Genomic DNA, 144179 nt, shown 5'->3' on the forward strand with positions numbered 1-144179 from the left:
TTTCCCATTTGGGTTTCCACGTCAAAAATATTGTGTCAAGTGGTGAATGTTTTTTGTGGATATGTTTACTATGGTTGAATTGCTTAACTGCTAAATCCACTTTGATATATTATGCTAACTGGTAGCAATCTGAAATGAGGTTTTACTTATGTCAGTAAAGTATTTGAATGATTCAGTTAAAATGTTTTGTGAGTTTTAAAAATGTTTTACTCTTAGTCTATTATAGCAGTCAACCAGTTTAACTTGTTAGTATTATTGCATTTGAAGTTCAGTTTTTAAACCAGTCAATTTAGAGTTTGCATTGAGAGGTTGTTTTTGAGATTGGTGAAAGTTTATGTCAGTTTTCCATCTATTGATTCACCCCCCCTCTCAATAGTTGACTGAATCCTTATTCTTTCATTATACCATCATTTTCAAAAGAGAGGCTAATTCATCTAGATTGACTTGGATGTCTATCAGTTTATCAATATAAGATACTGAGAACACCTGTTTATCGACCTCTTCTCCAATGAGGAAACTGCATTCTTTGACAACAACATCTTCATGAAGAGGTTTTTGGTATTCTTTTCAATAATTGTACTTCCCTTTATCATTACATTCCCTTTGGGCTTCCCTCATATCTTTGATAAGTATTTCCAGGGTTTTCATTTGATGTTCTAGTACCTCTCTCTATTCAATTTACATGTCTCTTGAGACCAACACTCCATAATCAACTATAACATCTAACTAAAAGTCTTTTGACTTCAATGATGAGTCTAAGTTCTTCTCCTGTGTTTTCAATTCTTGTCTAATGTTTTGTCAATTTCAGACTTAACTCTTTCCAGGTTATTTATCAAAAAAATTGCACAAGTTATTAGATGTGTCCCTTGACTCAACAACTTATCCATCCACTCACCAATTGATCTTCCTCATGAATTAATATGTTCAACCTATTTGATGATCTATTCATCCACTGATGAAGTGTATAGTTTAATTATCTCTGATGACTTTGTTATTTTGATCAAAACATTAGTGAGTTTATCCACCTATTTCTTCAAACAATCCTTATTTACCTTCTCCTCATTGTACCTTGTTATGATATTATCAAAAGATTCTTGAGAATCTTCCACTATCCCTTCATGAGTCTTCTTTCCCAGATCAATTATGTTGATAACATAGTTTGTGGGCTAGTCTTTGTCTAAATCAGTATCTCAAGGAGGAATTGCCAACTCAACATATTTTTTCTTTGATTTGTCCACTTTAACCTTGAATAAAGTTTTGGATTTATTTGTACCCTTGGGCTTGATAGGAACCAATTGGCTAAAATCAAAGTCATCAAGAGAGATGGCTTTCTTTTTTCTCTTGGGGGTATTAGATACTAGATAAGGTGGCAAAGGTGTATCATCTTCCACTCCAACAACTAACATTTGTGATGCTAGTTCTTGATGTTGAATACTTGTGGTAAATATAGGTGGAGTGGAGGTAACGATTTCATGTGGGTTTTAAGAAACACAAACTTTAGGAGGAAGCTAAGTTTCTAGTATAAACTTTCAAAATCTTCCAACATAAAAGAAGTTACTTCAGATAGATTAGGAAGAAATACACTTTGAATGTTACCATGTGGGGTATCAAGAGAAGAATCAATTATGGTTGTGGAAGGAATGGTGTGAATCACTACACTAGGAGGCTTGGATGCATATAAAATAGTAGAACCAAAAGGAATCGGATTAGAAATTGGTACTGAAAAATAAATTGTACCTAAAACCTCATGAGATGAAGGAGGGGTAATTTCTTGTGTCCCTTCGGATTGGGAAGTATTGGGAATTTTCGGTAATCCTTCTTCATCATATTCTTCCTGTTGTTTCTTCTCTAGATCCTTTTCTTCTTCTTCTTGTGTCTCTTCACCAAGAATTTATTCTTCAGCTCCATCATGGGTTTGAGTCTCTTGGGTCGAAGATTCCCCTCAAGGCTCTTACTTTTCCCAACTGTGAATTTGAATTTGGGAGCCTTTGGGGCTGTTGTATCCTATCTATTATTTGATCCTAACTCAAAAGTATTTCCCACAGGCCCTACAATGCCATCTTTAGATCCAATTTGGAAAGGCTTTAGTTGAATACCTTTTTGAGTTAGCCAAACATTAGTATTAGCAAGAATGTTTTGAAACCTAGATCTTATTGAGGTGTTTTCCTTTTGGGACCATTGAATCAGAGGCAAAGGTGAATCAACAACTTTGTTCTTCTCATACATAAGATCTAAGATATCCTCATCATCCTTGAGATCCTTAGAGATATTGACTAGATTTAGATTCTCAATTTGTTCCACTATCAAACAACAGTTGTCTAGCCTCTTGATATCCTCTTCTATCTTACAATCAATCGACACATCTTCCACCCAATGAACATAAGTATAGCTTTTCTTGATTTTGTTCTTCATGCCTCTGTAGTCAAAATGTTTCATGGCCTTGAGGAATTTCATTATCACTCTCCTCATTTCTACTTTCATGGCTCAAACTTTGTAAATAGAATTGATTATATCCCAATGGTAATGGAGAACTTGAGACCATTCTTGTGAGAACCAATTAGAGTTCATGCACAACCACCATTTGATGAGCCAACTCCATGAGTATAATTTTATCCGATGGGTACCTAGGAAGCATGAAAGGTTCACCATCAAATCATCCAATTTTGAGATATGTGAATGTTAGGAATTGCAAGAAGATACATCTATACCGATTAACCACATTTCATGCTTCATCTGATACTCTTTTTTTTTGAAGATATTTGTCAAACATACACATGTACTGATAAAAGAAAGCATCATTGACTCTCTTGAAATGATGCAAACTCTCCTTGAGAGTCAATTGTGTGTAATGCTGGCATACAAGACTCTGACTCTTGTCTCTTGTGGTAGATAATCCTGAAAAATTCTTCATTAAGGCAACTGCATATACAAGATATGAAGTCATGTAGAACTTCAAGGTGGTAGGAAATTTGGTCAACTATTCACACAATGCATTGACTATATGTTTACCCCAATAGATATTCTTCTTATTTTTTTGAATGATATGGATGTATAGATACATCCACTTATGATAAGTGTCTGATACTGGAAGCCCTTTTACTCTACTAAGAAGAGTTGCAATAGTAGGCCTTGGGGTTTTCAACCAATTCTCATTGATGTTCCTCATGCATTTGGTTGAATTATTATGATAGTAGGTTATTGCTGATTGCATATCAATATTGACATGCTAATCTATATTAGGACACTTGAAAATTGTATTTAAAAAATCCTCATCCAACTTGATGAGAGTATTCTTCCCCTTTGCATCCTTTACTGACCTTCTCATAGGATCATATCTATTAGCCAGAGCTAACACAAATTCAAGGTTTTGTGCTAACATAGGAAAGGCCACAACCAAATGAATGCCACTATTGATGGTTGCCTCCATTTTGTAGTATTATGGTGGCTCTTTAACCCTTTTCAAGAATTCTTCTAGATCAATGTACCCTATCTCTATATCTCTTATGTTGTCAATATTAAATGATACAGATGAAAGAGGAAAGACTAGATGTGGGTCTTACTTCTTGAACTTCATTTCTCTTTTTCTTGGTGATGGCTCTGTCATTTGAGTATGATTGCACTATAACATTTGAAAAAGGTCATCACCATATTTAAGCCAATTAGCCTCCTTATAAGGATTCCAAAAATCCCAGATGATAAAACAAAAATCTCTTATTGAGCGCAAATTGGATTTATATTTCCAATTCACAAGTGTGTGCATTCAGTGTAAATTGGACTTATAAGTCCGATTTAAATTAAAAACTAGTGAAAAACACAAACAAAGTGCATATCAGACTTACAAGTTGGATTTACAATTAGAGAAAGACAAAAATCATAAAGGTGCATATCGGGCTTGTAAGTTTGATATGCACTTGGGAAGGGTTGGAAATTGTAAGTGCATGCTAGACTTTCAAGTCCAATATGCACTTATGTGAAAAGCACATAGGAAATAAACTATCTTAGGTGTTAATCGGGGTTGTAACCCTAAATTACACCTAAGAAAGTACCATGGTGTAAATCGGGGTTACAACCTCGATTAGCATCCACATTAAGCACTTAGCAAAAATGCAGTGAAAGGAATGGTGCATAGAATGGTGTATGGTGGAGCCAAGGCCCTGACATGCACCGTTGGGTAAGGCTCCGGTGCATGGCAGGGTCATGACTCCGCCATCCATCGATTGGGTAATATGTTCAAAACATATTAATGCAAGTCAAGGGTAAACCTTGACTCACACAAAAACTAGGGCATCGACAACAAGAAATACATGTCGTATGTTAGACTTAAAAACCTAACACACATCCTCATTCATCCAAAGAGCATCGAATAAAGATTTAAACAATAGTGTAGGGCAAGGCAATAATAACAACATAACATACATCCAAAACTATCTTTGGGTGTATGTCGGGATTATTATCTTGACCTACACTAAAAGGCCATTAAATCCAAGGCCGAACAAGCAAAGAAAACTGCGAAAGCATGAATGAAGATGAATAAAAATACATACCAGGTAAAGGATAGGCTTGACCTCGAACAAAAAATCTGAGTCTCGTGAACAACTCCAAGTAATATGAGAAGAAACAATAACCAAACACGAAAAATAAAGGGAAAAGAAGCCGAAGTGAAATCAAACACTTGCAAGACCACTAAGTGCAATGTCGGGCTCTAAGTCCAACTTTACACCTAAAAAGCCAAAGATGGTGTAAAATCAGGTTTAGAATCCGATTTTGCAATTTTAACAAAATAAGATTTCCAAAATGAATACAGAATATTCAAAGACCAATTAGGTGACCAAAATTCCTTGTAAAACTAACTCTTAGAGAAATGAGAACAAATTTAAAGAAAAATTTGTAGGGGGTTATCTTGTTTTCACCTTAAATGAAAACAAGAATAACACATCTAACTATCACACGATTATGGTGAATCCTCTCTTTGGAAAGCTCTTTGAGAGCATTGTAGAACAAAAGATTAGTAGTTGGGCAGAAAAGGAGCGTAAGAGGGTAAAAGGGCAAGCATGCTTTAGGTCAAAGCACTCTACCATTGATCACTGCATCACTCTTAGACACTTGATTGAAAAAAAATGGAATAATCAAGGTGAGGAAGCTTACTGCTGTTTTGTGGACTTCAAGAAGGCTTTTGACACAGTTCCTAGAGACAAACTACAACACAAAATGGAAGAACTACGTGTAGACACTTAAAATTGTCCAACTTAAATAAATAAAATTATAAATAAATACTTTATTTATTTAATGATTTTATCCTAAGTCTTCTATTAATTAAATAAATATTTATTTATTTAATTAATTCATTTATCTTCTTCTAGCCTTTCCTTATTTAAATAAATATTTTAAATTTATTTAAATTATCTTTTCCTTAAATTAAATACATATTTTATTTATTTAATTAGTCCCACTTCTTCTATTAATTAAATTAATCTTTATTTATTTAATTATTTCATTATCTTTTTCACTCTATGAAACATTTCATATATTTTTTAATTTTCTTTTACCTACCCTCTTATCATTTTATCATTTTCTATACCTACCCTTCAATCCTAACCGATCATTTATATTTTAACCTCTTAATCTTATCCCTCCATTTTCTAAGATCTTTATATAAGAGAATTATTTCATCTTTATCAATCCTAATGAGCAATTTAACAATCTAACAATCTAGCATTGGAGCATACTTTTTGCATTCTAGCATTCTTATTTTGCATCCATCATATTTCAAATCTTAATTCACGATAACTTCTTGTGCGTGTGTTTCTGAGAGCATCATTTTTTAACACAAGATCTTGGCTGATAGAAGTGCAATGGAGTAGTTTTTATAGCATGCATGTATGTTTTTAGTTTAGATTTTGGTTTGCCTTGTGTGCGTTTTGTAGGTACTCTATTAAGAATGTCGAGTTAAATCTGGATCTTAATTCCATAAGATCTCAAACATTTCCCCCCGTTTACACTAGGCATATCAGATGTGTATAGAGTTGTTGTACATAGACTGTATGAGAAGGTTAGAGTTAAAATCAAAACAAGTGAAGGTATGTCAGAATGTTTTGGTAGCGATATTGGAGTTAAGCAAGGCTGCCCTCTGTCTCCCACACTTTTTGGTTTAGACATTGATAAATTAGAAGCATGGTTAAGCAAGACAGAGGGAGATGGTGTTCAATTGGCTGGTTATGTGGTGAAACTACTTTTATATGCTGATGATCTTATTCTAATTTCAAAATCAGCTCATGGGTTAAGGGAACATCTCAAAGCCTTAGAAGATTTTTGTTAGAAGGTTGGGATGCAAGTAAATATCACCAAGACCAAAATAATGATTTTCTCATTAAAAAAAAGATAAACAAATCACCTTTCTTTTGAAGGCAATCCGTTGGAAATAGTGAAATAATACAAATATCTTAGGCTTGACTTCCACTATAAGCTTAGTTGGGAGACTTGTAGAACAAAAGATATACATGGAGGTTGGAAAGCCTCATACTTACTTCAAAATAGATGCAGAAAAGCAAAACTCAGGGATTGGAAAACTAGGAAAACCCTTTTTGGGTTTATTGGTCACACTGGTTGTCCTTTATGGACGTGAAGTGTAGGGAAGTAGCATGTCAAATTGCAGGCGGAGACAACTAGAAAGGACCGAGAAACATCTTATAACAAGCAACCTTAAAGTTAAAACCACAGTTCCATATGAAATTCTGTTAGTTGAAGCAGGTAATTTCCCATTGGAAGCATCAACTTTAATCCAATTGATATGCTATTTAAAGAAGGTTGATAACATGGATAAACATTGTTGACCTAAAATGGTTGTGGAAGAGACGTAGATATGAAGAAGAGAACTTGGATGAAGCACTGGGACATCAAGTTGTATGAGTGTCTTAGCATCAATAATGAAATAAAAAATGTTATTGAAAGATTTTGAAATGTCATATGGACAAAACAGATCGGACAGAAAATAACCGTACAAAACATGAAGATATTCGCAAAGAGTACAGAAATGGATTATGTTTCACACCATACATCCAAACCTCCAGGTGCGGGAAGCAAGCTCGCAATATGTGAAAAACACTTCGATAATTTATTTGAGATGTAAGTATTAAAGAACAAAACAATTTCAAACATAGCTCACGTGGGATAAATACCCCTTTTTAAAATGTCTGTAAAGCAACTCAACCTTAGGTGAGAATGCACCCGTGGAAGTGATGAAGGCAACACCACAGATCTAGTAAACTATCGTACACAATATATATTCAACCATAACATGAATGTGCAGTATGAAAATCCGATCAAAACGAAAAAACTCTGATAGGAGATGTATCACAGCCACTCAAGGTGAAAAATGGCTTCAGAGGTATTGCCTCGGACAAAAAATAAATGACAGGCCATCGAGGTGATGCTGCGAATCGAAAAAAGATGCACTGGTCCATGGTACATGACAGAGTGTCCAATGTCCACAATAGTAAATAGACAAAAGATCCGCCTGATCAACAAATAAAATTGCTAGACTAAAAAAACGGCACAGGAAAAAAAGAACGCTGGTCAAAATTATTAACTACTCGAACAATCACCAAATTGGCAACCACCAACGAGAAGATCTAACCATAATTTGCCGTAAAGAATTGAAATCGATAGCTTGAGACATCAAATAGATGCTGCCAAGCAAAAAATGCCTCAGGAAAAATAGATATACAACATCACCAAAGAGTATCGACCCAATATAGGTTCCTGTCCTCCGTAAATATGTGCTACCTCTGCCAAAAAAATGTTCTCAGACAGATAGCAAATCGAAGGTGCCGCAAAAAATCAATATCGGTGCCAATGATAATACATAGTCTTACAGAGTGAATATCAATCACAGCTTACTGGAATGGCCACCTATAACAAAGCCCGAGTTGGAAAAAATATGTAATCTGCAGCAATCGCAATGAATGCATGAAGGGACCATGATTAGACTGACAATGCTGATGCAATTTTATATTCCTTGGGACCTCAACTATCCTAGCGAGGGCTCTCAAAAATAGAAAGAAGTGCAGGTCAAAAGCACTAATATCATTTTGGAGTTTGTAACCTCTCTAGCCAGGATCATTACTATAATATCTTTCAGAAAGAGAGGCACATGAAATGAAATGATATATTGTTAAGATATATATAAATGTACAATAGTTTTGTTTATAAAGTCAAAAGTAAGAGATGAGACAACATAGGATCAGGTCATTTGTATCAATAGGATGGGAGGGTGGGTAGAGTAGGTAAACATAAACTATCATTCAACAACTCAATTACAATTAATAAATGTACCTAAAATGTTAAATGATAAATGTCTATGGGACTTAAGCATGAATAAATAATATTTGTTCTAATAGACTTTGAAGATGAGTAATTGACGTTTGTCTTTCTAAGATTTTAAATTTAAATTTTGTTCAATGATTCTCTTTTTTCCCTACCTTGAACCAAGTACACATTTTACAAAATTTGATATTATGTTTAGTATTTAAAGGAGTTTGCGATTAAAAAAGGAACCTCTTGATTATATAGACCATGATGAGATATAGGATTGCATAAGATTATAACATGTGTCTTGATCTTATGACTTGATATATAAAGTGATAACTATCCTATGTGTACCCTAATTAAACTAAGTAACTATCGTGAATAAGACCTAAGTAATGAAATAGCTATGTAAAACACTCATTTGACACCAACATACATAATTTAAGATGCTTGATCATTTTCATATGATTCACACACGTGTCAAAATATAGTAATAGAATTTTCATATCCATGGAATTTCCCATTGAGTTTTGTGCTCATTTTGAGGAAATATATTGATACATGTATAGATTAATGAATGTCACAATCTTATGTAAAATTGGGCTTGTTCCCTTAGCCTTTATCTATCTATATACATACATATCCCCACATATTTAGCCCCACCCTATCTTTATATAGACATGCTTTGATATATTCAAACAAGCATTACATAAATATCGTACTTATCCATAAACCTAGCTCTATATAATAATTATACACTTGAATTTGATTTTTCGCAATCCAAGATCACTCTAATCATTGTAGGGTCAACCTAGGGTTGACCTTGAAAATGAGGACTTAACCTTTACATTATTAAAATCTAGAATATAAATTTTGTCAAATGGTCCCCTTTATTTCTCTATCTTGAACCAATTAAGCACACAATTTACAAAATTTGATGTTATATGTGCCAAAATTTAAAGGAATCCATTTTACATCTCTCATCTCTCAAGCATGATCTCTCCTCAACATTCCAAGACATCTCATTCTCATTTAGAGAAGAAAACATTTCAGTTGGAACAATAAATGAATATAGATCTACATAATTATCCTAGGAGCACATGCATAATTCAAAAGTGTTGTTGATTATTTACATACATTTCCACAAGCTAAATTCAAAGAACATGTTCCCTTTTGACACAAGACAAACTTTCTAAGGTAATTCTACAAATCATCAATTCTAAATAATAATAATAAAAATGAAGTAGAGGTAAATTATTCAAAATAGAAAATAGAACTATACATATCATAGATCTTGTTGAAACATTTTTAGACATTTTTTATTATCATGAATTTGACCTAAATCTATAAAATTGATTCTTAAAAACAAGCAAATATTTCAACAAGATATTATTTAAATATAATTGTATAATATTTTTAATATACATTATATTTTGTAATATAAATTATAAATATATTATATCTTTGATTAAATATTCTAATTGTGAGACAAATCACAAATCATCAACATCTATTTTTGTGTGAATAGTATTTTGGGTATATATAAATTAAAATAATTAGTTGGCCTTTCTTCTCCGTGTACGACTTTTATTTATATAATCTAAGTTCTTGATTTAGGTGGACTGTGTAAAGATATAAACGAATAGAGAAAAACATATAAACAAATAAACTAAAGCGAAACACAAACATAAAAAAAACACATGACACAGTTATTTACGTGGTTCACCATTACTAGCTACATCCACTAGAAAGTGGGGAGAATCATCTATTAACTGATATCCAAAATCATACATCATACAATCATCTATTAACTGATATCCAAAGTCATTTATACAATCACATCAGCTGTGAAATGAATAGTTTGGGGAAGTTAAAAGGTCATGTGACCGTTGGGCTTCACATCCCAACAATCTCCCCCGTGAAGACCAACCGACACAGTCATGCACCGTGACATCCTTGCTTCCACTTCGATTCTTACATAACCAGACCCACAAAGGATTTTAATTTAGACAGACTCTATTCACGAACACTGCGGATAAGCCGTCTCCAAAAGAGATCCAAATAAAAAACTTCTTTTATGTTCCCCTTCACACTGAATAAAGCATCCAAAAGATAATTAACTGATTCTAAAATGAACCCTCCATCCAGAAGTGAATCCTTAAGCATATACATGATATAGTCATTTGTGCTCCCCCGTGACAGAAAAATTAAAAACTTGACATCTTTTACAGACATCATGTTCGATGAGGCCAGTACAACAATACCAACATTAAATTCCAAAACAATCAATGCATTCCTTGGAATACACGTGGTCATCATGCCACTGGCAATTTCTGGCCCCAAGATTCCCTGTAAAGGGCTACACAGGCCACTCATAATGACCTGAACAACAGTACCAACTAGCAACATAACCGTTACATTCAAATTTGTTACCATTCTGTTGCAAAGAAATGTTACATCCTTATCATTATCATTAGACAAAATGGTTGGGGCATCGGAACAACCAAAATCTGTTACATTAAAAACCGCTAGCATTCTACCGTAAACTACCTGCAATACAACCACTCCAAGGCTAAACGCATCGACGTCTGTCGTGGGCTTGTCGGAAACCACATAGTCAGGAGAGTTGTAGCCGAAAATACCCCTAACAGGGCCGATGAAATGGTGTGTGTTATCGCCCTGGTTGAGAAACTCCGCCACAACATTTATGGAATTTAAATTCAATACCTCAACCACAACAGTGGCCCCGTTGCCGTCCTTGTCTAGGATTTCATGAATTTGGCTGGTTTGCTGGCAGCGGACATAGCAACTCTGTTGTTTTGACAGCACTGAGCATGCAGAAGACAATAGAATCTTCAAAGACCCAATATTTCGGCTGGACAACTGCACATTTTCCGACAGCTCCATGGTAAAAATGAGGGCATGATCTTCACTAGGCTCCATTGTAGAAATTCTATTGCAGTCACTGATTATTAATTTCCTATCTCATAAAAATTATTTAACTGCTGAAAATAAATTTACAGCTGAATATCGAAAAATAACACAACTGCAACTTCCCTAAAAATATGGAAAGAAATAAGTAACACAAGGACACAATATTTTTGGACAATCGTCCTTGGAAAAAACCCCTAAGGGAAAACCAGTTCTACAGATGGAAAATATATTAATCTTCAGCAATATAAGAATTACAAAAGAATTCCTTGCCTCTTACTGGCAGAACTCCGACAAACTCCTAATATCTCCTGCTGATATCCTCCACTGCTATATCAACGCTATCACTGCGCCTCTTGCTAACACTGCAAGACTATTTGCTATCACTGCAAGTTCTTCTCAAGACTTCTTATTTTCCAAATGACCCATGACCCCTTTTTATACTACTCTGTTGGAAAACCAATAGCCAAGATTAATTCAAACCAACGGCTGAGATTAAAACAATTCAATAACCAATAACTAATTTTGGCTATGAGGTGTCACCTAAAAAGAGCCACTATTAAATAACAATTGTTTTTATCCTAACAATACTTGTTTGACAAAAACAACCATTTTCTAATTCTAGGTCAGGACGAACAGATGTCCAAAACTACCCATAACTAATGCTGTTATTTCTGGGTAAAGACGAACAGCTGTCCAAGCTACCCATAATTAACACTCCCTCTTAGCGAGGAAGCTGTTCTACACGACACCCATCTTATCTCTAAAGAAGATGAATTTTGCCTTCCCCAATGCCTTTGTTAGAATGTCTGCTACCTGCTCCTCTGTAGGTATGTACTGTAGCTGAACAATCCCCCTCTGTACACAATCCCTGATGAAGTGATACCTGATGTCTATATGTTTCGATCTATCGTGAAACACTGGATTCTCAGTCAACTTGATGCAACTCTGATTGTCGCAGTGTATCACCGTAGTCTCAACCTTCTGACCAAACAAAGCTACTAGCAACTTCTGAAGCCATATAGCTTCACACATCGCCATGCTGGCTGCTATGTATTCTGCTTCTGATGAACTCAAGGCCACAGATTTTTGCTTACTGCTGAACCAAGAAACAACTCCTGATCCCAAGCTGAAACAACATCCTGAAGTACTCCTTTTGTCCGTTGTACTGCCTGCCCAATCTGCATCAGTATAGCCTATCAACTTGATACCTTCACCTCGAACATATTTGATCTCGTACTCAACTGTACCATGAAGATAACGCAACACATGCTTAGCCGCCGTCCAATGCACTCTCTTTGGCTCTACCATGAACTGACTAAGAGAGTTTACTGCAAAGGCTATATCTGGCCTGGTGTTGACCAAATATATGAGCGAACCAATCAACTACTTGTATAGGGTGGGATCAACATCATTTTCCTTGGATGCATCTACCTTCCTCCAATTAGTGATCATGGGTGTAGACATGGCTTTGCAATCTTCCATCTCGAATCTCTTCAAGATTTCAATGCAATATTTCCCTTGACCAAGAAAAATCTCTCCATCAATCTGCCACACCTCCATGCCTAGAAAGTAGTGTATAAGTCCCAAATTCTTCATCTCAAACTCTTCTGCAAGGTCCCTCTTGCAATCCTCTATGAGCCCTAGCGCACCAGTAAGAAACAAGTCATCCACATATAGAACAAGAATGAGAACCTCACCCCCAACCACCAAGTAGTAGAGGTTCGCATCAGCCTCACTCTTCACAAAGCCCATTTCCTGCAAGTATGTATCAATGCGCTCATACCATGCTCTGGGAGCCTGCTTGAGTCTGTATAAGGCTTTCTTTAATCTGCACACGTGGGTCTCTTTGTTGTGTGCTACAAAGCCTTCTGGTTGTTCTATGTATACCTCCTCCTTCAATTTTCCATTAAGGAATGCTGTCTTGACATCCATTTGATGGATCTGCCATCCCATTTGTGCTGCAAATGAGATTACAGCTCATATAGAAGTATACCTGGCCACAGGAGCAAATGTCTCCTCATAGTCTATTCCCTCCTTCTGAGAGAACCCCTTGGCCACAAACCTCGCCTTATATTTCTCGATGCTACCATTTGCACCATGCTTTATCTTGAAGATCCAGTGCGATCCAACTACTGCTCTATCAGTTGGTCTAGGCACTACCTCCCATACATCATTCTGCATTATTGAGTTATATTCCTCAACCATAGCATCTCGCCATACCTGATGCTTTGCAGCTTCTTGATAGCTGGAAGGTTCACTATCTACCAACTGGCTGACTAATGCCACATAGTCATTGAACTTGGTTGGTTGTCTCCTTTGTCTTGTACTCTTCCTAGGAGCTCCCACAGACTCCTGAGTATCCCTTTGTATGTCTTGAACCTCATGGTTCGTACTGCCACCTGTAGAGGATGAAATATCAACCTCTATATCATCTAGATGCATTTCCTGCTGCACCAGTTGCTCCATAGTCTGTGAATCTTCACTACCTGAGTCTATGCTTGTACTAGTAACTGTACTTGAGCTTTGCTGTCCTTGACTTGGACTTGGAGCTTTCGTTGGCTGCTCACTCCAATTATCTGCTGGCAAATCTCTAGATCTTCTAAACGCCTTGTCCTCCATGAACTTGACATCGCGTCTGACAATAATTCTTCTAGTCCCTGGAATGAACATCCTATATGCCTTTGAAGTTTCACTATACCCAACAAAGTACCCCTTCTCTGTAGTCTGATCTAACTTGGTACGTGTGTCTCCAGGAATAAGGCAATATGCCAAACTCCCAAATATCCTGAAGTGACCAACATCTGGCTTCTTCCCCATGAAAGCCTCCTCTGGTGTCATTTTCCCTAGTACCTTGTGTGGAACCCTATTCTGAATGTAGACTACTGTACTACACGCTTCTGCCCATAAGTAGCGGGGCATGTCCTGGTCATGTAGCATAGCCCTTGTTGCCTCCGAAATAGAACGGTTCTTCCTCTCAGCAACTCCATTCTGCTGTGGATTGTAAGGAACAGTCCACTCTCTCTTGATTCCTTCTCTGGTACAGAAATCCTGGAAGTCATTTCCTTTGTACTCGCCTCCATTGTCTGACCGAAGAACCTTTATCTTCCTTCCTGTTGAGTTCTCCACAAGAGCCTTGAACTCTTGGAAGCAACTAAAAACCTCATCCTTGGTCTTCAAGAAGTATATGCAGGTCTTCCTGGAGAAATGATCAATAAAGGTAACATAATACTCATATCCTCTGAGAGACTTTGTCGACATTGGTCCACATACATCTGAATGTACTAGATCAAGAACACTCGTAGATCTGGTGTCACTCCTTGGAAAAGATGCTTTCGCAAACTTTCCCAACACACATCCCTTACATACATCATCATGCTCTGTGCTCACCTCTGGAACACCTGTCACTGTCTCACGAAGCAATCTAAGTGCTCCATGATGAATATGGCCCATCCTCCTATGCCATAGCTCTCCAAGATCTCTAGGGTTACTGCTACTCATGAGTGCCTTAGGAGTATCAAACTGCAACCTATAAAGGCGACCACTCCTAACTCCAATAGATACGGGTGATTTCCAATCTTTATGCTTAATCAAAACATGCATCCCTCTAAAGAGAACATTATACCCTTTATCCTGAAGGACAGATACAGAAACCAAATTCATACCTAAGCCTGACACATGCAACACATCATGAAGAGGAATTACCTTTCCATTCTCCCTCTGAAGCTGAACAGTCCCTTTCCCAACTGAGTTGAGCTTGGACAAATTCCCCATAGAGATCTGGATTCTGGTGTTTTCCTCCTTGTAGCTGGAGAAGTACTCTCGAACTCCTGTCATATGAAATGACGCCCCACTATCTATATACTAGACACTCTGTGAGGTTGAGCTAATCATACAGGCTATGAGTGCAAACTCATCCTCCAATCTACTAGAGAGCTCCTCTACACTTGCTGAAGCTGCCACTTGGTTCTTTCCCTTCTTATCTTTCTTCCTTTGTGGGCAATCGCTGACATAGTGGCCAAACTCGTGACAAGCAAAGCACTTGATCTTAGATAGGTCCTTCTTCTTCTTTTCAATTTGTGAATTTGCTCCTTTGCTAGATCCCTTCTTTGTTTTCCCCTTTCCCGCTAGGGCAACATTTTCTTGTTCTACCTCACTTTTCTGACTCTTATTGTTGGCTCCATTGACAAGGCTTAGTCTAAGCTCCTCCTAAGTGAAATCACTCCAAAGTCGATCCCAACTTGGTAAGGTGTCTCGTCCATTAATAACTTGAACAAAGACATCCCACTGCTTAGAAAACCCATTTAGGGCTATTCTTACTAGCTCATCTTCATTTGGCTTATCTCCAATAGCTGCTAACTCATCCTTGACAAGTCTAAGCCTGGTGAGGTAACTTGTAACATCCTCTCCTTTGTTCATCCAGGTATTCCTCAATTTTTCTCTAAGAATCAGCTTCCGGTTAGTGGTAGCATTCTGGTACAGATTCAGAATAGCGTCCCACATCTTCTTCGCTGTATCTAACTCTGCGATATGTGGAACAACATGGTCCTTGACACCATCAAGGATTATCCTCCTCGCCTTGGCATCATCCTTCTTGTATGCTGCAAATTGTACTGGATCTGTAGGTACAGCTACAGTACTGGTAACATATTCCTTGATACCATTCTCTTCCAGCAAGAAAGAAATTCTGGCTTTCCAGACACCAAAATTTGAGGCACCATCTAATCTGTCCTGATCTCTCAAACCTGCTGAGGCCATCTCAAAGAAATAAAGGAAAACAATAACTCGAAAGAGGTCAAACTCAAATTTCTTTCCTTTTCTTAGGGTAAACCTTTTCTACCCTCAACAAAGCTCTGATACCATGTAGAAATTCTATTGCAGTCACTGATTATTAATCTCCTATCTCATAAAAATTATTTAACTGCTGAAAATAAATTTACAGCTGAATATCTAAAAATAACACAACTGCAACTTCACTAAAAATACGGAAAGAAATAAGCAACACAAGGACACAATATTTTTGGACAATCGTCCCTGGAAAAAACCCCTAAGGGAAAACCAGTTCTACAGATGGAAAATATATTAATCTTCAGCAATATAAGAATTATAAAAGAATTCCTTGCCTCTTACTGGTAGAACTCTGACAAACTCCTAATATCTCCTGCTGATATCCTCCACTGCTATATCAACGCTATCATTGCGCCTCTTGCTAACACTGCAAGACTATTTGCTATCACTGCAAGTTCTTCTCAAGACTTCTTATTTTCCAAATGACCCATGACCCCTTTTTATACTACTCTGTTGGAAAACCAACGGCCAAGATTAATTCAAACCAACGGCTGAGACTAAGACAACTCAATAACCAATAACTAATTTTGGCTATGAGGTGTCACCTAAAAAGAGCCACTATTAAATAACAATTGTTTTTATCCTAACAATACTTGTTTGACAAAAACAACCATTTTCTAATTCTAGGTCAGGACGAACAGATGTCCAAAACTACCCATAACTAATGTTGTTATTTCTGGGTAAGGACGAATAGCTGTCCAAGCTACCCATAATTAACATCCATGCCCCAATTCTTGAGCGCAACAACAAAATTCTTAGTCTTGGGAGTGTCAAAATTCTCATTGAAGCTGTCAATTACAACGTTGTCGATAGCGGTGTGCGAGAGAGCCATAGAAATGATGAGATGCTTATCCTTCTTGTTGATTTTGATGCTCCAATCTTCGAGCTTGGGGCAAAAAATGACACCCCCACTAGGCCACAGAGGAGTCTTTTGTGATCCGCGATGAGCTTTGTCGCTGCCCTTCCCCCCCCTTGCACTTCGCTGCAGGTTAAAGCCGATGTCGTGCCTCACCACCTATTTTGAAGCTTCATGAAGACTATCTTTAGCTTTTTGATTTTCAAGGCTACCATGGGCACTTCAGGAGCAGGAGAAATCTCCTTCTCAGCTTTACTTTCAACCTTTGATTCCAGTTGCGTCTTCACGTAGGTCCTCAAAACCTTAGGCTAGTCATCATCCACGTTGACACTATCATCCACATCCATCCAATAAGGTTGGTGAACCATATCTCCCTTCTCTTCCTATGATGCCTAAAACCGCTTGGAGTGATGCCCATTGTCCTTTCCTTTTGTCAATGACCGCTTCTGCTTCAAACCAGAAAACCATTTTTTATCTTGTACTACGTCATCCAAATCCATAGGCTCGTAGTCTTCATGGGAGTGCCTCGTTATCTTAGCTAAGGCTATGCCATCTGCAGAGCCCTCTAAAGCCACAATTTCTCCCAGGCTTTCTTGCCCTGCTGCCTCACTCCAATCTGCACCCTCCTCATCCTGGGAGTCAACAATAGATTTAACTTGGGTTTCTGATGGCATACTCTCTTCCTCCTGCAATATTTTGAGCTCCTCTTCTTCAACAATGGCTTATTTTCCAGCATCATGGGGTTCAACCTTCACCACACGAATGCCAACAAATTCCCAACCATTAACTGTTTGGCCAATAAGTGCCAAAGCTGGTTCAAGAGAGTAGCAAATAAGAATCCCAACATCCTTCTCTTTCGCTAGATTCTCCTCTTTAACTAAGTTCCCCTCTTTCTTCCAGCCATCTCACCAGTGTACACGACTTTTGAAGCACAGTTTTACTACTATACAAGTTATGAATTTTACCCATAGTTTAAAAACTTGTGCACTCGCCACGGACTCGCGAGTCCGTGGGAGCCACAGGTCGACTCGCCAAGGACTCGCAAGGCGAATCCATTTGAAAGACTCGCAAGTCTTTTGCACGGACTAGCGAGTCTTTCAGATGGACTCGCGCGACCCAAAAAAACCATTAGGCAAGCTTTAAAAATGTGTTTTTTTCCATTTTTTTTCCTTCATTTGATGTAACTCCCCCCCTTTTTGACTTTTTTGGGGGTTAAGGGGTAAACCTAATTGGACGTGAGCCAATAGAAAAATAACACCCGACGCCTTTATAAAATAATAAAAGTATTTTTGGCCTTGCGGGGTGCTGCCCCCAAACCCCTGTCAAAAAATATAGGGGGAAACTGCGTTGATGGAAGTAGGGAAAATTTAACCTTCGAGTCTGATTAGGCTCCATATAACAACATAATTAGCATTGAAGAAATCTTGGGATCATACATTTTAGAGTTGAAAGTTTGAAACTATGAGTATGAATGATGAAATTTCAAATATTGCGCGTTTGTTGATCATATGACATGTATAATATTTCAATTACGGCTCTTATGTTCTCTAAATGCATTAATTTCTTTATGTTTTTTTGTAAAACTATGATGTTTTTTTTTGCCGAGTCTTTCGCGAGTCTTTCACGAGTCCGAGTCCGAGTCCAAATTTTTGGTTTGCCGAGTTCGTGGTGAGTCCGAGTTTTTGAACTTTGATTTTACCTACTTCTTTCTCCTCCATCTCTGCTCAAGTCAACCTAAGCTCTGATACCAATTGTAAAAATAAACGAGCAGAAAAAAACATATAAACAAATAAACTAAAGCAAAAAGTTGAAAAGTCATGTGACCGTTGGACTTCACATCCCAAAACAAACTTTAGGTGAAACATTCAATCCTATGCCCCATTATTTCATACATTCATGCACCAAAAAAATCAAAGAAAGGAATTCTAGAAAAGAATCTCAGTTCATGAATGTGACAAAAGACAAAGGGAAATGGCAAAGACAAAGATCAGAAAATACAGCGACTGCACGTCATATACAATAAATAATGCATTCTTGTTATCTGTAACTTTTCACGAGGGTCAATTTCTCATAAAATTCAATGAGCGCAGTGCGGACCATTTCGTTGCCTCTCCTGAGATCTATTCTGCTCAATGTCTGATTCTCCGGATTGTTGAGAATGTTTCGTATGGTAGATCGCGGGGTGTCTGGTGTAATCCTTATCTTTACATCTTTCATAATCTCAATGGGATGTGGTTTATTGTTACTTCTTAGCTTGTGTCGGATCTGCCTCTCAGCTGGAGCTGCTTGGGGTGCGTGAGGTTCGAACCCGAGACCGGTCATTTCAATTTCGTTATCTGCTTTTGCTTCTGCTCTGGCGTGCATGCTTTCAGTCTCGACAGTGCCGTCGGCGTTGATCATGACTTCATTCATTTATCTCTTCCATATGAGAAGGCCCTGGAAAGACCCACAAGATTTAAACGCAAATTATATGCACAGGGATATTTTGCCCATTTATAATCCAAAGTTAGCTCAAATACAACTTCATATCAAGAATCATGTGGCTGGAATAAGCAAAGTTAGCTTAAATAAAATTGAATAGGGAAATTGTACAAATTGATGAATCGAAGCAGTAATTCATGAGTTTAATAATGAAGAAAAATATTTAAAACGCAAAATATTGAGGTAATTTATAATCCAAAGTTAGCTGATAAAAATTTCATATCAGGAACCATGCGGCTGGGCGAAGTTATCTTAAATTAAATTGCATACAGAAATAAAGCTTCATATCAGGAATCATGCGGGCTGGGTGAAGTTATCTTAAATAAAACTGTATATAGAAATTGTAGAAATTAATGAATTCAAGCCGTGGAATTTAACAATCAAGAAAAATATTTATAATTAAAATATTGAGGTAATTTGTAATCCAAGTTAGCTCAAATAAAACTTCATATTAGAAATTATGCAGCTGGAATAGACAGTTTAAATAAAATTGTATATGGAAATTGTAAAAAATGATGAATTGAAGCTATAATTTATGAAATTTAACAATCAAGGAGAATATTTAAAAGACAAATTATATATAGAAGAATATTGAAGCAATTTGTAAATAAAACTTCATATCAGAAATCATGCGGTTGGAATAGACAAAGTTAGTTTAAATAAAAGTGTATATGAAAATTGCAGAAATTGATGAATTCCAGCTGTAACTCATGGAACTTAACAATCAAGGAAAATATTTAAAATGCAAATTATATATAGAAGAACATTGAGGCAATTTTGTAATCCAAGTTAGCTCAAATAAAACTTCATATCAGGAATCGTGCGGCTAGAATAGGCTAATTGATGAATTCCAGCTGTAACTCATGGAACTTAACAATCAAGGAAAATATTTAAAATGCAAATTCTGTATAGAAGAACATTGCGACAATTTTGTAATCCAAGTTAGCTCAAATAAAACTTCATATTAGGAATCATGCGTTAGAATAGGCAAAGTTAGCTTAAGTAAAATTGTATATAGAAATTGTAGAAATTGATGAGTTCAAGCTGTAATTCATGGAATTTAATCAGAAATCATGCGGTTGGAATAGGCAAAGTCAGCTTAAATAAAATTATGGAAATTGTAGAAATTGATGAGCTCAATAATAAAGATTGTGATTTGATAGTTATTTTATGTTCCATTCATCTTGATAATAGATTACGAAACCGTTGAAGCAAAGGAGTTATTAAGATTGGCTTCATCATTGATTTCTATAAGATCAAATATTTTATCTTCCATACCGTTACTTTGAGGTGTTGTGAAGCTACTCTACTTCAGTATTATATGATAAATCCAGACTAAAAAATGTAGATGATTATAACTGTAAATATTTAAATAATTGAGATCTTTACCAGAATATTTTCCAGGGTTTGAAGCCGAAGCTGATTTTCCCTCGATATCGGTCGTCTTAAAACATTGACCAGGTTTATTGCGCACAATGGCTCTGAAGGCAAGCAGAGAAGACATTTGTTTATCCAGCTCAGTCGCTTCCTTGACAAGCTCTTCAACTCTGCTGCGATAAAATGAATTCACTTTGTTAAGCTCCTCGTCTAATCTCTTGAAGAAAATCACATCATATTCACGCCCTTCCTCTGCAGCCATTAAAAACATGGTTTCGTACGAATCCTTTCCGTCCTGTTCCTTACTTTTCACCTGCAAATAAACAAATAAAACCTTTATACAAGAAATTTATGAGTTCCTAAATTAAAGATTATGTACTGAAAACATCTTACAAGTATGATTTCTTCTTCCTTGTTAAGGGAATGAATATGGCTGCTATCTCGTCTCATGAGACCGCTAAAAGCTCTGAAAGTGATGGCCTTTTTGATCCCTCCCAGGGGAGGATTGCTGGCTTTGAGAGAAGGTTTTGGCCTGTTTTTGTAGCGCATGATATCTTTTAGGAAAGTTTTGAGGAAATTGTAGTCCATGTAAGCCTCGTGCCATTCGGGCACCATTTGTGCCACAAACTCCTTACCAAACTTCATTGAACAATAATGAAATCTTTCGAGCTTACTCTTTCCAGTTATCTCAGAAAGCAAACTAAAAATGGAGGAAGAATCCAGACATGTCGTTTATGTATAGAAAAATTCATATTAGAGAAGACTTTTCAGTCCGTCAGGTCCACAAATTTGTTACAGATTTAAGACTAAACTTTATTAAATGTCCTTGACCATTTCAAAGCTTGAGGGATAGTGCCCTCTGATACAATATTAAAATACAATGAAAATGAGTGCGACGTCTACATTTTTATCATTTTAAGGAAAAAAAAGTCAGTTGCTTGGAGACTCTTCTTTTCTTTAAGATTTAATGTCCAGAAAATCTTATTGAAAATTAAACAAATTGTTCACACCACCCTATCGAATCTTTCTCGCTAATTTTTGAATAATAATTTGAGTGAGAGAGTAGGACTGGTTGTTTTAGTTTGATGTTTGTTTTATAATTTTGGTTTTATTTATCATATCCGTATTTAATATTGTAAAAATATGTAATATCTTCTTGTATTTATTGTATATTCTTAAGGCTTTTGGTCTTCAAAGTGCTTATAATAATGCTTGAGTCTTTTCTTTCACTTGTTAATATTGGAGTGGTGTGGATTAGAGTGGGTAGTGTAATTTCTTTGTAAAGTAATTTGACAATTTTATTTTCAAGGTTTCTTCTTTGGTATGAATTTTGAAATTCTTTTAAATGTTGATTTTTTAGTTTAGAATTTTGATTATGCTTACAATTGATAGGAGAAATTTATTGTTATTGGTTATTTTGTAGATCTTATCTTGTTTGAAAGTATACTATGTAGTGAAGTGAATACTTTTTGGGTTCTCCATGGGGTAAAATTAGATGTTATTTATAATTTAACCAAAGACACCTCATCTGCTTTGTGGAAGCTATCTATGCACACATAGTCCTTTGATAAATTGTCATTGTTATACCTACAACTCACTTTAGTTTTTTGATGGGGAGGTGTACTCAAAGAGAGTCTATCCTTTGTCAAAAGGCAGTAAGTGTTGTCCTAGTGGGCTCCCTTCATTGTTCATTTGGTCTACTAATCAACTTAGACACCTCAACTCTCTAAGAGTGCTCCCAATCAAGATGTGCTCATTGGTTGCTCAGGCATGGTTGAGATTCACAAGGGTAAATCCCACCTTACACTCTCAAACTCCTAACAAATGCTTGCAGAGGTTGTAGTAAGTGTTCATGATGTTTTCCAAGGGTAGTCGACTATTTTTGAGTATGGGTTTGATTCATTTCCCCATCACTCCTTCCTTCCCCTATTTTCTAGGCCTAGTAGCCCTAGAGCCCCAACTAGCCCTACCAAACCGGTTTTTGTGGATTTTCTCACAATTTCCCCAAAGACCCACACAAACTCTTTAGTGATCTGAGTACCCTTTTGGAAGTACTTTTCAATTATGAAATGAGAAATCTTAGTCTGATCTTACAGGTACAGAACCCGAGAAATGCTTGTTTTTGGTGGTTTTAGGCTTGTTTTGGTCTTTTTCCAAGGGTTTGGTGTCTTCCTTGAACTGCCACACATCCAAACTCACACATATGCTCTGCCACACCCCACTTGTTCATGCCAAACACTCTTCACTTCCAACCCTGCTCATCCCTACAAGCACTTGCATAATTTCACTCATTTCCTAACCGGGCTATGACTGAGCTCGCCTAAGAAATGATGCTCATTGGCCTTTCAATGACCTCCAAAGGAAAATAAAGACTATGTACACTATAAAAAGGTTCCATGGCTCGATTCCCAAGGGTTATTGAGAATAACTCTAAGGACTTCAAGATGGAACCATGTTTGGGCCTCTCAAACCCCTACTCAGGTCGAGAGCTTACAAACTTAACAACTCAATTCAAACCTGCACAAAAACTAATCAAGATGCTTATTGAAAACTACAAGAACATGTACAAAACAATAAGCAAATAATAGAAATGCAATCAATCCATTAACTACGGACTACTACTCTAATTCTTGGAAAACACAAGGTAAAAACTCAAAAATGGTCTCCAATTTGTATTCCAATCTGCTCCAGGCATTCACCAACCTCATTACATTCATGCTCGGGGTATTTATATGTAATTTTTGGCCTAACTAACTCTCCATCGGTTTCCTAACCAACCCTTTGCTCAAAAATGCAAAAAGTTGCTCAACATTGCAAAAAGTTGTCAAGCAACTTTGACAACTTTTGCCAAAAAGTGCATTTTTTGCTTTACATGCTTTGTTTTCTTCTCCAAACCATCTAGGATGACTAAAAACTACTATTTTAACATTTTCCAATGCCAAACAAGCCTATTCAGGTACATCAAAATGCAAGATTATGTCATTTTAGGCTTACAATGGCTTACAAGCCAAAATTGAGCAAATGCTTTGTCCTATGGACATTCAACGTACCAAACCATTTCAAAAAAATATGAGAACCTAATAGAAGACTCTTATTCACCATCCCAAACCAAACTATGAACAAACACACCAAAATGAAGAAATCACACTCAAAACTAAGTGCTCCTGCACCATACTCCCCTAATGAAAAGAAGTCAAGTAACTCCTTGAGGTAGCAAAGAAAGTGGAACTCCATGATTAGAGAAGTCTTCCTTAGGTATCCAAGTAGCCTTTGACATTGGAAGGTGCTTCCACTTGATCAAGTGCTCCATATAGGGGCGGTATGCCTTGTTTTCTTCAAAACTCTAGAATCTAACACCTTCTCGGCTTGGGGAATGGGTACAAAGGGTAGGTCTGAAAGTGCTTGAGAGACCTCTAAGACTCTGCTATCTTTTGCTAGAAGTGTGCCCTTATACTTCACCAAATCCGCCACATTAAAAATGGGTGATAAAGCCATATCACCGGGTAAGTCTATCTTGTATGCATTATTGTTATATTTGGCCAAAACTTTGCAAGGACCTATCCTCCTCATCTGAAGCTTTCTAGGGACACCTTTATGAAGTCTTGCCTTGTTCAAATGCACCATCACCATGTCACCAACAACAAATTGGATATCCTTTCTTTTCTCATCCACTTTGTCCTCGATCCTTTGAGTAGTGTCCAATAGGGTTGTCCTAACCTGCTCATGAACCTCTTGCATTGATTGAGCCATGTCCAAGGCATGTCCACTCTGTTGTCCCATCTTTCCCACATGTTTGAGCTCCAAAACTCCTCTAGGATGAATGCCATACACCACCTCAAAAGGGATTTTTCTGGTTGACCTATTCACACTATCATTGTAGGCAAACTCAACTTGATGGATGATTTGATCCCAAGCTTGACCATACTCTTTTGTCAAGCATCTAAGTAGATTTCCAAGTGTTCCATTGACCACCTCAGTTTGGCCATCCGTTTGGGGATGATAGGCTGAACTAAAAGACAAATTAGTACCTAATCGTTACCACAGTGTCTTCCAAAAATGACCAATAAACTTTGCATCCCTATCTGACACAATGTTGATAGGTAAACCATGAATTTTAATAACCTCTTTGAAAAACAAGTGAGCAATGTGGCTAGCATCATGAGTGACATTGCATGGAATAAAATGAGCCATCTTACTAAACCTATCTACCACAACATAGATGTTATCAAAACCTGATTTGGTTTTAGGCAAACCAACAACAAAGTCCATACTTATACACTCCTATGGCCGGTTGGGGATAGGTAAAGGCTGATAAAGACCAACATTGGAAGATGTACCCTTATCTCTTTGGCAAACCACACATTTCTCCACATATCTTCTGATATCTCTTTGCATTTTAGGCCAAAAGTAGAACCTTTGGACAAGTTCCAAAGTCTTGTTCAAACCAAAATGTCCACTCAAGCATCCATTATGCTTCTCTTGCATCAAGTTTTCTCTCATAGACCCTTTAGGCACACATAGTTGTCCTCCTTTGAACAAAAGGCCATCTTGCAAGGTGTAATCTGCATATTCACTATGAAAATGGTTTCCAAACCCTTGGAAAACCTTGTAGGCGGCAACAAAGTCTTCATCTTCTTCATACAAATTCTTGAAACTATCCACTCCAATACTTTTGAGTTGCACTGCTTGCACTGTTAGTAACCTCCTACTCAATGCATCAACTACCTTATTACATTGTCCTTTCTTGAGTTTAATGGTAAAGGTATATGACTGCAAATACTCTACCCATTTAATATGCCTATGGTTTAACTTTTCTTGAGAATTAAGAAAGCTAAGAGCTTGATTATTAGTGTAAACCACAAATTCCTTAGGTAGAAAATAATGCCTCCATTTCCTAAGAGATTGGACAAGTGCATACAATTACAAATCATAGGAGGAATACCTTTTGTTTGCATCATTGAGCTTCTCACTGAAGAAAGCAACTGGTCTATTGTCTTGACTCAAAACTGCTCCAACCGCTATGTTGCTTGCATCACATTCAATGGTGAAGAACTTGTCAAAGCTTGGTAGGATAAGTACCGGTTGAGTAGCCACCTTTGTCTTCAAGAGATCAAAACCTCTTTGTGCTTCATTTGTCCATACAAACTTAGTTCTCATACCTCCCTTGATTGTCTCAAGCATGGGTACACATATGTCATTGAACCCTTTGACGAACTTCCTATAAAACTGAGCCAATCCATGGAAACTTCTTACTTCACTTTATGTCCTAGGTGTGGGCCAACTGATTATGGCTTCCACCTTAGAGGTATCCATCTTCAAATCACATCTTGAGACTACAAACCCAAGATACAACAACTCTTGTTTCATAAACTCATATTTCTCCAAATTGATGGTTAGTTGCTCATCACATAGTTTACTCAATACAATTTCTATATGCTTAAGATGTTCATCTTTAAACTTGCTAAAAATTAAGATGTCATCTAAGTAAACAACAACAAATTTACCAATGTAGTCCTTGATTACTTCATTCTGTTAGGTCCCGGAGACAACTAAGAGGGGGGGGGGGTGAATCAGTTGTCAAATAAATTCAAACCAAAAATGACCTAACCAACTTAATGCTTAATACCGATAGACAGTGTTAACAGTTATTTGCTATACCAGTAAAGATTAATGCATGAAAAATAAACACAAAGTCATCCACAACACATGACACCAAAATTTGTATGTGGAAACCCTTTAAGGGGAAAAACCATGGTGGGAAACCTTACCCACAATCAAATGATACTACTGCAGATAGTAAGTGTACATAAATGGGGTCTGCACATGCATAAAGGCCAACAGCCTAGAGCTCACTGCTCAATCACAAAAAGGGATTCACACTGACTACAGTTGGATGGTTAAATCTAATAAGAATGTACTACACAAGATAGCATCTTCATATGCTGGATTTAGTACCGGTGTAATGCTGATATGTTTTCACAAAAACCTAGCTTCACCTTCAAATGATATCTTTGTATATAGCTCTTCTTAATCTCGCATATACCTTCACACACTTCTTTTTTTCGCATTCCACACTCGATCTTATAAATAAGATCTTACATTTATACCATAACCTAAGACCAATTTTAGTAGGTCGGCTCTACAAGATATTACAATAAAACATTTTACAAACAATATAATATCTGATGCAATAACTGATTAAACATGTCGGCTTAATGCATTTACAACAATAATTAATCATCTCCATAGCATGCCATGCTGATCTGGAAAAGATAAACCTGTCGGTGTAACCCTAGGTAACCCTAGACCTATTTGTCGGTAAAAGCAAATATGCAAATATGAATATACCAATGATTAATTAATTAGGATAAGATGTCCACACAATGTTTTTGACATTACCAGGTGTCTTCCATATCATTCCAAGTGTCGGTGATCATTGTATCCTTCCAGTGAACCATATACCAGTAACTGTGCAATAGTTACTTGCTTGCCAGTGAATGTTGTTGGATCTCCAAAGTGTTAGTGTTTTAGTAGGTGTTGACATCAATGACAAAACCATACCAAAATACCAACAATCTCCCCCTTTGGCATTGATGGCAACACAAGATGGAAAAACCATCAAAGTGCCAAAACAGAAATGCCAAAAACCAACAATCTCCAAAAAGATCATAACCAGAATACAAAGAGTAATAGTCTCTCTCAAACAACAATCTCTCCCCCTGGGAGCAACATGTGTTATCCAAAGTTCCTTAAAAGATAATGTGTTTTTCCATAGATATCTCTCTCCCTTTGACATCAACTGCCAAAGTTATAATAAAACCAAGTTCATATACAAAATACCAATCACATTCATGAGTCTCATGAATGTGCTAGGGGCATTTATGAGTCCAAATGGCATAACAAGCCATTCATAGAGTCCTTTTGTAGTCTTGAAGGATGTCTTCCATTCATCACCCTCCTTTATTATGATTTGGTGGTAACCACTCTTGAGATCTATCTTGGTGAAGTATTCAACACCTCCCAAACAATCCATCAAGTCTTCAATTCTTGGGATGGGAAACCTATACCTGATAGTAATCCAGTTTATGGCTATAGAGTCAGTGCAAAGTCTCCAAGTACCTCCCTTCTTTGGAGCCAAAATGGTGGGTACTGCACATGGGCTGATGCTCTTCCTGATTAGTCCATTGTCTAGGAGTTCTTGTATTTGCTTGGCTATCTCCTTGTTCTGATCCGGTGTCATTTTATAAGCTGCCTTATTGGGCAAAGAAGCTCTGGGTATAAAGTCAATTTGATGACTTATGGCATGTTGAGGAGGCAATGTAGCTAGTGTTCCATCACTAATGATGTCCTTAAACTGATTTAGGACCTGTTGTAATTCTTTAGGAATGCTTACCTTCTTCTCTTCGCTGTCCTCTTTTGGCTTTACAACAATGGCAAACCCCACTCCTTCTCCCTCCTTGAGTGTGTTGATGAACTCTTTCTCACCAACTAGCAGCACATTAGGACCTTTGGATCTGCCCTCTACTTGGTCTCCTATGAACTGGATTTTGTAGGTGGTTCCATCCTTTTGGAAGGTATAAGCATTCTTCTCTCCATGGTGTATTGCCTTTGTATCAAACTACTAAATCTAACTATATATTTTGTGCAGTGCACAAAAAGCTATGTTATATTTTTCTGAAAAATTAGGAACATTTTTTCATGTGTGAAAGGTTTGACCCTCTTAATCTTATCCAAATTTTTTTTAAATTAGTAGTTTATAAACTAGATTCAGAGTAATACAATTCTTATTCTTTTATCAACTCCTACTTTTGAGTGCATGACCTTCAAATAGCTCTTTGAAGTTCAGGTTTACCTATTTTTAGAAAAAAAAAAAAAAAAAAAAAAAAAGAGTGGCCACTTATACCCCCCTTTTTGTTCACCATCTTGGTGCACTTACCCATATGTGTGTGTGTGTGTGTGTGTGTGTGAAGTCACATAAATCTGTCTATTTTAATTAAATGAATATTTGCTATTTATTTGATTAAAAATCCATTAGCCATCAATTAATTAAATTAATATTTAATTAATTCATCTTCAAAACATTCTCCTATTAATTAAATAAATTATTCAATTTATTTTAATTCATTCATTAAACTAAATTCACAATCAATTAAATGAATAAATCCTCTTTATTTCATTTAATCCCCTTTCTTCTTTAAATAAATTAAATAAAACATTTATTTAAATCATTAAATCCCCCCCACTTGCATTCTCCAAAAAATGCAACTTGCACCTATTTGTTAAAATAAATGAATTTTATTTTAATAAAAATCCTATTTTCCCTCACCCACCAAACCCACTTGCAATCCTAAACCCTTTCTAAATTCTTCTAACCCCTTCCTAATTAGCCTAATCCATCCCCTAATTATTGTCACATTCCTAAGCAAATTGGATTAACTTCTCAAAGACTCCAAAGTCTTTGAAAAGCATTTAATGCTTTATGTGTCCAACAATTTAACCTTTAAAGTCTTCCAAACCACTTATGGCTCTTACATGACCATTAATGGTTAACTCAACTCACCCACATGGTTAGGGACTTTGACCCCTAACTTAACCCTCATGTGACCCATGTGTCTTCTCAAGCATTTATTGCTTTGACCATGGTTATCCTCACTAACTCTTGCACAAGAGTTTATCCATTGGATAAAAGCATTATTCTTTGGATAATGAATTTATTCACTCAACCCAACCTTAACCTTAGCTCCCAAGTTAACTCTTAGGTCATGTCAAGCATTTAATGCTTCTTCCCTCTCCCCTCAACCTATCTCATATTGACACTTGTTATCCTGGGATTGGGTTGAAATCTCTCTCATGGATTGAATATCATTCAATCCTGACCCTTGTTGAGATTACTCAATCTCAACCATCCATTGCTCCATTTTACCTATAAATAGAGCTCTCATTCCTCATTTTAAACTCCTCAAGCATTCTCAAGCATTTAGCATTCATAGTCATAATCCTGAAAACTTGCAAGAATTTACATTATAGTCATTTTTAGAGAGCATTTCAATCATATTCACTCTTTTATTTTAAAATCAACACTAGCTAATTAGGAAATCTCTTATTTTATCTTTTGTTCACATTTGCATAGCATTTAGATTAATCATCTGTCAATCTTGAACCTCCATAAGGCATCCATAGTGCAAAAAGTTGCTGAGAGCTACACTAATTTGGAACTTGGAGAGTAGAGGAACAAGGGAGGAGGAGCTACGAGCATGGTAGAAGATATTTGGAGATGTCTTCTTGCATTTATATTCATAGTTAAATGCTTTACTTTGTTTCTAGTGTCTCTCTTGGTATGCCTGCTTAGATTAGTTTTTGGTTGATTAACACTAACTCTTCTTTATTTCTTGTGTTTCTTATGTGTTATACGACCACAGGTTCTTGTCTAACAACCTCTCGTTTTGCAGAGCATCATTTGGTGAATTCGACGTGAATCAAACAACAACTTTTTGAAACTACTAACTTGTTTGACTATTTTAATTGACACACAGGTCATGCTTTGGCGCTTTTGTTCACGCTTTAGCGCTATTGAAATTTGGTCTATTAGTGCTATTGTCTCAAATTTAGCGCTATTGTCCTTAGTATATCACTTTTAACTATTAGTAGCGCTTTTGCCCCTATTTTAGTGCTATTGACTTTCTATATAACTAAAATCTTGTAGTACTTTTGTCCTTACTTTCGCGTTTTTGTGTTAAGTAGCGCTTATGTTCTCACACAGAGTAGCGCTATTGTAACAGAGCATTGTAGAAAAATACCTTGTAACCGAAAACCCAAAATTTTTAGGCTTGTGGAAGCCCCCCCATACATGCACATTTTTCTAACTTGTTTTCTTTTGTGTAGGTTCTGACTAACCCCTACAATAAAAATTTTAGTGATTTTTAGCTTAGGAAGTAAATTTGTTTTTATTGCTAACCTTGTCTTTCAAGTTGGGATAAAAATAAACTCACTTTCTTTTTGGTTAAAAATAAACTACACTTTGATTTGGGTTTTTAAAATTCACCACATCTTTCATTTGGAGCTCTAAAAAGAACCACAAAAACTCAAACAAAAACAATTTTATTTCTTGCAAGTTATGATTCATTTTCTTTTGGTACTTTAAATCAACAACACAAATTTTGATTTCCTTGCATCAATTCAAGTTAAAAATCACAATCCACACTTGGTTTTTGGACAAATAAAAAGAACAATCAACTTGTCTTGTTTTTCAAAGTGATTTACTTCAAGCAAATGTGATTTTCATTAGGTTGACTAGGATTTCATTTTTCCTAGTTTACTCAACATATTGCCTTTGAAGGATAAAAGGAACACCATGGTTGTTGTAGCAACATCTCCAAATAGATAGATCATCATTGCAATGATAAATTAAAAAGAACAAGTGTATTTTGTGTTTGGCACACTTGTGCAAAAAGAGTTTGTCGAGTGGTCCTACTTCTAACACACACTATCCTCTCCCTTGGCTTTCGTGGTCCTAGGTGTAAGAGAAAAGTGTCAGTAACACTCAAATTTTATTTTTTTAAGAGAGGCCTGCTAAGAGACACATCACTCTTGGGAATGACCTCGCGCGGTAAATCCTTTGAGCCGCTATAGAAATCATGTGTGAGCAAAAGCTATAGCCTTGGGTATAGTTGTTCCTACAGTGTAACTTGTCGAAAGGAGCCCCACCACAAGTTACAAGGCTCTTAAGTGAGTCACTGCAAAATGAACTTATGTCCAAAAACATCGAAAATTACTAAACACCTTTAAGTAGTAGCCCACCTGTTCTATTGATTGAGTATATTTGTGATAAATTCAGTGCAAGAGCATAGAAGGTTTTTCTCCCAAGATACTCACCATACATATTTCCTTGAGTAGAAACATAGCTTTTTTAAAGGTTACTTGTAGCTTGATAAAAGTGGCGACTCCCCCATCATAGGGATCATCTATTTTTTATGCTCGTGCAAGACTTAGTATATCACATCCTTACCTGCCACGACAGGATTCAGAAGGTATGTAGTACCAAAGTTGAAGAAATATCAAGATGTGGACTGAAATTATCGCAATTGGCCATTTGACCTTAGGGATAAAGAGTGTTTAAAGTGTTTTTCGTTTTGAGTCAAGACCAATGCAAATTGAGCCGACTTCAGGCTTTGGAAACACCTAAAATACATTTGAAGGAAAGGGTCATAAAAAGTTCAAAGGATTGGGTTGATCTAGACCCACACCTATTTGTGCCTTTTGAGACAAGATTCTTGTGTTTGTGTGCTTGCTTTGTTTACTTATCAAAGGAAAAGTCAAAAAAAAAATCTGTTCCAAAAACAAGTATTCATCCAACACAAACATTTTCAAAAACTAAAGATCAAAAACAAAGAGCAACAACAAAAGTATCAAACTATATGACCATTCTTCACATCTTAAGAAAGAAGAATCATCATCAACATGTCAAATTGAAGAGAAGACCATTAAGTTCAAAGGCTTTCATCAAAAGAAGGAAATTCTTCTATCTTAATAGACAAATCTTTGTCTCACATAGAACCTTCTTACGTCACATGTGTCTATACCTTCAAGGGAAATCAAATGAGTTTGATCAAGAGTCATTAAACCGTGGAGCTTTTACTCAATATAGAGCTTTGAGCTATCATCAAAACAAGGGAGGCAAAATCAATCATGTCTTCTTTCTAGACATTTGCATCACATATAACACAGAGTTTTTATTGAATTTAACATAGAGTTTTTATTGAATTTAACATTCCATCCATTATCACATTCACATCTCATCAAATCCATTCCAACTCTCAAAACATAAAGAGGTTTTTGTCCTAAGTTCTATTTTGATATTGCTTGAATCAAACACAATACATCACTTTTTTAGAGTGTCTTTACATCTAGGATAAACTCATCCTAAGAGGCATTTCTATGCAGGTTAAAACTAGTCTATGAGTGAATCCTCTCATTACTAGGTAGTTGGGTCTGTAACACATCTCAAATCTCTCTAAACCTTATCACATCAAACTTTGTCAATCAAACACAACAAGCAATTCAAGGAAGAACTTTGGTAACATCTACCTTTAGTGCTAGGGATCCGTGTGCAAAACACTTCACCAAACATCAATCTTTCATTCCATCATCAACTTATCATCATTTTCATCAAACTTCAACAAAAACTTGTAAACAAAATGGCTCAAACTAGATCAAGGTCTAGACAACAAGAAATTGAGGAAGAAGAGGAGGAAAATGTCAATGAATTCCAAGAAGCTCTTGGAGGATATCCAAATGATGAAAATCCAAGTACTCCTACTCCTGCGACAATAGAAAGGGCACAACACAACCCTCTCTTAAATAGACTTTTTGATGAAATACTCAGGAGCAACGTTGATGCTCTTTTTAAGACTTGCTCAAGAGGGAGCCAAACTACCCTCTGATTTTGATGTGGCACAACTAAGGCAAGGATCAGAATGCCAAAGTCGTAATGGGGATGAAAGAGGTTGAGATCACATCAGATACAAACTGCATCAAGATAATCCCCTACCTCCTCCTCCTCCAAATGAAATAGACATGTTGCGGCCACAAATTGAGAATCTCACTCAACAACTTCATAGTGGTGTGAAAACTAATTAGTTTTCACTTAATGACATTTGTCCTTATCCCTTTGATAGGAATCTTCATATGCCACCTTTTCCATGAGGGTTTGAAACACCCAAGCTAGAAAAGTACCGAGGAAAAGGAGATCCTCGCGATAATGTTAGAGAATTCCATTCAGCTTGCCTCGAAGTGGCATACGAGGACACATACCTAATGCGACTTTTTCCCCAAAGTTTGGGAGGAACAACCACATCATGGTTTTCCCGACTACCAAGTGGCATTAGGACCTTCAAAGAACTAGTCCAGAAGTTCCAGACACATTACTCACACAACATTAAACGTGATATCACCATGGCTGATCTATGTAACACTAAGCAAAAACCAAATGAGCTATTTTCAGTCTTTCTACAACAATGGCGTCAAATGTCTAGCAGACTTTCTCTTCAGTTACCTTAACAAAAACTAGTGGAAATATTTATTTCCAACTTAAATGACGAAATGGAGTTTCACCTAGACGTGAAAGACATGGACTCTTTCAATGACATGATCACCAAGGGTTTAAAATGTGAATGGGCTCTCATCAAAAAAGGGCTTATCAAGATATACAATGAGCCAAAGGATGGCCCTCGCCCGCACTTCAATAGCGATAAGCCTAACTTCTAGAACAAAAACAAAAACATCGTCAATGATGGGGTTGTGGATGCAAGAACTATCAAAAGTGCACAACCTATGGTCCAATTTGCTGGACAGAACTCCCCACCCAAGAATAACACAATTGCTCCTCCAAATCAAGGACGCAATATATCTCAAGAGGAACCCAAACAACGGCAGCAAAATTTTAAACTAAAACAAACATACACTCCCTTAGGGGAACCTATTGAAACGGTATTATGTCAGCTAGTTTCTCAAAATCTAGTGACCTTACCCAAAACATCAAATTACGAACCTAAGGTCAGGATACTAAACATTGTTTTTTCTATCAAGGGAAAGGGAATAAGAAAAGCAATTGTCACAAATGGAAAGATCTTATTCAAGATCTTATTGACCGAGGTGAGATCGAAATCGAAGGACACGACCCAAAAACAACAAACAATGATCATCTCATGTTTAAGAATCCACTGCCATCACAAGATCAAAGGGGTCCTTCCACTTCAGGGTGAAACACAAATACCACTGATTATACGTGTGCCACCTATAATTAAACTATGAATCACCTATATGATACCAGTGAATAAATTGCAACTATTACCATCAAAAATTCCAGCTCCACTTGCAATGTTGTTACACATCGTGGCAAGATTACCATAAAAGCATCTCCACAAGGAACCACATCTATCCCAAAGCAGTATAACCTTGTGGACCAATTAGACAAAACACCCGCACTGATATCTATCTTAGAGCTATTATGCCTATCCCCATCTCATAAAACAATATTGGATCAAGCTCTTCAAGAGGCGTCAGTCCCTGCAAACCTAAATACAGATCAGTTCCAAGCCATGGTTGGAAATCTAAGGTCATCACCTTGTCTCACTTTTTTTGAAAGTGACAATACATCTTTCCAGCAACCTCATAATGCCTCACTCCATATTGAAGGGTTTATCAACCAACATAGGATCAAGCGAGTCTTGATCAATAATGGAGCAGGTCTGAATATCTATACACTACAATTAGTCATAGCATTGGGATATGCAATTGAATCAGTGGGTCCCCGCAAGAAGATAACAATCAAAGCCTATGATGATGCAAAGCATTCATCCAAAGGAGTTGTTGTGTTACCAATATGAGTAGGCCCAGTGGTGAAGCACATCATAAGTCAAGTTTTGGACCTTCCTCTACCATATAATTTGTTGTTAGGAAGACCTTGGATATACTCCATGCAAGTTGTTCCATCCACCTATCATCAGTGTATCAAGTTCGCTCATAATGGTGTAGAAATTACAATCCTGGGCGATGCAAATCCCTTTGCATATTGTCACAATATCAATCATCGACCAAAGATTACCATTCCCAACAACAGAGAATCCATCTCATCCACATCATACGTAAGTCCAGCCTCTCTTTCCAGTTCAAACACCACTATACCCAAGCAAGACAAGCTCAAGATGAAAATAACAGAGGAAGGTCCTAGGGAGTACAATTTGAGCCAACTCTTTTGTGTTGGACAAATGCCTACTTCTCCTAGAACTCATGGTAAACCTCAATGGTTACTTCAAACACCAATGGTCCAGCCAGCATGCACTTTGACGCCTTTCATCCTTAGAAAGAGTCAAGAAGAAGAAACCAGAGATGAAGACTTGGGGATCTATAAAGACCCAATCACCGCAGACATCCCACAAGCTAAGCTTCTCATAGATCAATATGGAAAAGGCCTTCTCATTATGCAAAGAATGGGTTATGATGGTCAAAGTGCTTTGGGACCTTGCAAGCAAGGACAACATGAGTCATTGTAGCCAGAATTAAAACCCAAAGATAACACAGGATTAGGCTATCAAAAGGAGATCCTTCCTAAGCTCAGATTCAATGGGAAACCCAACAAATCTCTATATCAACCTACTACAAAGAGGTCACCTTTGATTATATCAGCAACACCGCGCACCATAACAACTGCCCCATTGAGGGTAAAAATCCCAGCAAAACCATCCACAACACCAGTCATCCCACAAATCAAACCAACAACCCCATCAACAACAACAATAACATCAATAGCACCATTAGAAGTAGAAACTGTATCAAAACCCCCAGTAGTATCAACAACACCGGCAATTCCAGTAGAAGCAACAGATTCAACACTACCAATACTTCCCATATCAGATTCATTGATCCCCATAATCCTTCCTGCAACACCAATCATTTCATCTACAAAGGTACATCAACCGATCACACCTGTAGTGTTTAACTCAAAGGATATCCCGGTATGGTATAGTAATCAGATACTAGAAAGCGACTCATAGACCGACTTGCATGAGTGGGAATTTGATTCAGTACATCTTAATACTTCAGATGAGGAAGATGCATAACTACCGCCACCTCGCAAAGACATCCCTATTTACGGAGAAGCACAGATAAAGACCTCTTGGGTTCCTGAACTAGAAACATCTTCCATGACCCTACGTCACATCCTATGCCTGATTCTGACAGGGAGAGTACCATGAAGGACCTTCACCACAATGTCTTAACCTTTATTGACACATCTAATGAACTTAACCTAATTGATGAGGTAATTCCCATTATCCATCCTAAACTCATTGAATGGAACCAACCTAATCCCCCATGCCTCAACCACTTCCAAAATGATGAGGCAATCATTGACTTTTTGGAACTACAGAATAATATACCAAGCGGGGATCATAAAGTTGGATTCACCATTGAAATTAATAGTGCAACATACTTCGGGGTGGATGCCAAACCTTTCAGCTACAAATATATAACAATTTAACATGGATCTTCTAGTGAAAACCACATTGTGGCACTGTTTGATCCCGCAAAAGTAAAAAGAAAGAGCGTATCCAAAGGTGAAAACCTCTTTGAGGAACAGGAGGATGAAAGGTTTGACATTCTCTCCTCTAGTACACAGTAGGAATGATCAACGATTCTCATCGAGGAAACCAAAGAATACAACGTGGGACTCCTGAAACTCCTCACCACATACATCGGACATCTCTTTTAACTCTAGAGGAAAAACCTAAGTTTGTCAAATTCTTCCAGAAGCACCAGATCAACTTTGCATGGTCATATGCAGACATGCGTGGTCTTGATCCTGATTTAGTCATGCATCGTCTCACCGTAGCAGAAGGAGCCAAGCCTATCAAGTAGAAAATTCACAAGATGCATCCTCATATTGCTGTACTAGTCAAAGAAGAACTTAAGAAACTCTTGGATGTTGGTTTTATTAGACCAATTGATTATGCAGAATGGATATCCAATATTTTACCTGTTGGCAAACCAAATGGGGGCATCCGTATTTGCACTGACTTCAAAGATCTGAACAAAGCATGTCCTAAAGATGACTTCCCCCTACCCAACATCGACATAATAGTGGACCTAACAACAAGACATGCCATGCTTTCACTCATGGATGGATTTTCAGGGTACAATCAGATAAAGATCTCACCAGAAGATCAACATAAGATGACCTTCACATGTCCATGGGGAACATACTACTGGAATATAATGCCTTTAGGTCTAAAGAATGCAGGAGTGACCTATCAAAGAGGAATGACCACCATCTTCCATGACATAATGCATACTATAATGGAAGATTATGTTGATGACTTACTGGCAAAATCACTCACAAGAGAAGGTCATCTAGAAATATTAGAGAAAATCTTTGACAAACTGGAACAATATCATGTTCAACTCAACCCAAAGAAATGTGTCTTTGGAGTAACCTCAGAGAAGCTTCTAGGATACATTGTCTCAAGCAAAGGCATTGAGGTTGATCCTACAAAGGTCAAAGCAATCATGGACATTCCACCTCCAAAGAACATCAGTCAGCTAAGGACATTACAAGGGCGGCTTCAATCCATCTGAAGATTCATTGCACAACTGGCAGATAAGTGTCACCCCTTTACACACCTGTTACACAAAAACATTCGCTTTCAATGGGATACCAGATGCCAGCAAGCATTCCAGATGCTTAAAGACTATCTCATGAATACACCATTGCTAATCTCACTAGATCTAGGTAAGCCTCTATTACTCTATATCTCAGCAACAAATACAACATTAGGAGTATTACTTGCTCAACACAATGCAGAAGGAAAAGAGTGTGTTGTTTACTACATCTCTCGCACACTGGTTGGCTATGAACTCAATTACACACCTATTGAGCGAGCTTGCCTAGCAGTAATCCTGGTAGCTACTAAACTGAGGCACTATTTGTTAATAGATAAAGTACAGCTCATTGCAAAGATCGATCCACTAAAGTACTTACTCATCAAAGCAGCATTGACAGGCCGCTTGGCCAAATGGGTGATGATTCTAAGTGAATTTGACATCGAGTACGTGGACCATAAGGCTATCAAGGGTCAAGTTATTGCAGATCAATTGGCCGATGCACCCCTCATAGGAGATCATCCTCTCATTTCAATTTTTCTAGATGAAGAGATATTCATGATCACAACAGCACAACCATGGAAACTATACTTTGATGGTTCATACACTAGGCATGGCTCGGGGGCAGGAATTTTGTTTATCACACCTCAAGGTGACAGCATCTCGAAGTATTACAGGCTCACATTTCCATGCACAAACAACATAGCAGAATATGAGGCCTTGATCATAGGACTCAGACTAGCCATACAATGGAAATTGAAAGAGTTATAGATATATGACGACTCCCAACTGGTCATCCGACAAGTAACCGATGACTAATAGACCAAAAATGACAAACTCATGCCGTACAAGCAAATGGTGGACAAGTTAAAAGCATCATTTACTACTATCCCCTTTGAGAAGATACCCAGAGATCATAATCGAGCTACTGATGCTATGGCTACCATCTCATCTGTCCTAGATCTTCCACAAAATTCAACACACTATGAGTTCTTGGTAGAACAACTTTGGATTCCCGCTTATGATATCCTCGAATCAGAGATGATATGTCGCCTTATCGGTTCTGAATCCCTATGGTATGGTGATTTATACACCTATCTATGTGATCACACACTTCCTCCTAACCAATTGAATAACCAACATAAAACCTTTATTCACCAAACCGCTCGATATACCATCATCATTGAAACCCTATATCGACATAGTCTTGATGGTACTCTCCTTCGATGTCTGGAACATGATGAGATAACAAAGGCCTTGGAAGAGGTACATGAAGGAATTTGTGGGACTCCTGCCAGTGGTCCTTCACTAGCCAAGAAGATCATACGCGTTGGATACTATTGGCCATCCATGGAAAAAGACTCTTATTACTTTGTCAAAAAATGCAAGAAATGCCAAGTTCATGGAGACCTGAAACATGCACCAGCATAGAAATTGCAACCAATAACACCACCATGGCCTTTTTGTCAATGGGGACTTGACCTTGTGGGTAAGATTCATCCATCTTCATCCAATGGCCACAAATTCATCATTACTGCTACTGAATACTTCACAAAGTGGATCAAAGTTGTTCCACTTACCCAAGTCACCAGCAAGAAGATCGCCTCATTCATCCTTAATTACATATCTGTCGGTATGGTGTACCCATGTCCATCATCACAGCTAACGGTCTTCCTTTCAAAAATCAAGATGTCCGTGAGCTCTATGAGAAGTTTCACAACCAACACCGCTTTTCCACTCCCTATTACCCACAAGGAAATGGTCAGGCCAAAGCATCAAACAAGAACATATTGAGAATCCTCAAGAAGACAATCGATTATGTTGATCGTGATTGGCATATTCAATTAAATCCAACACTATGGGCATATCGAACTAGCATTCGAACCCCTACAAGTGCAACTCCCTACTCACTGGTCTATGGAGCAGAAGCCATTCTTCCTATTGAGGTTGAGATACCATCGCTATGGGTTTCCTTGCATCATCTCATAAATGACAAAGCATATAGAGTATCACGTCTTCAGGACTTAGAGCTACTTGATGAGAAATGACAAGCTGCATACAATCACCTCAAAGCTTATCAGCAGCGCATGAGCAGAAGCTATAATCATTGAGTTAGACCTCACACATTTCAGGTATGTGATCTTGTTCTAAGAGAGAATCCTCATAACCAACCCAAGCGAGAACATCAAGGAAAGTTTGAATCAAACTGGTTGGGTCCATATGTTATCATTGTTGTATTTGGGCGCAGGGCATATCAGTTGGCTACATTAGAAGGAGAACCACTAGTAGATTTGATCAACAACATGCACCTCAAAAGGTTTTATACCTAAGTTGTACAGAGCATCAGGCTCCCATACATATCGGAAAAACACCAAAAACATTTAGAAAAATGTCCTAAAGAAAATGCAAAAACATCAAAATAGTTAAGAAAACTCATGCATCCAAACGGTGAACAGCCACTCCGGTGGCACCTTGGGTAAGTGCGATGGTGAAAACCTGGCAAATAGGTGCCACTCATAAAAGCTATGGCTCCATTGTCTTTCAGATCTATTGTGATCACATTCATTGCATACACATATCCATCTGTCCAAACCATGGCTTGTTATTGATCTGCAATCAAGGATAGTACTTCGTGTGTCTTGTATCCTGCTTTTTCATAGTCATGTCTAAAATTGGGGGCAATGCCCTTAAACTTATTGATGGAAGTGGATTTTGCATTACTTGTGATTCATTGAGTTCTTCATTCAAAACAATCACAAAACACCAAAAAACATTGAAAAAACAATCACAAAATACCAAAAACATTGGAAAACTATCTCACAAAATCCAAAAACATTTTGAAAAAATAAAAAATCAATCAAAAACATGGCAACGCTTTTGTACATATGAATCCAAGAAAATACCAAACAAACATTGTGAAATACTCAAAACAATGATCACTTATCACATCGACCAAACAATCAACATCAAAATGCAAAACTGTCTTCACAAGGATGCATCCTTCCTTACCAAAACAAAGACAAGATGACATTTTTCTTAGACAAGAAAATTATGTTTAAGCTATCAAGTACTTGGTCGGTTTGTTAGTTATTTATTCATTTATATCAGGTTCCTACTCTACTCCAGGATATCCACAAGTGATTAGAGTGGCCGGGATGGTTCCTAAGCATTATTTCTATGTCTTCTGTGAATTATTCCAATGAAGTTCTGGGGCATGTACTAATGGTGTCTACGTGGGAAGTTCACTAAGCTGCATGATCATATGCCAAATACAGTCATGGATCATTATGGCTTGCTGAATACAGCATATACCTCAACCATATGAGCATGAACCATTATGGAGGGTCCATTTTCTTTATGCTTTATTTATGCTATTTGTTTGCAGGTACAATGCTCCATCCTTGGTTCCTACTGCTTCATCCAAGTTCGAAATTACCATTCTCAATGATTAAAATAAAAGCACTATGGATCGTCATTCCATCTCATCTGTTTATATTGCATTCTGTTGCATATCACCCATCCATTTAATCATTCATTATTCATATGCATGGTTTTGAATGCAAGTGTGAACAAAGTTAATATGAGAAGTTATGTGAAAATGAGTTGGTCTTGGATACAATCATGACAGAGTTCTCTGATACATCATCAGTGCATCATGCAAAGTCTACACAACCTTGCATTCATCTATCATGAGCACATCATCATTTCATTACATTTAGTTGCATTTAAATACATATAGTTCATTATCATTTATTTGCATTAACATCATTATATCATTTCATCATTGCACAAATCATGGCATTTAGATTCATTTGTATGATAAATTCCCCATCATTGCATTGACTACCATTATTAGCCATTACTATGCATTCATTTAGTGTCATTTACCGATCATCATTTACCATCATTTAAAACTTGTTTACCATGCATTTGTTTACATTCCCATAGTTTCATGCATTTATATATCTATCCATTAGTTAAGTGCATTCATCTATACATCTAGTATATTCTTATACTCATTCATTTCATTTCATTTAGGATTCATTAAATTGCATTCATTCTCCTTTTAATTGCCTTAAGGTGCAATTATTCATTACCCATGAGTTACATTACCATTTTCACTTAGCTATATGTTATCAACATTTGGATCATAACACACAAAAACATTTTGTTTTAAAACATTGGTTTATACATTGCACATATACATTCCTTTAGAAATCATCATATAAACATTTATACTTTACATTTAGGATTCATTTTTTACCATCTAGATACATTTATATTAATCATTCATTTAAACACATTACGACAAATATCAGTGCATATCATCATCTCATCATTACATCGATATAAGAACCAAAATATCATCATTATGCATACATCATCAGCATCATGATATTACATTCATAAAACATTACATCCACATGTTAGCATCCCATTCATAAAACATGCATATAGACATCATAAATAAATCAAATCATAAAAACATGCATATAGGAATCATCTCATAAACACATACATCTAGTAAAGTACAAGTATCCATCTACACATAAATCATAAAATAATCATCCTGCATAAATCCATGCATATCATCAACATGCATAACATCACAAAATATGGGATCTCCTCATATATCATATCATATTGATAAAAACATACATGTATCAGAGTACAATGAAGTCCAACATATTGCCTACCAAGAGCCATCCAAGACACTGTCCAAAATTACAATATAAAAGCATACAAGAATGCCCTCTGAGATGCCACTCTAACTGGATGTTGCACCACCATCACCACCTACACCACCCGCACCACCATCACCACCTGCTCCCCCACTATCCCCCCCACCACCTGATCTATCTCTCCATGGAGGACCCATCACACCACCACTGCTCTGTATCCTCTACGACCACTCTAATCTCACTCACCACATCTGGGAATAGCTCAGTGCTCGTTGACTAGCTGGTACCACCTGCTAATATAACCCTCGCCAATAATCTATCTCAGTCTGTGCTCACCGCATCTCCCTCATCGCATCCCTAGTAGGACCCTATGCTCCTACCCACACCCGTACTCTCTCCTGCAACTCCATAAATCTCTCCATGACTTGATCTCTCTCCCGTGGCACTACAGTCAAGTTTGACTCTCGTGCAAATAGCTGCACATCTATAGCTGCAACATCCACCTCCATATCCTCTAGCTGAGTCTGCAAAAATAATATCATATGATCCCGCAGATCTCCTCTTGTAGCTCCCTCCCCCGTATCCATATGTGTCTCTCTAGTGGATCCCTCTCCAGTGGCTCCCTCCCCTATCTCCATTGGTACTTGTCCCTCCCCTGCATCCCTACCACCTAATCTCAGACCTCCTTGCATCAATGGTCCCTGTGATAGCCACAATGGCTGCCCACCTCTCCCTCACTACTGTAATTGTCCACCACCCCCACCTCCACCTCCAAATCCACCACCTCCTCCTCCTCCATCACCACCTCATCCATCCCCACCACCACCATCTCCTCTCCCTTGTCCACCTACATGACCTCCTCTCCTCCTCTGTCCCTATCTCCTCTCCTCCTCAAAGGATGGAATCAACTCCGCTAGATCGGATATCTGAGGAATTGGATGTGCCGCAATATACTGTGTATTCATTTGACACCCCTGCATCTACCATCCCCAACCTCATCTGTCATGGTCTCGCCTGTAGCATGCAGAACTCTACCAAAGCCTGATCATACGGTAACACTGGTCCCCATAGGAACCTCTCTCGAACCACCCGTGCATACTCTCTCGATCCACTAGGAAATCCCTACCTCTGCCCAAATTGTCTCAAAACTCTACGGGGAAGCTGTCTCTCCACATTGTAGGTTGTCCTACCAATGAGGTATCGTGTCATAAACACATATGAAAATGCCTCTGCACCATCCTCCCACAGCTCGCACTCAATGTATGGCCTCCAGATCACTGTATCCAAATCGTCCTATGCCCCCCGCCACCACTCTAACTTCCCCAGGTGGGGATGACTCATCATACTTCCATACATGTATACATATGGTTGGTCCACTACTCAGAATCTCAGACTAACTTGTTGGGTAACCGGTAAGTGCTCCCACTCCCAATGAGCCCACCTCTCGGTATACTACCTCATGTAGCTCCCGATATAGGTGTGATAACATGCACGGTTTCCATACAAACTGGGTCCCCTCTGTCATCATCTGCTCGATCACCTGACCCCAACCAATGACAAGTCCATGTGATCGTCGATCTGAACATAGCAGTCCCCCAACAATCCCTGATAGAACTGATGGTAATGGGTCATACAAGGAAGCTATATCCTCCCAGGCTATCGACCCATCATCAATGAAGACATCCTCATCAAAAATCACTGCACTGTTGTTGTCCCCAAAGCTTGGTCATACGTCACCAACTCTCCACGAATGGGAATGTGTAGGATGCACCATACATCCTCCAGTGTAACTATCATTTCCCCATGCGCCAAGTGAAACATGCATGTTTCACAATGCCATCTCTCTGCCAATATTCTGATCAACCCGTGATTCGTCTGAATCATGGGCATATACATAACATTGTGCAGGCCAGTCGCTACAATGCAATCCACCTTGGCCTCTGTCAAACGATCATGAAACACTTGTGTGGCGGGATGCCTCTCACGCATCTGTAAGATGCGAAGCTCCTCCTACACACATGCATCAACCATCATCATCAGTTGTTTTGTTTCAGACTTTCTTAAGTTTAAACCTAGACTATCAACAGATACTTTGATCAAGTATCTTCGGGCCTCAATAGGTAATCAATCATGGCACACCTAGACTACAATAGACATTTATCCTAATGACCTAAGTCTCATCAGGGCCACTATGGTTCAAAACAAATCTCAACTCACATCTCCATCCATCCATCATTGGCATCAGGAGATTCTTTTTCAAAAATATTGGGGCATCAACCTTCCTACCAAAAGCGCTATTATACACACAACAACACTAATATGCTCACAAAAGTGCTAAATCAACTACTCAATAGCGCTAAACCAACAATAGCACCACATCGACTATACAATAGCACCACGTTAACAACAAAAGCACTCAATCAACTACTCAATAGTGCTAACAACCCAATAGTGCTACACTTGACAAACACGCTAAAATGACTATACAAAAGCGCCATAGTGGCACAAAAGTGCTAAATTAGTTGATAATAGCGCCAAAATGCAGTTTTAGTGCTATTGTGTTGACTCAACTTGGACCAAGCAAAAAACCTATAAAAAATGCATCAAATTCAAAAATTCAAATTCACATACCGCTGGTCCATAGTCGTTTGGCCACTGGAATTGACGGACTCGCTCTAATCAGTGATCTACTATAGGAACCGACATCCTGACTGCTGCTTTCTCTTCTAAAAGGTCACTATCAGAGCTTAAATTTCACTATGGATACGAATGCAAATGAGCCTGTTTTCAGCCCTTCCTCCCCATATATACCCTTCACCGTAACCCTAATTTTCCCCTGCTCACTACTGTGGTCCCCGTGAACTTCTAGAGCCTCCCATTTCTTCATTTTATCTCCGATTTATTCTATTTGTTCACTAGTATTACTAAAATCTTCTCTTCTATCACCCCGCCAATTTTCATTCTTTTTCGAGAGATCGCCCGATTTTTCCCAGTTTTTCGACCCATCTCTCGAGGGGGCATACCACCCATTAAATTGACATTTTATGGGGCATATTTCTTCACACCTTTTTTTCTTTCTTTGAAATGACGTGATAAACCGCATCGTCTCAAAGAGGGGCAAATGTAGTCACATAAATCTGTCTATTTTAATTAAATGAATATTTGTTATTTATTTGATTAAAAATCCACTAGCCATCAGTTAATTAAATTAATATTTAATTAATTCATCTTCAAAGCATTCTCATATTAATTAAATAAATTATTCAATTTATTTTAATTAATTTATTAAACTAAATTCACAATCAATTAAATGAATAAATCCTATTTATTTCAGTTAATCCCCTTTCTTCTTTAAATAAATTAAATAAAACATTTATTTAAATCATTAAATCCCCCCCACTTGCATTCTCATAAAAATGCAACTTGCACCTATTTGTTGAAATAAATGAATTTTATTTTAATAAAAATCCTATTTTCCCTCACCCACCAAACCCACTTGCAATCCTAAACCCTTTCTAGATTCTTCTAACCCCTTCCTAATTAGCCTAATCCATCCCCTAATTATTCTCACATTCCTAAGCAACTTGGAGTAACTTCTCAAAGACTCCAAAGTCTTTGAAAAGCATTTAATGCTTCATGTGTCCAACAATTTAACCTTTAAAGTCTTCCAAACCACTTATGGCTCTTACATGACCATTAATGGTTAACTCACCTCACCCATATGATTGGGGATTTTGACCCCTAACTTAACCCTCATGTGACCCATGTGTCTTCTCAAGCATTTATTGCTTTGACCATGGTTATCCTCACTAACTCTTGCACAAGAGTTTATCCATTGGATAAAAGTATTATTCTTTGGATAATGAATTTATTCACTCAACTCAACCTTAACCTTAACTCCCATGTTAACTCTCAGGTCATGTCAAGCATTTAATGCTTCTTCCATCTCCCCTCAACCTATCTCATATTGACACTTGTCATCCTGGGATTGGGTTGAAATCCCTCTCATGGATTGAATATCATTCAATCCTGACCCTTGTTGAGATTACTCAATCTTAACCATCCATTGCTCCATTTTACCTATAAATAGAGCTCTCATTCCTCATTTTAAACTCCTCAAGTATTCTCAAGCATTTAGCATTCATAGTCATAATCCTAAAAACTTGCAAGCATTTACATTATAGTCATTTTTAGAGAGCATTTCAATCATATTCACTCTTTTGTTTTAAAATCAACACTAGCTAATTAGGAAATCTCGTATTTTAGCTTTTGTTCACATTTGCATAGCATTTAGATTAATCATATGTCAATCTTGAACCTCCATAAGGCATCCATAGTGCAAAAAGTTGCTGAGAGCTACACTAATTTGAAACTTGGAGAGGAGAGGAACAAGGGAGGAGGATGGTAGAAGACATTTGAAGATGTCTTCTTGCATTTATATTCATAGTTAAATGTTTTACTTTGTTTTTAGTGTCTCTCTTGGTATGCCTGCTTAGATTAGTTTTTGGTTGATTAACACTAACTCTTCTTTGTTTCTTGTGTTTCTTATGTGTTATACGACCACAGGTTCTTATCTAACAACCCCCCATTTTGCAGAGCATCAGTATGTATATGTATAAAATATATACAATAAAATACACACACACACACACACACACATATGCATATACATATACATATACACATATATACATATACATATACACATGTATATATGTATATGTATATATGTGTATATGTATGTATATATATATGTATGTATGTATGTATGTATGTATGTATATATACATATATATACATGTATGTATGTATATATATGTGTGTATATATGTGTGTGTATATATATACATACATATACATATACATATACATGTATGTATGTATATATATGTATGTATGTATGTATATGTATATATATGTATATGTATATGTATGTGGATATATGTATATGTATATGTATATATACATATATATATATCTATATACATGTATATACATATACATATATACATACATATATATGGGTATATATACATATACATGTATATGTTGGCATTATAACAGACAAGGGGAGATTGTTGGCATTTCAATAAGGATATTGAGAAGGTTGTTGATGATTATAGATATAATTGATTAAGGATATTTACTATCTTATTATTATTATTTTGTCATTGATGTCAAGAAATTGATTTTCTAATTCAGTATGATGTTGCTATATCTTAAGAAGTATGATTTGATGAATATAAAGATGTCAGTAAAAGACATAGAAAGATTGTGATGAATAAGGGGAGAAATAAGTTATTCAATGGGCAACTATTACTGAGTTAGATAATGATGAGATCATGATGTTTAGATTATTTTGATATCCTACATATGTTGTTGATTGTAAGGTTAATACTATACTATGTTACCGAGCAAGAACCTAGTCGGTAAACCCTAAGGTTATCGCTATCATTAAAAGCGTTATTTAATGAAGGAAGTTGATGAGCTGGAATTGATTAAATGATTGGTATGTCATGCATAAAGTTTGTTAAAGAATCTATGGCAATGGAAGATCAGGAGAAAGATATACAACTCAGATTGAACCGCAATACCTTAGCACAAGTTTCAAGAAATGTATGCAAGTTCTAAGGAGAGGTAAAACATTGTCAGATCAAAGGATACATTGAACTTGGTCAAATTTGAAGATCTGATGACTATGATTGATCATGGGATATGTGATCAAGGAGATTAAGCAGTTAGCAAATTATTTATAAATAAGGAACTGTTGATAAACAATGCATGCAGGCAAGTGTAAGCACAAGGATGCTACATAGTGATTACCGAGCATAGAAGCTTGAAGACCTGTTTGATTAATAGAGTATAGAGCCCAACAGAGGGACAAGATAAGTCCTATGACTAGATTGTATTGAGTAAATAAGAATCTGATTTAGCATTTTAGATGCAAAGTTGCAGATATATTTTTATTACTGTTGTTTTGTGAAGTGATAGAAAATATCTTAATCGAGTGGACTTAATAGTCTTATTTGTAAAACCCTCTAGCAAGGTGACATTCTGATTGAGTGTTTGAAACCCTTTAACAAGGTCACCTCTAACAAGGTGAAGATCCTAAAAGATCTAAGGGAAATCCCTTAACTGGGTCACATCTAGCAATGTGTTTGTAATCTTTAATAGGTTTTTCTTTTAACCGAGCATACTCTAGAAGAGTATATTTCTTAGTGGGTCCAAAATCCCACAGTGGTTTTTCCTTATTTGGGTTTCCACGTTAAATCTGGTGTTATGACTGTTGTTATGATTATGTGTTCTTAAGGTTGCATGTTTTACAGTTTTGATTACATATATCTGTTTAAGCTACCGAGGTTGAATCTGTTGAACATATTGAAGATTAAGTTTGTATGATTCACCCCCCCCCTCTCATCTTATTAGCTTGGCATCTGTACTTAACAATTAGTATCAGAACTATCAATTGGTATCAAATCTTTGGACTCGGGAGGAAAAGTTTAAAGGTACTTGAGGCAAAGATCCAAAGATGTATAAGAAGGATGCACCAAAGCTGAACAAGTATAGCTTCTCTACGTGGCAGAAAAGGATGAAGCTGCACCTATCAGGAGTGTCATGCCCAAAATTTAGGGCAAAAACAGAACAATTTTTTTTTAAAACATACTAATTTAATTAACAAGTTCACTCTCGCGACAAGCGTTAATGAAATTTCCATTATTAAATTCGAGCTAATTCTGAAACGAACTAAGCATCGATAAATTGTTTAATTTTAATTGCGGAAAAACTAACTGGTATAATTCTATCTCCAAGAGATACCTAGTCAATAGGTTTATTAAATTAATCAAGCTAAAGGAAATAGGAGGGGAAATTTAATTTAATCTCCAATATGTCTATATAGCCTAATCAACCATTTATAAATTTCTCTTTATTATTTATTCCAAATAAAAACTAGGATTATATAAATATATATATATATATATATATATATATATATATATATATATTTGTATATACATATATATATATATATTTATAATTTAAATACTTATCCAAAATTATGATCAAAATTCATATATATACATATATGTTAAATATTTTAATTCTAATTCAAAAATCATTTTAACCTCCTAAATTTTAATCCATTTTTCCCCCAACCCTAATTAGGGTTCTAATTTCTCACATATATATTATCTAAACTAATTAACATATTTATTTTTAAAACCAAATTGCCCTAGCCCCATCCGGGCTAGGGTTTAATCCATATATATTTTTTTAACAGGGAATTAACTTGCTGGGCCGAAACCCTTGGCGGCCATGAAATCTTTTTTTTGTGCAGGTCACGGGAGATTGAAGGCGGGAGAGAGCCGTGCGCCACTGTGTGAGCGCACAGTGGGCACCGTGGCACCACTGTGTGCCCACACAGTGGGCGCCGCTAGCGGCTCCCCACTGTGTGGCCACACAGTGGCAACCGTGGCCATCCACTGTGTGCCCACACAGTGGAAGCCGAAAGCGGCTCCACTGTGTGTGCACACAGTGGGTGCCGCACGGCCCTCCACCGTGCGTACACACAGTGGAGTCCGCGAGGACCCAAAACACATTCTCCCTTCTTTTTTTTTAATTTTTTTTTAAAATATAATATATAAAAATATATATATATATATATATATTTATATTTACATAACTTTTATAATCATAGTTAAAAAAGGTGAAATTTATTTCAATATAAATATATATATATATTTTAAAGAGATTTACATGCAAAATTTTAAACTAATATAATAAAGGGAAAAACATTAAGTTTAATCAGAAATATATATATATATATATATATATAGAGAGAGAGAGAGAGAGAGAATAAGCTTTTTAAATCAATGATAACTAAAATACAATTTAGAATACTATTCAAAAGATACAATATACTTTTTCTAGAGTAAAAAGAATTTCATTGATTTTTTTCTTGTAAAAATATTTACATAAAACAACTTTTTCATTAAAATACTTAAAATCTTTCAGCATCAATAAACATTCTATTTTGCCACAAGTAAAATTTAGATAAAATTTATATGAAAACAATTCTCTTTATTTTTTTTTTCATAATTCAAAGAAGCTTTTGCATGCAACACAAATTAACTTTTCTTTTTCTAAAAACCAGAAGTAGAAATAACAAGCTTTTCTTGTTTTAAAACAACTCTAAGATATTTTACCAATTTACAGGATGTTTCTCTGAATAGTCACAACAATAAAACTTCAAGTCTACTTTCACAAATTACAACTTGCTTCTCTTTACTATGAATGAGGCATATTTCTATAACAACTTTAAACAAACATCTGCAACTGAATTTAAGTATCTTCCATAATAATCTTCAGTGTCTTTTCATGGTTCCTATTCTCTTTCCTCTGATTTTCCTGCATAATAGAAAACACAAATATGACCACGGAGTGCTCACCTCCCAGCCTAGGCTAACTGGTAGTCACCCCCGAGCTCGGAGAACCAATTCCTAGACGGGTAACAAACAGGCAAACACATAGAAAGCATTGCATATAGATTCTTTTCAGACACATTCCCAACTTGGCTTTCACAGCACCACACTCTGGTGATGAACATTTTCAAAGGGTGGTAGTGGACCAATACCCTGAGGAGAACTGCAAGTATGAAATAAACAAGAAGCCACCTCATGGCACAATAAAAATATCAAGAATCTCAACCCCTTATTCCTTATGCCCCCCAAAGGCATTCTAGCCTTATATCCCTCCTTATGACCCCCATTGCACAAACAGGCCATGCAGCAAGGGTCACACAAAGATCCCTTGTGATCACTCTCAAAAGAGAGTCTCTCACTCGAGGGCTGTCACTGCTACCACCCTCAAGATCCTCTTCTCTCCCAAGAGTAAGAGATCTTGAGAAAACTCCCAAAACACAACATTTCATAAAGCAAAAATACCAAAAGATTTTCTAACACAAACTTTCAAGATCACAGATTTCTTATACCAACAACTTCCAGACATAACAAGAAGAAGACATTAAAATAATAATTGAAACCAACCTTAATCTGCCCAAAGGTTATTATGATATTTGATGAAGAGCTGCCCAATCCACAAATCTTTTTCCTTCTACCCTTATTCAATTTCTCTATTCCATAACATTATTTTCTTTCCAAATTTTCTTCTGTCTCCAAAAATGGAGAGTGGGTGATTACCCTGCTATTCCCAAAAATCTTCCTTAAGAAGCTCACTCTCTGAGTTCTCACAGGATTCTAAAAAAAAAAAAAAAGAAGAAAGAAAGAAAGCAAAATGCAAAAAGACTCTCCTTCCAAAAGGAAAAATCTTGATTTGATTTAACTTCAATTTTCAATTTTCGCTCAACTCAAAAAAGCCAATTTTTAAAGCGTTAAAAAGATCATTATAAAGTAGAAACTTGCCTAAAATTACCCCTAACCCCTAGGTATACCTTATGGGCTTTAGGAAACCCTATTAAACTACCCCTAGGTGTTCATTTAACTCATTTTAAACCCCTCTGAAGTTTATTTTCGGGTCAAACATAAGTTGACCACTCCAAATATTATATTTCCAAAGTATTTATGACAACATTTTAATTTATTAAGAAAACTATAATTAAACACTTTCCCACCAAGAGACAAAATAAAACATTTAAATTAAATACACACATGTCAAGTGACACAAATAAAACACTTTTACAAAAATAAAACATGAAATTGTCTCTTGAGGTTTTTACACAATAAATTTAAATAACACTTAACACTCATGCAGCATATACTGTTACGAATAAAATACAACACAAACGGGGTGTTGTCTCTCCAAATAGACAAACCCTGGCTTACGAACATACATAAGTCTAGGTTTGATTCTCCGTAATTTTCCATGGTCACATGGTAAATTTCCTGCGCATCTCAATTTACACATTAGTACTTCCAAATATCCATATATAATATAATTCAATAATATAACAATACACATCATTACTTGCATACAAATTTTCATCTGCACAGATTGAATACATCTTTTATCAAACAATTTCACATAAGCAATTTTCATCCCAATTCACATGAACTAAACATACATCATAGTTCTATATTCAGAGTAAAGTCCTGCAAATTCAATAATGACATCTATCATTGCAATATCATTCTATCTAATAATCATGTAGTGTTCTATCTCATAAAGCATGTAAGTAAATCCTCAAATCATAGCAATGTTATCCAAATCCTGAAATCAAAAAAGTTCTAAGTCTCAAAATGCATCAAAATAAAGTATCCATAATAGTCTAAAATATAAAATCCACTGAATGTCAGACTAAGTCGAGGTGAGGCCTCACAAGGAGTTGGAGAATATGCTATATATTATCTGGAGAATGATTTCATTACACCTAGCACCTATCCATTGACAATGGAAGAGATAAAGGCAAAGAAAGAACACATTCAAGCAATGATTGAAATAACATCTGCATTGACCGACTCAGAGTTTAATGATCTAGAAGGCTATGATGATGCCAAGGCAATGTGGGACAAGCTCATATCTATGTATGGAGGTGATGAACATGTTCAAAGAGCAAAAGTGGATAGTCTAAGAGGACAACTTGAATCCATGAGAATGAATGAAGGTGAGAACATAACCTAATACAATACAAGACTAAAGGAGATTGTCAATCAAATCAAAGGAGCAGGAGGAACCATTGAAGAAAAGGATGTCACAAGTAAGTTATTGAGACCCCTTCTACCTACTTATGCAATCTGAGTCTCTGCAATAAATGAATTAAGGTCTGTACCCAATATGCTAATTTCTTTGGATGCTACTATTGGTAAGCTACATGCATTTGAGTTAAGTAACTTTGATAACAGTGGGTCTTCGGTAAATAAAATTGAGTTTGCATTTAGTTCTTTTCATCTTGATGAATCTGATGATTACAATGATAGAAAGTATAAGTACTCTGAAGGGAATCACAGTGGAGAAATTGAAAGATTTCGCAAAAACATGGAGGAGGTACACAAACTTTATGAAGAAATCAAGAAGCAAGAAGAGTTTGAAGCACTATTAGCCAGAAGGCTACTGAGAGGAAAAGGTAAGTACAAAGGAAAGTTGTTTTTGAAATGTTTTAACTATGATAGAATAGGACATATGGCTTCTAATTGTCCTGATAAGGAATCCAATGAAAAGAGAGATTACCGAGATGATAGACAGAAAAATAATCATTACAGAGGACATCGAGACTTCAGAAGAAGAGATAGAAAGTCATGCCTAATAGCTAATGAAGAATCCAATGATGATAAATCAAATGAAACTGATACAGAGGAAGTAGTTTATGTGGCTATCAAAGATGGATCAGATGAAGAAAGGTATGAAGAAAAAGCCCTAATATCTCACATAAATACTAATGATTTTTGGATCATAGATAGTAGATGCTCACATCACATGACAGGTGATAAACACAAGTTTGTTATGTTAGAAGATTATGACGGAGGTTATGTAAGATTTGGTAATGATGCACCATGTCTGGTAAAAGGTAAAGGATCCATAACACTTCTTGACAATGCTAAATGTAATGATGTTTATTGGGTTGAAGGTTTGAAATATAATTTGTTGAGTGTAGCATAGCTAAACAACACAAGTTACCGAATAGAATTTCATAAAGGAATTGTCAAAGTTCATAACAAGCATGGAAAGTTAGCTGCTACCAAGACTCAAACAAAAGGTAACAAATTTCACCTTAACTCAACTCAGAATAAGTGTCTTTATGCAAAGATAGATGATACCTGGTTATGGCATAAAAGATTTTGTCATGTAAATTTTGATAATCTAATCAAAATAAGCAAGAAGCACCGAGTAAGAGGTCTACCAAGTTTGGAAAAGCCTGAGAATGCTATGTGCCAAGGATGCCAGATGGGTAAGATGACAAGATCAAGCTTTACAAGTAAGTCCTACACTTCTAAAGTAATTTTAGATCTTGTGCACACTGATCTTTGTGGTCCTATGAAAGTTCAAAGTTATTATGGTGATAAATATATATCATTTGTGGATGATTATTCAAGGATGATGTCAGTTATGTTTTTAAAAGTAAAATCAGAAGCTTTTCAAATGTTTAAATGGTACAAGGCAAGAGTTAAAAATGAAACAAGAAGACAACTGTAATGTCTTAGATCAGATAGACGAGGAGAGTTTACCTCTGATGAGTTCAACTTGCTCTACAATGATCATGGTATAAAAAGACAAGTCTCTGCACCAAGAACTCCACAACAAAATGCGATAGCTGAGAGAAGAAACAAATCTATTTTGGATTGTGCCAGAACCCTGATGATTGAAAAGAAAGTGCCACAAACATTTTGGAGAGAAGCAATAAGCACAACAGTTTACACCCTGAACCGAGTACAACTGAAGAAAGGAACTTTGAAGACACCATATGAAATCTGGTATGACAAGAAACCTAATGTAAGTTACTTCAAAATCTTTGGAAGTAGATGCTATGTACACAAAGATGATAGAAATGGAAAGTTTGATCTGAAAAGTGAAGAAGGAACATTTCTTGGTTATTCTTCTAGAAGTAAAGCATTTAAATGTCTGATCAAATCATCTAACAAAATAGTAGAAAATGAAAATGTGAAAATCGATGAATTTGTAGAAAGAAATGATGAAGGAAACTCCAAAAAACTAGAAGATTATGAAGAATTTGTATATGTTCAACCGAGAAGTCCTACTAAGAAAGCTGCTGAAGGAAATGAAGAGAATGTCCAGTTACCAAGTGATGAAGAAGATCATACAAAGCCTACTGAGCCTATATTAGCTAAGTATGTCAGAAGGAATCATGCATCAAGTCAGATTATAGGAGATAAGGATGATCCAGTGATGACAAGAAACAAACTGAGATAGAACACATGTATGATATCTGAATTTGAACCAAGGATAGTGAAAGAGGCATTTAACAGTGAATATTGGATAAATGCTATGACAGAAGAGATTGATCAAATCAAGAAGAATGACACATGGACATTGGTCCCAAGACCGAAGGACAAAAATGTAATCGGTACAAAGTGGATTTTCAGAAACAAGCTGAATGAAAAAGGTGAGGTCATTCGAAATAAAGCAAGACTAGTTTGCAAACGATATGCTGAAGAAGAAGGAATTGATTATGGTGAGACTTTTGCACCTATGGCAAGACTTGAAGGAGTAAGAACATTGTTGGCATATGCTGCTTCCAAAAATTTCAAGGTATATCAAATGGATGTCAAATCTGTATTTCTAAATGGTATATTAGAAGAAGAAGTTTATATTGAACAACCTGAAGGATTTGTTGAAGACAAAAATAAAGATCAGGTATGTAAATTGAACAAAGCTTTATATGGTCTGAAACAAGCACCTAGAGCATGGTATGAGATATTGCACTCTTATTTAATCAAGATTGGTTTTATAAGGACAAGTGAAAACAACAATATGCACATGAAGAATGATGAAAATGGAATACTGATCTCAGCCATATTTGTTGATGACATTATATTTTGTGGGAATGATTCTCTATGCAAAAACTTTGGTAATGAAATGTGCAAAGAATTTGAGATGTCACTAATCGGCGAGATAAAGTATTTTATAGGTTTACAGATATTGCAAATGAAAGATGAGATTTTCATTACTCAATCCAAGTACATAAAGGAAATCTTGAAGAAATTTGAAATGGAGGACTCAAAACTAGTAAGTACTCCTATGACTACCAACTGTAAATTGTCAAAGAATGATGAATCTGCATTTGTTGATGAGACACTTTACCGATCCATGATTGGAAAGCTACAATATGTTGTTCACAGCAGACCAGACATAGCACATGCAGTAGGTATAGTTGGAAGATTTTCTGCAGATCCCAAGGAAACACACATGACAACAATCAAGAGAATTTTCAAATACTTGAAAGGTACTGAGGATTATGGCTTAGTATATCAGAAAGGAAATGACTTTGATTTAAAATTTTATACTGATGTTGATTGGCCAGGCAACATTGATGATAGAAAAAGCACAAGTGGAGGAGCTTTCTTTTTAGGAGAAAGACTAGTGAGTTGGCTTAGCAAGAAACGAGGATGTGTTTCATAGTCAATAGCAGAAGTTGAATACGTTGTTGCAGCATTGAATTGTACCAATATAGCATGGATCAAACAACTGTTGGAAGGTATAAATGAGAAAGTTACCGAGCCAGTAACTATATTCTGTAACAATACTAGTGTCATTAACATTTCAAAGAATCTTGTTATGCACTCTAAGACAAAGCACATCTCTATCAAATATCATTATCTTAGAGAAGAAGCTCAAGAGAAGAAAGTGGTGTTGGAGTATGTTAGCACAAAGGAACAAATAGCAGTTATCTTCACCAAGCCACTGCCAAGGGACACTTTTAAGTATCTCAGAAGCAAGTTAGGGGTCCTACCCCTATCTTCTACTCACTGACAGAGTTCGGTGAAAGCATCAATTTGATGAATCTATAGAATATTATGTGTGGATTGATGCTTATTTACACACTTTAGGATGTTTTCTAAAGGTGTGCAGGAAACAAATACAGGGAACAAGAATTGAAGATAATATGCTTTGACTGAGACTGAGTTGATACATAATAGCAAGGAATTCACTTCTCAGCAGAAGAATTCATGTTTTAGTTCTTTACTTTTTGGCATTGTTGTCAAAGGGGGAGAAGACTAATGTATGGGCAAGAAGACTAATGAATAAGGGGGAGAGCATTTCAGAATCTTATAGCAATCTGAATCTGAATCAATTAGGTCAAATCAATTGGTTTTGCCATCAATGCCAAAGGGGGAGATTGGTGGCATTATAACAGACAAGGGGAGATTGTTGGTGTAGACACCTAAAAATGGTCAACGCTTGCAGAGTCATACTTTAACATTTGCGCATTGCCTTATTTTAGGGTTTTTGAGTCGCATTAACATTTCTCCTATGATTTGCACTTGGTCTTTATCATTTGTGAGCATCGAGTCATTCTTCTGCATTCCTCATTTTTATCGCTTTCGAATTTGGTCTTGTCGACAACAATCTTCAGTCATGATTTTGGTCAATCTTATCATGTCGCATCTATGTGCGTATTCATTTGTCATCATTTTGGACATCATCAATCCTAATTAGGGTTTTGTCCTCTTATCAATCTTGTCATCATGCGATCGATTTGTCATCGATTCTTGTCTTTTGATCAATTTGTCATCAATCTTGTCGTCTTGTGATCTATTTTGTCATCGATTCTTGTCCTCTTGTCAATCTTGTCATTTTGCGATCGATTTGTCATCGATCGTCGTCTTTCTCAATCGTGTCAATTTGGATCAATTAGTCATTGTTCCTCGTCAATTGGCGCATTTATCAATCAAATCATTCGTTAGCATTGGTCTTTTATCAAGTCAAAATCATGATCAAATCAATCTTACATCAGGACCTAATTGTCATCTTTGCATTTCTAATTCATCTTTTAGGGTTTCATGATTTTATTCATTTAACCCTGTTTGTCATTTCTCCCTCTAGGTTAAATAATTTATTTATTTATCCTAGGTCTTCGTGTCACAATTAAATGTTTAATTTAATTGGCTAACTAATTATTCCTCTTTTTGTGAATTAATTAATAAATGACAAATTATTAATTGATTTACCTAATTTCTCCTAATTCACTAATTTCCTAATTTTTCATCAATTTCTAAATTCCCTCTTTGTGAATTAATTAATAAATGAAAAATTATTAATTAATTCAATAATTTCCTAATTTTCCTTATTTACCTAATTTCACTAAATTCCTAATTTCCTCATTTTCTAATTTCCTAATTCCTATTTTCCAATTTTCTAATTTTCCTAATTTCTAATTCAATTTCCTCCTATTTCTCTCCTAATTTCATGGGAATGACATTTCAATTTGTCATAATTTGTCATAATTGACAATCAATCAATTTTGACATAGAAATTTGTCATAATCTTGTCATAAATTATCAATCAATCAATTTTGCATAGAAAGTGCAAATTTGTCATAAATTTGTCATAATTGACATTCTTGATTTGCAATTTCCATTTGAATATCTTCATGCTAATTTGATTATCTCTCCAATTTGTCTATAAATTGGATGATTTTCTTCCATCCCAATGAATCACATTATCAAACGAATCACATTATCGAACGAATCACTTTTCAAATCGATTCCTGAATCAATCACGCTTCGAGTATTCTTGAGCAATCATCTTGTCTACTTGCTTTCATATCATGATCATGCACTAGTAGGTGAGATCCACAACAAAGCTATTTCAAGGAGAAAGAAGGACAATGGAGCCACATGAAGGAGACATTCAAATCTGCACTTGGTTTGCTTAATTTTCAAGTCTTGAATGTTTTGTTTTCATGTCTTTATTGAGTGTGTTAGGATTGATCATTGCATTTGAGCTTTTGTGATTGAGCTATGACTAATACTACTTGCTTTGATGATTTCCGATTTCCTATCTACAGTTGGCATTTCAATAAAGATATTGAGAAGGTTGTTGGTGATTATGGATATAACTGATTAAGGATGTTTACTGTCTTAATATTATTATTTTGTCATTGATGTCAAGAAATTGATTTTCTAATTTAGTATGATTTGATGAGTATAAAGATGTCGGTAAAAGACACAGAAAGATTGTGATGAATAAGGGGAGAAATAAGTTATTTAATGGGCAACTATTACTGAGTTAGACAATGATGAGATCATGATCTTTAGATTGTTTTGATATCCTACATATGTTGTTGATTGTAAGGTTAATACTATACTATGTTACCGAGCAAAGAACCTAGTCGGTAAACCCTAAGGTTATCGCTATCGGTTAATGAAGGCGGAAGGTCTACCGAGTGAAGTTTAATATTTATCGAGTTGCAACCAAGCTATAACAGAATGCATTAAATGATTAAAAGCGTTATTTAATGAAGGAAGTTGATGAGCTAGAATTGATTAAATGATTGGTATGTCATGCATGAAGTTTGTTAAAGAATCTATGGCAATGGAAGATCAGGAGAAAGATCTACAACTCAGATTGAACCGCAATACCTTAGCACAAGTTTCAAGAAATGTATGCAAGTTCCAAGGCAAGGTAAAACATTTTTAGATCGAAGGATACATCGAACCTGGTCAAGTTTGAAGATCTGATGGCTATGATTGATCATGGGATATGTGATCAAGGAGATTAAGCGGTTAGCAAATTGTTTATAAATAAGGAAGTGTTGATAAAAAATGCATGCGGGCAAGTGTAAGCACAGGGATGCTACATAATGATTACCAAGCACAAAATCTTTAAGACCTATTTGATTAACAGAGTATAGAGCCCAGCAGAGGGACAAGATAAGTCCTATGACTAGATTGTATTGATCAAATAAGAATCCGCTTTAGCATTTTAGATGCAAAGTTGCAGATGTATTTTTATTACTGTTGTTTTGTGAAGTGATAGAAAATCTCTTAATCGAGTGGACTTAACAGTCTTATTTGTAAAACCCTCTAGCAAGGTGACATTCTGATTGAGTGTTTGAAACCTTTTAACAAGGTCACCTCTAACAAGGTGAAGATCCTAAAAGATCTGAGGGAAATCCCTTACCCGAGTCACATCTAGCAATGTGTTTGTAATCTTTAACAGGATTTGCTTTTAACCGAGCATACTCTAGAAGAGTATATTTCTTAGGGGGTCCGAAATCCCACAGTGGTTTTTCCCTATTTGGGTTTCCATGTTAAATCTAGTGTTATGAGTGTTGTTATGATTATGTGTTCTTAAGGTTGCATGTTTTACAGTTTTGATTACATATATATGTTTAAGCTACCGAGGTTGAATCTGTTGAACATATTGAAGATTAAGTTTGTATGATTCACCCCCCCCCTCTCATCTTGTTAGCTTGGCATCTGTACTTAACAATTAGTATCAGAACTATCAGTATATACATATACATATACATATACCTATACATATATATACATTTATACATATATACATACATATATACATTTATACATACATACATACATACATACATACATACACACACACACACACACACACACACACACACACACACACACACACACAAGAAAATTATTTTCATTGCTAAAAAATATAAAAAAGTGAGGTCAATGGGATGTAGAGAAATTATAAAAAAATTATTTATTTTCCTACCTAGATAACTTGAAAATCAAGTGCACGGAGAGAAAAAAATTGATGACTTTTAAAATAAATTTTTTTATGTCAAATATACTTAATTATCATAGTTTTGATGGGATGTCAATTTTTGTGTCTTTTTTTATCATTAAAAATATTATATCATCTTGTAGATGATTTTCTATATGTGGTTTATTTGCTTACAATTATTTTAAGTTAAATAAAACAATATGATGATACATTATTTCTACCCTAATTCTTTAAAAAACTGTAAATATTATATAATTTTTTGATGTTATTGTTAGCAAGAAATTTGGGGATACAAACCAAAGTTTTGAACCCTAATGACTTTTTGATGTAGCAATCTAATACCCCAAACTTGGTCCTATTAAGGAAACATAAAATTAAATCCAAACATAGGATAATCTACTTAAAAAACTATTAGGAACATACACAACATATCAGATTGAGACCAAAAGTAATTGTTTTATTTTTATTTATAAATATATCATATATGCCCTTATATATTGATGCAGGAGCATCCCTAGTTCTTGGTAATCTTGCATCAACCAAAAAACATTTTCTTTAAGTTCGTTTCCTGTTTTGCAATTTCAACATTTCTCTCTATGTTTCTTTGCATCTACTCACCGGATCTTGCGGAGTTGGATTTTGTTTATGGACATGTTCATCTACCTTATCCTAAGTCTATGGGACATTTGGATTCTTTTCTAGCAATTTATTGCTTCTGGAAATAGAGACAATTTTGTGGCTTGGAACACCAGAACCGCTTGGAGCTATTTGTTATTGGCGAACCTTGTGGATCATTTCCATAGCTTGCAGATCTTTCATTTGTGGTTTCTAACATTCCTTGGCATGTGGCCAACCTTCCCTTAGGTCTGCACTTCATTCCATGGATTTTCCAGAAGGATCTCTTTGGTGGAGGCCGACTTGGTTGTTTTACATATTTCATCTTGTTCATCGACTATCGTTTCATCTTGGGACAATGAGAATCACTCTTGATAATATAAATCAATTTAATTGAGCATTAGAAATCATTCAAGCGAATATAGAAGATAAATCTTAAGGTTAGGAGGTCTGGAGTTGGCTCGCATTATTGCTTGAGCCTGGATACTGTATTTGAGCATGTATGTAATCAAACCTATGAGAATAATCTTGTAAGCCCACATGTTGCCAAAAGATTGTAATTGATTTTCATGTTATGATAAAGTTTGTTTTACATTTTCCTCCATCCCATTGTGTTGTTTATGCTCTATAAATCTTTCTACACGGCCTAGACTATTCTCTTTGAGGACCCTCATGTCGTGACTGCACCAAGTGATATTAGAGCAAGATTTTGTTCTGAAGATTATGTTGTCCTATAAGATTTTATTGTAGGGTGGTGGATTTGGATCTGGCATGTAGCTTCACAGGAATGGCACAAATATGGCATGAAGAGAAAATATTAGAGGTGGTGGATCACGTGGGAATGCAGACCGTGTTATGATGGAAATGTTGAGAGGAATTGCAGCCCGATTAGATGCTATTGAAACAGCCTAAAGAATAGGTCGACATGTTGAAGATGTGAGTGATGATGAAGAAGAAGAAGTAGCTAGAGAAGAAGGAACAAATCCACCGGTGAATGATCTAGATGAATAATGGTTTATTAGAGCATTGTTAAGAGCGAATACCAGACCACATTTTACCTCACCGGATTATGATGGCAAGTTGGATTTGGATGAATTTGTTGGATTGGATCATGAAGATGGAAAAATATTTTGATTTTGAGGGCATCGTGGAAGATAGGAAGGTAAGATATGCTTGCACTAAGTTCAAAGGTCATGCATCTCCTTTGTGGGAATGTCTGTAGGTAGATAGGTAGAGAAGAGGTAAAGAGAAGATTAAATCTTGGGAGCGGATGATTAACAAGTTGAAATCAAAGTTTATGCCCATTAATTATCAAGTGAATCTATTTTGGAAGTTGCAGAATCTGAAGCAGAAGGAATCTAGTGTGAAGGAGTGCACCAAAGTATTCTACAAGTTGAATATCAGATCCATACATACTGATGATGAGATTGAACAATTTTCTAGGTATTTGAATGGGTTGCAAATATTTATACAAGATGAACACAGTCTAATCAAGATGTAGAGTGTTGAGGAGGCTTACCAATATTCCTTGAAGGCATAGGAGAAGTTGAATAAAAGGCATGAGTAGAAGCAAAGTGGAAGAGGAGGAAGATTTCAAGAAGGAATAAGATATTCCAAAGGAAGAGGACCATGTGTAGATCAGAATAAAGATAAGGAAGTTAGCAGAGGTGGTAGTTCATACCGAGGGATGACAAAAATTTCTATCTAAGAAGAGAACCTGATGGATACCAGGATGAGGGGTATAGAAAAGAAGATAGAAGACAAGATAAAAGAGTGTTTAGAGGAACCTTCTTTAAGTGCAGAGGAGAAGGACATCGTGCTTTTGAATGTAGGAAGGTAGAGAGTAGCATTGGTAGAAGAAGACAATACCAGATCAACTCTAATAAACTAGAAGATGGAGAGTTGTTGGTGATGAGGAGAGCATTGTGTCATACTGAAGATGATGAAGGGCCCTTGTAGAGGAGGAATTTGTTCAAGACAAGATGTAAAGTATTTGGTAAGTGTTGTAAAGTTATAATTGATAGTGGTAGTTCAGATAATCTTGTTTTAGAGGAAATGGTGAATAAGATAAATTTGGAGAGATTGAAGCACTCTAAGCCTTATCAGATAGCATGGATTTAGGATGATCATAAGATACTAGTAGGTGAATAATGTTTGGTAAATTTGAAAATTGGGTCTTATCATGATGGATTTTTGTGTGATATCATGCCTATGGATATTTGTCATATCTTGTTGGGTAGACCTTGGCAGTTTGATAGACACGAAATACATGATGGGAGGAAGAACATATACACTATTGTTGCAAATGGGATGAAGCAGACTTTGTTTCCCTTGGAGGAGCCGGTGAAGAGTGAAGTTTGTACAAGTGCAGAAATTTTTTTGGATGGGATGAGACATGAGAATGTGTTTTTTAGTGGATATTGTTGCTGCTAGGATATGTTGTTGTCATTGATGTCAACATATTTTTGTGTTATGGTATTGCAGAGAGCTGGTTTGGTTGTTTGAATTGGTATGATGTAGATGTTATTGTGAGGATTTGTGATTTCGGTAATGAAGTATCTCTAGTTGATTCAGTATTGGTTTCATAATGATATATGGTGATTTGATCGAGTTATGGATTCCGATATGAGGATTGGTTTTTCAATGTTCAGTGTTGCAGTGTTCTAGTATTTGATCTATTGTTCTTTGAAATGATTATATCTTGAGTTGTGGATTTGGGAAAGTGTCTGGGATGTTCATGTGTATCTTCAATTCAAATGGTTCGTGGTTTGGTTCTTTGCAAGTTATCTTTCTAGTCCCAGTTATTGTTGTTGAGTGTTCCTGAGTATCACCATGTTGATCAATGAAGATTTGATTAAGTGGTGTTGGTGTAGCTATTGCACATGATTCTAGTGTGATAATTGGTGTTTCCTAATTGTGTATTTTTTTTTGCTAACCTGCATTGATCATTGTGCATATTATTAAGGACCTTATGGGTCCGGTGATTTTCTTCATGGTATGCGATATTTTGGTGGTATAGCATGTTGTGGAATATCTTGGCAAAATTTCTGGTGGTGTAGCATGTTTGAGGATTTGATTTGGGTCCACGCTATGTTGGCAATGATGTTGTATTGGTCTGGTGGTTGATCTATGTATCGTGTGATGTAATTTTGTAATTAGGTCTTAAGGGTTGAGCCGACCTTGTAGTCAAGGTTGATGATTTGTATAAATAGGTGTCATATTCATTTAGTTTGGATATTGGTTTTGTGTCTATATTATAGAGAGTGATGTATGTGCAAACAAGCGAATTCATCTTTCGGTGAGAAGTATTGAGAAGAGAGTGTTGCAGAGAAAACAAATGTGATTAACTAGAACAGTCATCAGACATTTGGAGATGTTATTCTTTCAGTTCATCTAATCCAGATTGTTGTTCGATCTTTCCAAGGTAGTGAGCCTTCCCTTTAAGGTTGTAGCCTTTTTGGGTTTCTTATTCAAGCAGTGAGCTCTAAGCAGTGTGCCTGAATGCATGTGCATTCTCCATTGTAATATTTTCACATACAACTGCAGAGTATCATTTTATCATGGGTAGGTTCCCACCATGGTTTTTCCCTTAATCAGGATTTCCACATCAAAATCTTGGTGTTATGTGTGTTGTTGTTATTGTGCTTATCTTTGTTCTTGTTGTAGTTGATCCGTTTTGAAGTTGCACTTAAATTGTTAGATCCAGTGAAAACTAATTCACCCCCCTCTCAGTTTTCTCTCGTTGTTGTTGCCAACAATTGGTATCAAAGCAAGATCCTTCAGAAGAAGACCTTGTATGAAGGAGATAAACATTGCAAAGTTGTTAAACTGTAGAGTTTGAAAGGAAAGTATGAGATGTTGAAGATGGGAGAATATGAGAACATATCATCCTTTATGGCTAAAGTGAATGAACTTGTCATGAACATCAGATGACATGTTGGTGGAACTCTTGAAGAAGATGAGATTGTTTCTAAAGTACTAAGATCCTTGCCTCCTACTTACAAATCTAAAGTTGCTACTATTGATGTGATCTGGACTGTGACCACTGTGACAAGAGACATGCTAGTTGGTAAACTTGTTGCTTTTGAGTTGAGTGAATTTGGAGAATCACGTGGTAAATCTGAGACTGCATTTAAAGCCTCTATATCTGAGAAGAAAAAGTATGATCCAAGAGAAAGTTCATCTAGGGTTTCTAGATATGAAAGAGAAATGAGAGAGATGGAAGAATAGGAAAGAGAGTTGGAATAGCTTGTAGCACTTATTGCTTAGAGATTGCCTAAGGGAGCTGGTAAGTATGTTGGGAAGTTACCTTTAAAATGTTTTTCTTGTAACAAGATAGGACATTTTGCTTCTAGGTGTCCTGAAAGAATGTCAAAGTATGATAAAAATGATAGATATGAGAAGAATGATAAGTGTGATAAGCCCTATAAGCCTAACCGGAAGTACAAATATCAGAAGAAATGCTATTATGTTGTTGATGAAGGTGTGACAAATGAAGAGTCTAAGAATGGGAATTTAGAAGATGATTTTGTATTTATTGTTATCAAGGAAGATAATCTGGTACCAGTGGACTCTACAAGCTGCATTGTTGAGGAGAAAGCTTTGGCTGATAAGATTGAAGAGAAAGATGAATAGTTAATTAACATCAGTTGTTCACATCATATGACAGGTGATAAAAGTAAATTTGTGAATATGGAAAGGTACGATGGTGGTATAGTAAGATTTGGAGATGATAAAGCTTGTGTAATTCATGGTAGAGGTTCTATTTCTCTTGATGGTAAGCATAATACTTATGATGTCTTATATATTAAAGGTTTGAAGCATAATATTTTGAGTGTTGGATAGATGGTTGATAAGGGATATGATTTACAATTTAAGAATGGTAAATGCAAGATTTTGAATGCCTCTAATATAGAGATTGCATCAAGAACTAAGACTAAAGGTAATATCTTTCATCTGAATGCTAGTGAGAAAAGTTGTTTGATTTCTTAGATAGATGAAAGTTGGTTGTCACATAGAAGGATGTGTCATGTTGATTTTGACTGCATAATTAAGATAATTTCTACTCAAGTTGTTAGAGATTTGCCTAAGATTGTGAAACCTTCTAATCCGATATGTAAAGAATGTCAGTTGGGAAAGCAAGCCAGAATTTCATTCAAGAGTAAGAAGTATACATCTAATGGATTATTAGATCTTGTGCATACTGATTTGTGTGGTCCTACAAGAGTGAGAAGTGTGCAGGGTGATATATATTTCTTGTTGTTGATTGATGACTATTCTAGAATGATGTGGGTTACTTTTCTAAGGGAGAAATCATAAGCACTAGGGATATCAAATATATTCAAAGCTAAGGTGGAGACAGAGATAGGACTGAAGCTGAAATGTTTGAGATCTGACAGAGGAGGACAATTCACATCCAGTGAGTTTGATTCATTTTGTGAAGAGAATGGAATTAGAAGATAGTTGTTTACTCCAATAACCCCTTAGCAAAATGGAGTTGTTGAAAGGAAGAACAAAACAATTTTGAATGCTGCTAGGACTATGTTGATTGAAGTGAATATTTAGAAGACCTTTTGGAGAGAAGCTATTAGCACTGATGTATACACATTCAATCGGGTGCATATAAAAGGTGATTCTAGTAAGACTCTCTATGAGTTATGGTTTGGTCATGTTCCTACAATTAGATACTTCAAAAAAATTGGAAGCAAATGTTATATCAAAAGAGATGAGGATATAGGAAATTTTGATGCAAGATATGATGAAGGAATCTTCTTGAGTTATTCTACTAAGAGAAAGGTCTACTGGTGTTACAATGAAAGGTTGAGAAAGACAGTGGAAAGTGCAAATGTGAAGGTTAATGAATGTCATGGAAAGCAGATCAGAGCATGTGGATATGAGTTTGATGATCAGGATGTTATTTTAAAGTAAGTGCATCTTGAGAGCCTAAAGAAGAATGATCTGGTAGAGACCGTTAATCCAGATGTTGTTGTTGTTGGTGAAGAAGTTCAAGAACCCGAGAATCAGAATAATAAGAAGACTCTAAGGTATGTAAGATTAAATCATTCAATAAATCAGATCATTGGTGATAAAAATAAAGGTGTGATTACTAGGAGAAGGATTGTTGTTGAAGAGATATGTTTGATTTCCAAGATTGAACCTAAAGGTGGTGTTGAAGCTTGTAAAGATGAGAATTGGATAAAAGATATGGAAGAAGAGTTAAATCATATTGAGAAGAAAAATACATGGGAACTTGTTCCGAGACCAAGAAATAAGAATATGATTGGTATAAAATGGGTATTCAAAAATAAATTGAATGAAGCCAGTGAAGTGGTTAGAAATAAAGCAAGATTGGTATGTTAAGTATGCTCACAAATGAAAGGAATTGATTATGAGGAGACTTTTGCTCTGGTAGCTAGAATTGAAGTTGTTAGATTACTGCTTGCATATGCTTCTTATAAGAATTTCAAGGTATATCAAATGGATGTGAAGTCAACCTTTTTGAATGGTAATTTGGAAGAGGAAGTCTACATTGAGTAATTGGATGGGTTTTCATTATCAGATGAAGGAGACATGGTATGCAGATTGAAGAAAGAATTATATGGACTTAAACAAGCCCCTAGAGCTTGGTATGCTAGATTAGACAAGTATTTGATGAATTTGGGATTCTGTAAAGGTACTGTTGATAGTAATGTATACGTTAAAAGGTTGATAATGATAACATTTTGATTGTTGAAGTTTTTTTTGTCAACATTATTTTTGGAGGAGATGATGATTTGAGTATGAAGTTTGTTGATGATATGCAAAAAGATTTTTGAAATGTCTATGATAGGTGAAATGAAATTCTTCTTAGGAATGCAAATTACATAGACTGATAAAGTCATTTTCATTTCTCAATCTAAGTATGTGAAGGAATTTTTGAATAAGTTTGGGTTAGATGACTCCAAACCTATTGGAACTCCTATGGTGACTGGATGCAAGTTGTCTAAGAATGATGAATCTTCTAAAGTTAATCAAACCTTGTATAGATCTATGGTTGGTGGATTGTTATACTTGAATCAGAATAGATTAGTATTATGCATGTTGTTTTTCTTTGTGCAAGATTTAAAGCTGATCCTAAAGAAAGTCATGTTACTGCTATGAAAAGGATTTTCAGATTCTTGAAGGGGACAGTTGACTATGGTTTGTGGTATCCAAATAATGATGATTTCATGTTATGTTCATATACTGATGTTGATTGGGCAGGTGATGTTGATGACTAGAAGAGTACCTCCAGTGGTGCATTCTTTCTGGGAAAGAAGTTGGTTTCTTGATGTGTAAGAAGCAAGATGTTATTTCTCTATCTATTGCAAAAGCTGAATACATTGTTCCTGATAGCAACTGTACTTGGGTAGTTTGGATGAAGCAGATATTGAAAGACATTAGACTTGTTTATGATGAGTCTACTGTTATATATTGTGATAATTCAAGTGCTATTAATATTTCCAAGAATCCGGTATTGCATTTTAAAACAAAACATATATCAATCAAGTATCATTTCTTGAGGGAGAAAGTTAGTGAGAAAGAAGTCAAATTGGAGTATGTATCTACAAATGATCAAATTGCAGATACATTTGTATATCTGAGAGATAAGTTAGGGGTCTCTGCCCCTTCTAATGAGAACTAGATGCATGGAGATGCATCAATCTGGTGGACTTCATAGTCTTATCCTCTTATTTGGATTGATTAACAAGTGCTGCTACTTAGCTAAAGTAGTTAGTGTGTGGATCAGATGTTCAGATTTGTGAGTTTATCCTAAGGGGGAGAGATTTTCCTTCTTAGAGGGAGAGATGCATGATTTGTAGGTGTCTTTGGCATTGTTGTCAAAGGGGGAGAGAAGCATGTGACAAACTACCTTATCTTAGAAGCTTTGTGTGCAAGATCTCAGGGGGAGATTGTTGGTGTTGATTTCTTTCTTTGCATTGATTATTTTTCACATTCATATGTTACCATCAATAACAAAGGGGGAGATTGTTGGATATTGTTGTTTCTAGGATATGCTGTTGTCATTGATGTCAACATATTCATGTGTTCCAGTATTGTAGAGAGTTGGTTTGGTTGTTTCAGTTGGTATGATGCAGATGTGCTTGTGAGGATTTGTGATTTCAGTAATGAAATATCTCTAGTTGATTTAGTATTGGTTTCATGATGATATATGGTGATTTCATCGAGTTATGGATTCTGGCATGAGGATTGGTTTTTGAGTGTTCAATATTGCAGTATTCTAGTATTTGATTTGTTGCACTTCGGAATGATTATATCTTGAGTTGCAAATTTGGGAAAGTGTTTGGGATGTTCATGTGTATCTTCAATTCAGATGGTTCATGATTTGGTGCTCCATAAGTTATCTTTGAAGTCTCAGTTGTTGTTGAGTGTTCCTGAGTATCAATATGTTGATCGATGAAGATTTGATTAAGTGGTGTTGGTGCAGCTATTGCAGATGATTCTAACATAGTTCGTGTTTCCTAATCATGTCCTATTTGTTTTGTTGATCTACATTGATCATTGTACATGTTATTAAGGACCTTAAGGGTCTGGTGATGTTCTTCGTGTTATGCAAATTTTTTAGTGGTATAGCATGTTACAGATGATCTTGGCAAAATTTATGGTGGTGTAGCATGTTCAAGGATTTGATTTGGTTCCATGCTATGTCATCAATGATATTGTATTGGTCTAGTGGTTGATCTATGTATCGTGTGATGTAATTTTGTAATTAGATCTTAAGGGTTGAGCCGACCTTGTAGTCAAGGTTGATGATTTGTATAAATAGGTGTCATATTCATGTAATTTGGATATTGGTGTTGTGTTTGCATTATCCGAGAGTGGTGTATGTACGAAAAAGCAATTTCATCTTTCGGTGAGAAGTGTTGAGAAGAGAGTATTGCAGAGAAGATAAATGTGCTTAACCGGAACTGTTATCAAGCATTTGGGGATGCTATTCTTTCAATTCATCTAATCCAGATTGTTGTCTAATCTTTGTAAGGCAATGATCTTTCCCTTTAATGTTGTAGCCTTTCTGGGTTTCTTATTTGAGCAGTGAGCTTTAGGTAGTGTTCCTCAATGCATGTGCATTCCCCATTGTAATATTTTCATATACTACTGCAAAGTACCATCTTATTATGGGTAAGTTCCCATTGTGGTTTTTCCCTTAATTAGGTTTTCCAAGTCAAAAACTTTGTGCTATGTGTGTTGCTATTATTGTTCTTATCTTTTTTCTTGTTGTATTTGATTAGATTTGAAGTTTTTCTTAAATTGTTAGATCCGATGAAAATTGATTCACCTCCCCCCCTCTCAGTTTTCTCTTCATTGTTGTTGCCAACATGTTTTACTTTAGTTCCTAAAAAGAATAAAAATCTAGAGCCTGAAGGAGAACATACAGAAGAGATAAAGGGGATACTGATAGAGTATGGAGACATCATTTCATATAATGTACTTGATGGATTACCTCTTGTGAGAAGTATCAGCCATTGCATGGACCTGATTCCTAGAGCTAGTTTGCCTAATAAAGAAATACACCGGATGACACTAACAGAGAATTATTAGTTGAATAGACAAGTGTAGGAATTGTTGAATAAAGGTTTGATCAGAGAGAGTTTGAGTCCTTGTGCAATGCCAACAGTGTTAGCACCTAAGAAGAATAGATAATGGAGGATGTGTACTGATTCCAAAGCAATAAACAAGATCATAGTGAAGTATAGATTTCCTTTGCCTAGGATGGATGACATAATGTATTGTTTGTGAAACCAAATACTACACAAAAATAAATTTGAAAAGTGGATACCATCAAATTAGAGTCAGAGAAGGAGATGAGTGGAAGACAACATTCAAGACAAATGAAGGACTGTATGAATGGTTGGTGATGCCTTTTGGATTGACTAATGCACCGAGTACTTTCATGAGGTTTATGAATGAGGTATTGAAGAAATTATTGGGTAAGTTTATTATTGTATATTTGGATGACATTTTGATATTTAGTAAGAGAAATAAAGAACATGTGTTGCATTTAAGGCAAGTTTTGTAGATATTGAGAGAAGAAAAGTTGTTGATAAACATTAAAAAGTGTAGTTTCATAAAGAAAGAGTTATTCTATTTGAAATTCATGATATCTATGAATGGATTGAAGATGGATCTTGAGAAGTTAAGAGAAATTGTTGAATGGACTACACTAGAAAGAATTAGGGAAGTAAGATCATTTGATGGATTAGCTAGTTTCTACCAAAAGTTTATCACAAATTTTAGTTCAGTTTGTAGTCCTATGAAAAAAGCAATGAGAGGAGATAGAAAGGATTTCAAGTGGACAAATGGAGCAAAAAAGAGGTTTAAATTGTTGAAGCAGAAGGTGACAGGACAACCTATGTTGGCTTTACCGGATTTTACCAAAGTATTTCAAGTGGACTGTGATGCAAGTGGAAATGCAATCAGAGCCATGTTAAGTTAGGAAGGAAGATGAGTAGCATATTTTAGTGAGAAGTTGAATGATGTAAGGAGGAGATATTTAGTGTATGATCAGGAACTTTATGCCATAATTCAAGCATCGAAGAAGTGGAGACATTATTTTTTGTCTAGGGAGTTTGTGTTGTATACCGATCATCAAGCCTTATAGTATTTGAATAGTCAGAGTAAGTTGAATCAGAGACATAAGATGGATAGAGTTCTTGTAGAGTTATACCTTTATTTTGAAGCATAGAAATGGAAAGTCAAATAAAGTTGTTTATGCTTTGAGTAGGAGGAACCTATTGACAGAAATGAGAGTAGAAGTATTAGGTTTTGAAGAATTCAAGAACTTGTATGAGGATGACCCTAATTTTGCAAAATCTTGGAAAGCTTATAAGAAACCAGTTATGGTGGACATAAGTAAGTGGTTAGATTATTTCATTCAAGATGAGATGTTATTCAGAGGAGCTCATTTGTGTATACCTCGGAGTTCTATGAGAGAGAGTCTAATAAAGGAGAAGCATATGGAGGATTAATCGGACACTTTGGTGTTGACAAGACAGTGGCATTGATTAGTGGGAGTTGCTTTTAGCATCAACTTCAAAAGGATGTTAGGAAATTTGTTCAGAGTTGTAGAATTTGTCATCTTGCAAAAGGTAGTAGTCAAAATATTGGATTGTATAAGCCTTTGACAGTTTTGGAGAGACCTTGGGAGGACATAAGCATGGATTTTATACTTGGATTGCCTAGGACATAGAGAGCAAATGATTATATATTTATGGTGGTGGATATATTCTCAAAGATGACACATTTCATACCATGTAAGAAGATATTAGATGCAATACATATAGTTAACTTATTTTTCAAGGAGGTGGTGAGACTACATGGATTACCTAAGAGCATAGTTTCTGACAGGGACACTAAATTTGTTGGATATTTTTGGACAACACTTTGGAAGAAGATGAAGACAGATTTGAAGTTTAGTTCTACTTTTCAACCACAGACTGATGGACAGACATAAGTAGTGAATAGGAGCTTGGGAAATTTGTTCAGATGCTTAGTTGGAGAGAAAATTGGAAGTTGGGATTTGATTCTTGCACAAGTAGAGTTTTCTTATAATAATTCAATGAACAGGAGTACCAACAGAACACCTTTTGAGATTGTTACTGGAATACACCCTAGAGGCATATCAGGGCTGAGAGACATCAATAATAAGGATAAAAGGAGTGCAAAAGTAGAAGAATTTGCAGCACATATGAAGACAGTGCATGCTCTGTAGTACCCCTACCCTAGTCTATTTCTAACCTTGGCTTAATCTTGATTAGTTAATCGTGATATTATGATTAGTGTCAGATGTTTGATTTAACGCATAGCCATTGATGTGGTTCTCACACTAGTTGTATGCAGGTTATTCAGTGTACCTATTTCATGATTTTAGTATCGGACTGACGCTTTCATTAGATTTTATAAATGTATGCATGTATGATCTTTTGTTGCAGGAGATTTCAGGTGCGAAGTCGCATGAGTGCGAGGTTCGTCGTCACCTGGTTTTGCAGGTTTGAGTGTACCCCTTTTAAGCCTTAGAGTTGGTTTAGGTGGTCGTCAGACCCTAGTCGACCTTAGTCGTGCTCAAGTGAGCATCGCCAGTCGTCGTTGGTAATCCCTGTTTGTTTGGGTTTGCGAGTCGTTTGTTTGGTTGACCTTCTCGGTTTGCGTGCATGGTGTGATTGATTAATTTGGTTATTAGTCTTTAGTAATTATCTTGATTAAATATGCGTTTGTGCATTGATGATTAATGGATTTAATTAATCAGGTATTCGTTATGCGATTTTCGTGGTTAATGAATTGCCTATTTTAAATTGGAAGTAAAATTGAATTAAATGACTGTTTTGAATATTTAATGCATTTTGTTTATGCTGTTGAAAAAGGAAAGTTTGGTATTTAATCGCAATAGACGTAATTACATTCTGTTGAATTATTAAATTAGAAAGATTAAATTTCGATAAAATGAGAAATCGTTTTTTGGATTTAGAAAGCAAGTTATTTTGTTGTTGCATTTAGAAAATGATTAATTTTGGAGGAATTATTTGAAAATAAAAGTTTTAATTCCAAAAATGGAATTCTTGGGTGAACTCTTCCATATTACCCAAATTTGGGAAAAATTGGGGGAGGATTTTGGTTGGAGAAAATTTTTTGGACAAAATTGGAGGTTTTTGGAGAGGAAGAGGGTTGGTTTTGATCTGGCAGGACTGGGCTCTCCCTCAGCCATACCAGGATTGCGATTTGAGGTAGGATTCTGAACTGGTTATTGAAAATTAATTAGATTGTCCACTTGATTTGGCTGGAGATTTTAATTTGGGTGTGTATTCTTCCATTCTGGTTTGGGTGTTTGAAACCCTCGGATGTTTGTATAGAATGAGGATGCCATCAAGAAGATGTGATATCTAAACCAGTCATTCAAAACCGAAACCATGTTGAAATTGAATCCATTTGCAAGCTCTGTAATGGGCGTTTGTGTTATTAGTTCGAACTGTGTTTTTTTTTTTTTCTTAAGGAAAATGGAAGCATTGATTTTATTATGAACTGTGTTTCAAAGAAATAAAGAAAATATGTTATATTATCGAACTGGGCGTTTGAATCAAATTTGTTTTTTTTTGTTATTAAATTTCATACTGGGTGTGTGAGTTGGTTTTCCGAACTGTGTGTTCGAATTAAACTTAAAACGTTTTTTTTGTTGGCTGGGCATGTTGTTTATACTTGGCGAGCCGAGGGTTTGGAGTGGAGGGCGGGGAGCGGAGCTCCACCCGCTCCTCCCCTCTCCCCCGCGCTTCCCCCTGCTTCCCCCTGTTTCCATTGTTCTTACCCCGCGGATACCTGCGTTGGAAACTACGGCCGCGACGCTGCGGTGGCCGCAGGGCGCCGCGGGCCTGCGGGCACCGCAGCGGCGCCGCCGCCTGCGAGTTACCCTGCGTTAGGGTTAGGGCACGGCCCTAACCCTCACCTCGCTATCTTTTTTCAATGCATTTTGTTTCATTTTAAACTTGGTTAATAAAACGTTTTTTTTAAATGTGTTTTTTTTTATCAATCAAAAAAAAAAATGCTTATCATGTGTTGATTATTATAAAATGGGTTTTCTTCTCTTTTAATGTATGTTTTTCCCATTCAAAAAAAAGAGCTTATAATATGTTGGAAATTATTTTAATGATTAAGTTTATTTAATTCTTAATTTCGATTAAGGTGGTATAATAGTTGCAAATGCTAGTTGAGTTTGATCAACGTTAAATTTTATCGTAGAACAGATCATTGAGTAATCGTATGGTGGTGAAATACTTATCGTTGGGTATTGAAATTAAACGATATGCTTGGAAAGGATTATCTCCATTTAGAATCTTTTTCTATATTTTTATATTCTGGGATCCGTATTATGCAACTGGGATTGAAAGTATGGAATTGTAGAGGTCGATTTTAGACCGGTATGTCAATGTCGTTTGTTGGAGATTAAATGTATCCTTGTTTAAATTGCTTAATGGTTGTCTGAATTTGATTAATATGAATTGGTTAAAACTCTTCATGGCTTAAATTGCCTGTTCGATGCTTGAACCTTAGGAGTTAGAAAACCAAGAACAAATTATTCCTTGATGAGGTAGATTACTGTAAGTTGTTTTAGATCTCGTAGAAAACTTGATCGATTTTAATGATTAAATCAATTTGAGGAAATATTGTCCTTTCTGATTATTGCCTTGCGAGTTGAATTACTGTATTCGCTTTAATTTATGAAATGGCATGTTTTGCTTTGTTTAAAAGGACCCTGTCGTATGGATGATTGGTGTTCCTGTTTCAGTCCTCGAATTTTGAGTTGACTATGGTATTGTGATGTTGTCTTAGTTGGTTATATCCTCTATGTGTGCGTGTCGAATGATGATTCGTGGTTAACCTTAGTTGTCAGGTCTCTAGTTAGAGTACCGTCAATAAGCGTTTACCTTTGAGTCGTGTTTGACCAGATGATTGTTTCTCTCTTCTTGAACTTTGTTCGTCTGACCATGTGTATTCCTTGGTTTGAGTTCGTCTGAGTTAATCTAGTGTCGTATGGGAAAGTGGCTTTCGATTGGGAGCCACGCCCAAAGTGGCTGCTGGGTAACCCGTCGAAAGTGAGTCTAATAAGTGATAACCTAAGTAGATTAGAAAATAATTTATATATAAGATAATGTGCCTCACACATGGGACGAGTGCTATCATAGACTCGACATGCTGTGAGAAGGCCTGAAATGGCAAACTACCTTCCTTGTCTTCACGAGAGGATGTGTGGGTCCACATGAGGCTTGGATGGGCCGGAAGTTCGGATTAGGTTGCCAGGGTTACCAGTGTATGGGCCGGGACCTATGAAGACTTGCCATGGTATCCATACCAGGTTGTGTGATGACACTTGTCCCTACGTTCGCTAGTGTGTTGTCGTTTTGTCCTGTTTTGAGTACCTTTGTGAGTCGTCCTTTGTCGCTGCACTTGTGAGTATCGGTTTCATGATTAGACCCTTGGGTGGTGATGGTTCAGTTTTATGGATGCTCTCTTGGACCTCTTATGTTATTAGCTTTGATTATGTCAGCTGGATCCCGTTCTTTTAAGGATCGTTTATGTATTATTGACCGTCGTGGTCGCTGTATATTGCTTATGTATCGCCGTGATGGCTGGATAGTACTTGGTGTAACCTCTTGTACTCTTAACTTTATTAATTATCAGAGGGGTCTTGCAGTTGCGCAGACCCGGAGATGTAGCCCTTTAGGGGTGAACTCCGAGATCATTATGGTGTTTTGTGGTGTATTCTCTTATGTTTCCTTTATTCAGCTTTATCATGTATGTTTAGCTTATGTAAAATGGTTAAGTGGATAAATGGAATTAACTGTTAATGCTTATACTCAGTTCTATCTTGAATGCCATGTGGATCGAATGCATAATTGGTTGAGATGCGATTTATCGTAATGCATGTGTGAAATCGTCCTTTTTAATGCAATAAGTTGGAATATGGAATAATGTATCTTAGAGTAATAGATGATATTCAGTTGTTGCTAAGGAAATTTAGTATGCTTGCAAAGATCTCTTATGTTATGATGAAATCCTAGTGTATTAGAAAATGTAGATGTATGGTTTGTAATTTTAAATTGAAAAGCTTGAATGAGGTTGATGAATGGACCTTAATGGATGAATCTTTGTTGTGATTTATATTTCCGTCCTTTGAAAGAAATTATCCTAATTGTGGATTATCTCGTTATTAAGATATTCAGCTTTTGGATCAATTGTGTGAGTAAAGTGTATTTTGAAAATTAAGTAATCTCGTTGGGAAACTCTTTAGGAGATTGTTGTTAAGGTCTTCCGCTATGTAATCTGAATCTTTGTTGTCTTGTTGCATCTTATGTGTTGTAGCTTTAAAAAAAATAAAAAAATTTGCACTCTATTCTTGTAATTTTGGTTTATCCCTTCGGGGTTTCCTGGCGGGGCATTACATTTGGCATCAGAGCCCATGTTGCAAACATTGGGATCTCTGGTGTCGCGTGTGCCCTCTATTGGTTTTGAGGTGTATCGACCTTATGTGTATGCTTGTCCTCCTTTTGCATGTGAGTGATTGAGCAGTTCTTGACTGGTGTGTAACGTGTGTGTGTTCACACCTTTTTTTTGCCTTCTTGATGTTGGTGTTCAAGTGCTTATTTGTGCATTGTGTGCTTATTGATGTCTTGGTCTACGATTTCTCTTATTTTGAAAGAGAGTCGTATGTACCTTCCTTTTTGAGTGTTGTACTCTTTAGGCTAACCCATTTGGGTTGGTCCGTGCTTGTCTTGAATCTGAAAGTGCGAATTGTATTTGTTTAAAAAGATTGTGAGCTAGCTTAATGTTGTCCACTTGGAGGACTAGTAGGGCAATTATTGAATGCTTATTTCGTAGAAAATTAAATGATTATCACCATTTCTCTCTCTCTTTCTGGAAATTGAAATGATTAGGATATCTATAATTATCTTTGATTTGAGTTCCTTATTTGCAAGAGAGAAAAAGGGTGTGACTTCTTGAGCCCTTGTATGAGCTTTATGACGCTTATGTTTTTAGATTATTAAAAGGGCTATGGGTTTAAAAATTTATTTGGGTGAATGGGAGAAAAATTGCATGTGTACGTTTAAAGAATTTTCCATGTGTATGTTGCAGGAGTAGCATGATTAAATTCTACCTTAGTAAGGTGCATTTTTATGCGAATAGATGAATTATGTGAAATTGCTTGGTTTGTAGAAGTGTTAAAAAGAGCATGTTATGGTAGCTCCAAGAGAGTATTAATGTGTTCTCTGAAAGATTGTTTTATGTGTTTTCGAAGGATTGTCTTATGAGCTTCATTATACCAGTTTAATTGAAGATTTATTTTCGCAAATGCTCCATTGAACTCGCTTTTGGGTATGTGGAATTACCTTAATGTGCTTAGAAAGTGCGAATGGAAAAGCTTGTTTGATGTGCATGCATTAATATGTTTTATTTGGGTAATAGCTCCTTGCTTATCTTTGATCGTAATGTGATTTCTAATAGGTTGCAATTATGACATGTGTTATATTGTATTATTTTATGTGAGTGTTCTTAAGAGGTCTTGCATTATCAGAAATATTGCCTCTCTTGATCTCTGCTTTGATTGTAAACTAGAACCTCCTGTTGCAACCAAAATTAATGGAAATGTTTGTTAGGTTGATTCTCATCCTTCTAAACGGTAGCGAAATGAAGACCATGTAATTGAAATTATAGGCTTAAGTGAGAAATTTAATATTATAGCGTGATCTTGATTGATCTTGTGTTTCTGTAGGAAATAGTTTGACTATCAAACTCTTTCTCCCTTCTCTTTGCCTAATCATAAGATTTTTTTTATAGAAATGGTATTAAGAGTGCATTGATTTAAATAGAATGCTTATAAAACATGTAAAATTGTGTGTTTGCTTTTGGCTTCATAGTGATAGATGAAAGTCTTAAGCTTTAGAAATGAATTTGCTTAGCTAGTAATTTAGTTATGAATGCTTAGTAAGATTCGAGAAAGCTATAGGAATGATGTTATTTCCTTATATAATGGTGAATTGTTAATAATTTCATTACTTGAATCTAGAGTAAACCTGATTCAATTATTTATATAGAAAGCATAATGGGAATCTTCCTTGTATAGATGTTAGCGTACTGAAAAGTACTCCCCGTAAATGTGACTAAACCAGTATCGGTGTATTTGTGTGTGTTGTAAGAAACCAGTGCTTATCTTATGTGCCCATGGATTGGTGAAGTAATCAGCCATGGAGGATATGTTGCTTATGAGTATGGGAAACCATACTATTTATGTGATGTTGCTTATTTGTTTTCCTGCTGAGTACCAAACCTCGGGTTGTGGGTAACTCAGTATGTTAAGGGGTAGTATTCGTAGTAACCGTTCCTTGAATAGTATGGATTGGCGTACGAGTAATAACGACGCGAAGCGACCTTAGCTTCTCTACTTCGAGGAATGATATAGTTGTACTACTAAACTGTATCAAGGTGTACTCAATACTTTCCCTTGTGATGAACCTATTTACGTGGTTCATGAGTGCCAGCCTTATTCCTATCCTTTATTTGAGCATATAGATGGTAGTTTTTGTGCATATTGTTGGATTCTATTGGAGTATCTGTTGCCTTGTCTTCATGAGAGGCGTGTTATTATTCTTACATAAGTTGCCAACTGGCCTGTGTTGGTAGACTTGTGGGTAGACCATAGTCATGTATACCTCTGACTTACGGCGAGTATCCTTCTAGATACGTCGCTATGCGGGATGTGACCTGCGCGTGCTTTTTCCGCGAGGTGCACTACCATGCGGGATACGTCCATTGTGTGTTTTCTCCACTTGGGGTATTGCCATGCCACGTGACGACGTGATGCGGGGTGATGTCGAGGTGCACACCGCCATGCCATGTGGTTAGTGTGACTATGTCGCACCACATGATGAGCTACTACAATAGCTAGTCAGTTGTTCCTTCCTTCCTCGTTGGTGGCTAGATGCTAGTCACACAGTGCTGTTATGTGCAGTTGTGATATTCTTTATATTATTTGGGGATCAGCAATTTATTTTACCTTGATTTTGAAAGTTTAGCCACGATCTTGTGATCTTTTGCACTTTGATTTGGTGTTGAGATTCCGGATTATTTTCTTGCCTTACTGTTGGAATTGAGGATTTATTATCTTTCTTCATCTGTACTTGGGTGGCTAAACTGGTTTATCATTCTTGTTTTCGGATGCTGGTCTTGTGTCGAAATGTGAAATTCCTCTCCAAGGACGTATGATACGGAATTGGTAGAGTGTGTGCGAGGAAGTTGTTGTAGGGAACCGTGAGGATGGGGGTATGTGAGGCTGTGATGCAGCTAGCACCCACTACCTACCTATGTGTGGTGACTATCTCTTGGAGGCTAACCACCTTGCACAACAAGGGATATTCACAAAGGTCTTGTATGGAAGGTAGCACCGCTATGGTGTACCTAGCACCATCAAGCCTTTGAGTGAGATATTGGATATTTATGATCATATTGTGGTTCTGAGATCAGGCATAGAGATGCTGATCGTGCATGTTATCCTTGACCGAGCATTAGACATGCTCACATGTGGCCTTTTTTGTTATGCATTCCAGCTATGTGGATGGTTATTATTTGTATCATGGAGTAGATTGTGTTAGCTTGTCACTATGTTATGGGACATAGTCTTTGGAAAGGTTATCTTATGCCTGGCAAGTGTAACCATTGAGTTATTTATGTTGCTCTTATTTTATGGAAGATAATTTGGTTGTAGTAATCGATGTTTTGAGTTAGTTCTATTTGATAAAATCTTATGATAAAGATGGATTGGTAAAGGAAAATTGAGCATTATGGCATGTTTCTTGTCATTTTTTGGTCGATGATTATGGTAATTGTTGTTTACCTCATTGTAATGTTTTAATTGGTGTAATGAATGGAAGAAAATTTCCATTTCTCTGCTATGATTGTGGATAATTCCTGGAATATTGTAAGGAATGTATGGTTTTAAATGTATCTTGCCAATGGATTATGGCGTTTGTAAAAGATTTAGCAATAATATTTCATTTATTTATGGAAAGATTCTATGTGCAATTTGACCTTTGTTGAATGAGTTTCAGGGCTGATGCGTACGACATGTTCTTCATCTAGCTTTACGACTTCCAGGAGTAAGTCGGAACCAAGGGGGGGAGAATGTAGTACCCCTACCCTAGTCTATTTCTAACCTTGGCTTAATCTTGATTAGTTAATCGTGATATTATGATTAGTGTCAGATGTTTGATTTAACGCATAGCCATTGATGTGGTTCTCACACTAGTTGTATGCAGGTTATTCAGTGTACCTATTTCGTGATTTTAGTATCGGACTGACGCTTTCATTAGATTTTATAAATGTATGCATGTATGATCTTTTGTTGCAGGAGATTTCAGGTGCGAAGTCGCATGAGTGCGAGGTTCGTCGTCACCTGGTTTTGCAGGTTTGAGTGTACCCCTTTTAAGCCTTAGAGTTGGTTTAGGTGGTCGTCAGACCCTAGTTGACCTTAGTCGTGCTCAAGTGAGCATCGCCAGTCATCGTCGATAATCCCTGTTTGTTTGGGTTTGCGAGTCGTTTGTTTGGTTGACCTTCTCGGTTTGCGTGCATGGTGTGATTGATTAATTTGGTTATTAGTCTTTAGTAATTATCTTGATTAAATATGCGTTTGTGCATTGATGATTAATGGATTTAATTAATCAGGTATTCGTTATGCGATTTTCGTGGTTAATGAATTGCCTATTTTAAATTGGAAGTAAAATTGAATTAAATGACTGTTTTGAATATTTAATGCATTTTGTTTATGCTGTTGAAAAAGGAAAGTTTGGTATTTAATCGCAATAGACGTAATTACATTCTGTTGAATTATTAAATTAGAAAGATTAAATTTCGATAAAATGAGAAATCGTTTTTTGGATTTAGAAAGCAAGTTATTTTGTTGTTGCATTTAGAAAATGATTAATTTTGGAGGAATTATTTGAAAATAAAAGTTTTAATTCCAAAAATGGAATTCTTGGGTGAACTCTTCCATATTACCCAAATTTGGGAAAAATTGGGGGAGGATTTTGGTTGGAGAAAATTTTTTGGACAAAATTGGAGGTTTTTGGAGAGGAAGAGGGTTGGTTTTGATCTGGCAGGACTGGGCTCTCCCTCAGCCATACCAGGATTGCGATTTGAGGTAGGATTCTGAACTGGTTATTGAAAATTAATTAGATTGTCCACTTGATTTGGCTGGAGATTTTAATTTGGGTGTGTATTCTTCCATTCTGGTTTGGGTGTTTGAAACCCTCGGATGTTTGTATAGAATGAGGATGCCATCAAGAAGATGTGATATCTAAACCAGTCATTCAAAACCGAAACCATGTTGAAATTGAATCCATTTGCAAGCTCTGTAATGGGCGTTTGTGTTATTAGTTCGAACTGTGTTTTTTTTTTTTCTTAAGGAAAATGGAAGCATTGATTTTATTATGAACTGTGTTTCAAAGAAATAAAGAAAATATATTATATTATCGAACTGGGCGTTTGAATCAAATTTGTTTTTTTTTGTTATTAAATTTCATACTGGGTGTGTGAGTTGGTTTTCCGAACTGTGTGTTCGAATTAAACTTAAAACATTTTTTTTGTTGGCTGGGCGTGTTGTTTATACTTGGCGAGCCGAGGGTTTGGAGTGGAGGGCGGGGAGCGGAGCTCCACCCGCTCCTCCCCTCTCCCCCGCGCTTCCCCCTGTTTCCCCCTGTTTCTATTGTTCTTACCCCGTGGATACCTGCGTTGGAAACTACGGCCGCGACGCTGCGGTGGCCGCAGGGCCGCGGTGGCCGCAGGGCGCCGCGGGCCTGCGGGCACCGTAGCGGCGCCGCCGCCTGCGAGTTACCCTGCGTTAGGGTTAGGGCACGGCCCTAACCCTCACCTCGCTATCTTGTTTCAATGCATTTTGTTTCGTTTTAAACTTGGTTAATAAAACATTTTTTTTAAATGTGTTTTTTTTTATCAATCAAAAAAAAAAATGCTTATCATGTGTTGATTATTATAAAATGGGTTTTCTTCTCTTTTAATGTATGTTTTTCCCATTCAAAAAAAGAGCTTATAATATGTTGGAAATTATTTTAATGATTAAGTTTATTTAATTCTTAATTTTGATTAAGGTGGTATAATAGTTGCAAATGCTAGTTGAGTTTGATCAACGTTAAATTTTATCGTAGAACAGATCATTGAGTAATCGTATGGTGGTGAAATACTTATCATTGTGTATTGAAATTAAACGATATGCTTGGAAAGGATTATCTCCATTTAGACTCTTTTTCTATATTTTTATATTCCGGGATCCGTATTATGCAACTGGGATTGAAAGTATGGAATTGTAGAGGTCGATTTTAGACCGGTATGTCAATGTCGTTTGTTGGAGATTAAATGTATCCTTGTTTAAATTGCTTAATGGTTGTCTGAATTTGATTAATATGAATTGGTTAAAACTCTTCATGGCTTAAATTGCCTGTTCGATGCTTGAACCTTAGGAGTTAGAAAACCAAGAACAAATTATTCCTTGATGAGGTAGATTACTGTAAGTTGTTTTAGATCTCGTAGAAAACTTGATCGATTTTAATGATTAAATCAATTTGAGGAAATATTGTCCTTTCTGATTATTGCCTTGCGAGTTGAATTACTGTATTCGCTTTAATTTATGAAATGGCATGTTTTGCTTTGTTTAAAAGGACCCTGTCGTATGGATGATTGGTGTTCCTGTTTCAGTCCTCGAATTTTGAGTTGACTATGGTATTGTGATGTTGTCTTAGTTGGTTATATCCTCTATGTGTGCGTGTCGAATGATGATTCGTGGTTAACCTTAGTTGTCAGGTCTCTAGTTAGAGTACCGTCAATAAGCGTTTACCTTTGAGTCGTGTTTGACCAGATGATTGTTTCTCTCTTCTTGAACTTTGTTCGTCTGACCATGTGTATTCCTTGGTTTGAGTTCGTCTGAGTTAATCTAGTGTCATATGGGAAAGTGGCTTTCGATTGGGAGTCGCGCCCAAGTGGCTGCTGGGTAACCCGTCGAAAGTGAGTCTAATAAGTGATAACCTAAGTAGATTAGAAAATAATTTATATATAAGATAATGTGCCTCACACATGGGACGAGTGCTATCATAGACTCGACATGCTGTGAGAAGGCCTGAAATGGCAAACTACCTTCCTTGTCTTCACGAGAGGATGTGTGGGTCCACATGAGGCTTGGATGGGCCGGAAGTTCGGATTAGGTTGCCAGGGTTACCAGTGTATGGGCCGGGACCTATGAAGACTTGCCATGGTATCCATACCAGGTTGTGTGATGACACTTGTCCCTACGTTCGCTAGTGTGTTGTCGTTTTGTCCTGTTTTGAGTACCTTTGTGAGTCGTCCTTTGTCGCTGCCCTTGTGAGTATCGGTTTCATGATTAGACCCTTGGGTGGTGATGGTTCAGTTTTATGGATTCTCTCTTGGACCTCTTATGTTATTAGCTTTGATTATGTCAGCTGGATCCCGTTCTTTTAAGGATCGTTTATGTATTATTGACCGTCGTGGTCGCTGTATATTGCTTATGTATCGCCGTGATGGCTGGATAGTACTTGGTGTAACCTCTTGTACTCTTAACTTTATTAATTATCAGAGGGGTCTTGCAGTTGCGCAGACCCGGAGATGTAGCCCTTTAGGGGTGAACTCCGAGATCATTATGGTGTTTTGTGGTGTATTCTCTTATGTTTCCTTTATTCAGCTTTATCATGTATGTTTAGCTTATGTAAAATGGTTAAGTGGATAAATGGAATTAACTGTTAATGCTTATACTCAGTTCTATCTTGAATGCCATGTGGATCGAATGCATAATTGGTTGAGATGCGATTTATCGTAATGCATGTGTGAAATCGTCCTTTTTAATGCAATAAGTTGGAATATGGAATAATGTATCTTAGAGTAATAGATGATATTCAGTTGTTGCTAAGGAAATTTAGTATGCTTGCAAAGATCTCTTATGTTATGATGAAATCCTAGTGTATTAGAAAATGTAGATGTATGGTTTGTAATTTTAAATTGAAAAGCTTGAATGAGGTTGATGAATGGACCTTAATGGATGAATCTTTGTTGTGATTTATATTTTCGTCCTTTGAAAGAAATTATCCTAATTGTGGATTATCTCATTATTAAGATATTCAGCTTTTGGATCAATTGTGTGAGTAAAGTGTATTTTGAAAATTAAGTAATCTCGTTGGGAAACTCTTTAGGAGATTGTTGTTAAGGTCTTCCGCTATGTAATTTGAATCTTTGTTGTCTTGTTGCATCTTATGTGTTGTAGCTTTAAAAAAAAAAAAAAAATTTGCACTCTATTCTTGTAATTTTGGCTTATCCCTTCGGGGTTTCCTGGCGGGGCATTACATGCTCAGGTCACACAACATTCACAGGATATGAACAACAAGTACAAGGTAAAGGTAGATGGGAAGAGGACACACAAATAATTTGAGGTTGGAGATGAAGTGATGGTATATCTGAGAAAAGAAATATTTCCAATTGGAACCTATAACAAGTTGTAGATGAGGAAGTTTGGACCTTGTAAGATCTTGAAGAAATTCAGTTCCGAAAATGCATATGGAGTTTTCGGATAGTTTGGGTATTTCACCTATATTCAATATTGCAAATCTACATTAGTATCATGAGGAAGAATTCACTGAGGATGATGTTACAAACTTGGAGAAATAGATACTCTAGAGGGAACCATATCAGATTGAAGATATTTTGGATAGTAGGATTGGGTGTAGCATCCAAAGAAACCAGTATAGAGAGTAGCTTGTGAAGTAGAAGGGCAGACATGTTGAAGACTCATCATGGATTTCTCAGGAATAAGTAGACCATCTTGGTTTTCCTATGACCCTAGAAAAGTGAGGGACTCGCTTTTCAATCAACCTTAGATGTTTGACGCAGGAGCATCCCTAGTTCTTGTCAATCTTTCATCAACCAAAAAACATTTTCTTTTAGTTTGTTTCTTGTTTTGTAGTTTCAACATTTCTTTATGTGTTTTTTTTCATTTTCTCACTAGATCTTGCGGAGATGGATTTTGTTTATGGACATGTTCATCTACCTGTGTTAGACACAATGCACCACTGAGAGGGGGAGTGGGTGAATCAATGGTTCTCAAATCTCTTTCCCTTTTGTAATCCTATGTGAGCATTCTGGTTGATAGATTTAACTCAATGCAGACTTACCAGTTATGGAGGAGACTAACTTAAATGCAAATATGCTCACAAGGGGACATCACATAACACAAGCATATATGAGGAAAACCCAAGATGGGAAAAACCTCGGTGAGCAATGTTGCTGGAGTCTACTGCTCCAATCCAGCCTCACAATAAACACAGTTACAAAGTTTAGGGCACTAACCTAAGGAGCACCAACCCCTACCTGATTGATGGGCTACAACCCAAAGGAGAACCAACCCCTAACTTTAGGGCACCAACCAAAGAAGCTACAACCCCTGCACCGAGCTACACCTCAGTGTTCACAATGTAAACATAAAATACATAAGTGGTTATCTTGTTACAAGTGAATCTTGCAACCATTATATGTATCTTACTCTATCGGTGAGATACCTTGTCTACTTCACTGACTCACTTCTCTGTTTCTCTTCACCTGCCACTTCTCTACTGGTAAGACTTACCAATTTATCTCTCTTTTATACTGCTCTCACTGAATCTTCTCTTCATTGCTCTGCTTTTTACCAATTCTCCTATTTGTTGGTTCTCTATTTATCTTCTCTACAACCTCCTTCACTTCTGCATTTCCAGTAGAACACTACTGGTTCTTCTCTCCAACTGGTTGAATGCTTCAACCAAGTTCTCTTTCACTCCCACTCTCTTTACAGGTGCTTGTTGAGCACTTGGCTGATTTTCTCTTACTTGCAGAAGTCTTCAACTTCACAATCACACAATATTATACTATTTAGCAGCCCTAAACATTCTCTTCGGCCACACACTTATAGTCTGGTTTTCCCTCCAAAAACCAATTCAAAATCTAGGTGGTTAGGGTTTCCTCACCATCCTTGAGGCAAAACAAATCTGATCAGATCTTGCACAATCTAATCTTTCTGACATCCAATTGCACAACTCCACCATATTCGTATCTCCTTGATCATGCCTTCCATCTATGGAAACTTTCTTTTTACCCTAATAGTTGATCCCTTGGTCAATCACGAAAGATCTGTCATGTTGTTTCCTCTGTCACCTCGATCTTCTCAATCACTCTTGGCTGACTCATGGTTGTCTTCCATACCTTGAGCCTCAAACCCCTACAATCGCTCTACAACATTCCTGTGATTTGTGTGACCTTTCATTAAAGTTGACCAACCCTGCAACAACCCTGTCTATGTACATTCCATCTTTATCCAAACTCAGGTTTTCCAGGTTGACTCCATGTGGCATCCATATTGACTAACTACCAGCTTGGCACTTCATGTTGGTCCAAATGGGATCACCGACCAGCCAACCAACTGGTTCCTCTTTCCTGCCAGTTTGCTAACCCTATCGGTATCACACACTATACTGGTAACATCATCATGTCTGCATCTTGCTGGACTGTGGGTAGAACACCTTGACCAGTTATCAGACATTTCTTTCTTTGAGCAAGCTCATTTTCTCATTTCCCCAAGGTGGAGAGTCATCTGCATCTACACCTTTCTCATATTACCAGTGGGCTTACATACCGGTTATCACTCTTGATGACACCACTCATTGACCTTTGCTAGACTCCTTCATCGGTCAAACCATTCTCCTTTGTATGTGTTTGCTCAACCAGTTTGTCTGAATGACAAACATATCACTCTTCTTCAGCATGCCTTATCTGTCGGTCCAGTGCATAACCCTGATCTCATGCACTTAAGACATTCCCTCAATTCATCGATGGATCTAGTGTGATCCTTAAAGTCCTTGGTTTTACCTCTTCATTCTTATCTCACCAAACTATAATTCCTCAATGCATATAAGAGATAAGCCCCACTTACTTGGTGGAGTAACACCTTGTCATCTGCTCATGTGAGTTCCTTGTTCATGCAGTATTTCTTCAAATAGGAACATGTGATCCAGTGTGGACACACTCACTATTTAGTCATTGCTTCTCATGATGACTGCATCTTCAACTGGTGAGGGTCCGGTAATTCTACAACCTCACAACACACTAGCTCATTCTTCTCTACCAGTGTTGATGTGATTCAGATAATATTCTGCCTCTTCATCACAAATAAATGCTCAAACACCTCTCTATCTCATCATGCAAGTCAGGCACTAACTTATGTATTGGTGACTCCTACGGTCATCTTCCTTACCTTTACCAATGTTCTGCAGCACAAGGTGATATCCAAGATATCACATCATGTACTCCTTCATTTTAGAGTTGCACATGCATCTCATCTACCAATGGTCATATTATACCGGTTGACATCAATGACAACACAATTCCAACAACCTTATCCTAAGTTCGCGGGACATTTGGATCTAGCAAGTTATCACTTCCGAAATCTGAGACAATTTTCTGACTTGGAACATCGGAACCGCATGGACCTATTTGCTATTGGAAAACCTTGTGAATCATTTTTGTAGCTTTTAGAACTTCTATTTGTGGTTTCTAACAATCCTTGGCGCGTGACTGACCTTCCCTTAGGTTCGCACTTCATTCCATGGATTTTCTGGAAGGATCTCTTGGGCAGAGGCCGACCTAGTTGTTTTACACATTTCACCTTGTTCATTGGCTATTGTTTCATCTTGGACTGACGCGGATCACTCTTCATCATATAAATTAATGTAATTGAGCATTATAAATCATTCAAGAGAAGATACAAGATAAATCTTAAGGTAAGGAGATCTGGAGATAAATCTTGCTTGAGCCTAGATAATGTATTTGAGTATTATGTAATTAGGCTTATGAGCCGAATCTTGTAAGCCCACATGTTTCCAACATATTGTAATTGTGTCATTTTTGTTGTGTAACTCTTGTTGCACAGTCTAGACTATTCTCTTTGAGGACCCTTCTGTCGTGACTGCACCATATATCCTCATATATCCTCATACATTCTATAGAATCCAAAATTGTACTCCCTTACAATTTTGTCTTCATTTGGGCCCTCACCTTGGCATTCGTGTATTGAGGCCTAATTGGAGCCCTGATTTTTCTCACACCATGCAAATATCTCATAATTTTCAAAAGGCACACTTTTTGCTCCTCTTTTCTTGCTCCCTGATTGATCAAGACTAGGGCATTGACACCTTGGTCCTCAGGGACCAAAGTGTCCAAATCTCTGGTCCTCCCAATCAGGGCCCATTTTGGGGCCCCTTGACAGTAACATCCTTTTGGTGAGGACGTAGATCCCATGTTGGGTCATGTTGGAAAATTAAATTGTTTTTCAACAAGAAATTATAAAAGGAGGTCTACTGCTCTCATTTTGAAATGGATTTGATCAATTGGGAAAATTCAAGCAATGAAGAATTTAAATTTAAGTGAGCAAGCAATCAGTCTTCTTTCGAGCATTGGAGTAGAGCTAAGGTCAAGGCTTAAGCATTGGAGTTGACATTCATCTTCTATGTTTATGAAGACTTCCTAAAACCCTAATTCCTTGTGGAGACAAACAAAACTAAATTAAAAGATACATTATTGATTTTTTTAGACATTATTCAGCATCTCCCTCAAAAGGAGATCATTTCGATTACTGTAGTTCAATTACATTTCATTTATATTTCATGGCTAATTTAAAAATTGGGGTTTGACCTAAGGAAAACCCCAATTACCAACCTATTTCCCTTATATATTATGTGTGGGAACATGTACGAAGTTACAATCTTTAGAATTGGCTATATTCATAGAGACAAACAGATTCCCCTTTAGATGATGAAAAGTATGGATGAACAGAGTAACAAACATTTAGGTCCCAACATTTTAGGAGCTCCTTTTAGGAATAGATCTGAACACTCTTACATTTCTCAAACACAAGTTCATCACTCAATTTGATGATTGTAGCTCATTGTTTATGCGTTATTACTTTAATTTCAGCACATTTACCCTAATTTCAACATTTTCACTATTCAAGTTAAAAAAGGCAATCAATTAAAAACATAGTGAATCTAATAGGATTTCCCAGCCCTATCCTTGTTGATTTGAGGCTAGACCTATTAGGTTCACCCCTCTTTAATGTAATGGTCCCTAAGCCTAAAATTAGAGGTTTCTACTACATCTAGTGGTGGAAACCCTAATTTTTCACTATTACATTTTAATGCACCTGACTTCTTGTTGGCGTTGTGTTGTCATTGATATAAAATGGTATAGAAGAACAACCGATGTGGGAGTTTTGTTGAAATGAAGTCATTGATGTCAACTAGTGTTCCAGGTCACCGGTAAAGAAGAGAATTTCATTAAGAGGAATGACCACTGGAGTCACTGGTACACAAGTTAGCATTTGACTTGTGTGGAAGAGATGGTCTGGTTACCGATATAGTCTATCACCGGTAAGGAGAATATGTCAATTGGTAAGTGATGTGTTGACATGGAGAAGATAAATCAACCAAGTGAGTGGTTTCCAACTAGAAATCTTATGACCAGTGTACAAGCAGGATGAGCAAGATGTTGAACTGTTGATTGTGATGAAGAGGCGGAGTGTTTTCTAAATCACATCAACATAGGAGGAGAAGGATGTACAGGTCACCGATACACTGTGTGGATGCAAAATAGTAGGACTCCCACTAGATAGAGATGGAGTCATCATGTGAAGAGAATACTGACAGTGAATGTGCTCCAACTGGATCACATGTGCCTATTTGAAGATATGCTACACAAATAGGGAAGCCACATGAGTGCATTGCAGGATGCAGATGACAAGGATCCACTCCCACTAGTAAGTGGAGCTTATCTTCTAGTATGCATGGAAGGCATCATAGTTCATTGAGATAAGAGAGGAGAGTAGAAGGTAGGTAATTGGATGCACAAACCGGATGACCAAGTGGAAGATGAGAAAGCCTCCAGAGTATGAAATCAGTGATGAACACCAGATTAGCATGTGATATCAAGATGTGCCACTGGTACAAAGAAAGAAGATTAAAGGAGTGATGGGTTTGTCACTTTGAAAAACTGGTTGAGATATGGTCTAGGCTGATGAAGAAGAAGGCAAGGCTGAGAAGCTGCAAATAGAGGATAATGGCAAGATTGAAGATGGAGTTAGTTGAAGGTTGATGACATGGTATCATCAAGGTGTTTACCGGTAAGTATGCTCACCGGTAATATTGACAAAGTGTAGATGCAGAAGGCTCCCATTTGATGAAGGTGATCATGAGGTAGGATGGCATATGTGCTAACCGGTTTTGGTGCTCCACTGGAAGAGAAGCAAAGTGAAAGGTTGAAGGCAGGTTGGTTAGGGTATAACCGACAGGGTCTATGAGCCTGTAGAGTAACCTGATTGTGTGGTTGGTCGGTGATCTTATCTAGACTGACATATAATACTTAGCAAAGGTGGATGTCGATAATGGAAGCCATGTGGAGTTGAAGTGGCAAGCTCACAGAGGTCAGTGATGTGCCATGTCGGGGAGGCAGCTGGCGGTTAATCGGCATTTATGATGATTGCGAGGCTCAAGGAAGAAAAGTAGAATATTGCAGCTCAAGATGAAGGAAACAACAGATATCCAGATAAGTCTTATCTTGCTGATTTAAGTGGGTGAAGGAAACCACATCAATCACATGATTAATCAGACAAAAGGCCAAAAAACATGCTACAGACGGCAAAAGAGAGAAGACGTGTTTCGTAGGGTAGAGAGATGGGCGATGCTCATTGATTCAGTGTTGAACATTGATCAAGGAAATGATATCAAATTGGATTTGATATGTCATGATGATCAAAGATTAGATCAGATGCAGATTCGGTGCATGGTGGAAACCCTAACCATGCCAATGTTCAAACTCACGTCTTGGTAGGAAAATATGGTTAGAAGTATGCGAGCCAAAGATATTGTTTGTGTTGCTGAATGACAGAGTGTTGCTGCATGTGAGAAGAAATCAATCAAGGACTCAATGAGTATCAGAAGAGAGACTGAGTGTGAGAGAGACTAGAGTTGAATATTTCAACCAGCAATAGTGAGGTAACTGGTGGTGACCAAACCAGTAGTGAAGAGTTGCAAAAAAGTGCAGAGTAGGCAAGCAAAGAATCGACAGAAGATAGTATTAGTGGAGAGAAATTGAGAGAAGAGACAACCAACAGAGAGAGAACTGATAGAGAAGGAGAAGAGGCTGAATCGATAAGGTTGCAGCATGAGATAAGGTTGTAGTAGTGAGAGGGTTAGGTAGAGAACTGGTAGTGAACTGGACAAGAGATCCAGCAGTGAGATTTGCAGAAGTGTTACAAAATCCATTTGTAACAAGATTATTAATTTGTAAATGATTATATTTTGTATTCACTGAGTTGTAGCTTGGCACAGGGGTTATAGCTCCTTTGGTTGGTGCCCTAAAATAAGGGGTTGTAGCTCCTTGGGTTGGTACCCTAAATCAGGGGTTGGTGCTCCTTGGGTTAGTGCCCTAAAATCACGGTTGGTGCTCCTTAGGTTGGTGCCCTAAACATTGTAATCAGAGATTTATTGTGAGGCTGGATTGGAGCAGTAGTCTCCAACAACATTTCTCACTGAGGTTTTTCCCATCTTGGGTTTTCCTTGTATATGTTGGTGTTATGTGATGTCCCTTTATGTGTGAATGCATTTGTGATTAGTCTCCCCACTAACTGGTAAGTCTGCATTGAGTCAGATTTGATAACTGGTATACACACATGGGATAGTTAAAGGGAAAAGATTGAGAACCACTGATTCACCCCCTCTTAGTGGTACATTGTGTCTAACAATTGGTATCAGAGCCTAGGTTTCTAGTCAGACGAGATTTCTCCAGCATGGGTATTGTGTGCAGGAAATGTGGGTGACATAAATGTAAAATTCTAGTTTCTAAGTGTCCACACACCAATGAGACTCATGGTGCAAGTTATAGGAGCTATATTGAATAGCTTAACTTCCCAAGGGGTGTCTTATTGTTCTCTTTCTCACAAGATTCCTAAGGTCTCACTCTTGTTCTCAGATCATTGAGAAAAGTGGCTTAGGAATGACAACTCCAAGAATGAGTGATGTTTCCTTATAAGCATGAATACATTCCTACAACATGTATAATATTGAAACTAGAATGATTTAAATTAGTATGAATATGATGCTATGATAAAGATTATTAATCCTACCCTAACAAGATATACTAGTCTAACATGGATATACTATGATATTAAAAATGCTTCTAAATGTTTAATGTGTTTTAACAAAGAGAGGCTAGATGCTTACTAAAAATTACTATAAATTAGATGCATGAAAGATTTCTATATATCAAAATGAGAGAATGAGAGCTCTATTTATAGGGAAAATAGGGCAATGGATGGTCAAGATTGGATAATCTTAACAAGGGCCAGGATTGAAAGTTAATCAATCCATGTTCACAATTCTCACCAATGAAATGGTGACAATTATCAACAAGAGGTTGCTTGAGAGGAGATGAAAGAAGCATTAAATTCTTGAGAAGACATGGAGGTTACCTTAGGAGGTAAAGGTTAAGGTTAGACTAGGGTTATCCAATGGATAAAGCTTTTACCCAAGGGGTAAAATCTTATGAAGGGTTAAAGGGATAACCAAGGTTAAAGCCATGAATGCTTGATGAGACCCTTGGGTTAGATGAGGGTTGATTTAGAGAGAAAATCTCTAATCATGCAAGAAGGTTGATTTAACCATTAATGGTTATGTAAGAGCCTTTAATGTTTTGGAAGACTTTGAGGGTTAACTTGTTGAGGACATAAAGTTTTTAATGGTTTTCAAAGACTTTGGAGGCTTTGAGAAGTGTTCTTAGGATTGTGAAAATATTTAGGAGATGGATTAGGCTAAATTGGAATTGATTAGAAGAATCTAGAAGGGGGTTAAGGAGGCAAGTGGGAGATGTAGGATAATGCAAATGGGGGATTTAAATAAATAAATTAGATTTATTTATTTGCAAGGATTAATTTAATTAAAAAGGGAGAAAGGGGATTTCATTAAATAAAGTGATTTATTTAATTAAAGGTTAGAAAAAGGCTTAGGTGAACTTAAATAAATAAATTGAGTAACTTATTTAATCAAATATATGAATGCGGAGAAATTAATTAAATATAATTTAATTAATAAGGGGAATGAGGTTTAAAATGAATATTAAATATTCACTTAGGAAAGTGGTCAAATTTATATGTCTATAGGTAGATTCTGGCTTAAGGACACAATGGTCTGCTTCGTGTCAATCCTAGCTCTGATGTTTAATTTGTCTAACTATTCCATTTGGAGTTGTAGAATGGAAGTTCACCTATCCTCTCTAGGGTATGATGTCTGGATGTCTGTTGTAAATGGCTTCCCTAGTAAAGTCTGTCCTCCCACTGATTCAGATGCAGAAAGAAGAAACCAATGCAATGAAGCAAGAATAAAGGCTATACTCTGTGGGTTAATAGATGATGTCTCCTCACAAGTGGACAGATGAAGATCAGCAAAAATCTTATGGGATAGACTGAAGAAGCTCTATTGAAATGAGCCCACTACTGCAGAACTAGCTTGTGATGATAGGATGAGAAATGCATCTCGTGTATCTGTAGATGATAAAGGTAGATCTGCTAGTAATCACAGCATTGATAAAGAAGGAACCCACCTCTTCATGGCTCAAGAATCAGAAGATGAGAGTCACACATCTGAGATTGATCATGCAGATCACTCCTATCTGCAAGATGTGTTTGACAGTGATAGTGAAGGTGAAGAAGAAGAGGAAGCAGAAGTTGATCTTGAAAGAGAGCTTGTAAATGCACTTGAAGAACTTAGAAGAGTAAGAAATGAATACAAGCTATTCAAGAATGTTGATATTGTGGAGAAGAACCGGTTGATCATATGCCTTGAAGAATCTGAAAAGTGTGTCTTGGACTTAAAGAATCAAGAAGAAGAGACCAAGGAGTGTCTGTGTAAAGATATAACATCTGAGCTAGAGGTAAAAGACAAAGAATATCAGTAGCTTCTTGGAGAAATGGAGGTTCTTTGAAATGACCTTGAGAAATGTCAAGATGAGCTCAAGGTAAGAATCTAGTTTGATGGTAGCAGTGATGCCTTGGAAAAGATATTGAAGAAGCAAAGGCATTCCAAGTATATCGTAGGATTAGGAAGTTATGTCGGTGAATGCTCCACCAGCAAGAATGTCCCCCATAATGACATTTTGTTTGTCTTCTCAAATGGAGAGAACAAGGGATAGACCTTCACTGTTCGGAATACTCCCCTCAAGAAGATTGACCTAACCACAACCGGTGAAGAATTGCAGATAAGAATGAAGACCGGAGCTGCAAGAAGGAGAAACAATTAAGATCCCAAAGGAAAAGGGAAGATGGGAGAAGACAACCTCACCGGAAGTAAGAACATGAGAAGACAACAAAGAAGACATCCTATCGATAGAAGACAAAGAAATGCTACCACCCACATGTCAAGACAAGTGTGGAAGATTAAAGGACTAGATAGAGGAAATGCAAAGAATGGACAACCCAAGGTCCATCCTAAGAGAAGGAGAAATGGAGATGCCAGATCGGTAAGCTCTCCCCATGCATGGAAAAATAAGTTTGTAAGTTATAAACCTTCCTTCTTTGGTTATTGCTTTGCATGTAATGGTCATGGCCTTAGGGAAAAATAATGTAGAAATAGATCTAGAAGGAAAAATCTAGGATCTCATAGATATCATGCATATGAGAAAAATGTATCAAGGAGTAGATACATGCATATCCCCTCTCTCGATTATGCAAATAATGTTTGTCATAACTGTAATGGAACTGGCCACAGAAGTTATGAATGTAGGAAGAAGCACTGGGAGTTATATGGAAGTCGGTATAGCGGCTATGCCCAACTTGGTAATGGATACAGAGCATAAGGAAGTTAGAGGCATGCATGGAACCAAAGGAGAAATGTCCTTGTAGGACCAAGAGGTCCACTAGTTTTGGTTTCCAGTCACAACAACATGACCAGAAGAAGATGGTCAAACCGGTATGTTAAGAGATTCCCCAATCATGAAGTTGGGAAGGATGTTGTGTGCTACTATAGCACTACTTCCAGTTGTGATGCAGAGTCCAGAAATGAAAGAACCCATCAATAGAAGAAGGTAAGATCTGCTCCCATGACTGAAAATGGGAAGAAGAATGAGACCAGGAAGGTGTGGAGGAAGAAGACCATGGACCAGAAATGTGCATTCAATGCATAAGTGATATCTCCTAAGTCTTAAAGGAGATTTAGGACCTTAGGGAGAGTACTATACTGAACTTATCATTCACCCCCTTAGTAGAAGAGGACACCTGGAAGAACAAGATGATGCATTTATGAAGAAAGAAAATGAGAAGATAAATGTGTGTAGTGACTGCCTTGGCTGCACACCTACAGATGAAAGATGGATCACCACTGTTGTGTCAATGGATGGAGATTAACAATTGAAATTAGATGCATTGTGACACAAATTGTCAAGAGTCACAAGAAGGTGCTCCGGTAGTGATGATGGACCAGTACAATAAACTGGTATGATGCTAACAGGTACTTGCAGGTTATGTAAGACAATGAAGTTGGAGATCATTGCATTAAAACCGGTAACAATGGAATGTGGTGGTTATGTCTCAAGTGGTATTGAAAAGACCTGAAAGACATATGTTGGCCTAGTTGTTGATCATGCAGGCATGCATGTTTTGGGCTAACCCGTTTATCTCTTGACATGATGATGACATTGTATGGCATTGTGAAGATCCAAGATCATGTCATAGGCTGTGGTGGATATGGTGGAGCTGAAAGATCATCACATGATCACATATGCATAGCTCAACCAGTATATGGAGTTGATTGGAGCCCCAGTTTTGGACCTAACCGACAATGTAGACTTGAGATGCATGACTCGGGGGGAGTTGACAACCATGTTTTCTAATTGGATCAGATTTGCTAGACACAGAGGGTGTGTAATTATCTTTGGTTGTGCCAGTGTGATGGTGTCTTTGGAAGTGTCTGGGGTTATGAAATATTTCAATGACTATCCAATTGAAATCACAATTAGATCACTAGAAGAGTTGTCTGCAAAAAGGGAAAGTTACCTGCACAACAAAACTTGCATTTGGTATTAGAGGAGATACAATTGGTATCAGTGTTAGCTTCAACACTTGGTATCAGCATCTTGGGGTCACGATAACTTCTGCATATCAAAGGGGATATGATGCAGTCTGACTAGCAAGTAAGTAGTATTCAATGACACGTTATTTGAAAATTGAGTGCTTTAACAATTTGTATCACATTTGCATACTCAATTCATGTTAGTTGGTGGTTGAGTTCTCCATCTCAAGTGTTGTACCTTAAGAAGATGTAACAAGTGGTATCAAAAGAGGAGATGCATCTGATAAAGATAAAGGGGGAGAAATATTTCTATCAGTGCCTGGTAGATACAAGTAGGAGTGATATCCTAACAATTCCCTTTGCCATTGTTGTCAAAGGGGGAGAAAGATTATGTAGTATACCGCATACTACATGTGTGAGAATCCATGGATTATACAAAGGGGAAGAGTTGGATCACACAAAAGAGGAGAGAGATTATGTAGTATGTCGAATACTACATGTGTTGACATCAATGCCAAAGGGGGAGATTGTTGGCATTGTGTTGTCATTGATGTCAACTGGTATAGAAGGAAAACCGATATGAGATTTTTGTTGACATAAAGTCATTGATGTCAACTAGTGTTGCAGGTCACCGGTAAAGAATTGTGTAATTTACAGGAATGACCACTGGAGTCACTGATACACAAGTTAGTGTTTGAATTGTGTGGAAGAGATGGGTAGGTTACCGGTATAGTCTATCACTGGTAAGGAGAATATGTCAACTGGTAAGTGATGTGTTGACATGGAGAAGATAAATCAACCAAGTGAGTGGTTGCCAGCTGGAAAGCTTATGACCAATGTACAAGTATGGTGAGCAAGATATTGAACTATTAATTGTGATGAAGAGGCAGAGTGTTTTCTAAATCACATCAACACAAGAGGAGAAGAATATACAGGTCACTGGTACACTATGTGGATGCAAAAAAATAGGACTCCCACTGGATAGAGTTGCAGTCATCATGTGAAGAGAAGATTGATAGTGAATGTGCTCCAACTAGATCACATGTACATGTTTGAAGATATGCTACACAAACAGGGAAGCTACATGAGTGCATTGCAGGGTGTAGATGAGAAGGATCCACTCCCACTGGTAAGTGGAGCTTATCTCCTAGTATGCATGGAAGGCATCATAGTCCACTGAGATAAGAGAGAAGAGTAGAAGGTGGGTTATTGGATGCATAGACCGGATGACCAAGTGGAAGATGAGCAATCCTCCAAAGTGTAAAATCAGAGATGAACACTAGATTAGCATGTGATATCAAGATGTGCCACCAGGACAGAGAAAGAATATTAAAGGAGTGATGGTTTTGTCACTTTAACAAACTGGTTGAGATATGGTCTAGGCTGATGAAGAAGAAGGCAAGGTTGAGCAGTTGCATATAGAGGACAATGGCCAAATTGAAGATGGAGTTAGTTGAAGGTTGATGACATGGTGTCATCAAGGTGTTTACTGGTATGTATGCTCACTAGTAATGTTGACAAAGTGTAGATGCAGAAGGCTCCCATTTGATGAAGGTGATCATGAGGTAGGTTGGCATATGTGCTAACCAGTTTTGGTTCTCCACTAGAAGAGAAGCAAAGTTCAAGGTTGAAGGCAGACCAATTAGGGTCTGTGAACTGGTAGATGAACCCGGTTGTGTGGTTGGTTGATGATCTTATCTGTACCAACATAGAAGACTTAGAAAAGGTGGATGCCCAAAAAGGATACCACATGGAGTTGAAGTGGCAAGATTGCAAAGGTCGGTGATGTGCCATGTCGGGGAGGTAGCTGGTGGTTGTCGACATTTATGACAATGGTGAGGCTCGAGGTAGAAAAGTAGAAGATTGCAGCTTGAGATGAAGGAAACAACAAAGATCTAGATAAGGCTGATCTTTCAGGTCGAAGTGGGTGAAGGAAACTACATCAATCATGTGATTGATTAGACAAAAGGTTGAAAACACGCTACAGATGACAAAAGAGAGAAGATGTGTTTGTAGGGTAGAGAGATGGGCGATGCTCATTGATTGAGTGTTGAACATCAATCAAGGACATGATATCATATTGGATTTTATATGTCATGATGATCAGAGATCAAATCAGATGCAGATTCAATGCATGGTGGAAACCATAACCATGCCAATATTCAAAATCACATCTTGGTGGGAAAATCTGGTTATAAGTATGCGAGCCAAAGATATTGTTTGTGTTGTTGAATGAGAGAGTGTTGTTGCATGTGAGAATAAATCAATCAAGTACTCAATGAGTATCAAAAGAGAGACTGAGTGTGAGAGAGACTAGGGTTAAAGAGTTCAACCAGTAACAGTGAGGTAACCGGTGGTGACCAAACCAATAGTCAAGAGTTACAAAAAAGTGCATAGTAGGCAAGGATAGAACTGACACAAGATAGTATCGGTGGAGAGAAGCAAAGAAGTTGAGAGAAGAGACAACTAGTAGAGAGAACCAACAGAGAGAGAACTGATAGAGAAGGAGAAGAGGCTAAACCGATAAGGTTACAACAGAAGATAAGGTTGCAGTAGTGAGAGGGTGAGGTAGAGAATCGATAGTGAACTAGACAAGAGATCCAACAATGAGATTTATAGAATTCATTTGTAAAAAGGTTATTAATTTGTAAATGATTATGTTCTGTATTCACTGAGTTATAGCTCGGTACAGGGGTTGTAGATCCTTGGGTTGGTGCCCTAAAATCAAGGGTTGTAACTCCTTGGGTTGGTGCCCTAAATGAGGGGTTGGTTCTCCATGGGTTGGTGCCCCTTGGGTTGGGTCCCTAAACATTGTAATTAGAGATTTATTGTGAGGCTAGATTGGAGCAGTAGTCTCCAGCAACATTTCTCACCGAGGTTTTTCCCATCTTGGGTTTTCCTCGTATATGTTGGTGTTATGTGATGTCCCTTTATGTGTGAATTCATTTGCGATTAGTCTCCCCACAAACCGGTAAGTTTGCATTGAGTCGGATCTGATAACCAGTATACACACATAAAATAGTTAAAGGGAAAGATTGAGAACCGCTGATTAACCCCACTCTTAGTGGTACATTGTGTCTAACACTTACACTTTCATTTTCAGATTTATATTCTCAAATCTGAGTGTTTATGCATTTAAATTCAAATTTACATTTACAAGTTTAATTTTAAATTGAAATTAAAAAATTTAGTGGTTGAATTCACAAAAACCCTAATTTTTAATTATGAAATTGAGCTTGTGGGTTGTCTAATTTGGATTAATTATTTGAGATTTGATTATTCGTGCAATTTAAACTTCAAATATTCCCTCCTAGATCTCATTTTCAAAGATAATTACATAAATTTATTGGTTGAATTTACAAAAAACCCTAATTTATAATTCTAAAATTTACATGTGGGATGCATAATTTTTTAAATCCATTTTTCAGATTTAATCTTTATGATATGATATGCTATGATCTAGATGCGTTTGTCTTTCAAATTCACAAATTAAATTGCTTAATTAGTTGGTTAATCAATCATTTTTACAAAATTTTGCATTGTTTAATCATAATTTTTAATTTTCAAATTGAAATTTCCCTCCTTGGTGCATGATTTTTGCTACTATTAGTCCTACCTACAATATTCCTTTGAGAAGAAGTTGTAGAATTAAGGCTTCCCAAGGTTTAACTACTAAGGATATGGAGCCTAATGTGGATAACTTATTTCATGAGAATGTTGGTGGTTCCTCTAATCCAGCAAATGATGTTGTTTATCCCCATTCTTTTCGTAATTCTCATGATATGGATGAATCAATAACTAGGGTTTATGTTGACCAATTGGGGAAGATTGACAATGAATTTGAAAATCTTCAACAATGGATGAGTCAATGACACTTAGAAAGTGAGGCAATCCCATTGATTAGAGGATTAAAAAGGATGGTTCAAAGTGATAAAATTGACATTGATTTGTTGCATGGTCTTGCTCATATTGTTGACACTAATATCACACCTATGAAAAGTTATGCTGAATTTCTTGGTTACACTGAAGCTCCTAGTCAAGTTAATCATTCTATTCCTATTTATACATCCTTTCCTAGTGTGCCTACATTCAAATATAATTTAATGGTCCTACTTCCACACAAAATTTTAATCCTAGACATGTAAATCAAGGGGGTAACTTTGTTAATCAAAATTCTTTCATACCTCCTTTTGTGAGTCTTTCATTCATGACCTAATTGTCTCCTAGACACCTACATATCAAGTGTTCTACCTCCTTGCTCTAAACCTCCACCTACATACAAAAATGTTACTCCTCCATCCCAATCCAATATGTCCAATTTTAATCCATCCACCATTCAACAACCATCAATAATGTAGCCCAAACTGTGCCATCCTTACAACAACAACTAGCTTGCATTACCCAATCCAAGTTTAATATGCCCACATTTGATATAGAGATCCCATTATCCAATGACGTTGTTTGTGTTGTCCCTCCTAAATATGTAGAAATCCCTCAATTGGAGCTTTATAATGGAAAAGTGATTTTGACGCATGTGAAAATATTTAAAACTTTGTGTAGTGACTTTTCTTTTGATCAAAGACTTTTGGCTAAATTGTTTACTCGAACTTTTAGGGATAAAGCATTACAATAATATTGTTCCCCGCCTCCTTATTATATCACATCATTTCAACAATTAGGTAATGCTTTCATTCAACAATTTCACAATAATATTGGAACTAAAATTACTTTGGTTGTTTAGATTTATTGTAAGCAAGGTGTTAAAGAAAAAGTGACTGATTTTATTGGTAGATATAAAAAATTGTATTCTCAAATTGCTTATCCTATGCTTGATCAAGATGTTCAAATATTTTTTATTTCTAATTTATAAAAATATTTTAAGGATAAGCTTTTCTTTTTTAAGTTTACTTCCTTTATACAGTTGTGCACAATGCTTCATAATTATTAGCTTCAAGTGAGTCAATTTGAATCCTTCTTCAATGGCTTCGGTTGATAAGAATGAAAATGCTCAACAACCTTTTGTGAAGTTTAAACCGAATAAGGGATGCATTGAGTTCAATGAAAACATCAATACCCAAGTAGAAGTTGTGACATCAGGTGTGCCTTCCCTTATCCAAATATTTTTAAAAATAATTTACTCCTCTTTCTGATTCTTTGCATAACATAATGACACGATTATTAAATAAAAATGTGTTGAAACTTCCTCCCATCAAGATAATTGATACATCCAAACCTTTGCCACCATATCATGATCCCAAAGCCTTTTGCCAATATTATTGTCAACCCTGTCATAACACTGAAAAGTGTTATTCCTTAAGGAGTAGAATTCATGACTTTATTGATAGCAATACCATATTCGTAGCTGGCATGAATGATAAAGAAAACAAATTTGTAGCTCCTCCAAATCAAAACCTTCAAATCTTTCCTAATCCTTTGCCTTCCCATTCTACTCATGTGGTTGAGTCTAACCATCTTGATTTTTCTCCCAATGACCTTGGCCTTGAGTCTAATAATATGGTGAATCTTTTTGATAAACCTATACCTCCTAAGGAGATATGCATTACCTTTGATCCTAGTGAGACTATTGATGCACTTGATGGCCCACTACATATCACTGCTAAGATCAAACACAAACTCTCACGCAGGGTGCTCATTGATCCCACATGTTTGGTGAATGTGATAAATAAATAATATCTTTATACTTTACATTTGCATCAAGTAACATATGATAAATATGACGTAGTGGCTAAGGTGTATGATGGTTTCTCTTTCCCTACTATTATTTCTATTACTCTTCCTATTGAGGTTGGTATTAAGTCCTTGGATATCATTTTTGCTAGCATTCCACATCGGATCAATTTCATGTGAATTTAGTGATAGTTCTGATACTTAATGTTAAGTATAGATGCCAAGCTAATAAGCTGAGAGGGGGGCTGAATCATACAAACTTAATCTTCCATAAAAACAACAGATTCAACCTCGGTAACATATACTTTAGTAATATAACCTGAACTGCTAAATATGCAAACCCAAAAGCATAGGAACATCATAACACTCATAACACCAGATTTAACATGGAAACCCAAATAGGGAAAAACCACTATGGGATTTCGGACCCACTAAGAAATATACTCTTCTAGAGTATGCTCGATTAAAAGCAAATCCTGTTAAAGATTACAAACACATTGCTAGATGTGACCTGGTTAAGGAATTTCCCTCAGATCTGTTAGGATCTTCACCTTGTTAGAAGTGACCTTGTTAAAGGATTTCAAACACTCAATCAGAATGTCACCTTGCTAGAGGGTTTTACAAATAAGATTGTTAAGTCCACTCGGTTAAGAGATTTTTTGTCACTTTACAAAATAACAGTAATAAAAATCTATCTGCAACTTCACATCCAAAATGCTAAAGCAGATTCTTATTTGCTCAATACAATATAGACATAGAACTAATCTTGTCCATTTGTTGGACTATATACTCTGTTATTCAAAACAGGTCTTCAAGCTTCTTTGCTCGGTAATCACTATGTAGCATCCCTATGCATACACTTGCCCGCATACATTGTTTATCAACAGTTCTTATTTATAAACAATAGCTAACCGCTTAATCTCCTTGATCACATTTCCCATGATCAATCATAGCCATCAGATCTTCAAACTTTGACCAGGTTCAATGTATCCTTCAATCTGAAAACATTTTACCCCGCCTTGGAACTTGCATACATTTCTTGGAACTTGTGATAGGGTATTGCGGTTCAATTTGAGCTATAGATCTTCCTGTCGATTTTCCTTTGCCATAGATTCTTTCAAAAACTTCATTCACGGCATACCAATCATTTAATCATAGCTAGCTCATAAGCTTCCTTCATTAAATAATGCATGTAGTCATTTAATGCATTCTATTATTACTCGGTTGCAGCTCAGTAAATACTAAACTTCACTTGGTAGACATTCCGCCTTCATTAACCGATAGCGATAACCTTAGGGTTTACCAACTAGGTTCCTTAGGGTTTACCAACTAGGTTCCTTAGGGTTTACCGACTAGGTTCTTTGCTCGGTAACATAGTGTAGTATTAACCTTACAATTAATAACATATGTATGATATCAAAACAATCTAAACATCATGATCTCATCATTGTCTAACTCGGTAATAGTTGCCCATTGAATAACTTATTTCTCCCCTTATTCATCATATTCTTTCTGTGTCTTTTACTGACATCTTTATACTCATCAAATCATACTTCTCAAGATATGGCAACATCATACTGAATTAGAAAATCAATTTCTTAACATCAATGACAAAATAATAATATTAAGATAGTAAACATCCTTAATCAGTTATATCCATAATCATCAACAACCTTCTCAATATCCTTATTGAAATGCCAACAATCTCTCCTTTTCTGTTATAATGTCAAATGCCAACAATCTCCCCCTTTGGCATTGATGGCAAAACCAACTGATTTGACCTAATTGATTCGGATTGTTGTGAGATTCTGAAATGTTGAAATGCTCTCCCCTTATCATCAGAATTCTCCCCCATACATTAGTCTTCTCTTCTTTTCTCTTCAGTCTTCTTCCCCTTTGACAACAATGCGAAAAAGTAAAGAACTAAAACATAATTTCTTCCACTGAGAAGTGAATTCTTGCTATTATGTGTCAATTTAGTCTCAGTCAGAGCATTTATGTCTTCAATTCTTGTTCCCTGTATTTGTTTCCTGCACACCTTTAGAAAACCTCCTTAAGTGTGTAAATCAACATCAACTCCTAAAAGATATTCTGTAGAGTCATCGAATTGATGCTTTCATCGAACTCGGTTAGTGAGTAGAAGATAGGTGTAGGGATCCTAACTTACTTCTGAGATACTCAAAAGTGTCCCTTGGTAGTGGCTTGGTGAAGATATTTGCTATTTTTTCCTTTGTGCTAACATACTCCAACACCACTTTCTTCTCTTGAGATTCTTCTCTAAGATAATGATATTTGATAGAGATGTGCTTTGTCTTAGAGTGAATGATAGGATTCTTTGAAATGTTAATGGCACTAGTATTGTCACAGAATATAGTTACTGGCTCGGTAACTTTCTCATTTATACCTTCCAATAGTTGTTTGATCCATGCTATGTTGGTGCAATTCAATGCTGCAGCAATGTATTCAGCTTCTGTTGTTGACTGTGAAACACATCCTTGTTTCTTGCTAAGCCAACTCACTAGTCTTTCTCCTAAAAACAAAGCTCCTCCACTTGTGCTTTTCCTGTCATCAATGTTGCCTACCCAATCAGCATCAGTATAAACTTTTAAATAAAAGTCATTTCCTTTCTGATATACTAAGCCATAATCCTCAGTACCTTTCAAGTATCTGAAAATTCTCTTGATTGTTGTCATGTGTGTTTCCTTAGGATCTGCAAAGAATCTTGCAACTATACCTACTGCATGTGCTATTTCTGGCCTGCTATGAACAACATATTGTAGCTTTCCAATCATGGATCTGTAAAGTGTCTCATCAATAGATGCAGATTCATCATTCTTTGATAGTTTACAATTGGTAGTCATAGGAGTACTTACTGGTTTTGAATCCTCCATTCCAAATTTCTTCAAGATTTCCTTTATGTACTTGGATTAAGTAATGAGAATCTCATTTTTCATTTGCAGTATTTGTAAACCTATAAAATACTTTATCTCACCAATTAATGACATCTCAAATTCTTTGCTCATTTCATTTCCAAAGTTCTTACATAGAGAGTCATTTCCACAAAATATAATATCATCAATAAATATGGCTAAGATCAGTATTCCATTTTCATCATTCTTCATGTACATATTGTTGTTTTCACTTGTTCTTATAAAACCAATCTTGATCAAATAAGAGTGCAATCTTTCATACCATGCTCTAGGTGCTTGTTTCAAACCATATAGAGCTTTGTTCAATTTACATACCTGATCTTTATTCTTGTCTTCAACAAATCCTTTAGGTTGTTCAATAAAAACTTTTTCTTCTAATATACCATTCAAAAATGCAGATTTGACATCCATTTGATATACCTTGAAATTTTTGAAAGTAGCATATGCCAACAATGTTCTTACTCCTTCTAGTCTTGCCATAGGTGCAAAAGTTTCCCCATAATCAATTCCCTCTTCTTGAGCATAACCTTTGCAAACTAGTCTAGCTTTATTTCAAATGACCTCACCTTTTTCAGTCAACTTGTTTCTGAAAATCCACTTTGTACCGATTACATTTTTGTCCTTCAGTCTTGGGATCAGTGTCCATGTGTCATTCTTCTTGATTTGATCAATCTCTTCTGTCATAGAATTTATCCAATCTTCACTGTTAAATGCCTCTTTCACTATTCTCGATTCAAATTCAGATATCAGACATGTGTTTTGTCTTAGTTTGTTCCTTGTCATCACTAGATCATCCTTATCTCCTATAATCTAACTTGATTCATGATGTCTTCTGACGTACTTGGCTAGTACAGGCTCGGTAGGATCTATATGATCTTCTTCATCACTTGGTAACTGAATATTCTGTTAATTTCCTTCAACAGTTCTCTCGGTAAGACTTGTTAGTTGAACATAGACAAATTCATCATAATCTTCTGGTTCTTTGGAGTTTCCTTCATCATTTCTTTCTGGAAATTCATCAATTTTCATATTTGCACTTTCTACTATTTTGTTAGATGATTTGATCAGACATTTAAATGCTTTACTTCTAGAAGAATAACCAAGAAATGTTCGTTCTTCACTTTTCTGATCAAACTTGCCATTTCTATCATCCTTGTGTACATAGCATCTACTTCCAAAGATTTTGAAATAACTTACATTAGGTTTCTTGTCATACCAGATTTCATATGGTGTCTTCAAAGTTCCTTTCTTTAGTTGTACTCGGTTCAGGGTGTAAATTGTTGTGCTTATTGCTTCTCTCCAAAATGTTTGTGGCACTTTCTTTTCAATCATCAGGACAATCCACAATAGATCTGTTTCTTCTCTTAGAAATTCCATTTTGTTGTGGAGTTCTTAGTGCAGAGACTTTTCTTTTTATACCATGATCATTGCAAAATAAGTTGAACTCTTCAGATGTGAACTCTCCTCCTCTATCTGATCTAAGACATTTCAGTTGTCTTCCTGTTTCATTTTCAACTCTTGCCTTGTACCATTTAAACATTTGAAAAGCTTCTGATTTTTATTTTAAAAACATAAATGACATCATCCTTGAGTAATCATCCACAAATAATATGAAATATTTATCACCATAATAACTTTGAACTTTCATAGGACCACAAAGATCGGTGTGCACAAGATCTAAAATTCTCTTAGAAGTGTAGGACTTACTTGTAAAGCTTGATCTTGTCATTTTACCCATCTGACATCCTCGACACATAGCATTCTTAGGTTTTTCTAAACTCGATAGACCTCTTACTCGGTGCTTCTTGCTTATTTTGATCAGATTATCAAAATTTACATGACAAAACCTTTTATGCCATAACCAGGTATCATCTATCTTTGCATACAAACATTTATTTCGAGTTGAGTCGAGGTGAAATGTGTTACCTTTTGTTTGTGTCCCAGTAGCAGCTAACTTTCCATGCTTGTCATGAACTTTGGCAATTCCTTTCTGAAATTCTATTCGGTATCCTGTATTGTTTAGCTATGCTACACTCAACAAATTATATTTCAAACCTTCAACCCAATAAACATCATTGCACTTTGCATTGTCAAGAATTTTTATGGATCCTTTACCTTTTACCAGACATGGTGCATCATTACCAAATCTTACATAGCCTCCATCATAGTCTTCTAACATAAAAAACTTGTGTATGTCACCTGTCATGTGATGTGAGCATCCATAATCTATGATCCAAGAATTATTAGTATTTATGTGAGATATGAGGGATTTTTCTTCATACCTTTCTTCATCTAATCCATCTTTGATAGCCACATAAACTAGTTCCTTTGTATCAGTTTCATCTGATTTATCATCATTTGATTCCTCATCGGCTATTAAGCATGACTTTCTATCTCTTCTTCTGAAGTCTCGGTGTCCTCTGTAATGATTATCTTTCTGTTTGTCATCTCGGTAATCTCCCTTTTCAGTAGAATCTTTGTCAGGATAGTTAGAAGCCATATGTCCTATCTTATCACAATTGAAACATTTCAAAGGTAGTTTTCCTTTATACTTACCTTTGCCTCTCGGTAACCTTCTGGCTAATAGTGCTTCAAACTCTTCTTGCTTTCTGATTTCCTCATACAGTTTGTGTACTTCCTCCATGTTCTTACGAAATCTTTCACTTGCTCCACTATGATCTCCTTCAGAGTACTTATACTTTCTTTCATTGTAATCATTAGATTCATTAAGATGAAAAGAACTAAATGCAGATTCAACTTTATTTATCGAAGACCCACTATTATCAAAGTTACTCAACTCAAATGTATGTAGCTTACCAATAGTAGCATCTAAGGAAACTAGCATATTGGGTACAGACCTTAATTCATTGATTGCAGAGACTCTGATTGCATAAGCTGGTAGAAGGTTTCTTAACAACTTACTTGTTATTTCCTTTTCTTTAATGGTTCCACCTGCTCCTTTGATTTGATTGACAATCTCCTTAGTCTTGTACTGTACTAGGTTATGTTCTCACCTTCATTCATCCTCATAGATTCAATTTGTCCTCTTAGACTATCCACTTTTTCTCTTTGAACGTGTTCATCTCCTCCATACATAGATATGAGCTTGTCCCACATTGCCTTTGCATCATTGCAGCCTTCTAGATCATTAAACTCTGAATTGGTCAATCCAGATGTTATTTCAATCATTGCTTGGATATGTTCTTGCTTTGCCTTTATCTCTTCCATTGTCAATAGATAGGTGCTCAGTGTGATGAAATCATTCTCCAGATAATATACAACATATTCTCCAACTCTTGATAGGTGCAGCTTCATCCTTTTCTACCATGTAGAGAAACTTGACTTGTTCAGCTTCAGTGCATCCCTCTTATACATCTTTGGATCTTTTGCCTCAAGTACCTTTAAACTTTTTCTTCCAGATTCTAAAGCTTTGATACCAATTGATAGTTCTGATACTTAATGTTAAGTACAGATGCCAAGCTAATAAGATGAGAGGGGGGGTGAATCATACAAACTTAATCTTCCATAAAAACAACAGATTCAACCTCGGTAACATATACTTCAGTAATATAACCTGAACTGCTAAATATGCAAACTCAAAAGCATATGAACATCATAACACTCATAACACCAGATTTAACGTGGAAACCCAAATAGGGAAAAACCACTATGGGATTTCGGACCCACTAAGAAATGTACTCTTCTAGAGTATGCTCGGTTAAAAGCAAATCCTGTTAAAGATTACAAACACATTGCTAGATGTGACCCGGTTAAGGGATTTCCCTCAGATCTGTTAGGATCTTCACCTTGTTAGAAGTGACCTTGTTAAAGGATTTCAAACACTCAATCAGAATGTCACCTTGCTAGAGGGTTTTACAAATAAGACTGTTAAGTCCACTCGATTAAGAGATTTTCTGTCACTTTACAAAATAACAGTAATAAAAATCTATCTGCAACTTCACATCCAAAATGCTAAAGTAGATTCTTATTTTCTCAATACAATATAGACATAGAACTAATCTTGTCCATCTGCTGGGCTCTATACTCTGTTATTCAAAACAGGTCTTCAAGCTTCTTTGCTCGGTAATCACTATGTAGCATCCCTATGCATACACTTGCCTGCATACATTGTTTATCAACAGTTCCTTATTTATAAACAATAGCTAACTGCTTAATCTCCTTGATCACATTTCCCATGATCAATCATAGCCATCAGATCTTCAAACTTTGACCAGATTCAATGTATCCTTTGATCTGAAAATGTTTTACCCCGCCTTGGAACTTCCATACATTTCTTGGAACTTGTGCTAGGTTATTGTGGTTCAATCTGAGCTGTAGATCTTCCTGCTGATTTTACTTTGCCATAGATTCTTTAACAAACTTCATTCACGACATACCAATCATTTAATCATAGCCAGCTCATCAGCTTCCTTCATTAAATAATGCATGTAGTTATTTAATGCATTCTATTATTACTTGGTTGCAGCTCAGTAAATACTAAACTTCACTCAGTAGACATTCTTCCTTCATTAACCGATAGCAATAACCTTAGGGTTTACCGACTAGGTTCCTTAGGGTTTACCGACTAGGTTATTTTCTCAGTAACATAGTGTAGTATTAACCTTATAATTAATAACATATGTATGATATCAAAACAATCTAAACATCATGATCTCATCATTGTCTAACTCAGTAATAGTTGCCCATTGAATAACTTATTTCTCTCCTTATTCATCATATTCTTTTTGTGTCTTTTACCGACATCTTATACTCATCAAATCATACTTCTCAAGATATGGCAACATCATACTAAATTAGAAAATCAATTTCTTGACATCAATGACAAAATAATAATATTAAGACAGTAAACATCCTTAATCAGTTATATCCATAATCATCAACAACCTTCTCAATATCCTTATTGAAATGCCAACAATCTCTCCTTGTCTGTTATAATGCCAAATGCCAACAGTTGGGACATCCTTGGCTCTCTTACATGAAAGTGATTCCTTCTACTATTCATAAATGTCTCAAATTTCCTCATAATGAGAAAATCATAATAATTAATTATAGCATGTATCAACCCATGATGAGGTGTGGAGACATCAACCTTGATTACTTTTGGCCTAAATAATTTGAACCTCTTAAACCTCTGTGATGCTCTTTTTCAATCTTAGCAAAAGTGAAAGAATGAGATGATCTCATCCTTGAGTAAGCCTAGGGATCCTAAACCTATTCCTCCTCCTCATGATGGACCCAGTATCCTTCTTACACCTTCTATTCCTCCTTTATATGTTGCAATCATACCTCCTACATCTTACAAAGGAAAGTGTCTAGCATCTCCTATCTTTCAACCTAGTAAACCTTCTCCCATTCCTCCTCCTTTGAAGGAAGAAAAGAAGCCTATGTCCATTGATCCTAAACCTTCACAACCGTCGGTTAAAACTAAATAAAAGTATTGTATGATAGAATATTGACAAAGACGTCATGCTAAGTCTTGTGAGCTTGCTTCACAATACATTTCCTCCCCAATGACACCAAATGTTGGCATGATCCCATTTGTCTAGCCTTCGCCTAATCCTAGGGAAAAATTTCAACCTAAATCTCCAAGATTAAAGATTCTTAATAAATATGATGGTTCATGTTCTATTGATATAAAAGATTCTATTTTTATTAATCTTGATGAAGAGATGGATGAAAATAATGTTCATGATAACAATGTTGATGCTAATGATTCCAATGATGAATATGAGCTTGTTGATGTTGACAATGATTTATCTAAACAATTTTCAAAAACATTAATCCTATCTCCTAGTAACAGTCAAAGTGACTCATCATTAGAGCATGGTTCTTATTTGCAACTTGTGATAGGTCCATCTACCATGCTCTAAGTTTATCCTCTTGCATATTTTCCATCTTTCCAAAACAATGTTCAACAATATTGTGATGCGGATGGTTTGCTTAATTAACTTCATTCATTTTGTAGATTCTCTCTCTCTCTCTCTCCTCCCTTTCTATTTTGTAACATTCCTCTATTTGTTTCCTAACTCTTTTATTTGCTATCCCTAGTGTTGTCTACTTGAGGATGATGAAAGGAGTTGAGATCTCTTTTGGTCTCTCCCATGTTGACTCAAAAGACATGTGCCCTTCTTCCATTGTGGTTCTACTTCCTTTGGGGGATGAGGTAAATTCAATCCAAATATATTTCATGATATACATTATTTATCATATGAGCATATTGACCCTAGAGTTAGTAGAACCTTTATATGTTTTGTGACCATTATCCTTTGATTTGTCCTTTCTTGGGGGTGTATCATTGTGGTAACCTTCTTGTCTTTTGGATGCATGCTACCAACAATTTCTCCCATTGTGGCATATGAAATCTCTTTAATGTGAGGGCATACACTCCACTTAGTGATTCAATTTTTGCACACACTATCACATGTCTTGATACTCAAGTTACTTTGCAAAACCAAGCCTTTTGCTTTATAATTTTGGTATTTCTCTTTTCATGACTCATAGTAAGTGAACCTCACTAGGATAGCAGTCATGATTTTCTTTCTCTTTCTCTTATGATGTCTTGTTTATCTTGATATTGAAGTAGTAAGATCCCAAAGTCTTTTGGTGGCTTAGTGTGTCTTGTCTCTTTGATGTCTTGATGAAAGATTTTCAATGTGAACCTTTGTTCTTTACCAAGATTATGCTTAGTATCATATTGTCACTAAAGTGGAGGCTAAATGTAGCATCCTATATTGTACTCCCTTGTAATTTTGTCCTCATTTGGGCTCTCTCCTTGGTGCTTGTGTCCCATGAACTGATTGGAGCCCTAATTTTGTTGGCAATATGTTGGATTTGGTTAAGTGTTTTCATTGATGTCAACACTATATTCTGGTTGGAGACTATCCCGATTGGATCTATCTCAGTTAGTCTTGGTGATCCTTTTGGTTTTGGCTATGATTTTGATCCGCTATGATCAGACCTCTGGAATCAGTTTTGGATGCTTATTATGATGGTTACATGCTTGATATATTCTATTGGTTTCATGATTTGGTTATTGCTTTTGGTATTTTTTATTACCGATTGGTTTATGGCTTTCTTGGCTAGCTTTTGGCTTCATTGGCTTCTGGCATTCCCAGTTAGCTTTACTGGTATGTTGTTTTGGTGACTTGGTCAGTGGATTTTGGGTCTGCCTTATTGAATCAATTTTTTTCATGTTGTTGGTGCTTCTTGATCATATCCTGAGTGTTTGGTGACCTTTCATTGGATGATGTTATATTATGGTGGTCCTATTTGGATCCGGTTAAACTTTCACTAAGGGTTTCTACCAGAAAGTGGAGTTTTTTGGATTTTGGTCTTAGGGGAATCCTTGACGAATATAATTGTTTGGTTACTTGATTTAGGTCCATGATATGTAATATAAATCATGATATTGGTCCGGTGGTATCATGTGATATAATTTTTGTAATTATGGGTTTATGGGTTTATGGGTTTACGGTTTATCCAACCTTGTCAATAAGGTTGATGATCTATATTTATAGGTGACTTATTCATGTAATTTGGTATGTGATGGTTATGGTTGGTTAAGTTTGAATTATCAGAGAAATAATTAAGTGTGAATAAATTCATATCATTCAAGTGAAGGTTGGAAAGGTTTTTTTGTAAAGCAGACATCAGTGCTTAACTAGAACTGTATCAGGCATTAGTAGATGCTACTTTCACAGTTCATTATTTTTTGGATTGTAGTCTAATGATTTTGTAAGTTAGTGAGATTTCCCTTTGAGATGAGAAGTGCACTCTAGGTTGTTGGCCTTTTGCATGTGCATACCCCATTGTAATTATTCACAATACTAGTACAGAGTATTCATCTAATTGTGGGTAGGGTTTCACATCATGGTTTTTACCTTTTCGGGTTTTCCACGTCAAAATATTGGTGTTATGTGTGTTGTACTTTCATGTTATATTCTTCATTGGGTTGTGCTCCAATTTAAGGTTTATAATTGAGTTGATTGTTGTTATTGTTAGTAAACTGATTCTCCCCCCCCTCTCAATTTACTGTCGGTATCAATACATTCCAACAATTGGTATCAGAGTGAGGTCCTCTCTATAGAAGTTTAACCGCTTGAGGAGATTCGATGGCAACTACATCTAGTTCCACATTCAATCCTTACCGGAAGGAGAGTCCCAGATTTGATGGTACAAATTACAAGATATGGAAGGAGAGAATGAAGATTCATCTCAGATGCCTTGGAGCTAAAGTTTGGGAGATAGTGGAGAAAGGGTATACACCTTATGATCCTAATTCTGGAACACCGGCACCTGTTGATGAATGGAAGAGAGCTGAAAATGATGTGAGAGCAAAAGAAGCATTGTTAAGCGCCCTATCTAATGAAAAGCTATTGAATATCATAGAATTTGAGAATACTAAGCCGATATGGACAAAGCTTGAAACTCTTTATGAAGGTGACCAGGCTATGAAGATTTCTAAACTTGAAGGTTTCTGTGTAAGATATGAAACTTTAAAGATGGAAGAAGATGAGAAGATAAGTTCTTTCATGGATAGAGTCAATGAGATTGTCATGGGTATCAAATGTTGTGGCGGATCTATTAGTGAGGATGAGATAGTGTCAAAAGTTTAAAGGGTTCTACCTCTGGCTTACAAGATGAAGGCTACTACTATCAATGAACTCTGGACAATGTCAAGTACCCTTGTGACCAGAGATACACTACTTGGGGAAACTGACTACTTTTGAACTTGAAGAACTTGGAGATCAGAGTGCTACTAAAACTGAGACTGCATTTAGAGCATCTGCATTTGGTAAACAGAAGATAGATTGGAAAGAGATGTATGCTAAGGATATGGAGGAAATTGAGAAAGAAGAAAGAGGGCTTGAAGAGTTGGAAGCCCTGATTGCTAGAAGAATTCCTAAAGGACCAATTGGAAGTAAGTATGAAGGAAAAGTCCCTTTTAAATGTTTTTCATGCAATAAGATTGGTCAATTTGCATCTAGATGTCCTGAGAGAGCTGCTAGGAATCATGAAAGATCTATGAGGAGTTATAAGCCTAAACTAGAATATCAGAGAAGATCTAGATTCAGAAGGAATAAGGATAAATCATGTTATTATGTTGGTGATGATGGTGGTATTTTTGATGATGATGATGATGATTATGATGATGATGATGATGATGATGATGATGATGATGATGATGATGATGATGATGATGATGAACTTGTGAGTGGATACGGTAATGGTGCTTCATCCGACAAAGATTGGATCTTTATTGTTATCAAGGATGATTCTCTAGAATCTATCATTGAACCAGCACATATTGGGGAAAAGGCCTTGGCTACTAAAATTGAAGAGAAGGATGAATGGGTTATAGATAGTGGATGCTCACATCACATGATTAGTGATAAAAGAAAGTTCTTATCGTTGCAAGAATTTGATGGTGGATTGGTCAGATTCGGAGGCAACAAGTCATGTAGGATCAAAGGCAAAGGAACTATATCATTTGATGGTAAGAATAATACTAATAATGTTTATTATATTCAAGGATTAAAGAATAATCTTTTAAATATAGGTCAGATGGTGGATAGAGGATTTCATATGCAATTCAAGGATGGAAAATGTAAGATCATTAATAAATCTAGATTGGATATTGCTTCCAGAACTCAGACTAATGGAAATATCTTTCATTTGAACTCCAGTGAGAAGGCTTGCTTGATTGCTCAGATTGATGAAAGTTCCAGTTATGGAATAAGAGGATGTGTCATGTAAATTTTGATTGCATAGTAAATATCAGTTCAATACTGGCTTCCAGAGATTTGCCCAAGATTGTTAAACCTCATAATCTAGTATGTAGATAATGTCAAATGGGTAAGCAAGTTAGAACTTCTTTCAAAAGTGTACATGATAAACCTATTGAAATTATTGATCTTATTCATACTGGTTTGTGTGGACCAACAAGGACTAAACATTTTTAACCTGATAGATATTTTATGTTACTTATTGATGACTATTCTAGAATGTTGTGGGTAGCATTTTTGAAAGAGAAATGTGAAGCTTTTGAGAAATTCAAAATCTTTGAGGCTATGGTTGAGACTGAGACAAGACTGAAGATAAAGTTCTTAAGATTAGATCATGGCGGTGAGTTTACATCTGGTGAGTTCAACAACTTTTGTGAAAGGAATGGTATTAGGAGACAACTTTCTGCACCTAGGACTCCACAGTAGAACGGATCGGTGGAAAGGAAGAACAAAACAATTTTGGATGCTGCAAGGACTATGGTGACTAAAGATAAATTACTTGATACCTATTGGAGAGAGGTTGTCAATATCACTGTATACACTTTCAACAAAGTACACATTAAAGGTGATACTGGTAAGGCTCCTTATGAATTATGGTTTGGTCATACTCCTACTGTCAGATATTTCAGAATTTTTCAAAGCAAATGTTACATTAGAAGAGATGATGCATTAGGAAAGTTTGATCCTAGAAGTGATGAAGGAATATTTTTGGGTTATTCTACTAAGAGAAGCATATAGATGTTATAACAAAAGATTGAATAGGATATTGGAAAGAATAAATGTCAAGGTGGATGAGCATGGCAGTAATCAGATCAAAACATATGATTATGGACCAAAAGATGAATTTATCAGACCTAAACTGATAATGCAAGAATCAGTTCAAAATAGTGAACCACTGACACCAGTAGCAGCAAAAAATTCAACAGTGACAGTGGAACAACAAAATGAGTCATCAAATCAATAAAATTCAAAGACTCCCAGGTATGTAAAGCTAAATCATTCTAAAGATCAAATAATTGGAGATAAAATGAAAGGTGTTATGACTAGGAGAAGGTTAGCTGCTAAAGAGGTATGTCTAATTTCTCAAAATGAACTAGAATCTTTCATTGAAGCAAGTAAGGATGAAAATCAGTTAAAAGCAATGGAAGAGAAATTAGATCATATTGAAAAGAATAAGACATGCGAACTTGTACCTAGACCTAAAGACAAGAACATTATTGGAACAAAATGGGTTTTCAAGAAAAAAATGAATGAGGAAGGTCAAGTGGTGAGGAAAAAGGCTAGATTGGTTTGCAAAGGTTATTCACAAGAAGATGGAATTGATTATGGGGAAACTTATGCCCTGGTTGCTAGAATTGAAGTGGTAAGACTTTTTCTTGCTTATGTTGCACACAAGAACTAAAAAGTATATCAGATGGATGTTAAATGTGCATTTCTGAATGTAGATCTTGAAGAGGAAGTTTACATTGAAAAACCTAATGGATTTTATTTATCAGAAGACAAGGACATGGTTTGTAGATTGAAGAAAGCTTTATATGGACTAAAATAGGCTCCTAGAGCATGGTATGCTAGATTGGATAAGTATCTTTCAAAGCTTGGTTTCAGTAAAGTTAATGTTGATAGTAACTTATATTATGAAATTGAGCATGATGACATATTTATTATTGAAGTATTTGTGGATGATATCATTTTTGGGGGAGAAGAAGGTCTATGCATGTTATTTGCTAATGATATGAAGAATGAATTTGAAATGTCTATGATTGGTGAGATGAAATTTGTCTTAGGTTTATAGATTACTCAAACTGATAAAGGTATTTTCATTTGTCAAACTAAGTATGTGAAAGGAGTTACTTAATAAATTTGGACTTGATAATTCTAAACCTGTCAGTACTCCTATGATAACCGGTTGCAAATTGTCAAGGGATGATGAATCACCTAAAGTGAACCTGAGCAAATTCAAATCAATGATTGGTGGTTTGTTGTACCTAACTCAAACAAGACCTGATATAATTAATTTTGTTTGTATTACTTCTAGATTTCAGTCAAATCCTAGAGAAACTCATGATATTGTTGTCAAGAGGATATTCAGATATTTGGTAGGTACAACAGACTTTGGGTTATGGTATCCAGAGAATGATGACTTCACATTTGTGCATATACATATTCTGATTGGGTAGGAGATGTGGATGACTGGAAGAGCACTACTGGTAGTGCATTCTTTCTTAGGAAGAAGTTGGTTTCATAGCTTAGTAAGAAACAATCATGCACTTTATTGTCTACAGTTGAAGCAAAATATGTTGGAGTTGCTACCAACTGTACTCATATTTTATGGATGAAATAGATGCTAAAGGATATAAGGGTAAGTTATGATCAGCCTATTGTTATTCACTGCGATAATACTATTGCTATTGATATGTTAAAGATTCCGGTATTTCATTCCAAATCAAAACACATTTCTATAAGGATAATTTCTTCAAGGAAAAGGTTGAAGCAAGGGAAGTCAGATTGGTTTATGTGCCTACTAAGGAACAAATTGTAGATATTCTAATGAAACCATTTCCTAAAGACACTTTTGAATATCTCAGAGATTAGTCGGGGGTTACTAGCCCTCTGGAAGAGACTTAGAGATGCAGAAATGCATCAATCTAGTGAGCTCATCAGACATACTTTTCTTATTCAGGTTAATGAAGATGGTGCTACTACTCAGGGGGAGTAGTCAGTTGTTTGGTTCAGTACTCTTGGTTTAGTATCTGTCCTTTGTCATTGATGTCAAAGGGGGAGAAGGTATTCATGTGAAAACTGCTAGATCTTTTGATGGTGTTTTGGAGATTATTAGCATTCCTTGGCACTTGGATGTTTTTCACATTTAGTGTTTCCATCAATGCCAAAGGGGGAGATTATTGGCAATATGCTAGATTTGGTTAAGTTTTTCCATTGATGTCAACACTATATCCCTGTTGGAGACTATCCCGATTGGATTTATCCTAATTATTCTTGGTGATCCTTTTGGTTTTGGCTGTGATTCTAATCTAGTATGATCAGACCTTTGGAATCGGCTTTGGATGCTCATTCTAATGGTTACATGATTGATATATTCTGGTGGTTTCATGATTTGGTTATCATTTTTTCTATTTTTGGTTACTGGATGGTTTATGACTTTCCTAGCTAGCTTTTTGCTTCAGCGGTTTTTGGCATTCCCGGTTAGCTTTACCGATATGTTGTTTTGGTTACTTGGTCAGTGGATTTTGGGTCTGGCTTATTGAATCAGTTTCTTTCATGTTGTTGGTGCTTCTTGATTATATCCCAAGTGTTTGGTGACCTTGCATTGGATGGTGTGCTATTATGGTGGTCCTATTTGGATCTGGTTAAACTTTCACTGAGGGTTTCTACCAGCAAGTGAAGCATGTTGGATTTTGGTCTTAGCAGAATCCCCGATAGATATAATTGTTTGGTTACTTGATTTAGGTCCATGCTATGTAATTTAAATCATAATATTGGTCCAGTGGTATCACGTGATGTAATTTTTGTAATATGGGTTTATGGGTTTAGGGTTTAGCCGACCTTGTCAATAAGGTTGATGATCTATATTTATAGGTGACTTATTCATGTAATTTGGTATGCGATGGTTATGGTTGGTTAAGCCTGCATTATCAGAGAAATAATTAAGTGTGAATAAAGTCATATCATTCAGGTGAAGGTTGGAAAGTTTTTGTTGCAGAGCAGACATCAGTCCTTAACCAGAACTATATCAAGCATCAATAGATGCTACTTCCATAGTTCATTTTTTTCTAGATTGTAGTCTGATGATTTTAAGTCAGTGAGAATTCCCTTTGTGATGATCAGTGCGCTCTAGGTTGTGGGTAGGGTTTCGCACCGTGGTTTTTCCCTTTCTGGGTTTTCCATGTCAAAATATTAGTGTTATGTGTGTTGTGCTTTCATGTTATATTCTTCATTGGGTTGTGCTCTAGTTTAACGTTTATAACTGAATTGATTAATGTTATTGTTAGTAAACTGATTCACCCCCCCCTCTCAGTTTACTACCAGTATCGGTACATTCCAACAAATTCTACTCACACCATGCAAATATCTCATAATTTTTAGAAGGCACACTTTCTGCCCCTGTTTTCTTGGTCTTTGAATTGTCAGGACCAAGGTGCTAGCACACTAGTCCTTAGGGACCAGAGCACCTAGTGTTGTGGTCCTCCCAATCAGAGCCCATTTTGGGGCCCCTTAATGGTAACACCATTTTGGCGGGGACCTAGATCCAATGTCAATTCATGTTGGAAAATTAAATTGTTTTTCAACAAGCAAGTATAAAAGGAGGTATGCCCCTCTCATTTTTCTATACATTCAATCAATTGGGAAAATTTAAGCAATCAAGAATTCAAATTCAAGTGAGAAAGAAATCAGTCTTCTTTCAAGAACTGGAGTAAAGGTAAGATCAAGATTCATGCAATGGAGTTGACATTCATGTTCTATATTTAGGAAGGCTTCCTGAAACCCTAATTCGTTATGGAGACAAAAAAAAACTCCATTAAAAGGTACATTATTGGTGTTTTTAGATATTATTCAGCACCTCCCTCAAAAGGAGATCATTTCCATTACTGCAATTCAATTACATTTCACTTCAATTTCATGGTTAATTCCAAAACTAGGGCCTGACCTAAGGCAAACCCCTATTACAAACCTATTTCCATTCTCTATTGTGCATAAGAATAGGTATGGAGCTATGATCTTTAGAATTAGCTTATTCACAAAGACAAACAAAATCCCTTTTGGATGACAAAAAGTGGACAGGACCAAAGCGACAGGTATTCTAGTCTCAAAATTTTAGGACCTCCTTCTGGGAACATATCTGAATACTCTTACATTGCTCGAATCTAGGTTTGTGGCTTGATCCAACAACTATAGTTCACTGTTTATGCGTTTTTACTTCCATTTTAGTACATTTACCATAATTTCAACATTTTCACAATTCAAGTTAAAAGAGGGAATCAATTCAAAACCCAGTGAATCTAATATGATTTCTTAGCCATATCCTTGTTGATTTGAGGCTAGATCTATTAAGTTCACCCCTCTTTAATGTAATGGTCCCTAAGAAAAATATTAGTGGTTTTCATACATCTAATGGTGGAAACCCTAATATTTTCATCATTACACATTCATATCATATTTCTTCCTTCCAAATATTTAATATCTCCTTCTACATCTAGTATATCTCTCTATTATATCTCTTACTAATGGTGATCATATCTTAAAATATATTTGTATCTATAAGATGGGATCTGACCTATACTTAGTATCCCTAATTTACATTCTATGTTCCAAGTTTTAGGTTTAACAATCTAGAAGCAACAAGATGAGGTATCTTCCTCAAAAATATGTCTGGTTGCTCTTCCCCTTCTAAACCTTGACTTATGCTCATGCCAACTAGTTCACATTGTAAGGATATTTTATATCTCTTAAAAGATCTCAAAATTATTATCCCATTGATTCTTTGCCTTTTCTAGTTGTTAGATATGTACTTGGAACTACAATAGTTTCTTTTTGGCTTCCAAAATTATGGCAAGTACTTGGATGTTCCAAGATAAGTGTTGTGCCTCTTGAAGGATGTCAATAATATGAGCTAATATTGAATTAAGAACCCCTCTCAATTGATGGAATCAATGCTATTTTTTATCCTTCTGATCTTGTGATTTTTGATATTGGGCATGCAAGGCTTTAATGCCTACCTTGTCTTGATCATCTAGATCCTTCAATGCATCATAGTTGATTGATATTTTGATTATTTGTAGCTTCAAATGTTCCCACTTTAGCTTTTAGTGGTGTGACCACATTTGGCCACAACAATAAAAATTGATAAAGATTGTTCACATTTACTTATGTATTCTAAATTATATTGATTCAACATGGTTTTCTAATGTAGCGTGGGTAGTGGCACACTTTTTCCTATCTTCATCCATTTTAGCTTTTTGAAGCTTTGTAATCAATTGTTGCATTAAAGTATCCTTATATAGTATGATTTTCTTTATTAATTCATCTATCAAGATACTTAGTTGTGTCGGTAGTGGTTGTGATGGGTCCCCTTGTAGGTGGGGAAACTTGTTTCACATTTCCTTCACCAAATATTCATGTTGGTGTAAGATTTCTACATGTTTCTATGGGATTTATTCTTGGTCTATGTGATTGAAGATATCTCCTAGCTAAAATTTATGTAGTGGTGAAATACTTCCAAAGTGCACTTAGGATCCAACTAGAGGTAACTGAAAAAACTTTTGAAAGGTCATTGGTTGAATCTTTTTTTTTTTGCCAAGAAATAATTGAAGGATTTCACAAGAGATTTCTAACCACTACATTTTCTCATTATATGATATATTTTGTTGTGTCTAACCACCACTCTATTAGAGTGCCTAAATGACTTGAATTTATTCATTCCTTTTTGTTGTTGGCCTTTTAAAAATCATATCACCTCCTCCCTTGGAGGGTGGTCTATGATGAAATAGATAAGTTTTATTTAATCTACCCTAGTGTAATATCTATGTAATGCTAGATTTATCCCTTAATTTGGGAACACCACTTTTATTATCTTACAATGCTAGATTTACAATATGTGGTTATTTAACGTAGCAAGTGACATTCTAATGGTTCAAAAATGACCCTACAAAGGGAAGAAATATGTTCCCTTGAGATCAATTTCAAACCATACATTCAAATATCTCTAACTAGTGAAACTGGTGAAGATATTGAATTATAGAAATGAAAAGAGAAAACGATAGACAGTGATGCAGGAACATCCTCGATTCATGGAAATCTTGCATCAACCAAGAATATTTCCTTTATGTTTTTCTTTCTGTTTACAGTTTCAACATTTCTTTCTTTGTTTTTCAGATTTGGCTCACTGGAACTTATGGAGTTAGATTTTGCTTGAAGACTTGATCATCTTCCTTATTCCCAAACCATGGAGCATTTGGATCATTTTTTTGGCAAGTTATCGCTACCGGTTTTCGAGAAAGTTTTATGTTACCGGTTGCCTAGACATATTTGCATTGGTGATCTACCGGATCCTTTTCCATAGCTTGCAGAGCCCCGAGTGTTGATTTTGTTGTTCCTTAGCGAGTGGTCGACCTTCCCTTTGATTCTCACTTCATCCTTTGTATTTTCTAGAGGAATTTCTTTGGTGAAGACCGACCTTGTTGTTTTTACACATTAGGTCTTGTTCTTCAGGTTTTGATCCCTTTTGGACCGACTGGATCCCCTTGGATCATATAAATCATTGTAATAGAGCATTGTAATGTATCTAAAGTGTTAGACAAAACATAGTGATGAATACTAAGAGGGGGGGTGAATTAGTATACCAAGAAATACTGAGCTCAAACACTTAAACAGTTTAGCAATAAACCGGTTTAATAGTTTTACTAACAAACCAGTTAAGACAAATGCAAACCAAATAGCAAATAAGGCATTCACCCATAGGAGCACAATCACCATAACACAAGAGATTTTGACGTGGAAACCCAAATGGGAAAAACCACGGTGAGGTGAAACTCACAAGTAACTATCTGCAGAATAGTAACCAGACTAGTTAAGGTCATACAATGTTCTTCACCAGAACAGATCCTGTTAGGAATCTCAATCTCTATTAGGAGATAAGTCAGATTAAAGACTACCTTGTGAGAGGATTTCAGATCCACAATTGTGAACCACCTTGTTAGAGGATTTACAAAGGACTTTTCAGGCCAACTCGGTTAAGTTTTTCAGACTTGTCGAAGATGTGAGTAATCAACAAGTGAGTGATCTAAATACTAGCACAGTATGCTTGGTTAGATCCTTAATAGCTCATTGTTAATGTATTTCAGCATTACTTCAGTCTTCAATATTTCCACTCTGTTTCTTCACACAGACCTAATCTACTCTTCTATGATCACTCATACAAAAACCTCATCAACCACCTAAAACCCTAACACCCTAAAACCCTAGACATGATGTCCTTATAAAGGAATCTGATTTCATGTCAGTCCAATAGGATTACATTGCAAGTTCCTAGGTTCAGTGCATCTGGACACATTTGGTAACACGTCACAGAATTACCACCAAAGTGTCGGTGGATGATAACTCATCACAAAAAAAATACCATCTAGTAACTCATCACAAAGTAATACCGATTCATACATTTAACCGATTACCAGTTCACACATTTTACCAATTACTGATTTTTCAAAATGAAAACTGGGAAAAATGATAAAAACTGCTTTGTTCCTTCGTACCACTTTGGGATCCTCGAACTGCTTGAGGTCGTCATACTGCTTAGGTCTTCATACTGCTTGAGATTGGTAAACACTTTCTTCAAAGCACCGATAGTCTAAAGACTATAATACATAATACCGGTTGGAACAAATACCGGTTGAGCATAACTCATACATACAAAAAGTGATCTCAAAGCAAGTGTGTGTCCATCAATGACAATCACAACATCATCATCAAAAATGCCAACAATCTCCCCATTTGGCATTGATGGCAACACTTAGGAAAATTTTTGACATCTAAGTGTTTTACAACAAAAATATGTCATAATCAAAATTACTCCCCCTAAGCATATACACTATCCCTTTTGTAGAAAATACAATGTATACTACTCCCTTAAAGAGATAACATGAAAGTATACATAGCATTCACCAAAATTTTAAATACAAAATACTACTCCCCCTTTGCCAACAATGACAAAGTAATGTAGAATAACCCCTGTTTCTCATTATCATTAATATAATAAATATTTATGACAATAATGAGTGAAACTTATCAAAAACTGATTTAAAATCCTACATGAATGTCTTCATGGATAAGGACCATGATTCAAGTAATGAGGTAGCCACCTCACTTTCTGTTTGCATCTGGGATACATGTTCTTCAATGGCATCAATGGTGCTCATCTCTTGAGTGACCGTTAAGGCATCCAGATTGAGATAGCATTTCTGAAGTATTTGCAATCTGGGTAGTAGAACCAGTTGAAGTTCCTACAAATCTCTAGTCCGGATGCTGATCTCCAACTCTATTCTAGCGGACTGGAGCTGAAACTGGTGAACTGTTTTCCCATATGTAGTAAAGGAATCATAGGGCATCTTGAAGGTGCTTATAAATGCCTGCAAATCAGATTGCAGTTTTTCTTTCTATGCAAGCACATCATCACATAATAGATGGGATTGGCTTATCTTACTGAGCAATAATTTCCCCTTGTCGATAGCATCTCTTACCTCTTTTTTCTCTTTTTGAAGTTCACACCGGAGCTCTTTCAATTTCTTCACTAAGGCAGTGTTTAGTACCTTTTGATGCTTCTTTTGTGCGTTAGCTTCAACAACCTCTTCCAGGATTTGTACTTGGTCCTCCACGACTGTGCATAGAAGTTTTAGCTGGGCCAAAGAGGAATCAGTATTGGGGAGGTTACCGGGAATCAAACTGGTAAGAGTTTCAACTGCAGTTTGAATAACATCTTGCTCCTTTTTCCTCCTTAATTCTTCCAGTCACTCTTGAGCAAGCTTATTCCTTTGGAGCAGCTCTGATTCATTTGCAAATTGGGGGTTAATGGGACTAGTAATGTTAGCTGATTTGGCTTGACTGTCAGTTGCCTTTGGTGTCTCCACATGTGTGCTCTTTGCCACTTCTTCTTTGCTTCAGCTTTTTGCTTTTCCTCTTCTACCTTCTTTTGTTCCTCTTCTTCTTTCTTTTTCTTCTCTTCATCCTTCTTCCTTTCTTCTTCCTTCTGCTTCTCTTCTTCTTTCTTCTTCTCCTCTTCCTTTTTCTTCTTCTCCTCTTCTACTTGTTTTCTCTTCTCTTCCTCTTGATTATTTTTCTCTTTCTCCGCTTGCACTTTATCAACCTTTTCTTTGTCCTATTTTTCTTTGTCCACTCTCTCTTTATCAGCCTTTTCCTTTGCTGCATCTAGAGTGACATTTTCACCATCCAAAGAATCAACGTTAATTGTGTCCATCTGTTCAGTGATCGGTTCTCCTTCACTGTCATATACCTCATCCGGTTTTCCAGTTTCTGGTTCTTTCTTAGCCTTCTTGTTGGCTTCAGACACTTGGTGCAACCTCAAAGTGGCTTTGGCATGTGAGTGTGTATCTTTTACCACTTCAGGAACTTTCCCTTCCAGTCACAAGAGTCTTCTTCTTTTCATGAAGAAGAAGCCATTGTATTTATCCATAACTTCATATAACTCTGAATTTAACACATCGGGAAAATATTGTGCAAAAATTTCCTCTCTTATTTCCTATTCCTTTTCTATGCCAATGCGCCATTTGTTATCTAAAGAATTATATAAAGAATCTGGTGTCACAGATCTAATTTATGATGGAGACCGATCATTAATACATAAATATTGAATAACTTCCTGTTCAACTTCCTCCTTTTCATTGTCATTAAAATCATCAAAATGATCAATTAAATCACTTAGCACTTTTCTCCTAATATTCTTGATAGTTCTTTGGCAATGTGTCAATGGTTTGTAAGAGGAAATGTTTATATTTATCGATGCTGATGATGTCGGTTCATTGCTGGTTGTCTTTGTCTTCTTCCTCATTTGCCTAGTCTTTTTAGGTTGTACCTCAGGTTCTGTATCCTCAAAATCTGGTGAGGTTTTCTTATTTTTCCGCTTTCTTTCAAAGACCTTGGTAGGTGCAACTTCTGGTTTCTTCTTGGCCAGTGACTGCTTGGTCACTTTAGGACTTGCTAAAGTAGCTGGTGCCAATACTGATGGCACTACCTTTCCTTTCTTCACTGAAGGTTCTTCAACTGGTGTTACCCTCTCCAAGTAGGTGTCAGTTCTCTTATTCTTTCGATCAAGAGGCAAGGCAAGAAGGGTAGATGCATACCCATCAAGCATTTCATACATCGCCTCATATCCCATGGGCTCCATTTCTTCCTTTCTGGGATCAACTACCTCCACTATGCAGTCATCTACTCTGATGATAAAGCAGATGTCCTCTTCATACTTCTTAACAATATCACTAGATTCTTGACAATATCGCTAGATATTCTCATCCTCTGGCTCATCTTGCGTCTAATTCATCAAAGTATTTACTTAGGACGTTAGGATAACCGGTTCCCACTGCTTGAAGACTTTCTCTGATTTTCTTGGTAACTAGTTGGTCAACAGACCATTGAATATCACCGACTCCTGGAAAATAGCCTTGAAAATAGAAAAACAAACCTACCAATAGTTGTCCAAATTTAAATCTTAAGGAATTGTCCTGTTTGATAGACTTCAGGTTTACCAGAAGTTGCCTCTGCATATAGGTGCATAGATCAAATGATTCATCTTCCATGATCATTCTGTAGGCTGCATTCACTACAGCTACAGAGACAGAGTTTATTCTACTAGCATAGAATGTCTGGTATCCGATCACCATGCAGTCATATTTGACCAAATCATCCTTGATGTTGTTAATGGTCATTCCCCATTGGTCGCTCAGAGAACCGCTGAGCTTGGTCATTTCCATCTTAATGACTTTCCTTAGGGATGGCACTTCTCCAATGTTACAGAAACCAGTGATGGCATGAATCGCTTCTGGTGTGATGTCATGTGTCTACTCAAGATACATTTTGTCACTGTGCACTCTGCTTAGGATGATGTGGATGTGATCTTCTATAAATTCTTCAAGAAAATAGACCACATTGTGAAGTTTCTTTATTTCCAGGACGTTTTATTCTGGTTTGACCTTCTTGTCATTCCCACAAAAAAAACCTAACTGAGAATGGATCACTAGGGATCCTAGGTCTTCTGTTTTGCAATCAATATAATCTAAAATACCTTCCTAAAATATAACATGTTAGGTCCTGGAGACAACTAAGAGGGGGGGGGGGGTGAATCAGTTATCTAATAAATTCAAACCAAAAACAACTTAACCAATTTAATGCTTAATACCGGTAAACCAATCATTTATGCCGGTAGATAGTTTTATCAGTTAATTGCAATACCGGTAAAGATTAATGCATGAAACAGAAGGACAAAGTCATCTACAACACATAACACCAATATTTGTACATGGAAACCCTGTAAGGGGAAAAACCACGGTGGGAAACCTTACCCACAATCAGATAATACTACTGTAGATAGTAAGTGTATACAAATAGGGTCTGCACATGCAGAAAGGCCAAGCACCTAGAGCTCATTGCTCAAACACAAAATGGGAGTCACACTGACTACAATTGGATGATTAAATCCAATATGAATGTACTGCTCAAATTAGCATCTTTCTATGCTAAATTCAGTACCGGTGTGGTTTTGATTTTCTTCACAAAACCCTCCTTCAACCTTCAAATGATGTCTGGATGTATAAATCTGCTTAATCTTGCATATACCTTCACACAATTTTTTTTTGCATGCCACCTTCGATCTTACAAATAAGATCTTACATTTATATCATAACCTAAGACCAATTTTAGTAGGTCGGCTCTAAAGGATATTACAATAAAATCAATTTACAAAATTAAACAATACTCGATGCAATAACCTATTCAACATGTCAACTTGATGCATTTACAACAATAATAAAACATCTCCATAGCGTGTCGTGCTGACCTGGAAAAGATAAACCTGTCGGTGTATAACCTGAACCTAATTGCCGGTAACAACAAATATGCAAATACCAATATGCCAATAAAAAAATCTTCAAGACAAAGTGTCCAAATGATGTCTTCGACATAACGAAGTGTTTTCCATGCCATTCCAAGTGTCGATGAACATTATATCCTGCCGGTGTACCAGATACCGGTGACTGTGCATAAGTCACTTGCTTGCTGGTGAATGTTGTTGATTCTCCAAAGTGCTAGAGTTGATAAGTGTTAGTAGGTGTTGACATCAATGACAAAACCATACCAAAATACCAAAAATATCCCCCTTTGGCATTAATGGCAACACAAGATGGAAAAACCATCAAAGTGCCAAAATAGAAATGCAAAATACCAAAAACCAACAATCTCCCAAAAGAGATCATAACCAGAAATCAAAATATAGATAGAGAGTAATCAGTCTCTCCAAAATAACAATCTCTCCCCCTGGGAGTAACATGTGTTTTTCTTGTGTTTTTCCATACCAATCTCTCCTCCTTTGACATCAAATGCCAAAGCAATATAAAGACCAATTTTTCAAATACAAAATACCAACTTTTTCAGTATACCAACTTCTCCCCCTGAGAAGTAGCTTCCTCATCAAAGCTGGAGTAAAAGATTTCTTTGTTAATTCTGTCAGTTGATGACAAACATCAACTGTCTAAGTATCTACCAGTGGGGGTATGACCCCAAGCTGGTCTTTGAGATATTCAAAATTTTCCTTAGGTAGAGGTTTAGTGAAAATATTTGCAATCTTCTCTTTAGTATTCACATAAACCAGTTTTACTTCTTTTGCTTCAACATTTTCCCTTAGAAAATTCAGTTTGATAGAAACACGTTTGGTTTTAGAATTTAGTACCAGATTCTTAGATATATCAATTGTTGTAGTGTTATCACATTAGATAGTAATAGGTTCCTTGCATTTTACCTTTATGTCTTTCAACATTTGCTTAAGCCATAATACCTGTGTACAGTTAGTTGTTGCTGCAACATATTTTGATTTAGCTATTGATAAAGATGTACAACTTTGTTTCTTACTCAACCAAGAAATTAATCTGCTTCCAAGAAAAAATGCTCCACCAGCAGTGCTTTTTCTATCATCCACATCTCCTGCCCAATTTGCATGTGTATGCACATAGTTAAAAGTTTTCATCTATAGGATACCATAGTCCAAGATTTGTAGAGCCTTGTAAGTACCGGAAAATGTTTTTTACTGCTAATTCATGATTTTCTCTAGGATTACTCTGAAATCTTGAAACAATACATATTGCATTCATGATATTAGGTCTTGTTTGTGTCAAATACAGTAAACCTCCTATCATAGATTTGTACCTAGTCAGATTAACAGGTGTAGATTCATCCCTTAGTGATAATTTTTCATTTGTAGTCATAGGTGTGCTTACCGATTTAGAGTTCTCCATCCCAAATTTATTTAGTAACTCCTTCAAGTACTTGGATTGACTCAAGAATATACCTTTATCAATCTATTAAATCTGCAATCCTAAAAAGAATTTTATTTCTCCAATCATAGACATTTCAAACTCTTCTTGTATTTCAATAGAAAAGTCTTTACATAATCCATCTTCTTCTCCAAATATTATATCATCAACAAAAACTTCTATAACCAAGATTTCATCATTAGTCACTTTATAATATAAGTTGTTGTCAGCATTACCTTTAGAAAAACCAATCTTCAAAAGATACTTATCCAATCTTTCATACCAAGCTCTTGGAGCTTGCTTCAACCCATACAAAGCTTTCCTTAACTTGCAAACCATATCTTTGTCATCTGTCAAAGAAAATCCATTAGGTTGTTCAATGTAAACTTCTTCTTCAAGATCTTCATTCAGAAATGCACATTTAATATCCATTTGATATACTTTGTAGTTCTTATGTGCTACAAAAGCCAAGAATAATCTAACTACCTCAATTCTAGCTACCGGTGCAAAGGTTTCATTATAATCAATTCCTTCTTTCTGAGAATATCCCTTACACACTAGTCTTGCTTTATTTCTGATTACCTTACCATCTTCATTAAGTTTGTTTCTGAATACCCATTTTGTTCCAATCAGATTTTTGTCTGTAGGCCAAGGAACTAATATCCAAGTGTTGTTTTTCTCAATTTGTTCTAGTTCCTCTTCCATAGCTTTAATCCAATGTTTATCTTCACATGCCTCATTAATTGATGATGGTTCAATTTGAAAAATAAGACATACCTCTTCATTTTTCAGTCTTCCTCTTGTCATAACTCCTTTATACTTGTTCCCAATTATCTGACCTTCAAAGTGATTCAGTCTTACAAACCGAGGTGTCTTTGTTTGCTATTGTTCCTCAGCTATAGTGGAATTTTCAAATGATACCGATGTAATTGGATCTTCACTCTGAACCGGTGGGTTTAATGTGGATTCATTTGTCATAATTTTTGTTGCCAGTTCAGAGTCTATATACCTTGAAGTTCCTCTGAATTGTTCATTAATCTTCACATTTGTACTCTCAACAATTTTCTACAATCTCTTGTTAAAACATCTATATGCCTTGCTCTTAGATGAATAACCAAGAAATATTCCTTTATCACTTCTAGGATCAAATTTGCTTCCAAATAGGAGTAATACCAAACCATAGTTCATGAGGGGTCTTACCGGTTTCTCCTTTGATGTGAACTTTGTTGAATGTATAGACCATTGTACTTACTACCTCTCTCCAATACACATGTGGTAGATTTGCTTCTGATAACATACTTCTAGCTACATCCAAAATAGTTTTGTTTTTCCTCTCTACAATTCCATTCTGTTGTGGTGTCCAGGATGGTCATAGTTGTCTTCTTATTCCATTCACTTCACAGAATGCATTAAATTCCTTAGATGTAAATTCTCCTCCTTGATCGAATCTCAAACATTTAATTTTCTTACCGGTTCCATTCTCTACCATTGCTTTGAATAGTTTGAACTTGCCATGAACTTCTAATTTTTCTCTGAGAAAAGTAACCCAACACATTCTAGAGTAGTCATCAATGATTAGCATGAAATATCTATCACCTTGTAGGCTTTTAGTTCTAGCTGGACCACATAAATCAGTATGAATTAAGTCAAGAGCATTATTGGATTTTTCTGGAATAATTTTAAAAGTAACTCTAACTTGTTTTCCAAATAGACATTCCTTACATATTTTATTGTGAGGTTTGACAATCTTAGGTAAATCTCTAACTGCCCTAGTAGTACTAATTGACCAACACTCAAAAGATTATGCTTTAAACCTTCAACATAGTAAACATTATCAATATTATGCTTATCATCAAGATATATTGTACCTTTACCTTTTAAAAAACAAGATTTATCATCTCCAAATCTTACTAAGCCTCCATTATATTCCTGAAAGTTCAAGAATTTGTTTTTATCACCGGTCATATGATGTGAACATCCTGAATCAATGATCCATTCATCCTTAGCTTCAACTTTAGTTGCCAAGGCCTATTCTACTGGTTGAATAGTAGGTGCTGGTTGATCTTCTATTATAGCAACAAAAACCCATCCATTGTTTGTCGGATCTTCATCAGAATCATCAGTGACTCCTGCATCAGCAAGATAACAAGATTTATCTTTATTCTTCTTAAATTTGTATCTCTGATATTCAGGGTTAGGCTTGTATGTTCTTCTAGCTTCTTCTCTTTGTCTAACATGTATGTCAGGGCATCTTGAAGCCATATGACCAATCTTATTGCAGTTGAAACATTTAAAGGGTGCTTTACCTTCATACTTACTTCCAACTAGACCTTTAGGCATTTTTCTTGCAAATAGTGCTTCAAGTTCTTCAAGTTCTTCATTTTCTCTCCTGCTTTCCTCACGATCTCTTGAATAAAAGGCTTTCCAATCAAACTTGTCAAATGATAGTGCAAATGGTGTTGATTCTTTAAAAGCTAAATCTATTTTTATAGTAGCAACAGGACCAAATTCCTAAATTTCAAAAGCTGAAAGTTTTCCAATCAATGTATCCCTAGTTACTGATGTATTAGGCATTGTTCTTAACTCATTTATAGCAGTAACCTTCATTTTATATGTCGGTGGCAATCCTCTTAAAACTTTTGAAACAATTTCATCTTCACTTAAGGTTCCTCCACAACATTTAATACCCAAAACAATTTCATTAACTCTTTCCATAAAAGCAGAAATCCTTTCATCTTCTTCCATTTTCAGATTTTCATACCTAACCCAGAAGCTTTCAATTTTTGCAATTTTGATTGTGGAATCTCCTTCATTTAGTGTTTCCAAATGATCCCAAATAGCTTTAGCAGTTGTTCTATCTGATAATCCCTTGATTTTCTGATCTGATAATGCGCTTAAAAGTGCTTCTCTTGCTTTGCAATCATTTTCCTCATCTTTAGCCAAGTTAGGTGGATTAGGTTGATTCAGAGTAGGAGCAGTATAGCCATTCCTTGTAACATCCCATATGTCCTTTCTAATGCAATTTACTTGTGTCTCCATTCTGATCTTCCATATGCCATAATTGGCTCCATCAACTTTAAGACTGTCCTTCCTGAAATAGTTAGTAGACATTGGATCTCCTCAAGCTGTTAAACTTCTGCCAAAAAAGGACTAGGATCTGATACCAATTGTTAGGTTACGAAGACAACTGAGAGGGGAGGGCGGTGAAAAAATTGTCTAATAAATTCAAACCAAAAACAACTTAACCAATTTAATGCTTAATATCGGTAAGCCAGTCTTTTATGCCGGTAGACAGTTTTATCAGTTAATTGCAATACCGATAAAGATTAATGCAAGAAACAAAATGACAAAGTCATCCACAACACATAACACCAATATTTATACATGGAAACCCTATAAGGGGAATAACCACGGTGGGAAACCTTACCCACAATCAGATGATACTACTACAGATAGTAAGTGTATACAAATGGGGTCTGCACATGCAAAAAGGCCAAGCGCCTAGAGCTCACTGCTTAAACACAAAATGGGAGTCACACTGACTACAATTGGATGATTAAATCCAATATGAATGTACTGCTTAAATTAGCATCTTTCTATGCTAGATTCAGTACCAGTGTAGTTTTGATTTTCTTCACAAAACCCTCCTTCAACCTTCAAATGATGACTGCGTGTATAGCTCTGTTTAATCTCGCATATACCTTCACATAATTCTTTTTTGCATGCCACCTTCGATCTTACAAATAAGATCTTACATTTATATCATAACCTAAGACCAATTTTAGTAGGTCGGCTCTAAAGGATATTACAATAAAATCAATTTACAAATAAAACAATATCCGATGCAATAACCAATTCAACATGTCAGCTTGATGCATTTACAACAATAATAAAACATCTCCATAGTGTGTCGTGCTGATCTGGAAAAGATAAACCTATCGGTGTATAACCTGGACCTAATTGCCAGTAACAACAAATATGCAAATACCAATATGCCAATAAACAAATCTTCAAGACAAAGTGTCCAAACCATGTCTTCGACATAATAAAGTGTTTTCCATACCATTCCAAGTGTCAGTTAGTATTATATCCTGCCGGTGTACCAGATACTGGTGACTGTGCATAAGTCACTTGCTTGTCGGTGAATGTTGTTGATTCTCCAATGTGCCAAAGTTTATAAGTGTTAGTAGGTGTTGACATCAATGACAAAACCATACCAAAATACCAACAATCTCCCACTTTGGCATTGATGGCAACACAAGATGGAAAAACCATCAAAGTGCCAAAACAGAAATGTCAAATACCAAAAACCAACAATCTCCCAAAAGAGATCATAACCAGAAATTAAAATACAGATAGAGAGTAATCAATCTCTCCAAAATAACAATCTCTCCCCCTGGGAGTAACATGTGTTTTTCTTGTGTTTTTCCATACCAATCTCTCCCCCTTTGACATCAAATGCCAAAGCAATTAAAAAGACCAATTTTTTCAGATACAAAATACCAACTTTTTCAGTATACCAACTACCCCCCTGAGAAGTAGCTTCCTCATCAAAGCTTTAGTAAAAGATTTTTTTGTTAATTCTGTCAATTGATGAAAAACATCAACTGTCTAAGTCTCTACTGGTGGGGGTATGACCCCAAGCTGGTCTCTGAGATATTCAAAAGTTCCCTTAGGCAGAGGTTTAGTGAAAATATCTACAATCTGCTCTTTAGTATTCACATAAACCAGTTTTACTTCTTTTGCTTCAACATTTTCCCATAGAAAATTTAGTTTGATAGAAACACGTTTGGTTTTATAATGTAGTACCAGATTCTTAGATATATCAATTGTTGCAGTGTTATAACAATAGATAGTAATAGGTTCCTTGCATTTTACCTTTATGTCTTTCAACATTTTCTTAAGCCATAATACCTGTGTACAGTTAGTTGTTGCTGCAACATATTCTAATTCAGCTATTGATAAAGATGTACAACTTTGTTTCTTACTCAACCAAGAAATTAATCTGCTTCCAAGAAAAAATGCTCTGCCAGTAGTGATTTTTCTATCATCCACATCTCCTGCCCAATTTGCATCTGTGTATGCACATAGTTCAAAGTTTTCATCTCTAGGATACCATAGTCCAAGATTTGTAGTGCCTTGTAAGTACCGGAAAATCCTTTTTACTATTGATTCATGATTTTCTCAAGGATTACTCTCAAATATTGAAACAATACATACTGCATTCATGATATCAGGTCTTGTTTGTGTCAAATACAGTAAACCTCCTATCATAGATTTGTACCTAGTCAGATTAACAGGTGTAGATTCATCCATTAGTGATAATTTTCATTTGTAGTCATAGGTGTGCTTACCGATTTAGAGTTCTCCATCCCAAATTTATTTAGTAACTCCTTCAAGTACTTGGATTGACTCAAGAATATACCTTTATCAGTCTGTTAAATCTGCAATCCTAAAAAGAATTTTATTTCTCCAATCATAGACATTTCAAACTCTTCTTGTATTTCAATAGAAAAGTCTTTACATAATCCATCTTCTTCTCCAAAGATTATATCATCAACAAAAACTTCTATAACCAAGATGTCATCATTAGTCACTTTATAATATAAATTGTTGTCAGCGTTACCTTTAGAAAAACTAATCTTCAAAAGATACTTATCCAATCTTGCATACCAAGCTCTTGGAGCTTGCTTCAACCCATACAAAGCTTTCCTTAACCTGCAAACCATATCTTTGTTATCTATCAAATAAAATCCATCAGGTTGTTCAATGTAAACTTATTCTTCAAGATCTCCATTCAGAAATGCACATTTAATATCCATTTGATATACTTTGTAGTTCGTGTGTGCTGCAAAAGCCAAGAATAATCTAACTAACTCAATTCTAGCTACCGATGCAAAGGTTTCATTATAATCAATTCCTTCTTTTTGAGAATATCCCTTACATACTAGTCTTGCTTTATTTCTGATTACCTTACCATCTTCTTTAAGTTTGTTTTTGAATACCCATTTTGTTCCTATCACATTTTTGTCTTTAGGCCAGGGAACTAATATCCAAGTGTTATTTTTCTTAATTTGTTCTAGTTCCTCTTCCATAGCTTTAATCCAGTGTTTATCTTCACATGCCTCATTAATTGATGATGGTTAAATTTGAGAAATAAGACATACCTCTTCTTTTTCCAATCTTCCTCTTGTCATAACTCATTTATACTTGTTCCCAATTATCTGATCTTCAGAGTGATTCAGTCTTACATATCGAGGTTTCTTTGTTTGTTGTTCTTTCTCAGTTAAATGGAATTTTTAGATGATACCGGTGTAACTGGATCTTCATTCTATACCGGTGGGTTTAATGTACATTCATTTGTCATAATTTTTGTTGCCAATTTAGAGTCTATATTCTTTGAAGTTCCTCTGAATTGTTCATCAATCTTCACATTTTTACTCTCAATAATTTTCTGCAATCTTTTGTTACAACATCTATATGCCTTGCTCTTAGATCAATAACCAAATAATATTCCTTTATCACTTCTAGGATCAAATTTGCCAATATACTCATCTCTTCTAATAAAACATTTGCTTCCAAATATTTTGAAATATTTAAGAGTAGGAGTAATACCAAACCATAGTTCATGAGGGGTCTTACCGGTTTCTCCTTTGATGTGAACTTTGTTGAATGTATAGACCATTGTACTTACTACCTCTCTCCAATACACATGTGGTAGATTTGCTTCTGATAACATACTTGTAGTTACATCCAAAATAGTTTTGTTTTTCCTCTCTACAATTCCATTCTGTTGTGGTGTCCAGGGTGGTCATAGTTGTCTTCTTATTCCATTCACTTCACAGAATGCATTAAATTCCTTAGATGTAAATTCTCCTCCTTGATCGAATCTCAAACATTTAATTTTCTTATCGGTTCCATTCTCTACATTGCTTTGAACAGTTTGAACTTGCCATGTGCTTCTAATTTTTCTCTGAGAAAAGTAACCCAACACATTCTAGAGTAGTCATCAATGATTAGCATGAAATATCTATCACCTTGTAGGCTTTTAGTTCTAGCTGGACCACATAAATCAGTATGAATTAAGTCAAGAGCATTATTGGATTTTTCTGGAATAATTTTAAAAGTAGCTCTAACTTGTTTTCCAAATAGACATTCCTTACATATTGTATTGTGAGGTTTGACAATCTTAGGTAAATCTCTAACTGCCCTAGTAGTACTAATTTTTACCATGCAATCAAAATTGACATGACAGTGTCTCTTATGTCATAGCCAACTTTCATCAATATGTGCAATCAAGCATGTCTTTTCATCGTTATTCAAATGAAAGATGTTACCTCTAGTTTGATTACCGGTTGCAATTTCCAAACCAGTTCTATTCATGATTTTGCATTTTCCATTCTTGAATTGTAATTGAAATCCTTTCTCAACTAATTGACCAACACTCAAAAGATTATGCTTTAAACCTTCAACATAGTAAACATTGTCAATATTATGCTTATCATCAAGATATATTGTACCTTTACCTTTGATCAAACAAGATTTATAATCTCCAAATCTTACTAAGCCTCCATTATATTCCTGAAAGTTCAAGAATTTGCTTTTATCACCAGTCATATGATGTGAACATCCTGAATCAATGATCCATTCATCCTTAGCTTCAACTTTAGTAGCCAAGGCCTATTCTACTGGTTGAATAGTAGGTGTTGGTTGATATTCTGTTATAGCAACAAAAATCCATCCATTGTCTGTCAGATCTTCATCAGAATCATCAATGACTCATGCGTCAGCAAGATAACAAGATTTATCTTTATTCCTCTTAAATCTGTATCTCTGATATTCAGGGTTAGGCTTGTATGTTCTTCTAGCTTCTTCTCTTAGTCTAGCATGTCTATCAGGGCATCTTGAAGCCATATGACCAATCTTATTGTAGTTGAAACATTTAAAGGGTGCTTTACCTTCATACTTACTTCCAACTAGACCTTTAGGCATTTTTCTTGCAAATAGTGCTTCAAGTTCTTCAAGTTCTTCATTTTCTCTCCTGCTTTCCTCAAGTTCTCTTGCATAAAAGGCTTGCCAATCAGACTTGTCAAATGATGGTGCAGGTGATGTTGATGCTTTAAAAGATAAATCTATTTTTATAGTAGCAATAGGACCAAATTCCTCAATTTCAAAAGTTGAAAGTTTTCCAATCAATGTATCCCTAGTTACTGATGTATTAGGCATTGTTCTTAACTCATTTATAGCAGTAGCCTTCATTTTATATGCCAGTGGAAATCCTCTTTAAACTTTTGAAACAATTTTATCTTCACTTAAGGTTCCTCCACAACATTTAATACCCAAAACAATTTCATTAACTCTTTCCATAAAAGCAAAAATCCTTTCATCTTCTTCCATTTTCAGATTTTCATACCTGACCCGGAAGCTTTCAAGTTTTGCAATTTTCACTATGGAATCTCCTTCATTCAGTGTTTCCAAATGATCCCAAATAGCTTTAGCAGTTGATCTATCTGATAATCCCATGATTTGTTGATCTGATAATGCGCTTAAAAGTGCTTCTCTTGCTTTGCAATCATTTTCCTCATCTTTAGCCAAGTTAGGTGGATTAGGTTGATTCAGAGTAGAAGTAGTATAGCCATTCTTTGTAACATACCAGATGTCCTTTCCAATGCAATTTAGTTGTGTCTCCATTCTGATCTTCTACATGCCATAATTGGTTCCATCAAGTTTAGGACTGTCCTTCCTAAAATAGTTAGTAGACATTGGATCTCCTCAAGTTGTTAAACTTCTTCAAAAAGAGGACTAGGCTCTGATACCAATTGTTAGGTCCCGGAGACAGCTAAGAGGGGGGGGGGGGGTGAATCAGTTGTCTAATAAATTCAAACCAAAACAACTTAACCAATTTAATGCTTAATACCGATAAACCAGTCTTTTATGCCAGTAGACAGTTTTATCAGTTAATTGCAATACCAGTAAAGATTAATTCCTGAAATAGAAGGACAAAGTCATCCACAACACATAACACCAATATTTGTACGTGGAAACCATGTAAGGGGAAAAACCATGGTGGGAAACCTTACCCACAATCAGATGATACTACTGCAGATAGTAAGTGTATACAAATGGGGTCTGCACATGCAGAAAGGCCAAGTGCCTAGAGATCACTGCTCAAACACAAAATGGGAGTCACACTGACTACAATTGGATGATTAAATCCAATATGAATGTACTGCTCAAAGTAGCATCTGTCTATGCTGGATTCAGTACCGGTGTATTTTTGATTTTCTTCACAAAACCCTCCTTCAACCTTCAAATGATGTCTGCATGTGTAGCTCTGCTTAATCTCGCATATACCTTCACATAATTCTTTTTCGCATGCCACCTTCAATCTTACAAATAAGATCGTACATTTATATCATAACCTAAGACCAATTTTAGTAGGTCGGATCTAAAGGATATTACAATAAAATCAATTTACAAATAAAACAATATTCGATGCAATAACTGATTCAACATGTCATCTTGATGTATTTACAACAATAATAAAATATCTCCATACTGTATCGTGCTGATTTGGAAAAGATAAACCTGTCGGTGTATAACCTGGACCTAATTGCCGGTAATAGCAAATATGTAAATACCAATATGCCAATAAACAAATCTTCAAGACAAAGTGTCCAAACGATGTCTTTGACATAACCAAGTGTTTTCCATGCCATTCCAAGTGTCGGTGAACATTATATTTTGTCGGTGTACCAGATACCAGTGATTGTGCATAAGTCACTTGCTTGCCAGTGAATGTTGTTGATTCTCCAAAGTGCCAGAGTTGATAAGTGTTAGAAGGTGTTGACATCAATGACAAAACCATACCAAAATACCAACATAACACCAGCGGGTATCTGGGATAGGGCATTATATTTCATCTTCCTTTGTATGAAACTCACTGAATCACTAGGTGCACTTGAACTGGAGTGCGATGCAGAAGCCATGATAAACAAAGAAGCTCAAAAAATACCTTCACGAATTGAGATTTAGGGCTTTGACATTGTAGCTGGCAACACACCACTACGGTTGCTTGGAACACTGCTTAGTGTTCTTCACTTGATTGATTGATACTAGCTCTGGATTCTACTTCAAAGTTTTTTAAATCTCTCTGAATCGTAAAACAAATTGCCTTTGGTCGCTCTGCACTTGAGAATTTCTTCGCTCGCAAATTGATAAGTGAAAATGACTTGAAAATCCCTTTTAAACAAATTCTTCACCTACCATAATAAATTCTCCACCATTAGGTTATAAACCCTAATTTTGCCTTTTACCATTTTCGGTCTTCTATCGATTGACAGCTAACACATACTGGTTAAGGTCTTTTACCGGTGTAAACTGGGGGTTCAAAACATTTCACCGATTTGTTCCCCCTAAGCTTTTCTGAAGCTTAGTTTGTCGATTCAATGACTTCCACACTAGGTGCAGAAACCAGTTCTTCTTGTGACACTTCTTCAAGTTTCTTCTTCCATGTTGTCTTCATATCTGCTTGAACAGTTTTAACATCAATCTTTCCTTCTGTAGTGACCGATATATCATCTTATATGTTCTTTCTCATTCTATAGGTTCTGGTAGGGTGTCTCGGTTTGTTGCGATGATAGTATACCACTCTAGGTGTTCTCCATGGTCCATTGTTCATTCTACCATTCTTCCTCCTGCATGTTGTAGCAGTGTGACCGCTACCATGGCAAATCAAACATGTTTCTCTCCAACCAGTTGTCTCTTGATAGCCACCACCACCTGACTGATGGTCATAGGCATTATACTAGTTTGGATTCCGGTTCATAGAGGATTCAAGAAAAACTCCTTAACTCCTTTGAGGATATCTTCCACTGTTGTGTATAACAGACCTGCATTCAAATGCTCTATGCCCAAACTTGTTGCATGCATAATAGTTACCATTGAATCTATTGGATCTAGGCTTATTGTTTAGAAAGTAGGGGAAATTATTGTAAGCCTTACTTCTACATACATTGGCAGTGTGTCCTTCCTTGAGACAATTAAAGAAAATAGGTTTGAACTTTTTCTTACCTTTATCCTTTGGTGTCGGTTGCTTCTTTGATGCTCCATCTTTTGTTCCAGAGGTCTCACCTTCCTCATAACCAAAAAAACCAAGTCCAGTGGTATTCTTTACTGATTTTGCTGATTCAAGCTTTTGTTCTAGCTTAATAGTACTCTTATTGAATTTGGCAAGTATTTCCTTTGACTCAGTGAGTTCTTTGGAAATAGCAACACTGGATTCCTTCAAGGTTGCATTCTCAGAAATAGCCATGTTTAGTTCACCTTGCATTTCTTCTTTTTCCACTTTACTCTCTTGGAGATGAGCGGTAAGTGCACTGATTTCTTGCTTCATCTTGGAGATCTCATGGTCTTCGTCTTTTACCAGATCTTCAGCTTTCCTCCAGTTCTCAAGCTCTTGACACATTCTTATAGTCAGTCCTTCCAGATCCCTTCTTAGGTTAGCATTAGATTCATTCAGTTTTTCAACTTCTTCAACTAGGGCTTCCATGTCTTCTTCATCAGAGGAACTATTTTCAGTAAGCTCCATTAGTTCCTTAGCATGCTCTCTTCTCTTTGCTAGAGAGGCTTTATATTTGACTTTGAGTTCATCAAAGGCTTTCTCAGTCTGAGTGAGACGATGAGTAAGCTCCCTCATAGTGTATTCCCCCATATCTCCTTCCAAGTGGTTAAACTTATAGAAAGGTTGGCTCTAATACCAATTGATGAATACTAAGAGGGGGGTGAATTAGTATACCAAAAAATACTAAACTCAAACACTTAAACAGTTTAGCAGTAAACTGGTATAACAGTTTTATTAACAAACCGGTTAAGACAAATGCAAACCAAACAGCAAATAAGGCATTCACCCATAGGAGCACAATCACCATAGCACAAGAGATTTTGATGTGGAAACCCAAATGGGAAAAACCACAATGAGATGAAACTCACAAGTAACTATCTGTAGAATAGTAACCAGACCAGTTAAGGTCATACAATGTTCTTCACCAAAACAGATCCTGTTAGGAATCTCAATCTCTGTTAGGAGATAAGTCCGATTAAAGACTACCTTGTGAGAGGGTTTCAGATCCATAGTTGTGAACCACCTTGTTAGAGGATTTACATAGGCTTTGCCAGGCCTACCCAGTTAAGGGTTTCATACTTGTCAAAGATGTGAGTAATCAACAAGTGAGTGATCTAAATACTAGCACAGTATGCTTGGTTAGATCCTTGATAGCTCATTGTTAATGCATTTCAGCATTACTTCAGTCTTCAATATTTCCACACTCTGTTTCTTCACACAAACCTAATCTACTCTTCTATGATCGCTCATACAGAAACCTCATCAACCACCTAAAACCCTAACACCCTAAAACCCTAGACATGATGTCCTTATAAAGGAATCTAATTTCATGTCAATCCAATAAGATTACATTGCAAGTTCCTAGGTTTAGTGCATCAGGACACATTTGGTAACATGGCACAAAATCACTGCCAAAGTGTTGGTGGATGATAACTCATCACAAAAAAAATACCGGTTGGTAACTCATCACAAAGTAATACTGGTTCATACATTTAACCGATTACTGGTTCACAAATTTTACCAATTACCAGTTTGTCAAAACGAAGACTGGGAAAAATGATAACAACCGCTTTGGGATCCTCAAATTGCCTGAGGTCTTCATACCGCTTGGGTCTTCATACCACTTGAGATCAGTAAACACTTTCTGCAAAGCACCGATAGTCTAAAGACTATAATACATAATACCGGTTGGAACAAATACCGGTTGAGCATAACTCATACATACAAAAAGTGATCTCAAAGAAAGTGTGTGTCGATCAATGACAATCACAACATCATCATCAAAAATGCTAACACACAGAAGCAAAATATTAAGTTTGAGGTCCTGGTTGTGACCTATTCTGTATTTTGAGAATGTTTTAGCAGGCTTGTGAGCCGGTTATTGTAACCCGGTTGTTACCGATTGGTTGTAATCAATTTTCATGATATAATTCAATCTATTCTATATTGCCTCCATCATGTCCTTGTGTTTCCATTGTGTTTACTCTTGCTGACTAGTTTGGACTGATCTCTTTGAGGTCCCTCTTAACCGGTGACTGCACCAAGTGGTATCAGAGCGAGCTTTCATTCCAAAGATTGTGTTGTTCTAAGAGATTTTTGTTGTAGGGTGGCAAACTATGGATCCGACCTACAACTGCAAAGGACTAGCATGAAGATGGCACGAAGAGGAAATAGGAATGGTGGAGCGTGTGGGAATGTAGACTCTACTGTGATATAAATATTGTGAGGAATAGCAGCCCGATTTGAAGTCATTGAGATAGCCTAGAGAAGAGGCCAACATATTGAAGATGTAAGTGAAGATGAAGGAGAAGAAGCCCCAGTAAAACAATTAAAACCACCAGTGATTGATCCAGATGAAGAAAGGTTTTTGAGGATTTTGAGTAGGGTGAATACTAAACCTCATTTTATCCCACTAGAATATGATGGAAAGTTGGATTCAGATGAATTTATGGAATCGATCTCTGAGACAGAGAAATATTTTGATTTTGAAAACGCTGCAGAAGAAAGGAAGGTGAAATATGCATGTACCCAGTTGACAGGTCATGCATCTCTTTGGTGGGAGCATTTGCAGGTTGATAGAAAGAGAAGAGGTAAAGAGAAGATCAAGACATGGGATTGGATGGTTGCTAAGTTGAAATCAAAATTTATGCCAACTGATTATCAAGTGAATCTATTCAGGAAGTTGCAAAATTTGAGACAAAAGGAATCTAGTGTGAAGGAGTACATCGAGGCATTTTACAAGCTGAATATTAGATTCAGACATGTTGATGATGAAGTTGAACAACTTACAAGATATTTGAATGGATTGCAGATGTCTATACAAGATGAACTCAGTTTGATCAAGTTGCAGAGTGTCGAAGAATCTTACCAATATGCCTTGAAAGCGGAAGAGAAGCTAAACAAAAGACACAAGTAGAGGTCAAGAGGTAGAAGCAGAAGGTTTTCTGGAGGAAGATTTCAAGGAAGAAGATGATATACCAGAGGTAGAGGAACCTGTATGGATCAGAACAAAGACAAGGAAGAGAGAAAAGAAGGTAATTCATACCGAAAAGATGATAGAAATTTCTACCGAAGGAGAGAACTGAATGGCTACTGGAATGAGAATTTTGGAAAATATGACAGAAAACAAGACAAGAGAGTGTTTAGAGGAACTTTCTATAAATGTGGAGGAGAAGTGCATCATGCTTTCAAGTGTAAGAAGACAAAGAATACCAGAAGAACAACAGTGGTGGAAGAAAACCCCACTGGATCAGCTAATAAACCGGAAGATGGATAACTATTGATGATGAGGAGAGCTTTGTGTCATACTAGGAGAGATGAAGAGCCCTTGAAGAGGAATAATTTGTTCAAGACCAGATGTAAGGTATCTGGTAAGTGTTGTAAAGTTGTCATTGATAGTGGTAGTTCAGATAATCTTGTTTCAGAAGAGATGGTGAATAAGTTGA

General features: G+C 36.3%; 1 protein-coding gene across 1 annotated transcript; it reads right to left on the reverse strand.

The window, feature by feature from the left end:
- Nucleotides 1-19015: 19015 nt before the first annotated feature.
- On the reverse strand, nt 19016-21572 carry LOC131049131 (phosphate transporter PHO1 homolog 3-like). Its single transcript, XM_057983161.2, has 3 exons — nt 21191-21572; nt 20810-21110; nt 19016-19375 (listed from the first exon to the last, which is right to left on the reverse strand). The coding sequence occupies exons 1-3, from the start codon at nt 21440-21442 to the stop codon at nt 19344-19346; spliced, it is 585 nt and encodes a 194-aa protein (XP_057839144.1). The 5' UTR covers nt 21443-21572; the 3' UTR covers nt 19016-19343.
- Nucleotides 21573-144179: the final 122607 nt, after the last annotated feature.

This window comes from Cryptomeria japonica, chromosome 10 (assembly GCF_030272615.1).
Source record: "Cryptomeria japonica chromosome 10, Sugi_1.0, whole genome shotgun sequence".
In the NCBI taxonomy this organism is placed as follows: Eukaryota; Viridiplantae; Streptophyta; class Pinopsida; order Cupressales; family Cupressaceae; genus Cryptomeria; species Cryptomeria japonica.

Coding starts and splice junctions, on each gene's coding strand:
- LOC131049131 (XM_057983161.2), bottom strand. CDS start 21,442: ATGAAGTTTGGTAAGGAGTTTGTGGCACAAATGGTGCCCGAATGGCAC. Junction 21,111..21,190: donor AGGAAGAAGAAATCATACTT/GTAAGATGTTTT, acceptor GTTTATTTGCAG/GTGAAAAGTAAGGAACAGGA. Junction 19,376..20,809: donor AAACCCTGGAAAATATTCTG/GTAAAGATCTCA, acceptor GGGTCTTTCCAG/GGCCTTCTCATATGGAAGAG.